The 122,810-nt window shown below is 42.1% G+C and overlaps 5 protein-coding genes and 1 pseudogene across 6 annotated transcripts in view; 4 read left to right on the forward strand and 2 right to left on the reverse strand.

Moving 5' to 3' along the window:
* Positions 1 to 5,160, forward strand: part of LOC110493428 (RNA-binding protein 20) — a 72,034-nt gene extending 66,874 nt beyond the window's left edge. The window contains exons 11-14 of the mRNA XM_036942591.1: positions 1 to 379; positions 549 to 650; positions 1,715 to 1,836; positions 3,436 to 5,160. The exon at positions 1 to 379 is cut by the window's left edge and continues 612 nt beyond it. Coding sequence (XP_036798486.1) covers positions 1 to 379; positions 549 to 650; positions 1,715 to 1,836; positions 3,436 to 3,504 — 672 coding nt within the window. The 3' untranslated portion in view covers positions 3,505 to 5,160. The remainder of the gene's footprint in view (positions 380 to 548; positions 651 to 1,714; positions 1,837 to 3,435) is intronic.
* Positions 5,161 to 10,272: 5,112 nt separating this feature from the next.
* On the forward strand, positions 10,273 to 31,750 carry LOC110487269 (programmed cell death protein 4). Its single transcript, XM_036940229.1, has 11 exons — positions 10,273 to 10,377; positions 10,746 to 11,057; positions 16,978 to 17,072; positions 17,243 to 17,356; positions 17,635 to 17,856; positions 28,688 to 28,785; positions 29,589 to 29,703; positions 30,119 to 30,226; positions 30,427 to 30,537; positions 30,750 to 30,889; positions 30,986 to 31,750. Exons 1-11 carry the CDS (start codon positions 10,335 to 10,337, stop codon positions 31,044 to 31,046), a joined length of 1,419 nt encoding a protein of 472 aa, XP_036796124.1. The 5' UTR covers positions 10,273 to 10,334; the 3' UTR covers positions 31,047 to 31,750.
* An 83-nt stretch (positions 31,751 to 31,833) lies between these two features.
* LOC110485629 (BBSome-interacting protein 1) lies at positions 31,834 to 33,311 on the reverse strand. The gene is made up of 3 exons (XM_021556731.2): positions 33,179 to 33,311; positions 32,909 to 32,973; positions 31,834 to 32,375 (listed from the first exon to the last, which is right to left on the reverse strand). The coding sequence occupies exons 2-3, from the start codon at positions 32,952 to 32,954 to the stop codon at positions 32,212 to 32,214; spliced, it is 210 nt and encodes a 69-aa protein (XP_021412406.1). The 5' UTR covers positions 32,955 to 32,973; positions 33,179 to 33,311; the 3' UTR covers positions 31,834 to 32,211.
* Positions 33,312 to 38,400: 5,089 nt separating this feature from the next.
* LOC110487267 (leucine-rich repeat protein SHOC-2) lies at positions 38,401 to 64,179 on the forward strand. 2 transcript variants are annotated; one of them, XM_036940231.1, is made up of 10 exons: positions 38,401 to 38,501; positions 52,795 to 53,481; positions 56,464 to 56,899; positions 57,755 to 57,892; positions 58,249 to 58,379; positions 58,465 to 58,653; positions 58,957 to 59,079; positions 59,714 to 59,851; positions 62,573 to 62,690; positions 63,459 to 64,179. In XM_036940231.1, exons 2-10 carry the CDS (start codon positions 53,206 to 53,208, stop codon positions 63,665 to 63,667), a joined length of 1,758 nt encoding a protein of 585 aa, XP_036796126.1. In that variant the 5' UTR covers positions 38,401 to 38,501; positions 52,795 to 53,205; the 3' UTR covers positions 63,668 to 64,179. The 2 variants fall into 2 exon arrangements, with proteins under 2 accessions (XP_036796126.1, XP_036796125.1); XM_036940230.1 differs by lacking the exon at positions 38,401 to 38,501 and adding an exon at positions 38,741 to 38,866.
* An 8,217-nt stretch (positions 64,180 to 72,396) lies between these two features.
* On the forward strand, positions 72,397 to 74,536 carry LOC110514401 (alpha-2A adrenergic receptor-like). The gene is made up of 2 exons (XM_021593814.2): positions 72,397 to 72,724; positions 72,864 to 74,536. Exon 2 carries the CDS (start codon positions 73,063 to 73,065, stop codon positions 74,380 to 74,382), a length of 1,320 nt encoding a protein of 439 aa, XP_021449489.2. The 5' UTR covers positions 72,397 to 72,724; positions 72,864 to 73,062; the 3' UTR covers positions 74,383 to 74,536.
* A 14,461-nt stretch (positions 74,537 to 88,997) lies between these two features.
* LOC110487266 lies at positions 88,998 to 121,544 on the reverse strand (annotated as a pseudogene).
* Positions 121,545 to 122,810: the final 1,266 nt, after the last annotated feature.

Raw genomic sequence — 122,810 nt, forward strand, 5'->3', positions numbered from 1 at the left:
CAGTCACTGCCACAGCCACAGTCACAGTCACTGCCACAGTCACAGTCACAGCCACAGCCACTGCCACAGCCACTGCCACAGCCACAGCCACTGTCACTGCCACAGTCACAGCCACCCATCCCAGTAGCCTCAGAACAGCTCAGTTCAGATCTGGATGATTTCCCCAACCCGGAGTTCAAGGCAGCCCTGGAAGAGACGTGTTTGGAAGCTGAAGTACTGAAGAGTGGAGCGCCGACGCAGGAGCTGGCGCTAACCAATCACGCTGGCGCGTGTGAAAGCAGCAAGACCCAGGATGTAATACACAAGATGGAGGATGTGGGGAGGGAAGTAACAGTCATGAAGCCAGACATACAGCAGCACAAGAATGAGACTCCTAGAGGTACAGAACATTTGCTCTCACTATGAAATAATATGTCCAGAATTTGACTTCCTGATCAAATAAGCCAGTATCAGGATTCTGAATCGTCATCCATGTTTCCTGTTTATTATTGTACAGATGTTATTCTTCTAGATTTTATAGGTAACTTATGTTCACTTCTCATTTACAGTCATCCAGAATTCAACACATCCTATAAACCTGATAGACATAGGGGCTCCCTCACCTTCTAGAGGGCAGGAGAAGATTATCAGTGAACACAGCATCCCTCTGGGTAAGAACCAAATGACTTTTATTTACATGAAGTATTGTTGTTGTATGTATGCGATCTGCAATGTCATTTTAAGCCCAGTAAAAATTGCCCCTTGGCCTTGGGGACAAATAATGCTTATTGAATATAATATGATTATTAATCAACAACCTGTTATACCAATGCCATCTGTGCCTGGAGTGAAAGAGCACATGTGGTTGCTTCAGCTGGCCACTTGTTGAGAGCAAGGTGTTAAACGCACCCCTGAGATGTGTTTATTTAGGCCTGGCATGACATAGGCACACACAACACATGACCTACTGTGCCTCGCTGGTGAACGTTACACATGAGTGGACTATGATGGCCTTCGAGTGTGTGTATGTGCACTGTGTGTGTGTGTGTGTGTATGTGTGTGTGTGTGTGTGTGTGTGCGTATGCTGTGTGTGTGTGTACGTGGGTGTGTGTGTGCGTATGCTGTGTGTGTGTGTGTACGTGGGTGTGTGTCAGTGTATGTGCACCGTGTGTGTGTGTGTGTTTCACAGCCAAATGCTACGGTCATTGATAGCATGGCTGAGATAGATTCACAATTGAGTAGTGTCTGGCTGCAGTGTTGTGTTGTGTTCTCCCATGAGAGAGACAGTGACAGTGACAGTGCAGCTGATCTAGATCAGCTTGAAGAGTTAACCACCTCACTCTGTCACACTGACAACAAGGCTACTGATGAGGGGGAGAGGGGCCATGCTGCCCCACTGACTTTCCTCCTAGCTGCCTTTGAAAACGTGTCTGTTTCAGACCCGTGAGTTGGCCCTGGTAACCTCTCTAGCCAATCAGTTACATTGGTAACACTACATTACGTTACTCTAGTCCTTGTGTAGTAACAATCTAATCACATTTGTAACAACTTTTAATATGAGTTCTAGAGGTACATGGGCTGTGTTCTGATTGGTCTGATGCTGTTGTATGGTCGGGGGATTCTCTTCTATAATTGGTCTGCGGCTGCTGTAGGGGTACATGTTCTGTTCTCTGATTGGTTTGTGCTGTTCTAAAGGTGTATTAGCAGTTTTCTGATTGGTGTGTTGTTGTTCTAGGGGTGGAGTTCATCGTGCCCAGTACAGGGTTCTACTGTAAGCTGTGTGGCCTGTTCTACACCAGCGAGGAGACAGCCAAGACCTCTCACTGTCGTAGTACTGTCCACTACAGGAATCTTCAGGTACAGCAACACATTTACTATTAACATAGGTCATTCAGGCCTCCCAGGTGGCGCAGTGGTTAAGGGCGCTGTACTGCAGCGCCAGCTGTGCCATCAGAGACTCTGGGTTCGCGCCCAGGCTCTGTCGTAACCGGCCGCGACCGGGAGGTCCGTGGGGCGACGCACAATTGGCCTAGCGTCGCCCGGGTTAGGAGGAGGAAGGGGATGAACGACGACGATGATGACAATTTTGATAGCAGGAAACACTAACCCTCTCCATCGTTAACTTACACTACCCCTTGCAGAAGAGCCATGAACATATGTATTAGTTATTACAGGGAAAGCTTGGAAACTCAGTGACATCATTGTGAGACCAAAGTTCAGAAAAATGTCTTTAGAGTTGAGTTCCAGTGTGGCACATGTTACCCAACCATGGGACAGAACACGAGATACAGAGATCAGTCACTCACTATCTCTATTACACACACACACACGTCAAAACTGGCAGCACAATCCAAAGCTTTTTCCCCTCTCCACCATGGGGGGGGGGGGGGGGTCCCCCTACAGTGGGGTGTCAGAAAAGGAGACTTTCGATGAGTGAGTAGAGTAGAGGGTGTTAGTGTGGCACCCATGGGAGTCTATCCATGACTTTAATTCCTAAAGGCTCCCTTCCAATGGGCCCAGCTGCTCTAGTCCTTCCTGGGGACCTCCTTTGTGCACAGGCAACGTGTAGACTAACTAGCGGATAGAAAGTCCTACATTTGTTAGACCCATTGTGCTCTTCAAGTACAGTAATAACATTCTGAAGGTTCATTCCCAACAGGCTCTTGGTTCAGCAGGCCAGGGTATTTCTGTGCGGCTGTGAACAGGCAGTGGAAGGGGCAGCCCATTGACTACAGGAAGGCCCCCTCACAGTGTTGAGTACTGGGAGTTGTATTAGGTTACCTATTAGTGCCCAATGCCCATCCAGGCACACACACACACACACACACACACACACACACACACACACACACACACACACACACACACACACACACACACAAAGCTGCACAGCTGAAAGCAGCCAGAAGGGGAAAAGATTCCTTCACATTTGATGGATTACATTGCGAGGGTTAAAAACCCTCAAGAACAGTTGCGCTGTCTGTCAAAAGCTGAGGGGTTTTGTGTGTGTGATTGTGTGTGTGGGGGCTCCCTGCTGCTACCCGCTTAGCAGAGAGCGGGCTGCTGATGATGGTTTTGGCCTTTAACAGGACTGGGGAAATACAGTGAATGTAGAAACTAGACAGGTTAATGTCTGTTCAGGAAGCACCTGCCTCTCTCTCAGAACATTCCACTCTCTGAGGTCTCCCTCCTTCACTATTGTGTCAAACAGCAGTAGCTCTGTCTGAGGAGTTTCTATAGCGGAATATGCATAAGAAACTCAATACAGATAAATCGGGTCTCCTTATTTTAAAATTCACAGGAAGTCGGATGGAGTTAAAATAAGGGTGAAATAAGGGTGAAACGCAGATAGCCGTGTTATCGTCTAAGTATTTGAAGGCAGTTGAATATCCCACTTAAAGGGGAACTCGACAACTACGTACACAAAGCTAACTTTTATATTTGTGCCCTTCACAGAAGTACCTGTCTCAGCTGGCAGAGGAGAGTCTACTTGGTGCACTAACTGACCCCTCAGCTACAGAGTGACCTCTGACCTATACTCATCATTCGGTACTGTCAAGTTGAGATGGTGGACAGCGTTGCGTGTGTGCTACAGACTGAGTGACCTGAGCTTGCCAAGGACTACTCAACGAAAGAGACATGAATAAATGACATATCGGATGGAAGTCACACGGTGACATGCACTGGACCCGTTAGAGAAGAGCGATTCTCTGAGAATTGATTGGACTAAAACTCATTGCTACCAATCAAATGAAATGTTATTGGTCACATGTGCCATATACAGTAATACATATTACGGTGAAATGCTGACTTACGAGCCCATTCCCAACCATGCAGAGTTAAAAAGAAAGACAAATTTTTCTAAAGGAAATAGTAACGCAACAAAATAACAATAACGAGGCTATTTACAATATAGCAATATGTTTGATTCTGTACATAGTATAAACAATACTGTAGTTTAAAAAGGATCCAGTGTTAATGTACTACGTTTGTGAAAATGAAAACCGGTCACCAAAGATTTGTGTTAAAAAGATATTTATCTATCTTTCTCCCTTTGATTTATTTGCAGTAGAGAATAAATGTGTTTGTTTTTCATCGCGGGAATAAACACAGCCTTCTTTCTAGTCATTATTGTAGAAGTCAGACTCTGTGATATAGTGAACTGAAAGTCATCCATATTAGTATTTGTCCTGGTTCTGGTTCCATGTTGTTCCATGTAGCTGTACTCCAAATAGTACTTTAATCATTTGGTTTAACTTTTCATTTTAGTCAGTAAAGTGTTAGGGATATTACATAGTGTGTTTTTAGATGCAAAGTGCCTTGGAACATGTCTGCCATTGTTAGATGTAGCAGTTTAGAAGTAATCCTCAGGTTGGTTTAATTCGGATATTTTAATTTTGAATGTATATTTCATTACACAGTGTTTTTGTGTATAACTGGAGGATATGAAGGCCTACACTTGTTATACCTACTGTGTCTGTTCATTGAGACAAAATGGAATACGGTTCCCGACAGACATGGACAAAGACATATCAGTCTGAAAGATATGGAACTTTCAAAATACAGAAATCATCCCTGTAATGATGCATTTTGCATCAATTTTGAAAGTTACATATCTTGAAATGTTAAGTGCTGTATATGCTTTAGTCCCGAAATTCTGACAAGCAGAACATTTTGGGACGATATCAACAATTGACGAATGAAACAAATACCTACAAATAATTTATGTGTGGAATTTTCCTTTAAATGGAGATACAGTTTTGCTAAAGTATCGCCACACGTTTCCTTCAGGTTTTCTTCTATTGTGTTTTGTCCCATATTTGATTTAATTTAAAAATACTTTGACAACTTTGTGAATTGTAAAGTTTGTCACAATCAGGTTCAATATTTTGCAAATGTCTAAATAATTTATACAGTGCCTTTAAACTGTAGAGAAACTTGAACTGGACCATGTGTGTTATTTAAGAGTTAAATTAAGTGTTAAGAGTTAAATTAAGTGTGATTTTAAGTCAGGATAATATATTGTCGAGGCAGGGTTTGAAACTTGCTCTCTCTCTCTCTCTCTGTTTTCTACACTGTGAATGTTGCTCCAAGTTTTAAGATTGTGTTTAAGATTTTGTTGAACTTTTCTTATGGTTATTTTCTGATGAAATCATTTGAATAAAAATGTTAAGAGAGAAAGCTGTTTGTGTATCAGTGGCGGAGGCTGAGGGGAGGACGGCTCATAATAATGGCTGGAACGGCACAGATGGAATGACAACAAACACATGGAAAACATGCATTTGAGGTATTTCATGCCATTCCACCTATTCCACTCCAGCCATTACCACGAGCCCGTCCTCCTCAATGAAGGTGCCACCAACCTCCTGTAGTGTGTGTGTTGCCAATTTAGCTATTTTCTCTATTTTCTCACATTGAATAATGGGATGCAAAATAATGAGTTTAGTTTATTAGACAATTTGGAAAGCAAAACACAGTAAAACACTACGTGCATAAATAAAATCCTTAAGGATGAGAAAAACTGCTACTTTCATGTGCATGGGGCATTGTGACATTCTACTGTTTGAGGGGAGCGCCCCCAGATGTTAAGGTAGGATATTACACTTGTCAGACAAAACTAATTGTATAATGATTATTCCTTTTGATAGCACAGACTTGGTCAAGTCAATTGCACTCTTGGACATGATCATTGACATTACACATTACAGTCAAATGGGAAAAAAATATAAAATAAACGATCTATCTTTTCCCAGTAACAACTTGTTATGTATAATCGATTGGACTTTTCTCATTTACAGAACACAATGCTATACGTTTTGAAATGGGGAAAAGTAGTGTAGTAGAGATTAGGGAAATTGTGTATTACTTAAATATCTACAGTAACAGTCAAACGTTTGGACACACCTACTCATTCAAAGGTTTTCTTTATTTTTACTATTTTCTACATTGTAGAATAATAGTGAAGAAATCAAAACTATGACATAACACAAATGGAATCATGTAGTAACCAAAAAAGTGTTAAACAAATCAAAATATATTTTAAATTTGAGATTCTTCAAAGTAGCCACCCTTTGCCTTGATGACAGCCTTGCACACTCTTGGCATTCTCTCAACCAGCTTCATGAGGTAGTCACCTGGAATACATTTCAATTAACAGGTGTGCCTTGTTAAAAGTTCATCTGTGGAATTTATTTCCTTCTTAATGCGTTTGAGACAATCAGTTGTGTTGTGACAAGGTAGGGGTTGTATACAGAAGATGGCCCTATTTGGTAAAAGACTAAGTCCATATTATGGCAAGAACAGCTCAAATAAGCAAAGAGAAACGACAGTTCATCGTTACTTTAAGACATGAAGGTCAGTCAATGTAGAACATTTCAAGAACTTTGAAAGTTTCTTCAAGTACAGTCGCAAAAACCATCAAGTGCTATGATGAAACTGGCTCTCATGAGGACCGCCACAGGAAAGGAAGACCCAGAGTTGCCTCTGCTGCAGAGGATAAGTTCATTAGATTTACCAGCCTCAGAAATTGCAGCCCAAATAAATGCTTCACAGAGTTCAAGTAACAGACATATCTCAACATCAACTGTTCAGAGGAGACTGTGTGAATCAGGCTTTCATGTTTGAATCGCTGCAAAGAAACCACTTCTAAAGGACACCAATAATAAGACGAGACTTGCTTGGACCAAGAAACACAAGCAAATTTGAGTTCAAATTTGATATTTTTGTTTCCAACCTTTGGTTAAATACTTGCCTAGTTAAACACTTGTCGAGTTAAACACTTGTCTACTTAAGTAAAGGTAAAATGAAAAAAAAATGAAAAAAAGATGCAGAGTAGGTTAACGGATGATTTCTGCATGTGTGGTCCCCACCATGAAGCATGGAGGAGGAGGAGTGATTGTGTGAGGGTGCTTTGCTGGTGACACCGTCAATTATTTATTTAGAATTCAATGCACACTTAACCAGCATGGCTACCACAGCATTCTGCAGAAATACAACATCCCATCTGGGTTGCGCTTAGTGGGACTATAATTTGTTATTCAACAGGAGAATGATCCAACACACCTCCAAGCTGTGTAAGGGCTATTTGAGCAAGAAGGAGAGTGATGAAGTGCTGCATCAGATGACCTGACCTCCACAATCACCCCACCTCAACCCAATTGAGATGGTTTGGGAGGAGTTGGACCGCAGAGTGAAGGGCAAGCTGCCAACAAGTGCTCAGAATATGTAAGAACTCCTTTGAGACTGTTGGAAAAGCATTCCAGGTGAAGCTGGTTGAGAGAATGCCAAGAGTGTGCAAAGCTGTCATAAAGGCAAAGGGTGGCTAAACTTTTGACTGGTACTGTATGTTCTTACCCCTGGGCAATATGGACCTGGGAAGCTCTCACGGATATTGGTATCCACACACAGTACATACTTCACCAATTATATTTCAACTCAATACTTCTTGTATGCCCCCAAATATTAGTTTTTTTTTACATACATGTGCTGTAATTTAAGCTTCAAAATTGCAAAGTTTTATCTCGGCCTTTTGGCGAAATGTGTAGAATTGCAGGATACTTCAGTTAGTACTAAACACGGCTGCTAGGATCTTGACTAGAACCCAACGATGTTCTCATATTACTCCAGTGCTAGCCTCTCTACACTGGCTTCCTGTTAAGGCTGATTACAAGGTTTTACTGCTCTTCCTCCTACCTAATCTCTCCGATTTGGTCCTGCCGTACATACCTACACCTACGCTACGGTCACAAGACGCAGGCCTCCTTATTGTCCCTAGAATTTCTAAACAAACAGCTGGAGGCAGGGCTTTCTGCTATGGAGCTTCATTTTCATGGAATGGTCTGCCTACCCATGTGAGAGATGCAGGCTCCGTCTCGACCTTTAAATCTTTATTGAAGACTCATCTCTTCAGTAGGTGCTATGATTGAGTCTGGCCCAGGAGTGTGAAGGTGAACGAAAAGGCCCTGGATTGACGAACCGCCCTTTCTGTCTCTGCCAGGCCGGTTCTACTCTCTCCACTGGGATTCTCTGCCTCTAACACTAGTCACTGGCTTACTGGTGCTCTTCCATGCCGTCCCTAGGAGGGGTGCGTCACTTGAGTGGGTTGAGTCACTGACGTGATCTTCCTGTCCGGGTTGGCGCCACCCTCGGGTTCGTGCCATGGGGGAGATCTTTGTGGGTTATACTCGGTCTTGTCTCAGGGTAGTAAGTTGGGTGTTTGAAGATATCCCTCTAGTGGTGTGGGGGCTGTGCTTTGGCAAAGTGGGTGGGGTTATATCCTGCCTGGTTGGCCCTGTCAGGGGGTATAGTCGGACGGGGCCACAGTGTCTCCCGACCCCTCTTGTATCAGCCTCCAGTAATTATGCTGCAATAGGGGATATGGTCAGTCTGTTATATCTGGAGTATTACTCCTGTCTTATCCTGTGTGAATTTAAGTATGCTCCCTCTAATTCTCTCTCTCTTTTTATCTTGACCCTTGCTGTCACCCAGTCCACCTGGTCATGCTGCTGCTCCAGTTTCAACTGTTCTGCCTGCTATGGAACCCTGACCTGTTCACCGGACGTGCTACATTGTCCCGGACCTGCTGTTTTCGACTCTCTCTCTCTACCGCACCTGCTGTCTCTAACTCTGAATGATTTGCTATGAAAAGCCAACTGACATTTACTCCTGAGGTGCTGACCTTTTACACCCTGTACAATCACTGTGATTATTATTATTTGACCCTGCTGGTCATCTATGAATGTTTGAACATCTTGGCCATGTACTGTTATAATCTCCACCCGGCACAGCCAGAAGAGGACTGTCCACCCCTCAGAGTCTGGTTCCTCTCTAAGTTTCTTCCTAGGTTCCTACTTTCCTAGGGAGTTTTTCCTAGCTACCATGCTTCTACATCTGCATTGCTTACTGTTTGGAGTTTTAGGCTGGGTTTCTGTACAGCAGTTTGTGACATTGGCTGATGTAAAAAGGGCTTTATAAATACATTTGATTGATATTAGCTTTAAAGCTGCAACAACAAAAACATCTCTCTGCCCCATAATTGAATGTGCAGAATTGCCGGAAATTAGCTTGAAAACTGCTAAATGTATTTTCCGATGACAAGACATGGGCCTTTAAAATGTTCCTTCCCAGGGCCGAGATTTGGTTCATCCGGCCATGCACTGCCAGTCATAGTACTCCTTGTATGCTATTTTTTATCTCACTCGAGTTGTGTTCTGATTATGAGGGGGTCCCTGGTGAATTTGTTATCACAAAAGGGGTCCCAGGCCCCCAAAAGTTTGAGAACTAAATGTTCTAGCTATTTTAGGGTCTAACATTGCACCATTTAGGACTTAGGCTTATTTGGTTGGGTTTCAAATAAAACAAAGAATGTTATTTGACCTTTTCTCCAACACAAAAATGCTTATTATAAGACGTTATTATAACAATAGTGTTATTGCAATAGTGTTGAAAGTTTTACAAAAACGCATTGTTGCTACTCTGCAACCCCAACGATAGGGGGCAGCACTACATCATTAGGAAGTCGACCCTACAGAAAATACGAGAAGCCAGGTCTCATCCGGGATTTTGATTGGTGCCCTCTTTACAACACGTTTGCAAGGTCAGCCAATCGTATATCTCAAACACAATTCTATGCCAAGTGTTGCTGGGTATACAACATAAAAACAACAGAATTTAAAACCCACATCAACTAGCAGCTTCAACGGCAGACACGGTCAGTGATTTTTCTTTGGATACGCAAAAGGTAGACAGCTAATGTATGACATTATGGAGCAGCTCTTTTAAGTCGACGATAAATGATTTTACCTACTGCAATATAGCTGGCTTTGTTGTTGTCGTGCATTTTCCCGTCGCTTGGGACTTGGGCTGCCAAGTGACAACAACCGAGGCAGCCTTCAACTTTGTAATAACTGCAAAGCTAATGACAATATACAAATTATCCCTGAAATATAAATTATATATAGAGTGCATCAACTTTAAGCTGCATTTAAGTCTTGTTGTTTCAATGCTTACCATTTTTACCGTGTAATATCTCGTCATTGATTTCTGCACAACGATGCGGTCATTGTTTTGTCTGCGTATTGGTGCGTCGTCGCAGCAGGAGTTTGCGATTAACTGACAAGTGATTTGCTGTGCTGCTTTCCAAAAACATTTTGTAGACCGATTTGTATTTAGTCTGGAGATTATCAATGCATGAATTAGGTCATGGGTGGGGTGGGGGGCTTGTCTGGACATGTTGACGTGCCAATGAAATTAATGCACATCAAAATGAATTGAAACGTTATTTTATCATTTTAGGTGTCTGCATATATTTTTTATTCGCACGCATTTCCGCTGCTCCAAATCCACTTTTTAAAACAATGGCAACTGACTGCGAGGCATGGCTGAACGCTAACCCCCTTGGTAAGTTATCTTTACCAGTCTAGTCTGTTTGGACTTTTGATGCGGAAGTAGCTCAGTGATTACTGGTGACTCTAACTTGCAGTGACTGCAGCGGTTTCTGTAACCACTGATCATGATGTGTATTCTGCTGGCCTTACATTTTATATAGCCAAGAATAACATAATGCATTATATTAAATACACACACTATCACTTTAAAACTATGTTTATAAGACAATTAGTGCATTGTGAACATCAAATGACCTTATAGTTGTTACCCATAACCTCTGTCATGAAATATAACATCTGCAAATAGAGTTTGTTCTGGTAAATCAGTCAAACTGCCTTCTTACCTTGTCTTCCACCACCTCTTTCACCCCCTGCCAACAGACGCAGATGATCTGAGTGACTCTTTCCTATCGGGCGAAGAGGAGAACGGCATTATCACCAAAAACATCAAGAATGAAATAAATGGCAACTGGATTTCAGCACCTAACAGTATCCACGAGGCCCGTCTCAAAGCCAAAGCAAAGAGGAGGCTGAGGAAGACTTCTTCTAGAGACTCTGGGAGAGGGGACTCGTTTAGCGAGAACGGGGACCCCTCCCGGGGTACTAATGGCACCGTACCCCCCACCAGCCCCAAGAGCAAACTGCTGGACAGGAAGTCTCGGGCAGGGAAGGGAAGAGGACTTCCAAAGAAAGGTATGGGGAGTTATGTCGATGTTAGAAACATATATAATGTTAAATGGAAGGGAAGAGGACTGTCAGAGAAAGGTATGGGGAGTTATGTCTGTTAGAAACATATATAATGTTAAATGGAAGGGAAGAGGACTGTCAGAGAAAGGTATGGGGAGTTATGTCTGTTAGAAACATATATAATGTTAAATGGAAGGGAAGAGGACTGTCAGAGAAAGGAATGGGGAGTTATGTCGATGTTAGAAACATATATAATGTTAAATGGAAGGGAAGAGGACTGTCAGAGAAACATATATAATGTTAAATGGAAGGGAAGAGGACTGTCAGAGAAAGGAATGGGGAGTTATGTCTGTTAGAAACATATATAATGTTAAATGGAAGGGAAGAGGACTGTCAGAGAAAGGAATGGGGAGTTATGTCGATGTTAGAAACATATATAATGTTAAATGGAAGGGAAGAGGACTGTCAGAGAAACATATAATGTTAAATGGAAGGGAAGAGGACTGTCAGAGAAAGGAATGGGGAGTTATGTCTGTTAGAAACATATATAATGTTAAATGGAAGGGAAGAGGACTGTCAGAGAAAGGTATGGGGAGTTGTGTCGATGTTAGAAACCTATATAATGTTAAATGGAAGGGAAGAGGACTGTCAGAGAAACATATATAATGTTAAATGGAAGGGAAGAGGAGTGTCAGAGAAAGGTATGGGGAGTTATGTCGATGTTAGAAACATATATATATATAATGTTAAATGGAAGGGAAGAGGACTGTCAGAGAAAGGAATGGGGAGTTATGTCGATGTTAGAAACATATATAATGTTAAATGGAAGGGAAGAGGACTGTCAGAGAAAGGTATGGGGAGTTATGTCGATGTTAGAAACCTATATAATGTTAAATGGAAGGGAAGAGGACTGTCAGAGAAAGGAATGGGGAGTTATGTCGATGTTAGAAACATATATAATGTTAAATGGAAGGGAAGAGGACTGTCAGAGAAAGGTATGGGGAGTTATGTTGATGTTAGAAACATATATATTGTTAAATGGAAGGGAAGAGGACTGTCAGAGAAACATATATAATGTTAAATGGAAGGGAAGAGGAGTGTCAGAGAAAGGAATGGGGAGTTATGTCGATGTTAGAAACATATATAATGTTAAATGGAAGGGAAGAGGACTGTCAGAGAAAGGAATGGGGAGTTATGTTGATGTTAGAAACATATATAATGTTAAATGGAAGGGAAGAGGACTGTCAGAGAAAGGAATGGGGAGTTATGTCGATGTTAGAAACATATATATAATGTTAAATGGAAGGGAAGAGGACTGTCAGAGAAAGGAATGGGGAGTTATGTTGATGTTAGAAACATATATATAATGTTAAATGGAAGGGAAGAGGACTGTCAGAGAAAGGAATGGGGAGTTATGTCGATGTTAGAAACATATAATGTTAAATGGAAGGGAAGAGGACTGTCAGAGAAAGGAATGGGGAGTTATGTCGATGTTAGAAACATATATAATGTTAAATGGAAGGGAAGAGGACTGTCAGAGAAAGGAATGGGGGAGTGACTATGTGGTTATGTAATGAAGTGTTGTTAACAGGCCTACTTGTGATAACGTGATGTCACGGCTAGGGAAGGTAAGGCCTTTGAAGCCTACCAAAGACCAGTAATGGGACGTTAACATTTATAGGATAATGTAATACCGAACAGGTTTAATACTGTTGCTGCATTACTTGATAAGCAACAAGTTAGTCTGTTAGTGTTTTGAGTGAAAATATGCTTCAAGGAATAACCCATCATTGCCTACAGAGTTACAATGTCGTGTGTCCTAGTCTTGCGTGACCAGAGATCACACCATATTCTTGTTGGCTGGAATCAAGGCTACTCATGATCTAGTCCCCAAGAGATCTCTCTCTGTCCCTGCCTCTCCAACTGCCAGCCCAGTAGTAAACCGATTAGCGTGTTTAAAAAAAAAATGGCCAGGTGAGGCTGATCCGATCACACTCACTTATATTAACACAACTCTTATCTCCTTTTGGCGTCCATCCACTGAATATTTTTTTTTTACTGATAGAAGTTTCCACTAGACCTATGACCTATGACCTTGAAGGTGACTGACTTTGTAGATGATTTGTGGGTGATGTAAGATCCTTTCTGGAGTCAAAAATAAAGAAAAGATAAGATATTTAAATCATATCACTATTAGAGGCTCCATAATTCAGCCCATTATGATATCTAACCAATGGCTCTTTGTCTAACAGATCTGGATAACTGAAACAAGATTGAGCATTTGTCCAAGGACATGCAAACTAGGCAATAACAATAAAGTAACCTAGATGACAAGAGCATGGCGGTTTGTTGTAGATGACATCCCCTTCCCATTGTGGCCAACATCTCCAACTAGCTTGGCTTGTTTACCAATGACATGATTGACTCCTTTTAAATCTTATAGTTGCATGCATATTAATCTTCAGTGTGATAAGCTATTTACTACTTTGTAATCACCTTATACATAACTGCTGAATTGTCATGTATGTACTACTGGAGAGGAAGCTGCTTCTCAGCAGAGTCAAAGTGTGTGTCCCAAATGGTACCCTATTTTTAGCCAGATCCCTATGGGCCCGGTCAAAAGTAGTGCACTACATAGGGAATAGGGTGTCATTTGGGCTGTAGTCAGAGCAGCTTGCCATACCGCCAGCTGTCCGTCCTCTGGTCGCATATTGACAGTGACTTTCAGAGTAAGAGTGCTGATAAAGATCAGTGTAGCCTTTTTAGATCTTAATGGATATGATTATGTGGAAAGGTGGGAATCTGATCCCAGATCAGTACTCATGCTCTGAGACACCTTTTGAACTGGTTGGTTCAGTTCTTATCTGATTAAATGAAACTGCAGTATCTTTCTTGGCCTTTGTCAGTCCCCATTGCCAAAATAACATCTTGCAGAAGCACAGTACAGTTAGTTCAGAAGCACAGTTATTTTCTGATAGGAAGGAGCCTTATTGTCTTGGCACAGACGTATTTGAGTTATGTAACCAAAGAACGGTGCCATGATGTCAATGTAAATGCCTGGGCTTCTGTCCCAAATGGCAACCTATTCACTATAGTAAAGGGAATAGGGTTCCGTTTGGAACACAGTCTAGGTCCCGCTGTGGTTTAGGGGCTCCTGTAAAAGTTAGTGGTGTAAGGTTTTGGAAGCGTAACCAAAACTATTCTATGGGTGGAATCTCTCAGGGCAACAAGGGTAATAGGTACATGTTCCGGAATCAGCCATGGCACAGACAACATTCTAAAGGGGCAAAGCTATATACAGGCGGAATGTAACACACACACACACACGCTGGGTGGGACTTATAGGAGGGTGGGGGGTTTAAAACATGTAGGCCTAGACAAGCTGAGCTGCTTTGGAAATGGCTCTCTTCTTAAATAGACTGGCAATCTGTTTCTACAGAGCCACCAACAGATGTGGCTTTGTGTAACACTTACTTACTAATGAGGAATGACCCCTTTTTTTAAATGTGTGGTCTGTCACCAGTTGAGCCTTTAAAGTGCTATCCTTTCTGACAACACACACTATATAGGAAGTGTCATATCGAGGAAGGGGGTATTGTTGTGCTCCCCTTATCTGTACCCCTGTATAGTTAGGCCAGTTCCTGTTTGTAATGTTTCATATTGGCTTCCTCAATCAGTAGCGTCTCTGTCTGCCTGTGGTATTTTGTGACGTATGTTCTCTGTCTTTCTGGAGAAGGGGGTTTTCAGTGTTTCACTTCAGTTGTATTGGAGACATCCTGTCTCAAGCACAGAACGCTGCTGTGTGTGTGCCATGCTGTATATTGTACTGTTGATCTTCTTTCCTTTGTCAGCACAGTGTTTGTGTGGGCTGCATTGTAATGTCAACCCGCTGCAGGTGACCACATATCGGCTACTGGATAGTAGTATGTTTTTGAAAGCTCTGGGGTGATTCAGATCTAGGATCAGCTTGCCTTCCCTAAATCCTAACCTTAACCCTAAGAGGGGGAAATGCGAAACTGACCCTAAAACCAATGTCTAGGGATGACTTCACCTTAATCTGAGCAATGCGTCAACAGTAGCCCCTTTTTATAACACACATTGCTGATTAAAGGAGCATTCTGTGGCTATTTTTATACTGAACAAATATATAAACAATGATTTTACGGAGTTACAGTTCATATAAGGACATCAGTCAATTGAAATAAATCATTAGGCCCTAATCTATGGATTTTACATGACTGGGCAGGGGTGCAGACATGGGAGGGCATAGGCCCACTGGCTGGGCAAGGGTACAGACATGGGTGGGCCTGGGAGGGCATAGGCCCACTGGCTGGGCAGGGGTACAGACATGGGTGGGCCTGGGAGGGCATAGGCCCACTGGCTGGGCAGGGGTGCAGACATGGGAGGGCATAAGCCCACTGGCTGGGCAGGGGTGCAGACATGGGAGGGCCTGGGAGGGCATAGGCCCACTGGCTGGGCAGGGGTGCAGACATGGGAGGGCATAGGCCCACTGGCTGGGCAGGGGTGCAGACATGGGAGGGCCTGGGAGGGCATAGGCCCACTGGCTGGGCAGGGGTACAGACATGGGAGGGCATAGGCCCACTGGCTGGGCAGGGGTACAGACATGGGAGGGCCTGGGAGGGCATAGGCCCACTGGCTGGGCAGGGGTACAGACATGGGAGGGCCTGGGAGGGCATAGGCCCACTGGCTGGGCAGGGGTACAGACATGGGAGGGCATAGGCCCACTGGCTGGGCAGGGGTGCAGACATGGGAGGGCATAGGCCCACTGGCTGGGCAGGGGTGCAGACATGGGAGGGCATAGGCCCACTGGCTGGGCAGGGGTACAGACATGGGAGGGCCTGGGAGGGCATAGGCCCACTGGCTGGGCAGGGGTACAGACATGGGAGGGCCTGGGAGGGCATAGGCCCACTGGCTGGGCAGGGGTGCAGACATGGGAGGGCCTGGGAGGGCATAGGCCCACTGGCTGGGCAGGGGTACAGACATGGGAGGGCCTGGGAGGGCATAGGCCCACTGGCTGGGCAGGGGTACAGACATGGGAGGGCATAGGCCCACTGGCTTCCCAGTGAATCAGAATGTGTTTTCCCCACAAAAAAAAACTTTATTACAGACAAATACTACTCAGTTTCATCAGCTGTCTGGGTGGCTGGTCTCAGATGATCCTTTAGGTGAAGAAGCTGTATGTGGAGCTCCTGGGCTGGTGTGGTTACACGTGGTCAGCGGTTGTGAGGCCTGTTGGGCGTACTGACAAATTCTCTAAAATGACATTGGAGGTGGTTTATGGTAGAGAAATGAACATTTAATTCTCTGGCAAGAGATCTGGTGGACATTTTGGCAGTCAGCTTCCCAATTGCACGCTCCCTCAACCTGAGACGTCTGTAGCATTCTGTGTGACAACTGCACATTTTAGAGTGGATTTTTATTGTCCCCAGTCTGTGTAATGGTCATGCTGCTTAATCAGTTTATTGTTATGCCACAACTGTCAGGTGGATGGATTATATTGACAAAGGAGAAATGCTCACCTCACAGGGATATAAGCAAATTTGTGCCCAATTTGAGAGAATACGCTTTTTGTGCGTATGGAAAACATGGGACCAACACTTTGCATGTTGCTTTTTATATTTCTGTTCAGTATATGTGGCTATTTCTATGCTTCCTGTTAAGTTTTGGGCTATGGAAAAGACTTCAGTGGTTTAGATGGTACAATGATTCTCTACACTATACTTGTTTTGTCGCAAACTATTTTAGCAACCAGGAAATGGCGGCGCGATTTCTGCATATTGCATCTTTTAAATCGCACTGCCAGATTATAATATTTTTTAACGTTTTGCTACGTACAGATTATTTTGCACCATGAAACTGTTTCTGTTTTGAAAACATCACAGGCATTGTCCTTGTTCTTTGTCAGGTGGGGCGGGGGGCAAAGGGGTGTGGGGCCCACCTGGAGAAGTGTACGACCTGGAGGAGGTCGACGTCAAAGACCCCAACTATGACGAAGCTCAGGTATTGGACCATTTTTATATTGGACCTATGACCGTCTGAGTTAGGGTCCTAACCATATTGTACCTGAGTTTTACCTGCTCATGAGAACTCGGGGCCTTAAGTAAACCATACAAGTTGTTTTGGTATCCAGTCTTGATCGGCTTCATTGCTCTGCTTTCTGGTGTCTACAGGAGAACTGTGTGTATGAGACGGTGGTTCCTCCACTGGAGGAGGGGGCCTTTGAGAAGACGCTCACTCCCATCGTGCAGGAGTACTTTGAACACGGCGACACCAATGAAGTAGCGGTAGGTTAATTTCAACAGAGTTCTCTGTAGGGCGAACTAGTGCTTTTAATGTCCTAAACACTGGTGGACCTGCTTCTGCCTTTTTATCTGACAGTAGACAGAGTTCATTCTGAAGGATGTAGCTATGTTCTCTGATTTGACCCCACTCCCTCTTCTTGGCCAATACCCTCTCTCTCTCTCTCCCTCCCTCTCTCTCTCTCTCTCTCTCTCTCTCTCTCTCCATGACCGACTCTTTATTACATCTGACCATAACCCATCCCCCTCTCTCCCCTCCGTAGGAGCTCCTGGGTGAACTCAACCTGGGCTCCATGTCTAGCGGGGTGCCCATGCTGGCTGTGAGCCTGGCCCTGGAGGCAAAGGCCAGCCACAGAGAGCTGACGTCCAGGCTGTTGACGGACCTGTGTGGCCGCGTGCTGAGCCGTAGCGACGTGGAGAGCTCCTTTGACAAGTTACTAAGGGAGCTGCCTGACCTGGTGTTGGACACACCTGGAGCCACTCAGGTAGTGTGTGTGATATCGCGCCGTCTAAGAATAGAAGTGTTTGGGTGTATCTGTGAAAATCTCTAATTGACCGTGGAGGCCAATGTGTTGGACCGTGTGCCCTTGTGAATGTTTGAGTGACTTAGCAGGCGCACTGCAGTGTATATATGTGGTGTCTTTTATGCTTGTGCTGTGCTTCTGTGTTCTGTTCTGCATGCAAACTGGACCAGTCTATCTCAGAACAGAACGCATGTGTTCTGTTTGGAAATTCTATATGCGGGTCATAAAATAAGAGTTTTACAGTTACAATAGCCATCTGACCGTTCCAATCTACTGTAAAGTCAACAGACGTACTGTTCAAACATGGTATTTATTAGGGATCCCCATTAGCTGTTGCCAAGGCAGCAGCTACTCTTCCTGGGGTCCAAACACATTAAGGCACTTACATCACATATAATACAATACATCATACAACATTATTAAACCACTACACATCTACAATACAACATGTATAATACAACAATATTACACCACTACAATACAACATGTATAATACAACAATATTACACCACTACACATCTACAATACAACATGTATAATACCACCATACAACAATATTACACCACTACAATACAACATGTATAATACCACCATACAACAATATTACACCACTACAATACAACATGTATAATACCACCATACAACAATATTACACCACTACACATCTACAATACAACATGTATAATACCACCATACAACAATATTACACCACTACAATACAACATGTATAATACAACAATATTACACCACTACACATCTACAATACAACATGTATAATACCACCATACAACAATATTACACCACTACACATCTACAATACAACATGTATAATACAACAATATTACACCACTACAATACAACATGTATAATACCATCATACAACAATATTACACCACTACACATCTACAATACAACATGTATAATACCACCATACAACAATATTACACCACTACAATACAACATGTATAATACCACCATACAACAATATTACACCACTACACATCTACAATACAACATGTATAATACAACAATATTACATCACTACACATCTACAATACAACATGTATAATACAACAATATTACACCACTACAATACAACATGTATAATACAACAATATTACACCACTACAATACAACATGTATAATACCACCATACAACAATATTACACCACTACAATACAACATGTATAATACCAACATACAACAATATTACACCACTACAATACAACATGTATAATACAACAATATTACACCACTACACATCTACAATACAACATGTATAATACCACCATACAACAATATTACACCACTACAATACAACATGTATAATACCACCATACAACAATATTACACCACTACAATACAACATGTATAATACAACAATATTACACCACTACAATACAACATGTATAATACCACCATACAACAATATTACACCACTACAATACAACATGTATAATACCAACATACAACAATATTACACCACTACAATACAACATGTATAATACAACAATATTACACCACTACACATCTACAATACAACATGTATAATACCACCATACAACAATATTACACCACTACAATACAACATGTATAATACCACCATACAACAATATTACACCACTACAATACAGCATGTATAATACCACCATACAACAATATTACACCACTACACATCTACAATACAACATGTATAATACCACCATACAACAATATTACACCACTACAATACAACATGTATAATACAACAATATTACACCACTACACATCTACAATACAACATGTATAATACCACCATACAACAATATTACACCACTACAATACAACATGTATAATACCACCATACAACAATATTACACCACTACAATACAGCATGTATAATACCACCATACAACAATATTACACCACTACACATCTACAATACAACATGTATAATACCACCATACAACAATATTACACCACTACAATACAACATGTATAATACCACCATACAACAATATTACACCACTACACATCTACAATACAACATGTATAATACCACCATACAACAATATTACACCACTACAATACAACATGTATAATACCACCATACAACAATATTACACCACTACACATCTACAATACAACATGTATAATACCACCATACAACAATATTACACCACTACACATCTACAATACAACATGTATAATACCATCATACAACAATATTACACCACTACAATACAACATGTATAATACAACAATATTACACCACTACAATACAACATGTATAATACCACCAGACAACAATATTACACCACTACACATCTACAATACAACATGTATAATACCACCATACAACAATATTACACCACTACAATACAACATGTATAATACCACCAGACAACAATATTACACCACTACAATACAACATGTATAATACAACAATATTACACCACTACAATACAACATGTATAATACCACCAGACAACAATATTACACCACTACACATCTACAATACAACATGTATAATACCACCATACAACAATATTACACCACTACAATACAACATGTATAATACCACCAGACAACAATATTACACCACTACACATCTACAATACAACATGTATAATACCACCATACAACAATATTACACCACTACAATACAACATGTATAATACCACCAGACAACAATATTACACCACTACAATACAACATGTATAATACAACAATATTACACCACTACAATACAACATGTATAATACCACCATACAACAATATTACACCACTACAATACAACATGTATAATACAACAATATTACACCACTACACATCTACAATACAACATGTATAATACCACCATACAACAATATTACACCACTTCAATACAACATGTATAATACAACAATATTACACCACTACAATACAACATGTATAATACCACCATACAACAATATTACACCACTACAATACAACATGTATAATACCACCATACAACATTATTACACCACTACAATACAACATGTATAATACCACCATACAACAATATTACACCACTACACATCTACAATACAACATGTATAATACCACAATATTACACCACTACAATACAACATGTATAATACAACAATATTACACCACTACAATACAACATGTATAATACCACCATACAACAATATTACACCACTACAATACAACATGTATAATACCACCATACAACAATATTACACCACTACACATCTACAATACAACATGTATAATACCATCATACAACAATATTACACCACTACAATACAACATGTATAATACCACCATACAACAATATTACACCACTACAATACAACATGTATAATACCACCATACAACAATATTACACCACTACAATACAACATGTATAATACCACCATACAACAATATTACACACTACACATCTACAATACAACATGTATGATACCACCATACAACAATATTACACCACTACACATCTACAATACAACATGTATAATACAACAATATTACGCCACTACAATACAACATGTATAATACAACAATATTACACCACTACACATCTACAATACAACATGTATAATACCACCATACAACAATATTACACCACTACAATACAACATGTATAATACAACAATATTACACCACTACAATACAACATGTATAATACCACCATACAACAATATTACACCACTACAATACAACATGTATAATACCACCATACAACAATATTACACCACTACACATCTACAATACAACATGTATAATACCATCATACAACAATATTACACCACTACAATACAACATGTATAATACCACCATACAACAATATTACACCACTACAATACAACATGTATAATACCATCATACAACAATATTACACATCTACACATCTACAATACAACATGTATAATACAACAATATTACACCACTACAATACAACATGTATAATACCACCATACAACAATATTACACCACTACACATCTACAATACAACATGTATAATACCATCATACAACAATATTACACCACTACAATACAACATGTATAATACCATCATACAACAATATTACACCACTACACATCTACAATACAACATGTATAATACCATCATACAACAATATTACACCACTACACATCTACAATACAACATGTATAATACAACAATATTACACCACTACAATACAACATGTATAATACCACAATACAACAATATTACACCACTACAATACAACATGTATAATACCACAATATTACACCACTACAATACAACATGTATAATACCACCATACAACAATATTACACCACTACACATCTACAATACAACATGTATAATACAACAATATTACACCACTACAATACAACATGTATAATACCATCATACAACAATATTACACCACTACACATCTACAATACAACATGTATAATACCATCATACAACAATATTACACCACTACACATCTACAATACAACATGTATAATACAACAATATTACACCACTACAATACAACATGTATAATACCACAATATTACACCACTACAATACAACATGTATAATACCACCATACAACAATATTACACCACTACACATCTACAATACAACATGTATAATACAACAATATTACACCACTACAATACAACATGTATAATACCACCATACAACAATATTACACCACTACAATACAACATGTATAATACCACCATACAACAATATTACACCACTACAATACAACATGTATAATACAACAATATTACACCACTACACCACTACAATACAACATGTATAATACCACCATACAACAATATTACACCACTACACCACTACAATACAACATGTATAATACCACCATACAACAATATTACATCACTACACATCTACAATACAACATGTATAATACAACAATATTACACCACTACAATACAACATGTATAATACAACAATATTACACCACTACAATACAACATGTATAATACCACTATACAACAATATTACACCACTACAATACAACATGTATAATACCACAATATTACACCACTACAATACAACATGTATAATACCACCATACAACATTATTACACCACTACAATACAACATGTATAATACCACAATATTACACCACTACAATACAACATGTATAATACCATCATACAACAATATTACACCACTACAATACAACATGTATAATACCACCATACAACAATATGCGTTGGTCTGTACCTTTGTCTCTTCACAGTCATCGCTGTTCCAAAAGGTGTATTTTTACCTGTTTTTTTTGTGTCTGATTCTACTGCTTAGGTCAGTTACCTGATGTGGAATAGAGATCAAATCAAAATCAAATCAAATGTATTTATGAAGCCCTTCTTACATCAGCTGATATCTCAAAGTGCTGTACAGAAACCCAGCCTAAAACCCCAAACAGCAAGCAATGCAGGTGTAGAAGCACGGTGGCTAGGAAAAACTCCCTAGAAAGGCCAGAACCTAGGAAGAAACCTAGAGAGGAACCAGGCTATGATGGGTGGCCAGTCCTCTTCTGGCTGTGCCGGGTGGAGATTATAACAGAACATGGCCAAGATGTTCATAAATCACGGCCAGGTGGACTGGGGACAGCAAGGAGTCATTATGCCAGGTAGTCCTGAGGCATGGTTCTAGGGCTCAGGTCCTCCGAGAGAAAGAGAGCATACTTAAATTCACACAGAACACCGGATAAGACAGGAGAAGTACTCCAGATATAACAAACTGACCCTAGCCCCCTGACACAAACTACTGCAGCATAAATACTGGAGGCTGAGACAGGAGGGGTCGGGAGACACTGTGGCCCCGTCCGATGATACCCACGGACAGGTCCAAACAGGCAGGATATAACCCCACCCACTTTGCCAAAGCACAGCCCCCACACCACTAGAGGGATATCTTCAACCACCAACTTACCATCCTGAGACAAGCCCGAGTATAGCCCACAAAGATCTTTGCCACGGCACAACCCAAGGGGGGCGCCAACCCAGACAGGAAGATCACGTCAGTGACTCAACCCACTCAAGTGAAGCACCCCTCCTAGGGACGGCATGAAAGAGCACCAGTAAGCCAATAAAAGTAACAAATTGAACGGTAGTAAAATAACAATAGCGAGGCTATATACAGGGGGTACCGGTTAGTCGAGGTATTATGTACATGTAGGTAGTTATTAAAGTGACTGCATAGACAATAACAGAGTAGCAGCAGTGTAAAATGTCTTGTGGGGTATGCATTAGAGGTCGACCGATTTATTGGAGGACCAAAACAAATCCCATACCAGTTAATCAGCCAACAATTTTTTTTCTCATTTGTAATAATATTTACAACAATCCTGAATGAACAATGAACACTTTTTATTATAACTTAATACATAAATAAAATCTATTTAGTCTCAAATAAATAATAAAACGTGTTTAAATAATGCAAAAGGTGTTGGAGTAGAAAGTAAAAGTGCAAAATGTGCCATGTAAAAAAGCGACCGTTTAAGTTCCTTGCTCAGAACATGAGAACATATGACATCTGGAGGTTCAATATTCCCAGTTAAGAAGTCTTAGGTTGTAGTTATTTATAGGAATTATAGGACTATTTCTCTCTATACCATTTGTATTTTATATACCTTTGACTATTGGATGTTCTAATAGGCACTTTAGTATTGCCAGCCTAATCTCAGGAGTTGATAGGCTTGAAGTCATAAACAGCGCTGTGCATCAAGCATTGCAAAGAGCTGCTGGCAAACGCAGTAAAGTGCTGAATGAATGAATGCTTACGAGCCTGCTGCTGCCTACCACTGCTCAGTCAGACTGCTCTATCAAATCATAGACTTAATTATAATAAACACACAGAACTACGAGCCATTGGTCATTAATGTGGTCAAATCCAGAAAACTAAGCGTTTATTCTTTCAATGAAATATGGAACCGTTCAGTATTTTATCTAACGGGTGGCATCCAGTCTAAATATTGCTGTTGCGTTGCACAACCTTCAATGTTATGTCATAATTATGTAAAATGCTGGCAAATTAGTTCACAGTTCGCAACGAGCCAGGCGGCCCAAACTGTTGCATATACCCTGACTCTGCGTGCAATGAACGCAAGAGAAGTGACACAATTTCCCTTGTTAATATTGCCTGTTAACACTAATTTCTTAACTAAATATGCAGGTTTAAAAAATGTACTTCTGTGTATTGCTTTTAAGAAAGGCATTGATGGTTAGGTACAATTGTGCTTTTTCCACGAATGCACTTTTGTTAAATCATCACCCGTTTGGCGACGTTGAAGTAGGCTGTGATTCGATGATACATTTACAGGAACCGCATTGGTTATATGCAACGCAGGACAAGTTAGGTCAACACATGGTTGATGATATTACTAAATTAACTAGTGATTATGTGAAGATTGCTTATAAGCAAAGTTTAATGCTAGCTAGCAACTTAACTTGGCTCCTTGCAGCCACAAGGTCCTTTTGACAGTGCACTCGAGTAACAGGTGACAGCCTTCCATGCAGTTTCCTCGTGAATTGCAATGTAATCGGCGTCCAAAAAGGCTGATTACTGATTGTTATAACTTGAAATCGGCCCTGATTACTCGGTCGACCTCTAGTATGCATGGCTGTCCGAGCTGTGTGCTAGTAGTTTTTAAACGGACACCTCGGTACATTCAGCTTGTCAACACTTCTTACAAAAACAAGTAGTGATGAAGTCAATCTCTTCCACTTTGAGCCATGAGATTGACATGCATATTATTAATATTAGCTCTCTGTGTACATTTAAGGGCCAGCCGTGCTGCCCTGTTCTGAGCCAGCCGTGCTGCCCTGTTCTGAGCCAATTGTCATTTTCCTGTCCCTCTTTGTGGCACCTGACCACAAGACTGAACAGTAGTCCAGGTGTGACAACTAGGGCCTGTAGGACCTGCCTTGTTGATAGTGTTGTTAAGAATGCAGAGCAGCGCTTTATTATGGACAGACTTCTCCCCATTTTAGCTGCTGTTGTATCAATGTGTTTTTACCATGACAGTTTATTCATTACAAGATGTGGGAATGATTTGTCCCAGATACAATGCTTTTTGTTGTTGGTGTCACTACTGTGTGGGATGTATGTTGTTGTACTGTACCCTGTGTGCATAACAGAGCTGGGTTCAAACAGTATTTCAAATACATTTGCCTTAGAGTGCCAGGTGGACAAGGTTTGTGTGTTCCGTTCCACTGCGCCAGGCAAGCTCAATCAAGCCCAGTTGAAGAATTCTCAACCAGCTTCACCTGGAATGCTTTTCCAACAGTCTTGAAGGAGTTCCCTCATATGCAGAGTGCTTTTTTGCTGCTTTAATTCACTCTGCAGTCCACCTCATCCCAAACCATATCAATTGGTTTGAGGTTTGGTGATTGTGGAGGCCAGGTCATCTGATGCAGCACTCATCACTCTCCTTCTTGGTTAAATAGGCCTTACACAGCCTGGAGGTGGTTTGGGTCATTGTCCTGTTGGAAAAACAAATTATAGTCCCACTAAGCGCAAACCAGGTGGGATGGCGTATTGCTGCAGAATGCTGTGGTAGCCATGCTGGTTAAGTTTGCCTTGAATTCTAAATAAATCAGACCGTCACCAGCAAAGCACCATCACACCTCCTCCTCCATGCTTCACGGTGGGAACCACACATGTGGCGATCATCCGTTCACCTACTCTGCGTCTCACAAAGACACGGCGGTTGGAACCAAAAATCTCACATTTGGACTCATCAGACCAAACGACATGTTTCCACCGGTCTAATGTCCATTGCTCGTGTTTCTTGGCCCAATAAGGTCTCTTCTTATTGGTGTCCTTTAGTGGTTTCCTTTCAGCAATTCGACCATGAAGTCCTGATTCACACAGTCTCCTCTGAACAGTTGTCTGTTACTTCATTTATTTGGGCTGAAATTTCTGAGGCTGGTAACTAATCAACTTCTCCTCTGCATCAGAGGTAACTTTGGGTCGTGCTTTTCTGTGGCGGTCCTCATGAGAGCCAGTTTCATCATAGCGCTTCGTTATTTATTTTATTTAACTAGGCAAGCCCAGTTAAGAACAAATTGTTATTGACAATGACTACACTTGAAGAAATGTTAAAAGTTCTTGACCTTTTCCTTATTGGCTGACCTTCATGTCTTAAAGTAACAATGGACTGTTTTCTCTTTGCTTATCTGAGCTGTTCTTGCCATATTATGGCCTTGGTCTTTTACCAAATAGGGCCATCTTCTGTATACCACCCCTAGCTTGTCACAACACAACTGATTGGTTCAAAAGCATTAAGAAGAAAATAAATTCCACAAATGAACTTTTAACAAGGCACACCTGTTAATTGAAATGTATTCATGTGACTACCTCATGAAGCTGGTTGAGAGAATGCCACGAGTGTGCAAAGTTGTCAAGGCAAAGGGGGGCTACTTTGCAGAATCTCAAATATAAAATATATTTTGATTTGTTCACCACTTATTTGTTTTATTACTACATGATTCCATATGTGTTATTTCATAGTTTTGATGTCTTCACTATTATTCTACAATGTAGAAAATAGTAAAAATATAGAAAACCCTTGAATGAGTAGATGTATGGAAACTTTTGACTGGTACTGTATATATTTACTGATAGCCAAGGGACACTCAGTCATAATTGACAAATTACGCATTTGTGTTTAATGAGTCCTCCAGATCAGAGGCAGTAGGGCTGACCAGGGATGTTCTCTTGATAAGTGTGTGAATTGGACCATTTTTCTGTCCTGCTAAGCATTCAAAATGTAACGAGTACTTTTGGGTGTCTGGGAAAATGTATGGAGTAAAAAGTACATTATTTTCTTTAGGAATGTAGTGGAGTAATAAACGTAAAGTACAAAACTAAAGTTGTGCCTAACAGTATTTTTACTTCGGTACTTTACACCACTGAATAACACTGTGGTACTGTTTACTGTAGATAAAAAGAAAGCGATGGTGAGTTTCAGCTCTTTTCTTTCTGTTCTCCCCGTCCACACAGAGCAGACATGCGATCTCTCGCCTCATTGTCTCGGCAGCGCCAGGCACAAAATGCTAGCTCAGCGTAGGAGGCTGATACAAGGGTTATTTATCATCCCTCCCTCTCTCACTTTCTCTCTCACGTGTCTGTCCTCCTACTCTCTCTCTCTCTCTCTCACTTCCCTGCAAGGCCACCCTCTCTCTGTTCTTCCCCCTGACTGTGCAGTCTCTTTCTCTCTCATTCCTCTCTTTCCAGACTGGTTCTGGTCAGATGAGTTTGGGGCTCTCTTGTCTGCACAGACACAATGGCTTGTTAGCAACAGGCTTTGTCCAGTTTGTCCTGTCCAGAACAGCAAGGCCAGCTCGTTCTCTGGCTTTTCTCATCCCCGTCACGCTCGCTCTCATATCTCTGACTCATGTCAACAAACACTGCCACTGTCACCTCATCCCAAACAACAAGTGTTTATGCATCCATCCATCCTCTGGGCTCTCCATTGGCCTACTTTGATGCTAAATGTAAGTGATTTGTTGTCTATTTGCCTTTGCAGTAATTCATTATAAAAATGTGTGTATTGTACTATAATGGTTTATGGCTGTGCAGTTACACTTACATGTGTTCCTGATGCTTCATTTCCAAATGGATTACATTATTCTGCAGGCAGGATATTTCAGGCCCATGGGCTATTTGGCAACAGTTCAGTCTGTCCTCTTTATTTTGATTTCTTTGTTGGCAGAGCGAACTTCCTGTTCTGTTGTTTTGGGTGGACCAGAGAGAACAGTGTTCGAGACCAGTGTGTGTTAACAGTGTTTTCTTTTTGTCTTTCAGCTCGTCGGCCAATTCATTGCCCGGGCTGTCAAAGACCAGATCCTCTCCAAGAGCTACTTAGACGGCTACAAGGGGAGAGTCGACTGTGTCCATGCAAGGTATGTGTTGGTGTCCTTATTAAACACGAAACGCCTTCTCGCATTTCTATGTGGTATGATCATGGAGATGTTGAGGGGGTTTACAGTATACCCTTATAGGCACAACCAGGTCTGGGAGGCTCACAGAGATCTACAATACTCCATCAAAGATTCAGTTTTCAACTCCATACCAGTTTTTCAACTCTACTGTAAAATTGCCTGCTCCGTGGGAAAATGTGTGGAGTTTCAGGAAATTAGCTTTAAAATGGCAAAATGTTCTCTCCGATGCAGAGGGTTTTAAAATGTTATTTCCCAGGTCTTGAGACTTAGCATGCACTGCAGCAATCGTAATAAAAACATGTTTTATCACACTCTCTAATGTTGGAGTTGTGTTCTGATATTGAGGGGTCCCTGATGAATTTGCTATCATAAAAGGGGTCCCCCAGCTCCAAAAAGTTTGGGAACCCCTTGAGTTATGTTGTGTTTCGCCTTGTAATTTGGTGGGCGGATTCACAGAGACCAATGAGTGAAGCTTTTGGGGGAGTGTCATACATGGATTACAGACTAGTTGGTGGCTTGTTGTTAGGCAGAGTTTACGTAATTAAATGTCTTCGTTCTATGAATGCATTGACAGAACTTGAGGGAAATCCAATACATCCCGAGGGATGGTTTATGGGAGTTTGGAATGAGAGGGTATAAACCAGGGCAGCAGAATTCATGACTAAGGGAAGGATAATTCCATGAACGAGGGAGGTAGAGATGGATGATTGACTGAATGATGACAGCGTCCACACTGACGTGTCGCCATGTTTTTTCCCATATAGGGCGGCCTTGGACCGGGCGGCGGTGCTGTTGAAGATGGGCATGGGCGGCCTGCGCATCGACAACCTCTGGGGAACAGGTGGGGGTCAGAGACCTGTCACCCAGCTCGTCAGAGAGGTGAGACCTGCTCATTTTATAGAGGACGGAACGAGCTGCTTGTCAGGTGTGTTCTCTATGCTCTGTCCTTTGTCTGCCAGCTATTTAAATCCTGTCTGTGCTGTTCTCCAAATTAAGTTATTGGATTGTAAATTTCATTGAGCTTTCACTATGAAAGGGTGAGGTCACCAAGACCTGCTTTAGTTTAACTGATGTCTCCAGTGATCACATGATATCGACACGTCCATTACGGCTACTCGGAGGTACATGCCACCCTTCACGTGAATATCTCAGCCGTTGCTGAACTATGTCTTAGTTTCATGTGTTCTTCCTATTCCCTATCTATGAGCGGGCCTTTTTGTTGTCATCGATGAACCTCAGGTGTACGATGGGCATACATTGACTTTGGATATCCCCTTTTCTCTACTTGTATCAGATGACCCTGTTGCTGAAGGAGTATCTTCTGTCTGGAGACAACAAGGAAGCAGAGAGGTGTCTGAGAGAACTGGAGGTGCCACACTTCCACCATGAGTTTGTCTATGAGGTAAATCACGGCATCCGTTGTCTAGTTTTTCTTTCCCCAGTTTTCATGTTATCTTGTATGAACGTATTACCTGTAGGTGCATTGGAAATGTACTCTCTGTTGGAGGGTTGTTTTGCTTGAGAATATCAAACTGACATACTGAATTTTCCTTAGTTGATTTGTAAGAAAAGTTATTCATCTTGTCTTCCTATTATCAATAGGCCATAGTCATGGTCCTGGAATCCAAAGGGGAGAAAACGTTCAAAATGGTTCTGCAGCTGCTGAAGTTTCTGTGGGTGTCCTCCATCATCACTGTGGACCAAATGAGAAGGGTGAGCTTGAGTGCCACCTGGTGGTAACATTATACTACTGCAGTGCATATGGCGCCACCTGGTGTTGAGAACCAATGGGATATATAATACTTTTTACCTAAAATCAACTGCATCTTGTTTACCATTGATGTGATCTATAAAATGTTCCACACTTATTTTTTTCATTGGAATTACATTGAAAGTCACTGTTTACATAATTATCTTGTTTGCAGGGATATGAAAGAGTTTACATGGACATAGCTGAAATCAACATCGACGTCCCTCGTGCGTACTTCATCTTGGAGCAGTTTGTCGACAAGAGTTTCAGTGCTGGCTTCATCTGTGAAAAGCTGAGGGATCTTTGTCCTAGTCGGTAAGTATCTTTTTAATTTGCTATTTTTGTTTCTCTCTCACACACATCCATGTTTTAAGATTGATGGAGATGTACTGATTTTGGCTATTTTCACAGGGGCCGGAAGAGATTTGTGAGCGAGGGGGACGGCGGTCGCTTCAAATTGGAAAGCTACTGAGAAGCCATTTTGTGCCAGAGATGTTCCGCTAAACTGAAGCTACTTTTTTACTATGATCCATGTCAGTTATTGTTTTCCTTAACGGAGAAAGAATGTACATAAAAAATAAAAAAAAATGCGTAAAATCGCACTGTTCTTTAGTTGAAGAAAAGTTAGACGATACACCCATTTAAGGTGTTTGAGTATACATGTATAAGCTAAAAACCCAGAAAGTGCCACACCTCAACGAGTCATTCCATGTTGTTTTTAGATTCTCTTTATTTCACTGCCACTCCTTTCTTGTTCTAGATGAAAGTGTTTGTACAAGAATTAAACTGGTTTGTGTATAAAGCTTTTTAATGAAAAGGGGGGACAGATCGTTGGTTCGAAGCAACACCTTCCCTCACCAGCTGCTGTCTGTTTCTAGCCTGGTTTCAAGATCTGTTTGTGCTGTTTTACACAACTTCTATCATAGGAATTTGGGCAAGATGGCACAAACAGATCTGGGTACCAGACTAGTCTATGCTGTGCTTGACTTTTTTTTTTTTTTAATTACTCAAGGCAATTAATAAAAAATAAAGTTAAGAGATTGGGAACAAGTTTGCGATCATTTCACAACAAAATGGTGTCCAGAATGTTTATTTTTATATTTGGGGAACACTGTTGTGAAATGTACCAAGTCTTAATTGCTCCATGATTGTCAAAAGTTCAATAAATTGCTATACAAAATGTTTGCTATTGTCAATGTATTTGTGTGAGTAGATGAAAGATGACTTGAATCATGGTACTAGATTTAGAAAACACCATAAAAGGGGAAATAAATCTTAGTTTTATTTGAAGAACATGTTCACAACAGATGTTATTTACCTAAACTCCAATTCAACTTCTCTCAGAAATAAGACTTCCCATAATTACAAGGCTATTATACATTCACAACAATGAAAATAATCCATGAGATTGATGCCAACCGTGCTATATTGCAATATTAGGTTGTGACTAGTGTGAACCTCTGCCCTCCATTGTATCCATCTTAACTTCTGTCTGTAGTCCATTTTGTGTCTACTTGTGTAGCTACTGTCCTCCATTGTGGCTCATTCAGTTCCTGTTGCTTGATAATAAAACTACTCTGGCTATTGTCCATTTTGTGTCTACTGACCCTACTACTCCATGGGCTGCCATTGCATGTCTACTGTGTCTCCTGCTGCTCTTTCAGTGCCAGATCCTGTTGCTTGATGGCCTCCTGGGCCTCCAGTTGCATCTTCTCCAGTTTCTCCAGGGTGACTGATTTCAGAGGCATCAGCTTGGGCTTACACAGCACCATGGTGGGGACATCCTCCATGGACAACTGCCCTTTGGATGGTAGCATAACCAAGAGTGAGAAGTTACAGGCTTGTCTTCTAGTTATCAGAATGCATCCAGAAAATAAGACAAACCCAGGTTTCCTGCATGCCACAAGCCTAGGAATGAACCAACTCGTACACTTACCAAGACTGTCTTAATATAATAGACTCAATACTATGATCAATATAATCAACATGGTATACTCTTGTAGCACTGTGCAGTTTTTCTCTGAACATACTGTAGTTAAGTTTTCAGGTAAAGAGAAAACGAATCTGGTGGGCTACGCGTAGGTGTATATTTTGGGGTCAGTGACCGGTTTCAACAGTAGATAGCAGAGAGGTATTTTCAGTAGGAGTAAAAACCTGAAGGAACATAACATCGGTCGGCACACACTTGGCAGTGTTCCTTCTACTGAAAGGAATGTGTTTACGGTAGAGCATCTAACGTCACTGCAGAAGTGAAGGGGTGGCTGTGTTGAGTTGCCTGATAGACGAAATTGCTCATTTATACCACAGACTTTATTGATAATGGTCGTTACTCACCTTGTTTGGGCAACACTTCTCTGAACATCGATTTGACTTCAGGCATTATGTATTGTTAGGCCCAGCTGAAATAAAAGCATGAATAATTATAGTTGGCATCTGGCAAAATATTAAGGCACGATAAGATGGCTAGCAACTGTTGTTGAGCTTAGTTAGCTACTACACGATTTATTTAGTCACTGATGATTCAAAACATATTTATTCATCCTTCTTCAGTCATATAGGTACGTGATGTTATCGTCACGAAATTGACCATAACCATAACATTACCTCAGGGTGATGGGTTGCCAAGCCAAACAAACCAATGTTTGTTCCTTTCCGGGATTGTCAGCTGGCTTTTTCTTCTACGATTTTACGACCCGGTTTAGAAACAGTGCATCGCATTGCAGCCATCTGGTGGGCAGAGTTGGAAGTTTATATTGAGTTCATAAAATCTAAAAAATAAAAAAAACACTACACATCATATAAATGTGATAAAGACAGAAATCACGAATTTTCTTTACATAATTTAATTTAAACATATCCTATCTAGCCTAGAGAGAAAATAAGGAGTGAGAAGATATGTCATATGTAGAGGTAGGCAGTGCAGGGCTGCCAACTTTTAAAGAAAGCTTGGAGTGGGATTTGCTATGCGAGTTGCATTGCCTCCTGGCACAACCCCTAGATGGGGGCTAGGGGTCCACCAGTAAAATGTTAGTTTTAAAGCTAATTTCCTGGAATTCTACATATTTTGACATGGCTTAGGCCAATTGGGGAGGGGGGGGGGGGGGGGGGGGGGGGGTAAGAAAATAAAAACCACAGGAGGCTTTGAACATGAAACGAGCTCTCAGAATTCAACGATATTGTTACTTTGACATTTAAAGTATGCTAATATTTTTTTGTAAACATGTTTTTTTAAGTAATTTGACACTTTGTTCAGACAATAATGAAATGATATAGGGAGACAGGCAAATGCTAGAAAAAATGGGAAGGTTGGAAGTAGGGATTGATCCCTGTTCTCGGGTGGAAAGTTGTATGTGACATGTGCCAAGGACATGTACCACTACACCAAGGCTCTCCACAGGAAATGTTCATATTAACGGTTCATGACAGTGGGTAACCAAATTATAGATTGCACTCTCCTTGTCCATAGACTGCTTTCAAGGTAAGGACACAAACATTTGTATTTTGTAATTTGGGTGAACTCTCTTTAAAATCAGGCTGGAAGAAAATGTAATTTGCTCTCCAAGAGGGTTGGCCACCCCTGACCCTGTATATTTTCCAAGTGCTAAGTGTTTGAAAATGTTGTTGTTATAACAATACATTTTTCAAGATCACCCAACCTTCAAGAAAAATTTAATAATTATCAATATTCAGGTGGTTTATGCCTACTAGTTGAATATCAGTGGCATCATCTTACTCTACATAGACAAAACTATTGTCTATGTACAGTAAGATGATGCCAAGGATCTTCAACTCGTAAGCGTAAATGAATTTGATATGATGCGTTTATGAGTTGTGAGACCCCCTACCATCTCTGCCTAGCATGCACACCAGTGGCGGATTTAGGCATATGCGACATGGGCAGCCGCCCGGGGCAGCATCTTGCCGGGGGCGGCATGGGGAGCCCACACACAATATATATATATATGAATTTAAAAAACACAAAGAAACAACAAATATTCAGAATGGTGACATTTGCGAGATGGTTTTCTATCACTCATTTGCACGTCAATGATATCATGTCACCGTGTGGGACTGTGGGTCAATCAACCTTGTCGGACTGGGCGCCCTGATTCTAGTTTGTGAGCTAGACAGGCCTCACACTCAGAAGTATGAGATGGGGAGTGGGACGGGGGTAGGTTGACCTCAGGTCTCCCCACTGGAAACCAGAGGTAGGGGGAGCGGGGAATCTATCAAATAGCGCACCTCTAACTTAGTACAGTACTAATGCAATTAGTAATGCAATTAGTTGTGCAATTTAGTTGTGTGTGTTTCTTGTTTGAAGTTCAATAGTGTAATAATCAGGTTCTCTTCTCTATAAGTGTGTTATTCTCTTTGTGTATTCGTGTGATATAGGATTGGTGCAATTTAGTTTAATTTGTGTGTTTTTGTTAGCAATAGGGTAATAGTTTAATAATTAAATTATATGTTTTATTTTTATTTATAAACTACAATTTGTTTTTATTTGTCTTTGTTACTTATTTTTATATTTATGAGTCTTTTTGTTTATGTTGGTCCAAATGTCTGAATAAAAATGACAAGTTAACACAGGGGTTCGCCCAGGGAGCCATACAACAAGTTAGCACAGGGGTTCGCCCAGGGAGCCATACAACAAGTTAGCACAGGGGTTCGCCCAGGGAGCCATACAACAAGTTAGCACAGGGGTTCGCCCAGGGAGCCATACAACAAGTTAGCACAGGGGTTCGCCCAGGGAGCCATACAACAAGTTAGCACAGGGGTTCGCCCAGGGAGCCATACAACAAGTTAGCACAGGGGTTCGCCCAGGGAGCCATACAACAAGTTAGCACAGGGGTTCGCCCAGGGAGCCATACAACAAGTTAGCACAGGGGTTCGCCAAGGGAGCCATACAACAAGTTAGCACAGGGGTTCGCCCAGGGAGCCATACAACAAGTTAGCACAGGGGTTCGCCCAGGGAGCCATACAACAAGTTAGCACAGGGGTTCGCCCAGGGAGCCATACAACAAGTTAGCACAGGGGTTCGCCCAGGGAGCCATACAACAAGTTAGCACAGGGGTTCGCCCAGGGAGCCATACAACAAGTTAGCACAGGGGTTCGCCCAGGGAGCCATACAACAAGTTAGCACAGGGGTTCGCCCAGGGAGCCATACAACAAGTTAGCACAGGGGTTCGCCCAGGGAGCCATACAACAAGTTAGCACAGGGGTTCGCCCAGGGAGCCATACAACAAGTTAGCACAGGGGTTCGCCCAGGGAGCCATACAACAAGTTAGCACAGAGGTTCGCCCAGGGAGCCATACAACAAGTTAGCACAGGGGTTCGCCCAGGGAGCCATACAACAAGTTAGCACAGGGGTTCGCCCAGGGAGCCATACAACAAGTTAGCACAGGGGTTCGCCCAGGGAGCCATACAACAAGTTAGCACAGGGGTTCGCCCAGGGAGCCATACAACAAGTTAGCACAGGGGTTCGCCCAGGGAGCCATACAACAAGTTAGCACAGGGGTTCGCCCAGGGAGCCATACAACAAGTTAGCACAGGGGTTCGCCCAGGGAGCCATACAACAAGTTAGCACAGGGGTTCGCCCAGGGAGCCATACAACAAGTTAGCACAGGGGTTCGCCCAGGGAGCCATACAACAAGTTAGCACAGAGGTTCGCCCAGGGAGCCATACAACAAGTTAGCACAGGGGTTCGCCCAGGGAGCCATACAACAAGTTAGCACAGGGGTTCGCCCAGGGAGCCATACAACAAGTTAGCACAGGGGTTCGCCCAGGGAGCCATACAACAAGTTAGCACAGGGGTTCGCCCAGGGAGCCATACAACAAGTTAGCACAGAGGTTCGCCCAGGGAGCCATACAACAAGTTAGCACAGGGGTTCGCCCAGGGAGCCATACAACAAGTTAGCACAGGGGTTCGCCCAGGGAGCCATACAACAAGTTAGCACAGGGGTTCGCCCAGGGAGCCATACAACAAGTTAGCACAGGGGTTCGCCCAGGGAGCCATACAACAAGTTAGCACAGGGGTTCGCCCAGGGAGCCATACAACAAGTTAGCACAGGGGTTCGCCCAGGGAGCCATACAACAAGTTAGCACAGGGGTTCGCCCAGGGAGCCATACAACAAGTTAGCACAGGGGTTCGCCCAGGGAGCCATACAACAAGTTAGCACAGGGGTTCGCCCAGGGAGCCATACAACAAGTTAGCACAGGGGTTCGCCCAGGGAGCCATACAACAAGTTAGCACAGGGGTTCGCCCAGGGAGCCATACAACAAGTTAGCACAGGGGTTCGCCCAGGGAGCCATACAACAAGTTAGCACAGGGGTTCGCCCAGGGAGCCATACAACAAGTTAGCACAGGGGTTCGCCCAGGGAGCCATACAACAAGTTAGCACAGGGGTTCGCCCAGGGAGCCATACAACAAGTTAGAACAGGGGTTCGCCCAGGGAGCCATACAACAAGTTAGCACAGGGGTTCATACAAGCTAGAACCGCCACACAATTCTACAATGTCAAAAATTATATTTGATTCCTGGAGCATTTAATATCCAATGCTTATTTGTATGACGTATTCAAAACTGTTCATGACCGGCTGAAAAAATACATAGCCTCATATAATTTGCACACACTGTATATAGACTTTCTTTTTTTTCTTGTGTTATTGACTGTAGCTTGTTTATTCCATGTGTAACTCTGTGTTGTTGTTTGTGTCGCACTGCTTTGCTTTATCTTGGCCAGGTCGCAGTTGTAAATGAGAACTTGTTCTCAACTGGCCTACCTGGTTAAATAAAGATGAAATAGAATAAAAATTCTAATAAAAAAATCATTTTCAAAGACACAGGTCAGCATATCAGATTTCACTTACTTAAATACACTTACTTAAATACACTAACTTAAATTCACTTACTTAAATTCACTTACTTAAATACACTTACTTAAATACACTTACTTAAATTCACTTACTTAAATTCACTTACTTAAATTCACTTACTTAAATACACTAGCAAAATTGGGAAGGAGCTGAATAATAAAATACATGTGGGGAATAACAGTAGTGTTCTTGCTGAAAATTTAGCCCAATGTTAAGAATGAGAATTGATCCACTGATCAGACTAAATAAAGTAAATAGATAATACAATCTCCTGAAAATCACATAAATCTACCCCTTCACCAAAACCAAATAATTGTTCTATTGTTTTGTCCCCCCTCTTGAATCAAACGTAGTGTTGGGTTCACAATCTGTTTGACCAAATTATTTGTTATAGTTACCAATTAGGTCACAATGCCAAACTTCCCTACTAAAACTGTGTGGGTCTGTCTGCTGCCTGTTCGTTGTCACAACCTAAATGCCAATCACCAAACGAGGGGACTAATGCAAACGTGGAGGAAATCGACATTAGTACATGCTGTCTAAAATCTGGATTCTGCAATAGGGAAGGCAGTAACAGCAAGCACATTTTGTTGACGACATCGTACATCGCACACCGCGCGCTACCGTTGTGCACACACCTCAGCACAGAACGTGGTCTCTCCCTCTATTTAGCGCCACTCAAATCTTGAGGGGCGTTTCTTTAAAACATGCCTCCAATCCCCTTGATCTCTTACATAATTAGGCCAATCATATGCTTCAATGTGCCGCTGTTCACAGTGCTGTGGCAAGACAAGGCTCTGCTCGTGATGTTACATTGCAGGCGCAGATGCCCTGATTTCAAAACGATTTGGAGCACAGTTGAAAAGTGAACGCGCTGTCTATACAATTGAATAATTAGACAAATAAAATCAGTACTTTTCAATGCGTGTGATATAAAAGCTGTGCCGTGAGAACAGGGTCAAATGCGTGTCTCACCGCCAATGCGTGAGAGTTGGCAGCTCGGGTCGTGGCTAAAATAGATGCTCATGGAGCAGACCTAATCCAACCTCTTCGGGTATGCATTATTATTCTAACTGACTGTTTGAATACGAATATAAACGAATTTATACTAAACCCTACGAGCAATATATGCTTGCTTCAAACATTCAATTTCACTCCCAGGAAAAAGCTTTGAGTTATATTCCGGGTTTTTCTGACTTTTACACTTTTATGATGACAATAAATATGCCAGGTAGCTAAATTACACATTTTCACCACTTTCACTTACACTCACCCAAACACCTTTTTCAGTTCAAGTAAGTCTCGTGATACATTGGTAATGCGTGCTTGTGACGCAATTTGGTGGTAGGGAGGGGACCCAAGCAACAGCAGTGGTAGGAAAGAGGAGGAAGCAGGGATGGTAGAGTCACACCTCTGAAGGTAAAACAGTTATATTATTTCATACCTTTCAATACACCTTTAAATCAAGCTGATGTTTTTATAGTAGGCCTCTTAAATGTCCCTTTTGTCATCCGCATAGCTTGGTTGATGACGCAACCTTTCGGTAGGCTGAGAACTGCACTCTTTTGTTCAAGCTTCGTTCGGAATGGCCGCTGTTTTGAGAATGTTTTATTTTTTCCTCATTTCACTACGAGAGCGAGAAAAGGGCGCTGCGAAAATGCTTGACGCGAAAACGGTCTTGAATGACCAAGTGTCAATCTGTAAACTAACTATTTGAACATAATAGTTGTTATTATTTAGGTGTCAGTACAGTTGAAGAAGGTAGCTACAGGATTGAGCAGCGCGATAGTGGGGTTGCGTGCTTGCTTATTTCCCCGTGGTAGGCTCGCGATTGTCGGGATGGTGTTCCAAGTCTGACAGCTGCTTTTGGTTGGGCCTACGGGAACCGCGCAGTCAGAACGCTCGGGTATGTGAGCTTGGAGGTTAACGTTAGCAATACATTTTTATAAATAAGAAGGCCATCTAGCTACTGAGACTGATATTTGTTTCCTCTACCAGAATTGTACCTAGATATGACGTTGTCCAAGTTGTTTGCTCTACGATTTGACTGAATGGTTGCAAAAAATGTTTGCCAGCCTCACTTAGCTTCTGAAGTTAGCTTGATGTGTTGACGTTTCGTTTTTTGATTTCATGACGAGTTGAAATGATTTAGCTAGCTTGCTTACAGATTTTGTTAACACGACAAGGGTGACACTAAATTAAGAATGGCTAGCTATTTGCGGCTACCTTTCCCAAACAATCAATAGCTAACTAGCTAGTTTATGTCAGCCAGTTCGTAGGCTGGCTAACTAAGCAACTTAACGTTAGTATGTGGCTCTGACAAGAACAGCAGGACCACCCCATCGTTTGCTGCTGTATCATACACACACAGGTTGGCTTGCGTCTCGTTTTTACGCATATCAATCGTGATCTTGGACGTAACTTGACTTCCACGAACTGTGGCACCGGTTTTATCGATAATCTCTCTTTCCACGGATTTGTCATTGGCACGGTTACATCCTGCTTGTGCTGTGGGCTGGTTATGTAGCTAGTAGCTGCCTGCCACCTCACCAGTGCATCTCTTGCCATCACTGTCAAATGTAGACACACATTACAGGAGCTGCGTAGTATTAGGCCTATTGGTTGTAATCATCTTTGATAGTCAGTCAGTGAGAGAGTTGTTAAGCCTGCCTAGTTAGCTAAATGCTTTGTAAAATGAAAAAAGATATGCAAGGGAAAGAGAGCAGACATAAACTCTGTCTGTCATTCATTCAGGAGTGGACATGGGGAGATTGGGGGTTAAGGACTTTGGAACAATCAATCACAAATCTGGCAACTAAATGTATTTGCACAATTGTAGTGATTGTATCATATCATGTGTTATTCCAACTTTATTCCAGTGATGATGATATATGCGTATACTTATGCAATACTCAAAGGGAGAGGACAGAGAAGAAGAAAATTGGCCAGTCTTGAGCAAACATGACGCAACAACATGGGAAGACTTGGCAGGATTGGTAGTAGTGACTGCTTGCTTTGCCCAAGATGTCCACCAACTGGCTATAGGCTACATTATACAAGTAGAGGCTTAACAATTGGCACGTGAATTGAGGAAAGCTACAGTGATGGTGGATCATCATCATAATAATCAGAGGAAAATGGTGTCCAGCCTTCTCATTTTATGTATATCATGTATTGCACTGCCTGTCATTCATCCCAAACTTGGTTCCTCTCCTTTTGGTTCCTCTCCATGGAGTGGAATCTGGAATGATACATTTAGTCAGTCAGTGATGAAAAATAACTGGAAAGTTGCTGCGCTCCGTGACCCTTGACCTTATGTGCTTTTTCTACAGCATGACTTCGCCCACAAGTAATTTTTCTGGAGTTGGGGGGGAGAGAGTGAGAGAGCGTGCTCCTTCGGTTCGGTCACCTGCATATTATTAAACTAGCTCATGTTTGTTTCAAACCTTTGGGTACATTTTATGATTTTGAAGAGGAATTTAAAGAATAAACAAACCCTGACATCACACCCACTGCTTGTTTAGGTGAGGGCCAGTAGGTTAGTTCTCTGCTTGCCGTTGCCATGTTTATTGTTGGGATTTTGACACTTGATGCACCCCAGACTATGCCTGGTCACCAATCCACATCTCCGGCCAAACGCCACGCCCATTAAAATGTATTCTCCACAATGAGTCTGAATTTGATCTCCTCCCAGAGGACTTCTCGAATGCGAACACGTTCAAACCGTTTTGGTTGGCTCCAGTAACTGAAGGGTGTGGCCAGAGCCTGAACACGTGGGTAAAGCGGTGTTTCAGAAATGGTCATTGCTTTTGATACTCTGATTGGTTAGAGACAATCCAATCGCAGATGACTTGTTTTGTGTAACGGCCCTCACTTTAACGTCAGCAGAAAGGACTTCTACGATGGCAGTCTGACTGAATGATAGTTAGAGCAGCAAAATGAAATTCAGAATGAGTCGCCAGGCAACCCCAGACCCCACTGCCGCGTTGCATAGTTGCCTTTATCTAAGACATGATTGATGTGATAGCCTACTTACCCTATTTGAGGGTTTCCACAAGTTACCAATGCCACAAAGTCAAAATTGTCTATATCGTAAAAATACTCTACATGAAAACAAAAATGTGCTTTTTGGTCTTAAGTTTAGCAGTGACTTTGTGGCACGGGGTTTATGACTTTGTGGCAAGTAGTGACGACCCTATTTGAGGGACCCAAAAGAAAATGCAAAGAAGCTGCCTGCTTTGATGCAACCAACTATTATTTTATACAGTCATGTGTTTTGATATTCAATGTCCATCACCTTTCTCTTAGTTCATTAGAATCTGGGTTGAGTCAGAGGTCATTCAGTGATTGCTGCTTTGCTCTAGGCCTAGTTCACAGTATACAGTCTCATTGTTATTTATGTATTTTTAATATTCACCATCTATTTTCTCTCTATTAGTAGCCTAATATAGAGTTCACAGTTATCCTAAGTCAGTGAAGTCCGTGCTGCTAGATACTTCTCTGTTGAGTGAACATAACTGTTACTGGGAAGAGCAGCACAAAATGTACCTACAGAGCAATATTAAAGACCCTGTGTAGTCAACATTCAGTTTTTCCTGTGTTTTTGTATAATATTGTACAACAGCTGATGAAACTAAAACTGTAAAAGTGTGAACACATTTGATCATTGTTATTTCCTGATAGTTGCTGGTAGAAAATACAATCTACACAGGACCTTCTAATCACTTGGTTTTGCATGGGTGGAGTTTCAGCTTGCCTGATGACATCACTAGGGGAAAATTAATTAATAGATGAATAACAGAGTTACAAACCTCTGCCAATAACAGCAAGTTTCCAGTTTTCCCCACTCAGACCACTTACAGTCCTAGCAAAATAATGTAGTTTTTTTTTGCTAATAAAGCAATATTTGTTATTTTTGACCATTTTTAATTGTGAGCTATTACAGAATTGATTTGATATAAAAACAGCAGAAATTGGGCCTTTAAGCTTATCTCTTTGTCATTAATGGGATCAACAGGACCCCTTTCTACCCCTATAGGTTTTATGAGTCTTATGCTTTGAAGACCGCTTCCTCCCAAAGATTAGACACACACAAACACCTACTCTCAGCAGCAGTGCTAACCTTTCCCTTAGCTCTGATCTGTTGCCAAGCCTGCTCTTTTTCTACACTACACACACGCATACCTAGAGCATAACAGACAACTTTATTAGGCTTCATACTGTAGCCTATTACAACATACAAATGATGCTATTACTGTACTACAGGCTGTGAGATGGAACCACAGAACTAGAATGAGGGTTAGAGGTTCCAAACCTTTCCTAGATAATCTATTTCTATGGACAGAACAAAGACAGAAACCAAGAGCCTTTGGTTTTATATAAATCATTTTGATGTTGAAGCTCTTGACAGTTGTTGTCAATTTGTCTTTTATGACCTTTAGGTTAAGTCAGGCCAACCTACTTACCGGGTTTTCTCCATCACTTGTAGCTATTGTAGTACATTCATTGGCTTACAATGTCATCTCACTTAACCTGTTGAAGTTGCCTATGGCCTAGCTTATTCACTAATAGAGCTGGGAATTGCCAGAGACCTCGCAATACGATATTATCACGATACTTGTGCGCCGATACAATATGTATTGTGATTCTATGTATTTTGATTAGAGCTGTCCCCAGGAAGAAGAAAAAAATTCTATATTGGTCAACCGAGTCGTCTGTTCTTTTGACCAATTATTTGGTTGACATTTTATAATGTGTATTTTTCCATTATATAGACACAATCCTATGTGCTTTAATCAAATCAGATATGCACTGAGCTTGTCTGATGCTTTAAGCAAACTGTTCAATTAAATAATGAAGACACAAATGACTAGAGGGAGGACGATCGCAATCCTCCCTGCTGCAGCGACCATCACAGAACATCAACAGTGTTTAACGCGCTGTCCGTGTTGCTGAAGCTGCAACAGTCATTTCTGACTGAAAAGTCGTTGCTGAAATCCTTAATTTGTTTAGGAAAAACATTCCCTCAATCCTTGCTGCCTTCGTGTATTGCATGCGTGTCACCAATAGGGCCTGGCCTATAGCATATCATAATCACATCAATAATTGCTTATAACAAACTCCGAACACTAGCACGTTACAGCAAAATGAGGGAATGTTTACTGGTTGCTCAGTAGGTAAAGGGGAAGTCAGATGTGTGGAATGAGTGACTAGTTATGGAAAATACTGGAGATCAAGAAAAATAAAGTAAGGAGCAAGCAGTATGTGCATATTATGTGTGCCAAACAGGGGCTGTCAAGATTACAATAAACATTTTCAGACTGTTTGGAACAATGTAAACAACACTAAATTATAAGCATACCAGAGTTTGTTGTAACGTTCGTGAATTACATTTCTGGAATGGAATGGTTTATTTGTTGTTTACGCTAATTATTCAAGGCTCACTATATTTTATTTTAAAACTAAAATGGTTGATTGCATTTCAAATCATGAATGACTTGTATGCTGTGTGATATCATGAAGGAATTCATGATTTATTGATGCAGTACTGTAGCCTATTGAAATATAGGCCTAAGTAAGTTATGGTATTAAGAGTAAACAGGAGGTGCTCTTAGCCCTACAGCTCTTAGGCTGACAGCCTGGGGTGGCAGGTAGCCTAGTGGTTAGAGCTTTAGGCCATTAACTGAAAGGTTGCAAGATCGAATCCCTGAGCTGACAACCTAAAAATCTGTTGTTCTGCCCCTGAACAAGGCAGTTAACCCACTGTTCCTAGGCTGTCATTGTAAATAATAATTTGTTTTTAACTGACTTGCCTAGTTAAATAGGTGTTACAAAAAACAACATATGGCAAATAGAAATCAACTGGATGGTGTTCAGAGATAGATGGGAGGGGTTGAGTGGAGCTGAAGGATGGGACTAAAGACAAACAAAACTAATGTAAAATATAATGTGTCTGTAAAATGTATAAAGTATGTATAAGCTGGAAGTAGAAGCCTAAGTGGTGGTGTTCATTAGTTTAATCCAATTATGGGAGGGGTGATAGGGTTGAAGGAAAATATCCCATATTTATTTACATATACATACACAGTACCAGTCAAGTTTGGACACGCCTACTCATTCAAGGGTTTAAAAAATATATATATATACTATTTTCTAAATTGTAGAAAAATAATTGAAGACAAACTATGAAATAACACACATGGAATCATGTAGTAACCAAAAAAGTGTTGAACAAATCAACATGTATTTTATATTTGAGATTCTGCAAAGTAGCCACCCTTTTCCTTGATGACAGCTTTGCACATTTGGCATTCTCTCAACCAGCTTCACATGGAATGCTTTTCCAACAGTCTTGAAGGAGTTCCCACATATGCTGAGCACATGTTGGCTGCTTTTCCTTCACTCTGCGGTCCAACTCATCCCAAACCATGTCAATTGGGTTGAGGTCAGGTGATTGTGGATGCCAGGTCATCTGACGCAGCACTCCATCACTCTCCTTCTTGGTCAAATAGCCCTTACACAGCCTGGAGGTGTATTTTGGGTCATTGTCCTGTTGAAAAACAAATGATAGTCCCACTAAACGCAAACCAGATGGGATGGCGTATCGCTGCAGAATGCTGAGGTAGCCATGCTGGTTAAGTGTGCCTTGCATTCTAAATGAATCACTGACAGTGTCACCAGCAAAGCACCACCACACTACCTCCTCCATGCTTCACGGTGGGAACCACACATGCAGAGATCATCCGTTCACTAACTCTGCGTCTCACAAAGACATGGCGGTTGGAACCAAAAATCTCAAATTTGGACGCATTAGACCAAAGGACAGATTTCCACCGGTCTAATGTCCATTGCTCGTGTTTCTTGGCCCAAGCAAGTCTCTTCTTATGTGTGTCCCTTAGTAGTGGTTTCTTTGCAGCAATTTGACCATGAAGGCCTGATTCACTCAGTCTCATCTGAACAGTTGATGTTATGTGCCTGTTACTTGAACTCTGAAGCATTTATTTGGGGTGCAATTTCTGAGGCTGGTAACTGTAATGAACTTATCCTCTGCAGCAAAGGTAACTCTGGGTCTTCCTTGCCTGTGGCGGTCCTCATGAGAGCCAGTTTCATAGCTCTTGATGGTTTTTGTGACTGCATTTGAAGAAACTGTCAAAGTTCTTGAAATGTTCCATATTGACTGACCTTCATGTCTTAAAGTAATAATGGACTGTCATTTCTCTTTGTTTATTTGAGCTGTTCTTGCCGTATTATGGACTTGAGCACTATTTGGTAAAGTATATATTCTGTATACCCCCTACCTTGTCACAACACAACTGATTGGCTCAAACACATTAAGGAAGGAAATTCCACAAATGAACTTTTAGCAAGGCACACCTGTTAATTGAAATGCATTCCATGTGACTACCTCATGAAGCTGGTTGAGAGAGCCAAGAGTGTGCAAAGCTGTCAAGGCAAAGGGTGGCTATTTTGATGAATCTCAAATATATTTTGATTTGTTTAACACTTTTGGCTACTACATGTTATTTCAGAGTTTTGATGTCTTCACTATTCTACAATGTAGAAAATATTAAAAATAAAGAACACCTAGTAATTCAAGGGTTTAAAACTTTTGACTGGTAGTGTATATATGGATGATTTATAAAGCCAGGCACATTTAACAGGTAGGTTATTGATTATAGATCTATTTTAAGTTGGTTTTGATCAGTCATGGTAATAAGTGCTGAAAACATTGTCTCCCTATTTAAAAAGATGTAGACACATTATTGCATTGGCTCTATGCACACTCACTGGACTCTACCCACACAGTGACTACACTGACGCTCCAACACATACACATGCATTATGACACCACACACTCAGTCGCACATAGACACACTTTCACACTCTCCACATACGCTGCTGCCTAGTCACTTTTACCTCTACCTTCATGTACATATTACCTCTACTCCTTTTATATAGCCTCGCTATTGTTATTTTATTGTCAGTATTTAATATTTTTCTTATTTGCATTTTTTTTTAAATGTAATATTTTTTTGTTGTTGAAAGGACTCGTAAGTAAGCATTTCACAGTAAAGTCTACACCTGTTGTCTTCAGGGCATGTGACAAATATAATTTGATTTGAACAAGCTGTGATGGAAAAATACTGTAGTTTTGGTACAGCCAGCTAGCTCAAATAATATTGCAATGTTGTCAAATGATAGGATTTAGGGAACGACCGATAATCTTCCAAGCCGACGTATCAGGACAATATTGGCCTTTTCTATTCTATCGGCCCCTATCTATTCGGTTTAGCTGATAGTCCTTCTACATAGCAAAGCTGCTGCTATGCCAGCCTGAGCCACGAGCATTGCACATAGGGCTGGGCAGTATACCGTATTTTACTATATACCGGTATTGATCCATGGACTGTTTAGTGTTTTGTTTTTTTACCTTCTATAACAGTATTTGTTTGTTTGGTTTGTAAATGTGATATGGCGTGTGTAATGAAAATATTTATAGTTACCTCTACTTGAGTCATCCCCCTCCGCTCTCGCATTCCATGCCGCTTCCCACATTGACTTAGCCCCGCCCCCTTTCATTCAAGGAGCGCATTTGTTGTTGCTTCACCATGAGACTCTTGCGTTCAGTCTGCATGGTCAATGCAGTTGTCATCAACATTGTTGCATGTACGATGCTGTTTCATTTGATGACGATACATTGTGCTTAATGTAAATCCTCAAGCGTTCTATAATTACACTGTGTTTGTCTTTTCTTAGCAAGTTTTAGCCGCTAATCGCTAGTTAGCTCGCTAGCTAGCTAATAAATGTACTGAGGCAAAGCTAGCTAATACAGCTTGATAACAGTGATGGTGTAGGCCTAAATCACCATGTTGTTTGCGCAACAGTATCTTCTAAATCAAAGAGGAATAGGCTAAGCATGACTATGTTGGCTACATGAAGGAACATTTTAATGTAAGAAAAGATTATAGGGTCCCCTAGGAAATGCTGACTAACCCTTTGGTACCTACCATGTCACAATAACTCCTCCCTGGCATTTTCATTTCTTGTCATGTCAAATAACACTGTATTCTAAGTGCCCACATTCTACTTCCATGATTCCAACAGTTCACCCAAGTGTTTTTGATCTAAATCACAATTGAAACATTTGGTTAAAAATAAGGCTTAGATTTGTTGCCTGTATTGTGCAGTCCTATGTGGCAGTGTGGAAATTCTCAAATAAGTGCAGGAAATGCAGAAAAAAATTACTGTAAAAAATACCATGATATGATAGCCCTAGCTCTAATTGCACAATGCTGAGGAATGTCTAGCTGGGAAAATCAACCACTGCAGCAAGCTGGCTCATTCTCCAACAGGAAGGTGCAGTATTGAGAAATGGATGAATTGACCAAAATAAAATATTTTAGTTAATTCACTAATAATAAGGCTTGTGTCGACGTGCCCGGACATGCATGCAGTAAGCAAGCATCGAATAACCCCCACGATTTCAGGGAAGTTGGGAACCAATATACACAGGCAGTTAGGAAAGCAAAGGATAGCTTTTTCAAACAGAAATATGCATCCTGCACCACAAACGCCAAAAAGTCCATGGACAATAAGAGCACCTCCTCCCAGCTGCCCACTGCACTGAGGCTAGGAAACACTGTCACCACTGATAAATCCATGATAATTGAGAATTTCATTAAGCATTTTTCTATGGCTGGCCATGCTTTCCACCTTTCCACCCCTACCCTGGTCAACAGCACTGCACCCCCCACAACAACTTGCCCAAGCCTCCCCCATTTCTCCTTCACCCAAATCCAGATGGCTGATGTTCTGAAAGAGCTGCAAAATCTGGACCCCTACAAATCTGCTGGGCTAGACAATCTGGACCCTCTCTTTCTAAAATTATCAGCCAAAAGCATTGCAACCCCTATTACTAGCCTGTTCAACCTCCTCCTTCATATCGTCTGAGATCCCCATAAATTGGAAAGCTGCCGCGGTCATCCCCCCCTTCAAAGGGGGAGACACTCCAGACCCAAACTGCTACAGACACATCTATCCTACCCTGCCTTTCTAAGGTCTTCGAAAGCCAAGTTAACAAACAGATCACCGACCATTTCGAATCCCATCTCCGCTATGCAATCTGGTTTCCAAGCTGGTCTGGGTGCACCTCAGCCACGCTCAAAGTCCTAAACAATATCATAATCTCCACCGATTTGACAATACTGTGCAGCTGTATTCATAGACCTGGCCAAGGCTTTCGACTCAGTCAATCACCACATTCTCATCGGCAGACTCAACATCCTTGGTTTCTCAAATGACAGCCTCGCCTAGTTCACCAACTACTTCTCAGAGTTCAGTGTGTCAAATCGGAGGGCCTGTTGTCCGGAACTCTGGAAGTCTATGGGGGTGCCACAGGGTTCAATTCTCGGGCTGAATCTTTTCTCTGTATACATCAATGATGTCGCTCTTGCTGCTGGAGTTTCTCTGATCCACCTCTACGCAGACAATACCATTCTGTATACTTCTGGCCCTTCTTTGGACACTGTATTAACAAACCTCCAATGCCATACAACACTCCTTCCATGGCCTCCAACTGCTCTTAAATGCAAGTAAAACTAAATGCATGCTCTTCAACCAATCGCCACCAGCCCATCCAGCATCACTACTCTGGACGGTTCTGTCTTAGAATATGTGGACATCTACAAATACCTAGGTGTCTGGTTAGACTGTAAACACTCCTTCCAGACTCACATTAAGCATCTCTAATCCAAAATTAAATCTAGAATCGGCTTCCTATTTCCCAACAAAGCATCATTCACTCATGTTGCCAAACACCCTCGTAAAACTGACTATCCTACCGATCCTTGACTTCGGGTGATGTCATTTACAAAATATCCTCCAACACTACTCAGCAAATTGGATGCAGTCTATCACAGTGCCATCCGTTTTGTCACCATATACTACCCACCACTGTGACCTGTATAATCTCATTGGCTGGCCCTCACTTTGGCTGGCTGCCAAACCCACTGGCTCCAAGTCATCTATATATCTTTGCTAGGTAAAGCCCCGCCTCATCTCAGCTCACTGGTCACAATGGCAGCACCCACCCGTAGCATGTGCTTCAGCAGGTATATTTCACTGGTCACCCCCAAAGCCAATTCCTTTTGTGGCCGCCTTTCCTTCCAGTTCTCTGATGCCAATTACTGGAACAAATTGCAAAAATCATAGCGCCCTCACTAAGCACCAGCTGTCAGAGCAGCTCACAGATCACTGCACCTGTACATAGCCCATCTCTAAATAGCCCATCCAACTACCTCATCCCCATAATGTTATTATTCATTTGTTTTGCTCCTTTGCACCCCAGTATCTCTACTTGCACATTCATCTTCTGCACATCTATCACTCCAGTGTTTAATTGCTCAATTGTAATTATTTTGCCACTTTGGTCTATTTATTGCCTTACCTCCCTCACCTCATTTGCACATGCTGTATATTGACTTTTTTCCTATTGCGTTTATTGACTGTATGTTTGTTTTTTCCATGTGTAACTCTGCTGTTTGTGTCGCACTGCTTTGCTTTATCTTGGCCAGGTTGCAGCTGTAAATGAGAACTTGTTTTCAACTAGCCTACCTGGTTAAATAAAGGTGGACAAAAAATAAGCTAGCTAAGCACGTGACCTGTTAGCAAAGATTACGATTATTAGCCATGTCATCTGTGGTGTTAGCTAGCTAGCTATGTTAGCTACTCTAGCTAGCTATGTTAGCTACTCTAGCTAGCTATGTTAGCTACTCTAGCTAGCTATGTTAGCTACTCTAGCTAGCTATGTTAGCTACTCTAGCTAGCTATGTTAGCTACTCTAGCTAGCTATGTTAGCTACTCTAGCTAGCTATGTTAGCTACTCTAGCTAGCTATGTTAGCTACTCTAGCTAGCTATGTTAGCTACTCTAGCTAGCTATGTTAGCTACTCTAGCTAGCTATGTTAGCTACTCTAGCTAGCTATGTTAGCTACTCTAGCTAGCTGGCTAGATAAGCATGGTCCTAAGATATCAAATAGCTAGCTACGTTGGCTATTAGCTCCTAACATTAGCTGGTTTTGCACCATTTTCAGCAATGCACCAATTTCAGCAATGAGACTTGTCCTTGTTAGATATTATGTACATTTATGGCTTGGTAGCAAATGCCATTGAGCTAGTTGTCATAGTAGCAGTACACAGCACCAAATGATATGAGCGATGGAGAGAGATGTGAAAGTAAACAGAGTTACAGCCTCATGCTATCCAATCGTAGCAGTAGGATACAAGTTAGAACCCGCCCATTTCTTGACAGATGGCCGAACTAGCCAATTGAGTTGTTTTGAATTTTGTCCTGGTAGGTGAGTTGTTTCCAGTTCTGTCCTGACTGCAGAGAAAAAAAAAATGTTTAACTGAAAATGACAAAAATACTAGTTTCATAAGCATCCGTGATCACATCATGAAGTTACGTCGAGCACTATTTACATTGAATAGATGTTATTTCATATCCTCAAACTAACAGCAGTGCCTACATGCCGGAGTGATGCTTCTATGCAAATGTTGTTAATCAGTATATTGTGTATTTGGACCGCTTCACTTTTTCCACATGCAGCCTTATTCTAAAATTGATTAAATTGTTTTTTCCCCCTCAATCTACACACAATACCCCATAATGACAAAGCAACAAAAAAACGGTTATTTAGAAATTTTTGCTAATTTATAAAATAAATAAAATCCTCCCATTCTTCCCTGCAGATCCTCTCAAGCTCTGTCAAGTTGGATGGATATTTGCACAACTTTCTCCTGGCTTCTATAGAGTTGTTTGATCGGGTTCAAGTCCGGGCTCTGGCTGGGCCACTCAAGGACTTTCAGAGACTTGTCCCGAAGCCACTCCTATGTTGTTTTGGCTGAGTGCTTAGGGTCGTTTTCCTTTTGGAAGGTGAACCTTCACCCCAGTCTGAGGCCCTGAGCACTCTGGAGCAGGTTTTCATCACGGATCTCTTGGTACTTTGCTCCGTTCATCTTTCCCTCAATCCTGACTAGTCTCCCAGTCCCTGCTGCTGAAAAACATCCCCACAGCATGGCAGCACCATGCTTCACCGTAGGGATGGTGCCAGGTTTCTTCCAGATGTGACGCTTGGCATTCAAGCCAAAGAGCTCAATCTTGGTTCAGACCAGAGAATCTTGTTTGTCATGGTCTGAGAGTCTTTAGGTGCCTTTTGGCAAACTCCAAGTGGGCTGTCATGTGCCTTTTTACTGAGGAGTGGCTTCTGTCTTGCCACTCTACCATAAAAGTTTGATGGGTGTAGTGCTGCAGAGATGGTTGTCCTTCTGGAATGTTCTCATCTCCACAAAGGAACTCTGGAGCTCTGTCAGAGTGTGGGTTCTTGGTCACCTCCCTGACCAAGGCCCTTCTCTGAGGCCACTGTGTTCTTGGGGACCTTCAATGCTGCAAAAATGTTTTGGTACCCCTCCCCAGATCTGTGCCTCGACACAATCCTGTCTCTGAGCTCTTCGGACAATTCCTTCAACCTCATGGCTTGGTTTTTGCTCTGACATGCACTGTCAACTGCGTGGCCTTTATATGTGCCTTTCCAAATCCTGTCCAATCAATTGAATTGACCACAGGTGGACTCCAATCAAGTTGTAGAAACATTTCAAGGTTGATCAATGTAAACAGGATGCACCTGAGCAAAGGGTCTGAATACTTATGTAAATAAGGTATGACTCCACTGATCAGCCAAAACTAGATCAATAACTCGATGCATGCACACGCCCCTATTGAATATGCATTTACCTGTATTGTGAGTAGGCGTATGCCATCTTCATTTACAAGAGATTTACCATTCAAATCAAATTATTACCATTATGTTTTTTAGTTAGATTGGTAAAAACAAAGTAAAATGTATTGTTTGATTTTTAAAATTGATACATTAACTTTGGATGCAAGGATTAGTCATCCATGATATCAACATTAGTTTTAAAACCATGTTTTGAGGCTATATAGTGTTTGTTTACATTTTACTTTGTTTTAACATTGGAGTGAAACAAGCTTATGTTTCGGGTTCTGTTGGGGTGTGACAGTTGAATTAAGCTCATGAGGCATTTTTAAGTGTATATTCATCAAGAATCAATGGGTACATATCATTAGTCCAAAAATGAATGTTGCAACTGCTGATTGCCCCTTTAATGATATTGAATATCGGCCTAAAATATCATCCACCTGCCTCGTTTTTTAAATAGTTATTTTTTTACGGCTATTCACTAAGATATCAAATGTGATTTTGACTCGTCATTTCAAATATGATCACGTTGAACAGCCTTTTGACTCATTGTCTATGTTTTATTCAACAGCATTCAAAAAGCCCAAAGGATGAGAACCTCGATGACCTTTCTAGTCTGAACTGGCTTCAAACCGAACTGGGGGGAATCGTCTGCAGTTCAAACAACTAGGTGGCCCATGGCTGCCATCACCACTCCTGTCAAGTCACAGCTTCAAAGGATTTACTCCCCTATGGCGTTCTGAGAAACGAAACCGCTTGGATCACAGGGATTGATTTGTGAAGTAAATGTATAGGCCCACACAGGTATGTATCAGCTGGTGTGTTTATAAAGGTCGTCTCCTACTCTCATCCCTCTCCACGCCTACTTGTCGGTTGACTGCTTTTTTGAGGGAAAACTCCAAACAAACCAAGGAGAGTGACAGTTGGGGAGTTGCGGTCCCATGAGAGACTCCGCAGGGGGACCGACAATCACGTCGACGCCATGAGTAGTACTTTAGGTAACAAAGACAAAGACTGGAAAGAGAAGGACCTGAAAGGAGGTCCGACAGGAGGGAAAGAAAGGGAAAAAGAGGCCAAGGCTCTGGCTGGTTTAGGCGGCAAAGATTGCGGCAAGGATCCCAAGGCCAAAGGGAAAGACGCCAAAGAAGGAAAGAAGGATGCAGGTTCCGCGTCGCCTGCCGTCGCCTTCTCCGTGGACAACACGATAAAGAGGCCCAACCCGGCGCCGGGGACACGCAAGAAGTCCAGCAACGCCGAGGTAAGATGAGATGAAGACACTTTATCACAAAACACACAGCCTAATGTATCATAACGTACACATTATTTGTGGCTGAAAATATTTTTTTTATCGAAACTGATATTAATTAGACACATTATTTGTGTTCCTATGTGGTAGTTGGTAGAGCATAGCGCTTGCAACGCTATGGTCAAGGGGTTTGTTTCCTGCAGGGGCAACTCAGAAGAAAATGAATGTACGATACAATATACTTTATTGTCCATTTACATGGAAATTAATTTTGTGAACTTACAGAGAGAGATATACATATACATACATACATACATACATACATACATACATACATACATAACTGTTCAAAAGTTTGGGGTTACTTAGAAATGTCCTTGTTTTTTTTAAAGAAAAGCACAAAAACATTGTCCATTTTAAAATAACATCAAATTGATTAGAAATACAGTGTAGACATTGTTAATGAACGTAAGACTATTATAGGCCGGAAACAGCAGATTTTTTTTTAAATGGAATATCTACATAGGCGTACAGAGGCCCATTATCAGCAACCATCACTCCTGTGTTCTAATGGCACGTTGTTAGCTAATCCAAGTTTATTAATTTATAAGGCTAAATTTATAAGGCTAAAAAAAAACATTTGTAATTGTGTTAGCACAGCTGAAAACTGTTGTGCTGATTTTAAAGAAGCAATTAAATTGGCCTTTAGACTAGTTGAGTATCTGGAGCATCAGCATTTGTGGGTTCAATTACAGGCTCAAAATGGCCAGAAACAAAGAACTTTCTTATGAAACTCGTCAGTCTATTCTTGTTCTGAGAAATGAAGGCTATTCCATGTGAGAAATTGCCAAGACACTGAAGATCTCATACAACGCTGTGTACTACTCCCTTCACAGAACAGCGCAAACTGGCTCTAACCAGAATAGAAAGAGGAGTGGGAGGCCCCGGTGCACAACTGAGCAAGAGGACAAATACATTAGTGTCTAGTTTGAGAAACAGACGCCTCACTAGTCCTCAAATGGACGCTTCATTAAATAGTACCCGCAAAACACCAGTCTCAACGTCAACAGTGAAGTGGCGACTCCGGGATGCTGGCCTAGGTAGAGTTGCAAAGAAAAAGCCATATCTCAATATCTCAGACTGGCCGGTAAAAGATTAAGATGGGCAAAAGAACAGACACTTGACATAGGAACTCTGCCTAGGAGGCCAGCATCCCGGAGTCACCTCTTCCTTGTTGACGTTGAGACTGGACTTTTGCGGGAACTAGAATTGTTTACATTTATTTTATATATTATATATATATATATATATATACACATACACACACACTGCTCAAAAAAATAAAGGGAACACTAAAATAACACATCCTAGATCTGAATGAATGAAATATTCTTAAATACTTTTTTCTTTACATAGTTGAATGTGCTGGCAACAAAATCACACAAATGATCAATGGAAATCAAATTTATCAACCCATGGAGGTCTGTATTTGGAGTCACACTCAAAATTAAAGTGGAAAACCACACTACAGGCTGATCCAACTTTGATGTAATGTCCTTAAAACAAGTCAAAATTAGGCTCAGTAGTGTGTGTGGCCTCCACGTGCCTGTATGACCTCCCTACAACGCCTGGGCATGCTCCTGATGAGGTGGCGGATGGTCTCCTGACGGATCTCCCAGACCTGGACTAAAGCATCCGCCAACTCCTGGACAGTCTGGTGGAGCGAGACATGATGTCCCAGATGTGCTCAATTGGGTGTCTCCAGACTCTGTCACGTCTGTCACATGTGCTCAGTGTGAACCTGCTTTCATCTGTGAAGAGCACAGGGCGCCAGTGGTGAATTTGCCAATCTTGGTGTTCTCTGGCAAATGCCAAACATCCTGCACGGTGTTGGGCTGTAAGCACAACCCCCACCTGTGGACGTCGGGCCCTCATACCACCCTCATGGAGTCTGTTTCTGACCGTTGATATATATATATATAATGCAACATGTAGTGTTGGTCCCATGTTTCATCAGCTGAAAAAAAAAAATAAGATCCCAGAAATGTTCCACAGCACCAAAGATTATTTCTCTCAAATTTTGTGCACACATTTGTTTACATCCCTGTTAGTGAGCATTTCTCCTTTATCAAGATAATCCATCCACCTGACAAGTGTGGCATATCAAGAAGCCGACTCAACAGCATGATCATTACACAGATGCACCTTGTGCTGGGTACAATAAAAGGCCACTAAAATGTGCAGTTTTGTCACTCAATGCCATGGTTGTCTCAAGTTGAGGGGGCTTGCAGTTGGCATGCTGACTGCAGGAATGTTCACCAGAGCTGTTGCCAGAGAATTTGAATGTTAATCTCTCTAACATAAGCCACATCCAATGTGATTTTAGAGAATTTGGCAGTACGTCCAACAGGCCTCTCAACCGCAGACCACATGTATGGAGTTGTGTAACTTTTGGATACAGATGTAAAGTATGTATAAAAGATAATGGACCAATATTATTTTCAATAAGATCATCTTTGAGAACAAATATCTATAGATATTATTACAAATGTCTAAAATTCATGTTTGAGTCACTCCGATAGCATAAGCCATGGCAAAATTTGTAGTATTCCAGGAAATTAGATTTAAAATTGCACATTTGTCTCCGCTACATGGCAAATTGTGTAGAAATGTAAAAAAGAAATGGGTTGGCGTCCACACCATGGCCACACCCACCACCTAAGCCCAATTTTGATCCAGAAAAAACTGTTATTATTATTATTATTCTACATCACACAACACAGCGTTTCTCAAACTCAGTCCTGGGGACCCCAAGGGGGGCACATCTTTTTTTATTCTAGCACTGCACCATTCATTCAAATAATCAAAGCTTGTCGATTTATTTAAATCCGCTGTGTAGTGCTAAGGCAAACTAACCGTGGGTCCTCAAGACTGAGTTTTGGAAACACATAACATGTCTTCAATAACATGGACACACAACTTTCCCATTCCCAGGTGATCAAAGAGCTCAACAAGTGCCGTGAGGAGAACTCCATGCGTCTGGACCTGTCCAAGCGTTCCATCCACATGTTACCCACCTCCATCAAGGAACTCACCCAGCTGGCAGAGCTCTACCTTTACAGCAACAAGCTCCAGAGCCTCCCCTCAGAAGTGGGCTGCCTGTCTGGCCTGGTCACCTTAGCCCTGAGTGAGAACTCTCTAACCAGCCTCCCAGAGTCCTTGGACTCCCTGAAGAAGTTGAGGATGCTGGACCTGAGGCATAACAAACTGAGGGAGATACCGGCGGTGGTTTACCGGGTGACGTCGCTGACCACACTGTACCTGAGGTTCAACCGGATCACGGCGGTAGAGAGGGACATCCGGAACCTGGCGAAGTTGACCATGCTCAGCATCCGTGAGAACAAGATCAAACAGCTGCCTGCCGAGATAGGTGAATGAGGGAGGAGGAGGGAGGGAGATGGGGGGGGGAAATGGAAGAGAGCGGTGAGTGGAGGGAGGGATATGGGTGAGTAGGGGGAGGGAGGGAAATGTGAGTGGGGGAAGGAGTGGGAGGAGAGCGGGAAGGAGCGTCATCCATGAGAACAAGATCAAACAGATGAGTGTTGAGGAGGAGGAGACAGGGAGGCTGGCAGATTGGGTGATGACGATGCATCGTCATTTTTGCCTAACATAAGCCGGGGGCGTGCACACACTTTTGGCCCTGATTTTAGCTGTCCCAGACAAGTTTGAGATCGCAGACAAAATCTTTTGAGAACAGTGTTCAGCAATAGCCAATGAGAGCTCGCCAGAGAGATGATGATGTTGCATCACATCACCCAGAATGTGTGGACTCCAGCAGGAGTGATGACGACTACTACTAGTATGCGTTTGTACTTGCCTTTAACCAAAGCCAAAGTATCAAATCGTTACAGCTCTGAAGTTCACTACCAGTGTTATTCAATTCCAAATGTATTGGCTAGATATTTCAACTCCGTATGGCAAGCGTGAATGTCTGACTGAACATTTGAGGCTTGTCTGAGCCACATGGTTTAGTGTGCGCACCACTACGTTAGCCAGACAAAAAACTACTACAGGAAAGACGTTGGTTAAATGTGAGCAGCTCAGCGACGTTAGGATTTTGAAAGTCGTCTCGTGTAAACCCGGCATTACAGAAGACATTGCTGCAGTGTTGTCAATAAGCTAAAGCCATCAGCTAAACCAGTCTTTTAATAACTCTGATTGCGCTTCTTGTCCAGATTAGTCACGTTTGTGTGTTGACTGTTGTATTGGCCCTGCCTCTCTGCAGGGGAGCTCTGTAACCTCATCACCCTGGACGTAGCCCATAACCAGCTGGAACATCTACCCAAGGAGATCGGCAACTGCACCCAGATCACCAACCTGGACCTACAGCACAACGAGCTACTGGACCTACCAGAAACTATAGGTGAGACTGACCGGGACCTCAGCAGTCAGAAATGTTCTCTCCTCAATGCAATCATCTGCCTATACTCTGCCTACAGGATACCAATACTGACACAGCTGCACAGTGCACATTCTTAACTGTACATTGTGACGATAAAACATTTGAGAATTGTCATTAATTGTATAATCTACAGTTTTAGGAACTGCAAGTGCTGGTATTTAAGATAAGATGGTACTTTATTGATCTCCCAGAGGGGGAATTTGATTGCACCAGACAGACAATACATACTTACATTTCATACATTTGAAATGCTTAACATGATATCTAATATCTGACTTTGTTGATTGTCATTTTCGTATTTAACTGTCTCGTTGCAGGTAACTTGGCAAGCATAAACCGCTTGGGTCTGCGGTACAACCGGTTGTCAGCCATCCCCAGATCGCTAGCCAAGTGCAGAGAACTGGAAGAGCTCAACCTAGAAAACAACAACATCTCCGTGTTACCAGAAGTGAGTGGTGCTTTTATTGATTGCTGCATTTAATGGTATTGTTAGGGATATAGCATATATATCTACCTCCTTCTCTCTATCCCAGGGTCTCCTGTCTAGTCTGGTGAATCTGACCAGTCTAACCCTGGCGAGGAACTGTTTCCAGTCCTACCCGGTGGGAGGACCCTCCCAGTTCTCCACCATCTACTCTCTCAACATGGAGCACAACCGCATCAACAAGATCCCCTTTGGAATCTTCTCCAGGGCCAAAGTCCTCAGCAAACTCAACATGAAGGTAAGGATGCTGTCCATTGTTACGTGTTGTTATCCCCTTCCCTCTGTTTTGATGACTTCTAGTAAAGTGGACCAAGACGATAGTCCCAGACATTATGTAGGCAGGACAACATCTTTCTTCTGACGTTAACAGTAGATAAAGGGCCTCATTGCCAAAATCCCGAACTATCCCTTTAAGCTTGACAATGGTTAATGATGGTGGCTCAGGTAAAGAGGTGACCATTGTTCAATAAGGTGTTGCTCATCATGTCGTCTTTCTGTTCTGGTTCTGGAATTGTTGTCAATGTCATTGTTTTTTTTTCAGGACAACCAGTTGACGTCTCTGCCTCTAGACTTTGGCACGTGGACCAGTATGGTGGAGCTCAACCTGGCCACCAATCAGTTGACAAAGATCCCTGAGGACATCTGCGGTCTCGTTTCGCTTGAGGTGAGGCCTAGATAGAATTCCCAGATGGGATCTTTCCTGAGAAATGTGGACCTACTACTTTTCTGATGCCGTCATCAATTCATACATTATTCTGAAGCTAAGCAGGGTTGGTCCTGGTCAGTTCCTGGATGGGAGACCAGATGCTGCTGGAAGTGGTGTTGGAGGGCCAGTAGGAGGCACTCTTTCCTCTGGTCTAAAATAATATCCCAATGCCCCAGGGCAGTGATTGGGGACACTGCCCTGTGTAGGGTGCCGTCTTTCGGATGGGACGTTAAATGGGTGTCCTGACTCTCTGAGGTCATTAAAGATCCCATGGCACTTATCGTAAGAGTCAAACCATCACGGTCACCTAATAATCCCCAGTTTACAATTGGCTCATTCACCCCCCTCCTCTCCCCTGTAACTATTCCCCAGGTCGTTGCTGCAAATGAGAACTTGTTCTCAGTCAATTTACCTGGTAAAATAATGGAAAAATAAAAATAAACTGACCAGAAAATCTAAATGATAATCACTCTCCCATTTCAGCATACAGTAAGTAGGTGATCAACTATTTAGTTATTTTTAGGTCTGTAACACAAGCTACAGGTTGTGACAGTTCGCTTCAGTGTTCTGAAACATCTTGTTTTGTTCACAGGTCTTGATATTGTCCAACAATCTTCTCAAGAAGTTGCCACATGGTATTGGCAACCTGAGGAAACTACGGGAGCTCGACTTGGAGGAGAACAAGCTGGAATCGCTCCCGAATGAAATCGCTTACCTGAAAGATTTACAGGTTTGATACTATTACGTTATTTCCCTACACTGTCACGTAAGCATTTAGGCCTACCTTTAACTAAAATGTGTTGAGTTATAAACCATTCAAAGACCACTAACAGATGTAGTGATACCGTAGTGCTGTGATGAGTCATTTCATTGACACAAGTAATCTTTCTTCTACTTTTAAAGGCCCAATGCATAAAAAAATAGATTTATATATACACTTTATAGTGCCTTCGGAAAGTTCAGACCCCTTGACTTTTTCCACATTTTGTTACTTTACAGCCTTATTCTGAAATTGATTAAATAGTTTTTTCCCCTCATCAATCTAGACACAATACCCCACAATGACAAAGTTTTTTTTTTACGTAAGTATTCAGACCCTTTGCTATGAGACTCGAAATTGAGCTCATGTGCATCCGGTTTCAATTGATCGTCCTTGATATTACTACTCCCGAGTGGTGCAGTGGTCTAAGGCACTGCATCTCAGTGCTACAGGTGTCACTACCCTGGTTCGATTCCAGGCTGTATCACAACCGGCCGTGATTGGGAGTCCCATAGGGCGGCGCACAATTGGCCCAGCGTTGTTAGGGTGTGGCCGTGGTAAGCCGTTATTGTAAACAAGAATTTGTTCTTAACTGACTTGCCTAGTTAAATAAAGGTAAAATTAAAATAAACTACAACTTGGTTGTTCACCTGTGGTAAATTCAATTGATTGGACATGATTGGGAAAGGCGTATATAAGCCCCCACAGTTGACAGTGCATGTCAGAGCGAAAACCAAGCCATGAGGTTGAAGGAATTGTCCGAAGAGCTCAGAGACAGGATTGTGTCGAGGCACAGATCTGGGGAAACCTGGCACCATCCCTATGGTGAAGCATGGTGGTGGCAGCATCCTGCTGTGGGGATGTTTTTCAGCTGCAGGGGCTGGGAGACTAGTTGGGATCGAGGCAAAGACGAGCACTGAGATCCTTAATGAAAACCTGGTCCAGAGCGCTCAGGACCTCCAACTGGGGCGATGGTTCACCTTCTAACAAGACAACGACCCTAAGCACACAGCCAAGATGACACAGGAGTGGCATCGGGACAAGTCTCTTCAATGTTCTTGAGTAGCCCAGCCAGAGCCCGGACTTGAACCCGATCGAACATCTGGAAAGACCTGAAAACAGCTGTGCAGCAACACTCCCCATCCAACCCGACAGAGATTGAGAGGATCTACAGAGAAGAATGAGAAACTCCCAAGCTTGTAGCGTCATACCCAAGAAGACTCAAAGCTGTAATTACTGCCAAAGGTGCTTCAACAAAGTACTGAGTAAAGGGTCTGAATACTTATGTAAATGTGTTATTTTCTAAAAACCTGTTTTTGCTTTGTCATTATGGGGTATCGTGTGTAGATTGAGGGGGGGGGAAACAATTGAATCTAACAATGTGAAAAGTCCAGGTCTGAATACTTTCCGAAGGCACTGTATATACAGAAATACATGGACCCCTTCAAATTAGTGGATTTGGCTATTTCAGCCACACCTGTTGACGACTGGTGTATAAAATTGAGCACACAGCCATGCAATCTCCATAGCACAACATTGGCAGTAGAATGGCCTTAGTGTAGAGCTCTGACTTTCAACGTGGCACCGTTATAGGATGCCGCCTTTCCAACAAGTCATTTCGTAAATGTTCTGTCCTTCTAGAGCTTCTACGGTCAACTGTAAGTGCTGTTATTGTGAAGCGGAAATATCTAGGAGCAACAACGGCTCAGTCGTGAAGTGGTAGATCACACACGCTCACAGAATGGGACCGCCGAGTACTGAAGCGTGTAGAGCGTAAAAAATCATCTGTCCTCGGTTGCAACACTCACTACTGAGTTCCAAACTGCCTCTGGAAGCAGCGTCAGCACAAGAACTGTCGGTCAGGAGTTTCATGAAATGGCTTTCCATGGCATCTGGAGTGGTGTGAGTGGTGTAAAGCTTGCCGCCATTGGACTCTGGAGCAGTGGAAACACATTCTCTGGAGCGATGAATCATGCTCTACCATCTGGTAGTCCCCATCGAACACCTTTGGGAATTGGGAAGCCTACTGTGAGCCAGGCTTAATCGGCCAACATCAGTGCCTGACCTCACTAATGCTCTTGTGGCTGAATGGAAGCCAGTCCCAACATCTAGTGGAAAGCCTTTCCAGAAGAGTGGAGGCTGTTCTAGCAGCAACGTGGAGACCAACTCCATATTAAGGCCCATGATTTTGGAATGAAATGTTTGACGCGCAGGTGTCCACATACTTTTGTATTTCCACACTAAGGTTGGAATATTACTGTGAAATTGTAAAAAATTATGATAATGCTCTTTTAGTGTAAGAGCTGTTTGAAAAGACCGTCTCTAAAATGTAAGTCTGTTTTGGTGGATTGGAGTTTGGGCCTGACATCACCAAGTGGTAAATGAGTTAATAGACCAATAAGAAAGAGTCCCAGACCAATAAGAGCAATCTTTCACTTGTCCCCTCCCCACTCCGACACTCCTAGCACCATTTTTGCTGGAGAAATTGCTCTTGGATGATGATCTTTTTATTTTATTTTTTATTTATTGAAAACAATTTGATATGCTGCATTGGACCTTTTTAAATAAACCATTTTATATCTCCAGGGTTTGAACGGTGGAGCTCAGAATCATTTATTCACCAACGTTTCGACAGCTAAGCTGTTTTCATCATGTGATAGTGACATTCCATTTTTGCTTGTATCCTATCAGAAACTAGTGTTGACCAATAATCAGCTGACCACGTTGCCCCGTGGGATCGGTCACCTCACCAACCTGACCCACCTGGGTCTGGGAGAGAACCTGCTGCAGCACCTGCCAGAGGAGATCGGTAAGTACATTTTACCTCATACCACTGGGTACCGGTCTGTTTCTGCTGAGACCACTCGTTGTACTCTGTCATTTGCCAAATATACAGAAAGACTGGTACCCAGGCTACATACAACTCGGACTAGGAGTGAATCTCAAAAGTACTTCCTTGATTCCTTCCATCCTCACCTGAACTACAAATGTCATCGAGAAACAAGGAGCTTATTGGAGGAGGTCACAAGCTTTCATTTGGATACAGAATAGAGAGAGAACTACATGTGGTCCTTTGTAGGTCAGTTGGTAGACCATGGTGCTTGTAACGCCAGGGTGGTGGTTAGATTCTCGGGACCACCCATACTTAAAATGTATGCACGCATTTATTTCACCAGGTAGGTGAAACCATTATTTAACCAGGTAGGCAAGTTGAGTACAAGTTCTCATTTACAATTGTGACCTGGCCAAGATAAAGCAAAGTAGTTCGACACGAACAACAACACAGAGTTACACATGGAGTAAAACAAACATACAGTCAATAATACAGTAGAAAAATAAGTCTATACGACTATGACTAAGTCGCTTTGGATAAAAGCGTCTGCTAGATGGCATATATTACATATAAAACGTAACTTCAGCGAAACAGTTTAATTAGCATATTTTAGCCCCAGCAATAATTACTGTATGTACCTGATCTGTCTGTGCCTCCAGGTAGAATATAACACTCCTGTATCCTCCACCCCTCTCCCTCCATCCATCTCTCTATCCTTTCCTCTCTCCTTTCTTTCCATCCTAGGTACACTGGAGAACTTAGAGGAGCTGTACCTCAATGACAACCCCAACCTGCACAGCCTCCCGTTTGAGCTGGCCCTGTGCAGCAAGCTGTCCATCATGAGCATCGAGAACTGTCCTCTCAGCCATCTGCCCCCGCAGATCGTCGCCGGGGGCCCCTCCTTCATTATCCAATTCCTCAAGATGCAGGGGCCCTACCGGGCCATGGTCTGATAGGGCCCGGAGGCCAAGATTGTGGTCTGAGGGCCCAGAAGGAGGCCATGGTCTGAGAGCTGATTTGATGGCAGATATACCAGGCCCACGCAAGGCCCATGATCTGACAACGGACCATGCCCATAATTGGATAGACCACGCCCATATTCTGAAGGCTGACGCCCACCCAATCACTTACCTATCCAACTACGTGTGTCATACACTGTAAAAAAAAATATAAAAAATACATCATAACAAAAGCAAACTAAATGTACAAAAAGAGGAAAACATTTTCGGTTCATACATTATCTATCTATATGCGGAAAAAAACTAAACAAGTACATTTATATTGAGACTGTGCTCCAGTGTTTCTGTTGAGGAATCATAGCCATTTAGAAGGCCAACTTCTCCAATATTTTATTCCCGAATCATGTAAGACAAAACTTAAAGGGTCATTACACAACTTTTATTTTTTTTACATTATATTCATTAATTCCAGCACCATATGATACATAAGCTGTTTTCATACATATGAAGACACTGGTATAGTGCTGGAGGTAATGAATAGGAGATGAAAAAGTGGTGGAATTGCCCTTTAATATCTCTACCACCTTTTGCCAAACCGGATCATGTATATTGAGTAACAGTGAGCTAAAGTGAGCTAAAGTGGCTATGATTCTTTTAACATAGAAACCAGATTCCCAATGCCAACATATTTACAGTAATTAGGTATGTATATTAGGAGAGCTTAGGATACAACTATTGTATGCAAAAATATTTGAAACTTTAATTTTTACTGCTGCTGCCATTATCAATGTTCATTTTGTCTTTTTCTTTTTGATATGTATATATTTTTTTTACCACTCGACTAAAGATTTGTTATCGTGAGGTTTGAGGTTAAAGAACAAAGGTCTAATGTTGTTTTTAATTTCACATTAATACGTAAAAAACACAGTGCCTATATGCCCGGGAAGGTCCACTGGTTTTTCTGACGCTCTAAACACAATTGTCCATTATACAAAGGTATCATTTAGTTAAACACATTTTCTTTCTAGAATTATGGTGTGTTTAAAAAAAAGACTTTTTACATTTGTTTTATATTAGTTCTGTCATAGTTGGATGACAATGATTCTATATATTAAAGCGGTAAAGTATACATTTGAATCAACAATGGCGTTCGGAGGTTTTACATGTAAAAAATAAGCAGTCATCTTTAAACAGTAAGCTAGTAATATATAAAATAAATGCGAAATCTTTAATGCTTTAAAAAATTGACTTAACAAGTTTGACTCAAACCTTTCCAAAATAGGCAGTAATGTTGCCCTCATGTTTTAAGATAAGATTTTTGTTTTTGCTTTGAGAAAGAAAAAAAAAATAGTTAACTGTAAAAAGACAGGTGATTAGATAAGTGATCTGTAGTGATTTTTATATATTCTATAAATACTGATTGTTGCCTTGAGTGCAATTGAGTCATTGTAATGTTTACTTTTTTGCTATGTCTTCAGTGTTGGGGCTGTCATACAACGTGGAAACGATTGACCAACAACAACATATCAGGAACGTTGAAGGAAAAGTGTCAATATAACTAATGACTAATGTTGCCATGGTTACGGTCGTTAAGGTATGCCAAAAACACGAATCAAAACCCATTGTTGTCATTTTACATCCAGTTTCTTTGACTGCTTTTTTAATACGCCTCTTCACGAGATCTGAAAGTTTGTTACTTGGCTTCCTTCTTTTTTTTTTTGTCCCACACTGTCCCAGCAATGATGCTGTTCTTATGCACTTTCTAAATGACATTGGCATCATCCTCTTTTAACAATGACAATATCTCCATGGTTACGTTGAACTGGGGCATTTTTGTTTCACAGTGAAGAAGTATTTTATCTCTTTGAACAGTTTATCATGTATATTTTATAATGGTGTCAAATGAATATTAAGGATGAGATGACAAGCTCAAAATAAATCTAAACTAGTAAGTATGTGGAGCGTCGAATTCAGACGTTTTGGCTTTCGTCCTATCAATCTTGATGGAAAATATTAGCTTGAACTGTGTATGTCCAATAAGGGTCTTATTGATATGTTTAAAAATGTATTAAAGTACCCCATATCTTGCTCATATGTACTACAAGCAAAAATGTTTTGTCAAATTATTGCAATTCATTGAGATCCACATTGTAAAATGTAAATCATTTTCTGTTACTATAATTTTTTTGACACTGTATTGGGTTAGTATTATATCATGTGACTGTACATTAAAATCCCAACTAAGGTAGATCAAACCAAAAGCTTTTTTGGTTTTGGAAATGAACGTGTTGCGTCCAAGCTTTGTACTCAATCATCTTTTAGTATTTATTTTCAATCAAGTGTGGGTCTAGTTTTTTGGCAGCAGCTTACGATTAGTGTTTCGATGTGGGTTGTGGACTGCTAAGAAAAACGAGGCCTGGGCAGAGCACACACCCAGACAAAATGTATTGCTGCTTCTAATCCTACCAGCAGAACCTGTTGCTGCTTGAAAAATATGCTGTAAACGATTGATGGGGCGGGAAAAGTGAGATCTATCCTAAACAAAATCAACATACAAGACTCGTACAGTACACTGGCTGGGAAGATTGACCTCTGCCCTTGACCTCTGAGTTTGGGGTCACATGAGGTCTGGTGGTTTTCAAACAGATCAAATTGTTTGGACCGACGTACAACGAGGAAAAACCAAGGTGCATATTTGAGCCTATAACGACGCAGTTACAACACAATACTTTTTTGAAAAGACAAAAAAATTTAAAAAGGGCTTTCTTCTCGTTCACGCTCAAAGAACACCACCAGAGGCATTGCATTCCTGGTTTTATATTTTAAAAAAGCTTCGGAAGAAATATAATTTTTAAAAAATTAAATTGTTTTGGGGGATTGGTTGTGTATTTATGTTTTAGCTATAAACAACATGGAATCATTGTGAAAATGCCTTCAGTGAGAGGTGCATTAGGGTATGCAGCGAGAGAAACGCTGTTATCCCGTATAATGTTGAGTCTGTTTTTGTTCATATTTGTATCTATGTGCCATTTGCAAGGTGAGGGGTGGATGACTGACGTATGTCTAGAGAACCTGAGACATAATCGTCGTCATTCAGAAAAGCATTTATCAAAACAAGGAATGTAAGTTAAAACACGCTTTTTGGAAAAGAAACGTGTGACAGTCTAGGTTTGGGGGTGGTCATATTTTGTATTGTTGTATCTGAGGTTGATGACGAAGAGGTATTGTTCTGATCCATCCTAATGATTTGGAGACGACTAGGTGGTGTTTATTTTTCAATCGTCTGATTTTGGGTCATAAAGTGTGTAATAATCATGGCCATTTTTATTTTAGCAAAATGTATTTTGTGTCTCAATCCTTTTTCTTGCCTGACTATTGTGTAGGAAACCAAGCATGTTGAAAAATCATTTGTCATGGGTTTTGTCTGGGTTGGAACTACGTTGGTGTGGCGAGTCGTTGTATATAGAACACCAGCTAATGTTGCTACTATTTGGTATCTGCAAAAATGTTTCCTGTCGATTTTTTTTTTGTACATTTCACAGTATTTGAAACATTGTGCAGCCAGCAATGCTTTACCTACCTATTCTTTATCAAGCAGCCTTAACTGTTAAACCTTTTTGTTATTAACCCTTCTTTGTGTCTGTGGCTGTAGTAGATAACTTTCATTTTCTGTCCTTTCTTCCTTTCTTGCTCTGTGCATGCATATTTTAACCTGACCTGATGATTGATTGACAGTTCACATAAGCACTCTCCAAACTGAATTCTGTGTTCAGTTTCATTATTCTGGAACACTAGTGAGCAATAGTGAAACAACACAATTCAGTTCAGATTCCATGCTAGCTACAGGCCACCCCAAACAATCCCTATACCAGTGGTCTCCAACCCTGTTCCTGGAGTGCTTACTGTCCTGTAGGTTTTTGCTCCAACCCTAAACTAACGCACCTGATTATAATAATTAGCTGGTTGATAAACTGAATCAGGTTAGTTACAACGGGGGTTGTAGCAAAAACCAACATTCATTTGACTTCCTTAAGTCGTGCACCAAGCATCACCTCTCCCTCAATTTTCACCCAGTCAGACCTTCAGTCACTTTCGGCTCTTTTTACTCACGGAAAACAGAAAATCAGTTTGATATAAAATGCTTTCCCCAACCTTTCATGTGACCAGTCACCTGACCAGGAAAAACGAAGGCTAATATTGTATTATTGGCTACAATAACTATATGGCCCAGGACCCCCCCCCCCCCCCCCCCCTTCTCAGGTCACAGCAGGGTTAGGAATAACTCCTGGCCCTAGGCCTATACATAACAAGTGAGTTGACTGTTTAATGGTCAGAAATGAGATTGATTGACTATGTTCCAGAACTAGAACACCACGTTATTTTTTAAAGATTCTCTTTTCTGTCTACCAATATGAGTACAGTATATGCAGACGTGACTACCTGACTACGGTGGCCACCATGGTCCAAGTAGCGTATGTAAGAATATTGGAAAAATGGTGACATTACATATTTATTTGACCTTAACATCCTACTGTTTAGTACCGAGAGACATGCCTTTACTAAATATTACTTGGCAAATGAAATTAGAAAAAGGATTTGTTTGCTTGGTTGTAAATGACACAATTTTTAATCAAAGCCGACCCATTGTAAAGAAAATTATTCAGACTCAAGTTTGCAAAATGGGTGACAAACTGCAATGTTTGACGTTCTGCATGTACATACATCTTTTTAATTAATAAACCTATAAACATTTACAAATTGAAAAAAAAAAGTGACTTAATTTAATTTAATTTTTTTTTGCTTTCACCAAAAAGTACTGCAAAATGAACATGGTTGGTTGGTTGTTTGCCGGTCACATTGAGAGAGCAGAACAGAGCTGCCTATGTCCTCAAGTAATTCCTATTTCTGTCTTTGTTCTTTTTTTTCCTTCTTCTCTGTAACTGAATTTGTATTTATTTTCAAAACACATGAAGCAGCATTTAAGCCAAGAGTCCTGCACAGTATATGACCTTTTAGCAATGATTTGCACAAGCACAGCAAGGGCACAATTTCAAAATCCCAATCATACAGAAGAGAATGGCACTTAGACTGTTTACACAGGCAGCCCAATTCTGATCTTTTTTCCCAGTAATTGGTCTTTTGACCAATCACACACGATTTTTTCACATCAGATCTTTTTCAGAGCTACTCTGATTGGTCAAAAGACCAATTAGTGAAAAAAGATCATAATTGGGCTTCCTGTTTAAACGCAGCCCAAGTGTCTGTCTCAAAGTAAGAGTGCTGATGTAGGGTCCGTTTCACCCTTTAGATCATATTGAATAAGATTATATGGACCTGATCCTAGATCAGCACTCCTACTGTGAGATGCTTTTTGAACACTGGCCCAGGGTCCCACCTGTCCATGTAATCTTATTCAGTATGATCTAGAGGGCAAAACTGATCCTAGATCAGCAGCACACCTACTCTGGAACACTTGATATGTAGAGTGCCCAAACTTGTTGCCTGAAGCTAAATGAAAAACTAAACTCATATAGGCTTTGGATTGTTGCTATACTGTCTAGGCCCAGAATGTTTTTGGGCTACGTAGATTCTAGAAGCATTATCTACATTATCCGGCCCTAGCTACATTGTCTGGCCCTTTTGCTAAAGGTAAAAATGAGTTCAGTATATATCTTTGGTAGTGAAGTGCATTCAATATCTCTGTCTCTTATAGACAGCAGTATCAGCTGGAGACCTTTGAACAGTATGTTAGTCAGCAGGGATCCATTTCAATTCAGTTAATTCCTGATGTTTGCTGAAATTACATAGAGGAGCATTGAGGGGCATTGGAATTTGATTTTGTACTTCTTGACTTAATTTAAAATGGAATTGATTATTATCATGTTAGTCAGTTAACAACCACCCCCCCCCCCCCCCCCCCCCCCCCCCCCCCAGAAAAAGCAGTTGAAATGTTTCCTATACTTCAAAAAGAGGCAACATTGTGCCTTTTTTCATATGTTCAGGACTGGGCTGTTCTTTCTCTCATGTCTCTTTTGTACCTAGAAAAACGTGTCATGTGTGTCATTTGTTGTCATTCGAGTGTACAAACTTTATCATTTCAGAATGTTCTGATGTTTGTATATTACTCCCGTTATGCCTGCACAATGCTTTGGTTTTCATTTTCTATTTGAGGTTTTCCCACTATTTGTCAAATTGTGGAATTTAAGCTCTGAAAAAAAACTGATAAATGTACTTTTAATCCAATGAATTGTAATGTGCAGTTTGTTACTTGTTCAATATAAAGAAAACGGTTACCCTGTCTTGAACGTATAAATGATGTTGTATGGATGTGTTGTTCTTTCAAATGAGAAAATATAACTGACCACTATATCAGTTTCCCGGCCAAAGATTAAGCCTGGTCATGGACTAAAAGCTAACTCAATTAGGCTTAATTAGTGTGTGGGAGACTGCCCCTATATTGTCCAATTGGATAAAGCGATAACAAATTCATAGACTGGTAGTGTCTTGCTGTTTCAATACAGTCTTACATTAGTTCAATATCTTCCTCTTATTTCACTTATGGCACATGACCGTTTATCCCAAATGGCACCCTATACAATGCACTGCACTACTTTTGACTAGGGTCCCTAGGGTTACAGTCAAAAGTAGTGCACTATATTGGGAAAAGCGTGCCATTTGGGATGCATGCATACAGTAAGGCTACGTCAGACTGACCAATGAAAGGTCTAAACCGCAATCGAAGAGCAATAACAGGCACGTAGAATATCTACATGACTAACTTTGTGTAGAGCTGTAGTCGAGTGGTAACATTCACGGCACGTGTACAACTCCCCACTGTTCAATCTCACATCCACTCATTCTTCTGTACTGATGCTTCCCTGCCTCCCACTCTGTCTCCAAACTGTCTAAATAAAAACGATATATACATAATTACACTTTCTATTTATATGGATGGGTACGTCTGACTTTGATTCAATATTACAGTTGATGAATTATGAATAAGTAGATGGATGTGGTCTGTGTAATAAAACTGGAAATTGTACCTCTCAATCTCGACACGTTCCATTCTATTGCACCTGTACCCAGAGAGGCGAAAACGGCTCTGCCTGTCCCAATACAAGAGCGCCCCCTACTGGATCATTGAAAACATGGTCCCTCACATCTCGACTCCAGTCAACATCAATGACTTTCACCCTTCAACTTCTAAATGTATTTGAATTCTAGTCAGATTGAGGTTTTTGACTGGGGTTTCAGAATACATTACATTAGACATATTACAAGTGAGGTACGTTTTTTTCTCTTCTGTCTTGTCCTTTGCCATTTAAGCCACCACGAGAAAATGGAGAAAGTATCTGGTAAAGTATCACAGTACTTCATGTGTCATCTGAACTGGAAGTCCAAATTTGGACTGCACTTAGCACGTGATGATGATGTTGCATCGGAGTACATTACAATTTAGTGCATTAACCAAATACCTTGCCTAAAGATTTATCTAGGATAGTCCTTTCTTAACCTATTTAAATCATGTCAAATATGTGACGCTTTTGCATTTTTAAAAACGTTTTATGGTAGAACAGAAGTTGGAAGCACCTATGGTCTTATTAGAAAAGGTAAAAGTTAAAACGCATAATGGTTCATATTGTTTTCAGTAAAAGCATAGAGTACTATGTGGTATAATTCGATACTTAACGGTAGGTTTTACAATCCTGAATGTCACATAACATCAGTGGTGAATGCGCGCCTCAGGCTATTTCTTCCAAAGCGAATCCGAGAGAGACCGACGCCGGGCGCGGAAGCTTTTTCAGAAGACGACAGGTGTCACTGTGTCCTCGCGCTCCATCCGCACGCTGACGCATGATCACTAGCAGTGATGTTTACTCAAAACACAGGATTCCGCTGTCATATGATATCACACTAACAACACCTTCCTCCACTCCCCAACTACACATGATATGATAGAAAAGCTTTATACTGATAGAAGGCTATGTTATTGAAAGCACCTGTTCCAAAATGGAAGAGTGGCTAAATTGGGCATAGCCTACCTCTTGGTGTTATCACTCTTCAAGTTGATCTGTCTCAATAACATATGTTACAATATGCAGAAATCGCTCTGCCATTTCCTGGTTGCTAAAATCCTTATAGCCTAATTTTAGTTTGTGACAAAACAAGCAATTGTATCATCTAAACTGCTATGAAATATGTTTTCAATAACCACAAATATTGTTTTTTCAGTTGTTTGAAGCGGGTGTGCAAAACCGGAAAAAAAATACACATAAACTAAACTTAAGAACAGGAAGCATAGAAGTAGTGCACATGGAACAGATCTATCGCTTCTTAGACTTGCTTTCAATGAAAATGACAGATCTGTAACTCACATTTCGCGGTCGTCCATCACATGGGCTGACATTGGTTATTTTACCCTATAGGCTAACTATTAACCTTAGGCTAAAGCCAATGTTAACTGGTCAATAGTTTACTGCTTAGTCTATCTTACCATTGACTATGAACCCCAGCCCATTTCGTGTTTTTCTATATCGTTTTAACAGTTTTAGAATGGTTGGTGGGACAATAAATGGTGCTTGAAATGGGTTGGTTCGTGAACGGAATGGAGTTGGCGCGCGCCAAGTAAATAAAAAGCCTGTGTTTAATTTCCACGTGGTGTAGGCTCCGGGTGCTGCTATAGCAACCCAGTTCTGGGAGGTTGGGGTTATAAATAGAGGGCGTGGCAGAACTGAGTTTGGAGCGGCCAACAGTAGCATAGTAGGGCGATAGTCTCCACTGATAGAACCGACAGCCGCAGCAGGAGCAGCAGCCACAGGATAACGTGATTACGGATCTATTAGCTCTCAGCTAGTGAGACAGACTTAGATACAGAGCTGTGCAGAGGAAAACTGACTGTGAAACCTTAGCTCGCGCTCGTCCATGGAACACAGAAGAGATGCGTGAGAAGCCAGCGGATTCGGGTAACTGACCTGCATGAAGAAGTTGCTCACTGTCCATTCTATTGTCGGCTACTCAAAAGGACCCAAGTGACACAGCACAATGCTTGAGGTAAGAGTTATATTTAGTGTGTACCTGCTATATTCTTGGAAAGCATAACTAGAGAGTTATGTTGTATTTGTGTAAATTGACAGTTAAGGCATCTCCAGTTCCTGCTAAAATTCTTACTTCTGCACCTCCTATTTTTCAGATGAAGTGACAATCAGCTGTATTCAACCTAAACTGTTCTTGATCGACCAACATGCAATGGAGCGAAAAATAACTAAAACAAAAACACTGAAGAGTCCCACACCCTCACTTTCCAGTCTTCCAGTTGCAAACTACATGGTCTCCTGGATGACATTTGCTGACCTTACATGATTGGATCCCTGAGGATCTAAGGAGAATCAATGGCGGGGTGGGATAACATGACGAACGTGACCAATGAGACTCTTACAAGCACGACCATCATGAGCAACATGACCAATGAGACCATCCTTTGGGGTCCGCCCTATAGCCTCCAGATCTCGTTGCCCCTAACGATCCTGGTCGGGATGCTCATCCTATTGACAGTCTTCGGCAACGTCTTAGTGGTCATCGCTGTGTTTACTAGCCGGGCCCTGAAGGCCCCTCAGAACCTCTTCCTGGTTTCGTTGGCGTCGGCGGACATTTTGGTTGCGACCCTGGTCATTCCCTTCTCCCTGGCCAACGAACTCATGGGCTACTGGTACTTTGGTAAAGTCTGGTGCGAGATCTACCTTGCACTGGACGTTCTCTTCTGTACGGCATCCATCGCCCATCTGTGTGCCATTAGTCTGGACAGGTACTGGTCAATCACCAAGGCCATCGAGTACAACCTGAAACGGACACCGCGCAGGATCAAGTGCATCATCGTCATCGTGTGGGTCATCGCCGCGGTGATCTCGTTCCCGCCCCTCATCAGCATGGAGAAGGAGAGCGATAAAGAGGAGGGGCCGGTGTGTAAGATCAACGAAGACAAGTGGTACATGATCTCGTCCAGTATCGGCTCGTTCTTCGTGCCCTGCATCATCATGATCCTCGTTTACATCCGGATCTATCAGATCGCTAAGAAACGGACGCGGGTACCACCGGGCGACCGGAAACCCAAAATGGCGGCCTCAGTGTCGCCGGTGACGGGCAAGAAGGAGAACGGAGCTGGGGGAGTCGGAGGTGACCAACACGCTTGTCACGAGAAGCTCAACGGAGAGCAAGGAGACAGAGAGGGGGATGAACACAGAGGAGAGGACGAGAAAGAAGGGGAGATAAACGGCGTGGACATGGAGGACTCCTCATCGTCTGACCACCAGGTCAACAACCCCTGTTCTATCAAGAAGAAGAAACACAAGACTAAAACCAAACTGAGCCAGATCAAACCAGGAGTGGACCACCCGGCGCTGCCTAAACTGGTGGTGAGACAGAGCTCTAAGGGGAGTCGATGGAAGGGGAGACAGAACAGGGAGAAACGTTTCACCTTCGTCTTGGCTGTGGTCATTGGAGTTTTTGTCGTTTGCTGGTTCCCCTTCTTCTTTACCTACACTCTGACGGCGCTCTGTGACTCGTGTTACATACCTGACACACTGTTTAAATTCTTCTTCTGGTTCGGCTACTGTAACAGTTCAGCCAATCCCATTATCTATACAATCTTCAACAATGACTTCCGAAGATCTTTTAAAAAGATTCTCTGCAGGGATAACCGAAGAATGGTATGATTAGACTTGGGACTTTTTGGTTGTTTGTATGTTGTTTTTTTTAATATAAATTGTTATCGTGCATGGTCGGATCCGTGGCTTTAAACAAATAATGTACCTGTGACAAAACATCTACATGTTTTATGTTGCAAAGGCTTTTGGGGGAAAGACTAAAACCCACTACAGTACGTGCAGTAAAAGCATCAAAATGTTGTTTTTCCAAAAGGTCGGCAGCACTACGCCACACCACAGCTTGGAAACAAACTATCCTGTGAATACAGACTTTAAAAAAGCTCAACCATTCCAGCCACGTTCATTCAACCAATGTTTTTCTACAGTTTTGTGAATGTTTGAATCACAATATTGGATAAACGTGGCCAGGAGTATGATACTATATGTAGTATTTTATGATATGATGTTGAAATAATTGTCTCTTTCTGAGCCACCTTGGTGTGTTCTATTCATTGTTATTGAAACACACGGCCATTTCATATGATATCAAGCTACAACTGGGAGAATGGGTTACCATAGTTATGTTAAAGAATAAACATCTCCCAATGACCATTGTCATGGTTTCTGAACTCTTATATGAAGGTCAACTCTGAGATGACAGCATCACAATAGTATACGTGGTCACACACACACACACACACACACACAGAGAGCAGTGTTACTTCTGATGAAAATAATAATAATGCCTTAAGTTCATGGCTAAGGAGAGAACACAGACAATGGGATCGGGAGAAAGAAGTGAGACTGATCATTGTTCATGAAAGAGCTGAAAGACACTGCTTCAGTGTGAGGACAGGGAATATAGTGTGTCATTTCAGAAGTAGCACACTGTATAAGGAATAGTGTTCCATTTTGAACATAGCCTAGCAGCTGTAATCAAAGGAACAATGTTAATTCCCAGTCTGTTCAGACTGACACACGCACACACACACACACACACACACACACACACACTGGTAGTTAGGCAGTTATGAGAGCAGGTCTCATCCATGTTGCAGAGTAACGTATCATTTAGAGTTCCACGTACCGCCGCCTCACGCATCATTAAACCCAGGATGTGGATCTAGCTGGCTCATCAAACCAGAACCTGATAGACTGGTCATGGGCAGAACACTCACAAACAAACACACACTCTCTCTCGCTCTCTCTAACTACTGAGCTCACATTTAAAGAAGACATCAAATGAATGTTAGTCTAACCCTAGCTATGAATGTTAGTCTAGACCTAGCTGTGAATGTTAGTCTAGCCCTGGCTATGAATGTTAGTCTAACCCTAGCTATGAATGTTAGTCTAGCCTTAGCTATGAATGTTAGTCTAGCCCTAGCTAGGAATGTTAGTCTAGACCTAGCTAGGAATGTTAGTCTAGCCTAGCTATGAATGTTAGTCTAGCCCTAGTTATGTTAGTCTAGCCCTAACTATGAATGTTAGTCTAGCCCTAGCTATGAATGCTAGTCTAGCCCTAGTTAAGTTAGTCTAACCCTAGCTATGAATGTTAGTCTAGCCTTAGCTATGAATGTTAGTCTAGCCCTAGCTATGAATGTTAGTCTAGCCTTAGCTATGAATGTTAGTCTAGACCTATCTATGAATGTTAGTCTAGCCCTAGCTATGAATGTTAGTCTAGCCCTAGTTATGTTAGTCTAGCCCTAGCTATGAATGTTAGTCTAGACCTAGCTATGAATGTTAGTCTTGCCCTAGTTATGTTAGTTTAGCCCTAGCTAAGAATGTTAGTCTATACCTAGCTCATAGAGGAGCACAGCATGGTTTTTAAATGCCAATATCGTCTGTGTGAAGATATTGGCTATGTTCCCTCATTTTCAGGCAGAGAAACAGACCATAGACTTTTTTTGTAGATTTTCTACTCCAAACAAACCACCACGCTCTGTGTTCGTTCACTTGGGCCACATAACAAGAACCTCATATGAATCAGCTCAACTAACAGACCTGCTGGTAAGTCTACAGCCCTCCCTACACACACACACACACACACACACACACACACACACACACACACACACACACACACACACACACACACACACACACACACACACACACACACACACACACACACACACACACACACACACACACACACACACACACACACACACACACACACACACACACACACACACACACACACATCCCTCATGGTAATAGATCAACAAACCTGAGTGCTCATTTGTCACCAAGAGGGCCCAACCAATCAAAATAAAGGAATCAATGTCACCCTCTTTCATGCCATCTCGGACATATCAATTGAAGTTAGGAGGAGATGCTGTGGAGCTGGAATCACATTTGACCTGACTGCCTCACTGGTGATGTCATAATACCGTATAGCGGAGGAGGGAAATGATGATGAATCCAACACACCTGCGTAATATTCTGACCTCCAGTGCACTTTCAGCAAAAAACATCAGCTTTTTCAAGGGGCCTACCCAAACATACCAAACAATATCATCGGGGCAGAATAGGGCAATATGATTATGGGCATTGGTGTGATGACGAATTGTACAAAGCTGAAAAACATACGCACATCCAGGTACTTTTCTCAGGTACTGGAGTTGTAAGCAAACTAATGGACAACAGGAAGGAAAACGCTGCACACTGCTGCTCATGCTCCCAGGTGATATTTATTAACAACAAGGTTTCGACCCTTAGGTCTTCATCAGGCATCCATAACCCAGGTGGGGGCGGAAGGTCCTATATATAGGGGCAGTACTCAGTGACATCACTTCCTGAAACAGGTAAGATAGGTAAAATAAATTATAACATAGTTTCCCAATGTTAACATTCAATGTATCAATATATATGATCATACACAGGGAATGTGATCAATATTTACAGTAATATACATACACATACAATATTCAATTAGGATTTTTTTTAAACACAGTTTAGACATATTGAAACTATAAAAACGGTTTCAAGTCAAACTCGTCATTAAGGCCAAGAGGAGACAGTGTGTTGAGCCTGTGGATCCAGAAAGAATCCCTTTGAAGAAGCTTCCTCTCAGTGTCCCCTCCCCAGCGTGACATCTTGACCATTTCTATTCCAATGTATCTCAGAGAACTAATAGGAAGTCCAGCTTGTACAAAATGAGCAGCAACCAGATTGTTTTGTCTCACCTGTCCGTGTGTTGCTGCGGTGCTCACTGATCCGTGTCTTAAGGCTTCTATGGGTTTTCCCTGTGTAAGACAGACCACAAGGACATTTCAACATGTAAATAACATTGGGGGGGGGGAATGAGTTGCATTTGTATGTGAAGCTACATTGAGCACATCGGCCACATTTGTAATTACCCCCCGGAACCTTGTCCAAAAACGTTTCCCTTTTCTCTGGTGGGTAATCAGTTTTAACCACAATATCTCTCACGCTTGGGGGTCTTTTAAAAAACATACCTGGGGGATATTTAAAAATGGGTTTCAATTGTGGGTCGGTATCAGTAATGTACCAGTGCTTCCTGATAATGTCCTTAAATGCCATCTCCAATGGTGAGTATTGGGTAAAGCATGAATTGACTGATAGTGAGATTTTTAATAAGTGGACGTGGATGAAAGCTGTCACCACTAAGGAGGGTAATTCTGTCCATAGGTTTCCTATAGAGATCTGCAGAGAGGGAGGTTTTGTCCTGAATAACCATCACATCAAGAAAAGAGATTTGCGAAAGGTCATAGTTAATGCTGAAGTGAAGGTGTTCATTCATAGAGTTTAGGTAAGCATGGAATTCCAAAAGTTCTTCTTGGGTGCCTGTATAGATCACAAAAATGTCATCCGAATATCTCAGAATTAGAAGAATATTGGAGAGAAAAGGGTTAAGGTCTGGATTCAGCACCAGCTGTTTTTCATACATACCTAGATACAGGTTAGTATAATTAGGAGAATATTGGAGAGAAAGGGGTTAAGGTCTGGATTCAGCACCAGCTGTTTTTCATACATACCTAGATACAGGTTAGTATAATTAGGAGCCATAGTACTCCCCATCGTTGTCCCTTTGGTCTGGAGGAAGAAGTCTCCTCTGAAGAGACAATAGTTGGAGGGTAGTGCCAGTTCAGTCAAGTCCACCATACAATTGGTGCTGGGTAGAGCATTAGGGGGACGTACATTGAGGTAGAACATGAGGGCCTCTTGGCCGCCCTGATGGGGGATGTTAGTATACAGACTGGTAACATCAAAAGTACACAGAGTAGAATTTTCAGGTACAGTTGAAGTCGCAAGTTTACATACACTTAGGTTAACAAACAATAGTTTTGGTAAGTTGGTTAGGACATCTACTTTGTGCATGACACATGACACATGCATGAAGTAATTTTTCCAACAATTGCTTACAGACAGATTATTTCACTTATAATTCACTGTATCACAATTCCAGTGGGTCAGAAGTTTACATACACTAAGTTGACTGTGCCTTTAAACAGCTTGGAAAATTCCAGAAAATTATGTCATGGCTTTAGAAGCTTCTGATAGGCTAATTGTTATCATTGGAGTCAATTGGTGTACCTGTGGTGTACCTGTGGATGCATTTCAAGGCCTACCTTCAAACTCAGTGCCTCTTTGTTTGACATCATGGAAAATCAAAATAAATCTGCCAAGACCTCAGTCACCTCTGGTTCATCCTTGGGAGCAATTTCCAAACGCCTGAAGATACCACGTTCCTCTGTACAAACAATAGTACGCAAATATAAACACCACGGGACCACGCAGCCATCATAGAGCTCAGGAAGGAGACACGTTCTGTCTCCTAGAGATGAACGTACTTTGGTGCGAAAAGTGCAAATCAATCCCAGAACAGCAGCAAATGACCTTGTGAAGATGCTGGAGGAAACAGGTACAACAATATCTATATCCACAGTAAAACAGGTCCTATGTTGACATAACCTGAAAGGCTGCTCAGCAAGGAAGAAGCCATTGCTCCAAAACTGCCATAAAAAAAGCCAGACTACGGTTTGCAACTGCACATGGGGACAAAGATCGTATTTTTTGGAGAAAATGTCCTCTGGTCTGATGAAGCAAAAATAGAACTGTTTGGCCATAATGACCATCGTTATGTTTGGAGGAAAAAGGGGGAGGCTTGCAAGCCAAAGAACATCATCCCAACCATGAAGCACAGGGGTGACAGCATCATGTTGTGGGGGTGCTTTGCTGCAGGAGGGACTGGTGCACTTCACAAAATAGATGACATCATGAGAAATGAAAACTATGTGGTTTTATTGAAGCAACATCAGGACATCATTAAATCTTAAATCTTAAATCTTGGTCACCAATGGGTCTTCCAAATGGACAATGACCCCAAGAATACTTCCAAAGTTGTGGCAAAATGGCTTAAGGACAACAAAGTCAATGTATTGGAGTAGCCATCACAAAGCCCTGACCTCAATCCCATAGAACATTTGTGGGCAGAACTGAAAACGTGTGTGCGAGCAAGGAGGCCTACAAACCTGACTCAAGTTGCACTAGCTCTGTCAGGAGGAATGGGCCAAAATTCACCAAACTTACTGTGGGAAGCTTGTGGAAGGCTACCCAAAATGTTTGACCCAAGTTAAACAATTTAAAGGCAATGCTACCAAATATTAATTGAGTGTATGTCAACTTCTGACCCACTGGGAATGTGATGAAAGAAATAAAAGCTGAAATAAAATAATTCTCTCTACTATTATTCTGACATTTCACATTGATAAAATAAGGTGGTGATCCTAACTGACCTAAGACAGGGAATTTGGCGACGGTGCATGTAAACTTCCGACTTCAACTGTATATGGTCCACGGATTTTAAAAAATGGACGAATTGTAAAAAAAAAAAGAACAGAGAGAACAGAGAGAGAGAAAGAGATACATGAATGTATTTGGCTACCTGTGTTTTCCACAATGAGAATGTAGTCTCCGTGGTGGTAGAATGCCCCCCAAAATGTTGATGATTCATCTGATTTAAAAACCTGTTATTAACTTCCAGTAGGCCTAACTTAATACCTATTATTAAATATGTTAGCTTAATAACAGCAACAATCTATTTGCAATTAGTACTGTTCGTACACTGAGATTGTAGCCTAGAGGTTGGACATACCAACAATAGGTCATGGTAACCTTAATAATAATCTCCATGACAACTACATTATCATTTTTTATTTTATTTAACCTTTATTTAACTAGGCAAGTCAGTTAAGAACAAATTCTTATTTATAATGATGGTAGCTACTGTATTCTGGTCTGGGTGAACACATAAAGCTATTGTTCACTTTAACTGGAATAATCTATTTGATAATGGATTGGGCTGTATGTCCAACACATGATGAATATATGCCAACACCAGTTTATGGTTAACCTTAATAATAACCTTAATAATCTCTTTGATAAATACAGGGAAATGCCAAAATAATGGAAACACTTGATTAAACGAGGGATACAAAGTATATTGAAAGCAGGTGCTTCCACACAGGTGTGGTTTTCTGAGTTAATTAAGCAATTAACATCCCATCATGCTTAGGGTCATGTATAAAAATGCCCAGTTGCCCACTACTGTGGCTACCATGGCTAGAAGAAGAGCTCTCAGTGACTTTGAAAGAGGGGTCGCAAAGGAGCATAGGGAGTATAAAGTGTGTGTGTGTGTGTGTGTGTGTGTGTGTGTGTGTGTGTGTGTGTGTGTGTGTGTGTGTGTGTGTGTGTGTGTGTGTGTGTGTGTGTGTGTGTGTGTGTGTGTGTGTGTGTGTGTGTGTGTGTGTGTGTGTGTGTGCGCGCGTGCGTCAGTCAGTCACCAGATCTCAACCCAATTGAACACTTATGGGAGATTCTGGAGCAGCACCTGAGACAGCCTTTTCCACTAAATTATGGAATTTCTCGTGGGAGAATGGTGTTGCATCCCTCCAAGAGTTCCAGACACTTCTAGAATCTATGCCAAGGTGCATTGAAGCTGTTCTGGCAGCTCGTCGTGGCCCAACTCCCTATTAAGACACTTCATGTTGGTGTTTCCTTTATGTTGTCAGTTACCTGTATATGATAGTACCATAGAAATATAATGAATATCTATTTTAAATGAATAGATCTATCTTTCTATGGATAGTACTGTATTAGGCTGGGTGTATTGTATACCATGATGCCAAATTCCCTAAACACAGATTTCCCGGAAAACTATTTGGGTGGACAATCTATTTTCCAGAGCTCATTATTACCGAACGCAATTATCTCTCATCCTCTCACAGACAAACAGAGGACATTTGGGGATTTGATTATTGAACCTTCCTGCCATTCTGAAACACACACAGGCGCACATGCACACATTCAGACACACAAAGACACAAACTCTAAACAGACACACATACTCAGCCGTTTTTTCTCTCCTCTCTCTCTGTGCCATCGATAGAAACAGGAAGATTTCCTGTTCACTCTGATAAGAGACATAATATTGATGTTTTCAGTCGCTCACAGTTGCATTAATGAGGCTTTAACAGAATACAGCAAAGACACACACACTCACACACACACACACACACACACACACACACACACACACACACACACACACACACACACACAGAATCATAAAGGAGATTCTTCCCATGAACAAACGTCAATCATGGATATTACTGTAGAGTATATTATATTATAGGGTTTAATTCTGATATAATAATGATAGATGAATATAACAGTTATATTAAGACCCATTCTTATTGGTGCTCACTGTTCCAGTGTTCCGGGTGTTCCTTCCTCACTGTGTGAGGGCATACAGTATAAAGACTGTTGTAAAGGAGGGACAGAGCTTCACTGTGTTCTCAAACTCACGTTCAGGGAGAGATATTATTATTTTAATCTGAAGTCACATTGATGTATGTGTGTGTGTATGTGTGTGTGTGTATGTGTGACTACACATGAAATTGTGATGCTGTCATCTCACAGAGTTGACCTTCATAAAAGAGTTCAGAAATCATAACAATGTCCATTGAGTCCATGAATCCAATGTCCATTAATCCATATTCCCTGTAACTTGATATCAGGAGGGACAGAGCTTTACCATAATCAACAGCCTCTCTCTCCTCTCCCTCTCTCTGTAGAGAGCTCTAATCTTCTATCCAGTGGGTGGTGATGGACAGCTTGTGGGTGTGTGATGGAGATTAGACCCAAGTACTCTCCTATTTGGCAGTCTGTAATGGCCTTAAACATAAACTGACATTTCGTTAGTCGTAAACCCATGTCCTCATTGTCTTGTACAAAGGAGACGTTTTGATTTTCAAACTTGATTCTCAAGCAGTGATAGAGTAGTTTGGGTGTTCTCAATAAAAGCTGTTTTATGATAGCAGGGCGTGATGGTTTAATACAAGTAAGCCATTATCCTTCTAACCAGTCTGTGATAGCTTGATGGTGTAAATGGCCATTTTGATAGCAGTGGGATGTCGTGCAACATCATAGTCGTGTACAAAGGTGTTTTGGGTATTTTCTATGAAAGCATCTCTAATATGTTTGTAGTAGAAATTAGAGTAATGATCAGTGTGAGTCTGGCTGAAAAGAGGCCGTTATGCCTCCATCCACAGAGAACTGGAGCAGGCCCATACGCACAAAGCAGCTCATACATAACTAGTGACCTTAATTCATCATTAGGGTTAGACTGACATTCATAGCTAGGGCTAGACTAACATTCATAGCTAGGATTAGACTAACATTCCTAGCTAGGGCTAGACTAACAATCATAGCTAGGGCTAGACTAACATTCCTAGCTAGGATTAGACTAACATTCCTAGCTAGGGCTAGACTAACATTCATAGCTAGGGCTAGACTAACATTCATAGCTAGGGCTAGACTAACATTCCTAGCTAGGGCTAGACTAACATTCATAACTAGGGCTAGACTAACATTCATAGCTAGGGCTAGACTAACATTCATAGCTAGGATTAGACTAACATTCATAGCTAGGATTAGACTAACATTCCTAGCTAGGGCTAGACTAACATTCCTAGCTAGGGCTAGACTAACATTCCTAGCTAGGGCTAGACTAACATTCATAGCTAGGGCTAGACTAACATTCATAGCTAGGATTAGACTAACATTCATAGCTAGGGCTAGACTAACATTCATAGCTAGGGCTAGACTAACATTCATAGCTAGGGCTAGACTAACATTCCTAGCTAGGATTAGACTAACAACCCAAAAGGCAGACTATTATGTATCAGGCATCTACTATGGTGGGAAATGAAGACAGCAGCTGACAACTTATGATAAGGCTGAGGACTGCTGGCAGACTTAGCAAGACAGAGGAAATGACTATTCATTAGTTAAAGGACCAGTTTAGAAAATTTATTGAGGAAACAGAATGGATGTGATAATGAGGATTCAGGAAGTCAGTGAGAATGGAACGGATGAAGCAGAGGGCCGCAGATGAAGGATCCAGACTCTGTAGAGTTTGGCTTGGAGTCTCAGGTAGACGTCCCCGTCAGGCTGTGGTAGTAAGGCTGCTGTGGTGATGACAATCCCCCCCAAGAGATCCTCGGAAGAACCTTATAGATACTAGCTAGACGGATGCAAAACCTTGATCAGGCTCGTAACATGCAGTGTCATTCAACGCAACATGCACTAGACTAACATTCATAGCTAGGGCTAGACTAACATAACTAGGGCTAGACTAAAATTTATAGCTAGGTCTAGACTAACATTCATAGCTAGGGCTAGACTAACATAACTAGGGCTAGACTAACATTTATAGCTAGGTCTAGACTAACATTCATAGCTAGGGCTAGACTAACATAACTAGGGCTAGACTAACATTTATAGCTAGGGCTAGACTAACATTTATAGCTAGGGCTAGACTAACATTCATAGCTAGGGCTAGACTAACATAACTAGGTCTAGACTAACATTCATAGCTAGGGCTAGACTAACATTTATAGCTAGGGCTAGACTAACATTCATAGCTAGGGCTAGACTAACATAACTAGGTCTAGACTAACATTTATAACTAGGTCTAGACTAACATTTATAGCTAGGGCTAGACTAACATTCATAGCTAGGGCTAAACTAACATTTATAACTAGGGCTAGACTAACATTTATAGCTAGGGCTAGACTAACATTTATAGCCAGGGCTAGACTAACATTCATAGCTAGGGCTAGACTAACATTCAAATAACTGTAAACTCTCAGGCAGAGATTGTATTGCCAAATAATTCCTTCACATAATTCAAACCAGACGCAAAGAGATTCAGGTTCACAGCCAACAGGTGTGTGTGTGTGTCTGTGTGTGTGTGTGTGTGTGTGCTTGCATTGTGATGAAATTCCTGGCTATCCCCGTCCACAACACCCTAGCAAAACTGAAAACTACTTGAAGGTAACAGTGCTCACTGTTGCCCCTAGTGGCTGATTTCCACGTAATCTCCTGACGTCCTCAGATGGATGGACGTCGAATACTGACTTGTACCGTGAGCTACCGGGCTGGAACAGATACCTACAGAAAGCATCTCGGTGTCATTTTATTGGGGTTGAATGTAATGGTGTTATCTTTCATATTGGAACCCGACACCTTGATTCTGTATATGTTATGTTGTTAGAGGAAAGTTTCCTATCAAAGATACGTCTCTTATACTTCCTACTGAGATGCATTGTGATCATAACTCATTTCAATCTCCTGTTACACACACACACACACACACACACACACACACACACACACACACACACACACACACACACACACACACACACACACACACACACACACACACACACACAACTCGCCTTTCCTGACACAGTTGAAACAGTCCGTCTCTGTCCTATTCAGACACAGTCGGCAAATTTACCACGGTAACTCTTCCTCTCTGTCCGTTGGTTTATAATGAATCTATACACCAGCCTAGCGCTCCAGTCTCCAGCAGAAACAGACCGGCCGTAGGGCAGTTTGGCAAATGCCAGATGGGCTGGTCCATTGTTAGCTGAGTGGGCCTGTCTAAATAGCTTTTTCTTGAGCGGAATTATCATTATTTGGCTAAAGAAGAAAACCATGGGCCATTATGGGGGCCTTGAAGAAAACAATGGGCCAGTGTGGGGGCCTTGAAGAAAACAATGGGCAATTATGGGGGCCTTGAAGAAAACAATGGGCCATTATGGGGGCCTTGAAGAAAACAATGGGCCATTATGGGGGCCTTGAAGAAAACAATGGGCCATTATGGGGGCCTTGAAGAAAACAATGGGCCATTATGGGGGCCTTGAAGAAAACAATGGGCTAGTTTGGGGGCCTCAAGGAAAACCGGTGTGTTAGAAATGCCCAGGCCGATATCTGGTCCCAGTCCGTCTCTGGTCTCCAGCCCATAAAGCATTATATTATATTATATTATATTACACAAATCTCTCCTGTCATTCTCTCTCCGCAGTCTCTATGGGGGTTTTTCATTACTGGTACCTACTAAAAGAGAATGCTAGAAATTAATGGAATGCCTTCTTATCCTATTAGAACCCAATGGCCTGTGGAAAGTATTGGGGGCACACACACACACACACACACACACACACACACACACACACACACCACTTCCCTCTGTCATCGCAATGCGTCATTAGAAGTTTTATACATTTTTGCATTTCTAGAAAAAAATCATGCCGGTGATTCATAAATGCAGATTTTTTTATACAACTGCATTTTTCTATGAGTATCTTGTTGTAGCTGGAACCTGATGCACCTGAGGGAGGGATGTGTGTGTTAATGTGTGTGATGGACAACAATCAGCCAGGAGCAGAGAGCTCTTAATGGGATGACATGAATGAAACAGATATTGTGAAGTGGCAAACAGATATTGAAGAGGGCCAAGCGTGTCATGATGAATGTATTATTCAACAAATTAGATATTTTCACTCATCTTTGGTAAACTTAATTTTATTTTATTTTTTTACAACATTGCTCGATTTCAACTGACACTATTTTTTGTGCATGTTATGGGTGCATTATATAGGGAATAGGGTGCATTATATAGGGAATAGGGTGTTATTTGGGGTGCTTCCTAGAATGCAATTCAGGCCCCTAGTCTAGGTCAATATATAGTAGGAGGAAGATAGATAGCCTTACTGTCATAGTCAGACTTACTACCTGTATGTCAGTTGGGATAGAGCCTTGAGTGCCGGTTGGGCCCTAGCCTGTCAGAGATGTCTTCATGGGCCTGTTCACAGCACCACAGTGTAGGAGGAGGATACTAGAGGATAACCTTCCTGTCACAGCCTGTGATTTACTACCTATCTGTCTGAAGGAGGGATCCAGTCTCTCACTCATTCAATTACCACTGTTTTATGACTCGCAGACCATCCACAGAGCACACATGCGCACACGCACACGCACACACACAGCATCCCCCAGAGTAAACACAGTAATCTCTGCTCAATCAAATACAGCCAGAGGGCCTCATCCAGATGGGATAACTCACAGTCCTGAAGATGCCATGCTGCCAGGCAGTCCCTACTCCCCACCTTTATTGGTTTGTTTGGGCTTTTACAGCAAATAGCTAATAACTGAGTCTGTCTGGTCTCTACCCGCTGCTGCCACAACAATTCAAAAAATGGGTCTGTTTTTTTACACTCATTTTCTCCTGGCTGTCACTGAGGGAAAGAGCTGTTTGGTTGTTCATCGATAATCTGTTTATCAATATGTTTCCAAGCCCACAACCAAACATAACATCATGTAATGTTCTACCGTCTATGTTGGCAATGAGGACAAAACAACAATCGGGATATTGACGATTCCTCAGACATTTTCTTTTTTATTTCCTGGCTGTCACTGTAGAAAGAGCCGTTTGTCTGTCCTCCGATAAACTCGACAAAACCTGCCACCGGTAGTCCAAGTAATCACACATTACAAACATCTCGTAGACCGTCTATGTTGAAGATTAGAGCAAAACAACAATTATCACTGTCTAGGCTTCTCCTTATTGGTTCAATGAATCTCAATCACATGCTGGTAATGATCATAACAATCTCCTTCCACACCTTGCAATAACCCTGATGTAATGTTGGCGCGGTGAGACATCCTCCTCCGGGAGTCTCTGCAAACCTAAGAAGGATGCCGGCAATTGAACCTCTGTCGGTTGCCTGACTGCCTCTAATTTCAACCATTTGAAGCACATCTGTAATCTTTTCCTGTTGCATTACCTTCGGGGTGTGTGTGTCTCTCCAAGGATGAGGAGCTTCTGAAAGAACAAATACTCGTTATCGCTTATCTCCTCAAGCGCTGCCGCGCCGACACCAGCCGGTGACGACGGTGGCAGGCCTGTATAGCCTACAGTACAGCCTTGAGTCCCACTCTCTCTTCCATGTTTGTGTGGTTTTATTGGACGATAGGACAGTGAAAAGAAGACAATAAAGGTATGAGTGTGAGACAGAAGGGGACTGGGTAGAGTTTGATCCCATGCCAAATCAGGCCAATCTGTGTCCTGTCCAGGGGGTGTACTTATACATCAAATTGCCTCAAGTTACAACAAGAGATAAGTTCCTGACCAATGGGCTGTTCTGGCTCCTGCCCTATGGGCCGTTCTGGCTCCTGCCCTATGGGCCGTTCTGGCTCCTGCCCTATGGGCCGTTCTGGCTCCTGCCCTATGGGCCGTTCTGGCTCCTGCCCTATGGGCCGTTCTGGCTCCTGCCCTATGGGCCGTTCTGGCTCCTGCCCTATGGGCCGTTCTGGCTCTTGCCCTATGGGCCGTTCTGGCTCCTGCCCTATGGGCCGTTTTGGCTCCTGCCCTATGGGCCGTTCTGGCTCCTGCCCTCTGGGCCGTTCTGGCTCCTGCCCTATGGGCCGTTCTCAAGCGAGGCTACTTACTTTACTTACTACATCTCAGGCTGCTACGTGTTGTTTTCATATTTCAGCTAAGAGTTCCCACTTAGCCACTTAGCAGGGGGGAGGAGAGGTCCCCAGATGTGAGAGCAATGGAGGGAGGGATGGTGGAGCTGGAGAACGATTGGGGGGGAGAAAAGGGAGAGGGGTTTGTTAGTAAGAGGGACCAGAATAAGCTGGCTGTTTGTTATATTGGCCCCCCAGGGACCCTGAGGATAGACTACTAGGAACTCTGGACAGGCTCCATCTGGCTCCATGCTGAGTGGGTCAGAGAGATAACACACACACACACACACTCTGGACCAATCACTGGGGGATGACACATCCAGGAAAACGTTCCTCTCTCTAAGATCACATCCTTAAAGTGGGCTATGGGGTAATGTTTCTGTTTATATATATCAATATGGGATCAGCACTTTTCCTTGACCCATGAGACCTGAGATCAGGAAAATACTCCAGTTATAAGAGAACTAAAAGTGTGTGAATGTTTAAATGAGGCCTCTGACTGGACATCCTACTGTACCACATAGTAGTTCATGACAAATGGAATACCACGGACTATCTGCTGCTTTTTGGGGTCATTTTTCATTTCGTGAAAGATTCGATCTCACTATTTTGCTGAGAAAATCCCCCATGGTCTGAGTAATTCCCCATGAAACAAACAAAACTACCAACATGTGAGCAGAGAAAGAGAGAGAAAGAGAAAGAGAACAAGAGAGCGAGAGAGAGTTTAGAGAGTAGAGCAGATGGTTTCCCTCCCCTAAGCTCTCCTCTCCACTTTTCCTGCCGCTGCTCGGATGGACAGATCTGCCTGTTGTGAGGAAAGAAGGATCAAATGATTACTTCATCAGCATTCCACGCAGCAACTCACACGGACAACTGACTCTCTCACTCCTCTCCCTGTACATGGCCCCGTACACACTCAGGTTGTACAACTGACGTACAACACATTTGACACAACTGTTTTAATACAGCAGAGAGTTTGTCTGCACAATTTTACGTAAACAAAGGTTGTCAAGAATCAATGGTTGTGTAATTGCTTTTGTGCAGTGAAGCTCTCCGTTGTCAGACACAACAATACCAGTTGTAACACAACCGTTGTATCAACTAATTAGCATTTGACCTGCTTTGTGTCTTATTTTTATATTCCCCCATCCATCCATCCATCCTTCCATCCACCCACCCATCCATCCATCCATCCATCCATCCATCCTTCCACCCACCCACCCACCCTTCCATCCATCCATCCACCCACCCACCCACCCACCCATCCACCCATCCTTCCTTCCATCCACCCATCCCCATCCACCCATCCTTCCATCCACCCATCCACCCATCCTTCCATCCACCCATCCTTCCATCCACCCTTCCACCTACCCACCCACCCACCCATCCTTCCATCCACCCACCCATCCTTCCTGCCATCCACTAACCACTAATAAGCTCTAAGGATATAAGGCTTCTTTGTAAATCAAAAACATGAGGCATATGTCTCCCTTTTTTTTCAGCGATTGTTGATGTAGAAGATGTATTTAAAAACTTCCCATTTGTCTTTCCCTGTGGGAAGGGATTGAGGGAGGGGTGAGAGGATGGAAGGATAAGAGGATAGAGGGCAGATGTGGTTGGAGCGCTAGAGGAGAGGAGAGAGAGAGCATGGAGTTGCTTCAGGGGCCAAGGCTTATTTCTAAAATGCACTCTGTTTCTCTCTCTCACACACACACACACACACACACACACACACACACACACACACACACACACACACACACACACACACACACACACACACACACACACACACACACACACACACACACACACACACACACACACACACACACACACACACACACACACACACACACACACACACACACACACGTATTGATTAACAATGTGTTGCTCAAAGAGAGATACAAACAAAGTGACTCCCTGCAGACTCTCTACAAGAGCTTCTCTTTACTATGACCTGTGCTGCCATGCAACCAATACATCGGCATAGTTTAAAAGCCTTTTCTTCCCAAATAGTAAATAAATACATGGGCTCACAAGTGGGATGGAATACAGTTTTCCACTAGCTGTCAGAAGTATTTGAATATTTTATTTTATCCTTTTTTTAACTAGGCAAGTCAGTTAAGAACAAATTCTTATTTATTTTACAATGACGGCCTACCCGGCCAAACCCGGACGACACTGGGCCAATTGTACGCCGCCCTATGGGATTACAATTACAGCCAGATGTCATGCAGCCTGGCTAATAATAATGGATGGTTCTGGATACAAGTTGAGCTATCAAGTGGAATAGAATAGTCAAATGACACTGTGAACAAGTCTATCTGAAGAACAGAACAAAGCCCATGCTTTTGAAAGAAAAGTGAGAGATTGTTTCATTATGGTTGTCTAGTAGGCTTAGAGTTAAGGCAATAGACTACGTAGTTACTGTGGATCAACTATTTTAGAGCATATGATCCTCTCCGGTTTATGACAATTGATTATTATTTGATGTGGATTAGGTCCTATTAAACAGTAGCCAACTGTCATTGCTAATTCAATCTAAAGATTGATAAAAGCGTCCAACTGAACCTATTTGCCACCCATTTTCCAGATCAAATAAACGTACAGTATAAACACACACACACAGAGAGAGAGAGAGAGAGAGAGAGAGAGAGAGAGAGAGAGAGAGAGAGAGAGAGAGAGACAGTCTTGCAACAAATGTATATTTGCTAATGCACCTGTTTTTCGTTTTAAGGTCCACGCGACAAGGCTCATTTCCAGCTTAAATATTTGCTCGTCATGTAGGTTTAACATCTGCATTGTTCTTCTAGCTCTCTGAGGTGCATTAAATAACATGTACGAGTAACCACCTCTCTTAGATTATGTCCCAAATGGAAACCATTGTGTCCCAAATGGAAACCATTGTGTCCCAAATGGCCAATAGGGCTCTGGTCAAAAGAAGTGCACTATGTAGGGGATAGGGTGCCGTTTGGGAAGCATGTCTTTCATGCTCTCTCATGTTTCTCTTAGCATCTCCAAGATCGCATAGCAGTTCAGACGTCTTTTGTCCTCGTCTTGTCGTGTCCTGTATATATATATATATATATTTACAACTTTTTTCACATACATTTTATTTTTATTTTCCATCAACTCATCTTCAAAACACTCTCCTGCAACCAGCCTCACCAATTTATAAAAAATTATTATTTACCTCAGATCTGTAATCCTCCAAGAAGCTAGCCAGGAACTCCAAGAAGCTAGCCAGGAGCTAGCCCAGAAGCTAATCCAGAAGCTAATCAGAAGCTAGTTAGCTTCTTTACTGGCAAATCGTTAGTATTCAGCGAACCACGGTTTGTGGTCATCAGCTATCCTTTAGCTCGAAAATCTATCGCCAGTTTTGTACGGCGCAGCGCGGCTCGGAACGGAACATACCGGACCAATTTTTCTCTCCATGTCCCTGGATTTCAAATGCTCTCTGGACATTCATACCCGGATCTCACAGCTAGCTAGCTGCTATCCGTGTGACAGTCGGCTTTCGTCGATTCCGGAGCAAACATCGATTGTTCCGGTGCTAGACAGCTCCGTCAATCACTCCTGAGTTCCATCATTCACCCCTGGGCTGCAGTCACCTATCCGGACCCGTTTTACTGCCTACGCGGAGCCCCACCGGGCCTTCACAACTGGACTGCCGACGTTATCTACCTGAAGGAGATCCGGCTGGCTCCTCCGTCGCGACGTTACCTGAACGCCCATCTGCGGCCCGCTAACCGTTAGCTGTCTTACCGGCTGCTATCTGAATAGACAATCGGACAATTTATTTATTTTTATTATTATTATGTTTTCTTCTCGGGCCTCTATAACTATATCTATTGTTCTTATTTTTGTTGTTGTTGTGTGATCTGGATTAATCCCCTCTACCACACGGAACCCCACTAATCTACTGACCGAACGCAAGAGGTGGCTAACAACAGACCTCCATCCTATGCTAGCTTGCTACCGATGGCCTGGCTAGCTGTCTAAATCGCTGTGACCCTCAACCAACCTCTCCACTCACTGGACCCTTTTGATCACTCGACTAAGCATGCCTCTCCTTAATGTCAATATGTCTTGTCCATTGCTGTTCTGGTTAGTGTTTATTGACTTATTTCACTGTAGAGCCTCTAGTCCTGCTCACTATACCTTATCCAACCTATTAGTTCCACCACCCACACATGCAATGACATCTCCTGGTTTCAATTATGTTTCTAGAGACAATATCTCTCTCTTCATCACTCAATACCTAGGTTTACCTCCACTGTATTCACATCCTACCTTACCTTTGTCTGTACATTATACCTTGATGCTATTTTATCGCCCCCAGAAACCTCCTTTTACTCTCTGTTCCAGACGTTCTAGACGACCAATTCTTATTGCTTTTAGCCAGCCGCACCCTTATTTTACTCCTCCTATGTTCCTCTGGCGATGTAGAGGTGAATCCAGGCCCTGCAGTGCCTAGCTCCACTCCTATTCCCCAGGCGCTCTCTTTTGACGACTTCTGTAATCGTAATAGCCTTGGTTTCATGCATGTTAACATCAGAAGCCTCCTCCCTAAGTTTGTTCTATTCACTGCTTTAGCACACTCTGCCAACCCGGATGTTCTAGCTGTGTCTGAATCCTGGCTTAGGAAGACCACCAAAAATTCAGACATTTTAATTCCAAACTACAACATTTTCAGACAAGATAGAACTGCCAAAGGGGGCGGTGTTGCAATCTACTGCAAAGATAGCCTGCAGAGTTCTGTCCTACTATCCAGGTCTGTACCCAAACAATTTGAACTTCTACTTTTAAAAATCCACCTCTCTAAAAACAAGTCTCTCACCGTTGCCGCCTGCTATAGACCACCCTCTGCCCCCAGCTGTGCTCTGGACACCATATGTGAACTGATTGCCCCCCATCTATCTTCAGAGCTCGTGCTGCTAGGCGACCTAAACTGGAACATGCTTAACACCCCAGCCATCCTACAATCTAAACTTGATGCCCTCAATCTCACACAAATTATCAATGAACCTACCAGGTACCTCCCCAAAGCCTTAAACACGGGCACCCTCATAAATATCATCCTAACCAACTTCCCCTCTAAATACACCTCTGCTGTCTTCAACCAAGATCTCAGCGATCACTGCCTCATTGCCTGCATCCGTAATGGGTCAGCGGTCAAACGACCTCCTCTCATCACTGTAAAACGCTCCCTGAAACACTTCAGCGAGCAGGCCTTTCTAATCGACCTGGCCGGGATATCCTGGAAGGATATTGACCTCATCCCGTCAGTAGAGGATGCCTGGATATTTTAAAAAAATGCCTTCCTAACCATCTTAAATAAACATGCCCCATTCAAGAAATTTAGAACCAGGAACAGATATAGCCCTTGGTTCTCCCCAGACCTGACTGCCCTTGACCAGCACAAAAACATCCTATGGCGTTTTGCATTAGCATCGAACAGCCCCCGTGATATGCAGCTGTTCAGGGAAGCTAGAAACCATTATACACAGGCAGTTAGAAAAGCCAAGGCTAGCTTTTTCAAGCAGAAATTTGCTTCTTGCAACACTAACTCAAAAAAGTTCTGGGACACTGTAAAGTCCATGGAGAATAAGAACACCTCCTCCCAGCTGCCCACTGCACTGAAGATAGGAAACACTGTCACCACTGATAAATCCACCATAATTGAAAATTTCAATAAGCATTTTTCTACTGCTGGTCATGCTTTCCACCTGGCTACTCCTACCCCTGTCAACAGCACTGCACCCCCAACAGCAACTCGCCCAAGCCTTCCCCATTTCTCCTTCTCCCAAATCCATTCAGCTGATGTTCTGAAAGAGCTGCAAAATCTGGACCCCTACAAATCAGCCGGGCTAGACAATCTGGACCCTTTCTTTCTAAAATTATCTGCCGAAATTGTTGCCACCCCTATTACTAGCCTGTTCAACCTCTCTTTCGTGTCGTCTGAGATTCCCAAAGATTGGAAAGCAGCTGCGGTCATCCCCCTCTTCAAAGGGGGGGACACTCTTGACCCAAACTGCTACAGACCTATATCTATCCTACCATGCCTTTCTAAGGTCTTCGAAAGCCAAGTCAACAAACAGATTACCGACCATTTAGAATCTCATCATACCTTCTCTGCTATGCAATCTGGTTTCAGAGCTGGTCATGGGTGCACCTCAGCCACACTCAAGGTCCTAAACGATATCTTAACCGCCATCGATAAGAAACATTACTGTGCAGCCGTATTCATTGATCTGGCCAAGGCTTTCGACTCTGTCAATCACCACATCCTCATCGGCAGACTCAACAGCCTTGGTTTCTCAAATGATTGCCTCGCCTGGTTCACCAACTACTTCTCTGATAGAGTTCAGTGTGTCAAATCGGAGGGTCTGTAGTCCGGACCTCTGGCAGTCTCTATGGGGGTGCCACAGGGTTCAATTCTTGGACCGACTCTCTTCTCTGTATACATCAATGAGGTCGCTCTTGCTGCTGGTGAGTCTCTGATCCACCTCTACGCAGACGACACCATTCTGTATACTTCCGGCCCTTCTTTGGACACTGTGTTAACAACCCTCCAGGCAAGCTTCAATGCCATACAACTCTCCTTCCGTGGCCTCCAATTGCTCTTAAATACAAGTAAAACTAAATGCATGCTCTTCAACCGATCGCTACCTGCACCTACCCGCCTGTCCAACATCACTACTCTGGACGGCTCTGACTTAGAATACGTGGACAACTACAAATACTTAGGTGTCTGGTTAGACTGTAAACTCTCCTTCCAGACCCATATCAAACATCTCCAATCCAAAGTTAAATCTAGAATTGGCTTCCTATTTCGCAACAAAGCATCCTTCACTCATGCTGCCAAACATACCCTTGTAAAACTGACCATCCTACCAATCCTCGACTTTGGCGATGTAATTTACAAAATAGCCTCCAATACCCTACTCAACAAATTGGATGCAGTCTATCACAGTGCAATCCGTTTTGTCACCAAAGCCCCATATACTACCCACCATTGCGACCTGTACGCTCACTAGCTTTAAGCACCAACTGTCAGAGCAGCTCACAGATTACTGCACCTGTACATAGCCCACCTATAATTTAGCCCAAACAACTACCTCTTTCCCAACTGTATTTAATTTATTTATTTATTTTGCTCCTTCGCACCCCATTATTTTTATTTCTACTTTGCACATTCTTCCATTGCAAAACTACCATTCCAGTGTTTTAATTGCTATATTGTATTTACCTTATCACCATGGCCTTTTTTTGCCTTTACCTCCCTTCTCACCTCATTTGCTCACATTGTATATAGACTTGTTTATACTGTATTATTGACTGTATGTTTGTTTTACTCCATGTGAAACTCTGTGTCGTTGTATCTGTCGAACTGCTTTGCTTTATCTTGGCCAGGTCGCAATTGTAAATGAGAACTTGTTCTCAACTTGCCTACCTGGTTAAATAAAGGTAAAATAAATAAATAAAATAAAAATGTAGCGCAGCACAAAGCAGCACTCCAAAAACCAGCACAAATACAACACCCCTCACTGTTTATATCCTCTTTCTTTGATAGATATGAACATGAAGTTTGTGTACGATAAAAATTATACTAATGCTCAATTTTACATCATATTCATTTATGTTTTGTTATATTCTTGTCTACATTTACCCTTTTGTGGATCGGTGAAGTAATTTAAGATCAATCTTATATTACATGTCTGTCTGGTATACTCATAACAGCAATGACATTTATATTGTGTGTTTTCCTTTAATCCTGTAACAGCAATGACACACAGCCTGGTATGTGACTGGTGTCAACGTGAAACATGGTCAGTCGCTTTTTTCCAGGAAATTATTTAGACGATGTACACAGTGTGTGTGTGTGCCACAGGAGGCTGCTGAGGGGAGGACAGCTCATAATAATGGCTGGAATGGAGTCAATGGAATGACATCAAACACATGGAAAACACAGGGTTAATGTACCTGATACCATTACATCTATTCTACTCCAGCCATCACCACGAGCCCGTCCTCCTCAATGAAGGTGCCACCAACCAAATCAATTTAGACTTTTCCTTTTTTCAATATAAATTATTATAAAAAAATATTGCAACCAATAGACTGGTATACAGTATATATGGGGGATACAACAATCCCAGCTCTGCAGATTTTGCTGCAACGAGACAGAATAGTTCGATCTGTTTTGATACTGTCCATACGTAGCTTGTTGTTGGTTGCAGGTCCAGGAACATATGAAGAATTGCAACACATAGTTAACTCTGGAGATAGGGTGATCTGAAAAGTCAGAGTCAATCGATCAATAATATAATAATACTCTAAGCAGAAATGTTTTTCTTTCATGTATAATTTGTGGAAACTATGAGAATAGAGAGAACTTTTGTGAAACGGCACAGTTGGAAAGATATATGGCAAATAGAAATCAAAACTGGATGGTGTTCAGAGATAGATCAGAGGGGTTGAGTGGAGCTGAAGGATGGGAATAAAAACAAACTAAATATAACTAATGTCAAATATACTGTGTCTGTAAAATGTATATAGTGTGTATAAGCTGGAAGTAGAAGCCTAAGTGTTGTTGTTCATTAGTTAACTCCAATTACGGAAGGTAGGGTTAGGGGAAAATATTAAAGGAAAATATATATAAATAAATTATAATATATCTACATCTATATTTTTTACATAATATATACACTATATTTATACACTACCGGTCAACAGTTTTAGAACACCTACTCATTCAAGGGTTTTTCTTTATCTTTTGCTATTTTCTACATTGTAGAATAATAGTGAAGACATTAAAACTACGAAATAACACATATGGAATATGTAGTAAGTGTTAAACAAATCAAAATATATTTTATATTTGAGATTCTTCAAATAGCCACCCTTTGCCTTGATGACAACTTTGCACACTCTTGGCATTCTTTCAACCAGCTTCACATGGAATGCTTTTCCAACAGTCTTGAAGGAGTTCCCACATATGCTGAGCACTTGTTGGCTGCTTTTCCTTGACTCTAAAATATTCCTTACACAGCCTGGAGGTGTGTTGGGTCATTGTCGTGTTGAAAAACAAATCATAGTCCCAATAAGCCCAAACCATATGGGATGGTGTATCGCTGCAGAATGCTGTGGTAGCCATGCTGGTAAAGTGGACCTTGAATTCTAAATAAATCACAGACAGTGTCACCAGCAAAGCACCCCCACACCTCCTCCTCCATGCTTTACAGTGGGAAATACACATGCGGAGATCATCAGTTCACCCACACCGCGTCTCACAAAGACACGGCTGTTGGAAGCAAAAATCTCCAATTTGGACTCCAGACCCAAGGACAAATTTCCACCGGTCGCCTCCCGAGTGGTGCAGTGGTCTAAGGCACTGCATCACAGTGCTAGCTGTGCCACTAGAGATTCTGGGTTCATCGCGCATTAGCGACTCCTGTGGTGGGCCGGGCGCAGTGCACGCTGACACGGTCGCCAGATGTACGGGGTTTCCTTCGACACATTGGTGCGACTGGCTTCCGGGTTGGATGGGCATTGTGTCAAGAAGCAGTGCGGCTTGGTTGGGTTGTGCTTCGGAGGACGCATGGCTCTCGACCTTCGCCTCTCCCGAGTCCGTACGGGAGGTGCAGCGACGAGACAAGACTGTAACTACTACCAATTGGATACCACGAAATTGGGGAGAAAAAGGGGTGAAAAATCGACTAAAAAAATAAAAGAATCCACCATTGATGGATGTCCATTGCTCGTGTTTCTTGGCCCAAGCAAGTCTCTTCTTCTTATTGGTGTCCTTTAGTAGTGGTTTCTTTTCAGGAATTCGACCATGAAGGCCTGATTCACACAGTCTCCTCTGAACAGTTGATGTTGAGATGTGTCTGTTACTTGAACTCTGTGAAGCATTTATTTGGGCTGCAATTTCTGAGGCTGGTAACTCTAATAAACTTATCCTCTGCAGCAGAGGTAACTCCGGGTCTTCTATTCCTATGGCGATCCTCATGAGAGCCAGTTTCATCATAGCTCTTGATGGTTTTTGTGACTGCACTTGAAGAAACTTTCAAAGTTCTTGACATTTTCTGTATTGACTGACCTTCATGTCTTAAAGTAATGATGGACTGTCATTTGTCTTTGTTTATTTGAGCTGTTCTTGCCATAATATGGACTTGATCTTTTACCACATAGTGCCATCTTCTGTATACCACCCCTACCTTGTCACAACACAACTGATTGACTCAAACGCATTAAAAAGGAAAGAAATTCTACAACTTGAACTTTTAGCAAGGCACACCTGCTAATTGAAATGCATTCCAGGTGACTACCTCATGAAGCTGGCTGAGAGAATACCAAGAGTGTGCAAAGCTGTCATTAAGGCAAAGGGAGGCTACTTTGAAGAATCTCAAATATAAATATATTTGGATTTACTTAACACTTCTTTGGTTACTACATGATTCCATATGTGTTATTCCATAGTTTAGATGTTTTCACTATTATTCTACAATGTAGAAAATACTACAAATAAAGAAATTCACTTGAATGATTAGGTGTTCTAAAACTTTTGACCGGTAGAGTATATGGGGGATTGGAAATGACGGAGACAATTAAATCTATCTGCAATATTAAAGCTGATCCACCCCATAAAAATAAATAATTAAAATAAAGTGCCACCAACCTCCTGTGGTGTGTCTTTGCATCTCTCTCTCTCTCTCTCTCTCTCTCTCTCTCTCTCTCTCTCTCTCTCTCTCTCTCTCTCTCTCTCTCTCTCTCTCTCTCTCTCTCTCTCTCTCTCTCTCTCTCTCTCTCTCTCTCTCTCTCTCTCTCTCTCTCTCTCTCTCTCTCTCTCTCTCTCTCTCTCTCTCTCTCTCTCTCTCTCTCTCTCTCTCTCTCTCTCTCTCTCTCTCTCTCTCTCTCTCTCTCTCTCTCTCTCTCTCTCTCTCTCTCTCTCTCTCTCTCTCTTAAACACACACACAGCGGCACAGGTTGTCGAACAGAGAGTGAGCGTAGAGCGTGAGAAAGAGAGAGAGCGTGAGAAAGAGAGTGAGAGAGACAGAGAGAAAGAGAGAGAAAGAGACAGAGAGAGAGAGAGAAAGAGACAGAGAGAGAGAGAGAAAGAGACAGCGAGAGAGAGAGAAAGAGAGAGAGAGTGAGAGAGAGAGACAGAGAGAAAGACAGAGAAAGAGACAGAGACAGAGAGTGAGCGTAGAGCGTGAGAAAGAGAGAGAGCGTGAGAAAGAGAGTGAGAGAGAAAGAGACAGAGAGAGAGAAAAGAGAGAGAGAAAGAGAGAGAGGGGAAACAACCCTTACAGAAAAAACATTTTGAATTTCACTTGATCACGTGAAGTGTTCCAAAAACACATGTTTTCATGTGATCACGTGGTCTTATGTAAAGTTTATATGATAATGTGACAACATGTAAACCAACGTGATAACATGGAACTATACGTGTTAATACATGTGATCACATATGAAGTGTTCCAAATTAACATTTTCACATGATTTCACATGTGAAAGTTCATGTGAAATCGTGTGATTTTCCACATGTGAAATGATGTTTTTTCCGTAAGGGAACTTGATGAATACTAGAACATGAAGCTTAAGTGACGCTGAAATGCATTGGTTGGATGTTTTTCTATTCAACTCCATTCTCATTGTCCATAAGGGGGTGACTAAATTAATATTGTCTTAACAACGGTACACACTCACACACACACACACACATACAGTACACTAGTTGCGGTCGGTGTTTTTATGAGCATGGCCTTATTTCCATTACAGCATATTGGATGACTGTCAGTCATATTCCATTCACCCACCTCAATGTAAATATCGATAGGTTTAGGCTACTACAGGATACAGTTTCTCTATACCCATCATGAGGTTGCTACAACCTAGCCTATGAATGAAAGTTTACGACGTAGGTGCACAGGTTGAGAGAAACATTTGAGTAATCAAAGTGACAGATTCAATAACCCCTTGCACACACGTGCATGCATCTAGCGTGTAATCATTAGCCCAACAGTTCCAAAATATACCGTGGGGAGAACAAGTATTTGAGACTCTGCCGATTTTGCAGGTTTTCCTACTTACAAAGCATGTAGAGGTCTGTAATTTTTATCATAGGTACACTTCAACTGTGAGAGACAGAATCTAAAACAAAAATAGCAGAACTTATTATTTGGTACAGAAACCTTTGTTTGCAATTACAGAGATCATACGTTTCCTGTAGTTCTTGACCAGGTTTGCACACACTGCAGCAAGGATTTTGGCCCACTCCTCCATACAGACCTTCTCCAGATCCTTCGGTTTCGGGGCTGTCGCTGGGCAATACGGACTATCAGCTCCCTCCAAAGATTTTCTATTGGGTTCAAGTCTGGAGACTGGCTAGGCCACTCCAGGATCTTGAGATGCTTCTTACGGAGCCACTCCTTAGTTGCCCTGGCTGTGTGTTTCGGGTCGTTGTCATGCTGGAAGACCTAACCACGACCCATCTTCAATGCTCTTACTGAGGGAAAGAGGTTGTTGGCCAAGATCTCGCGATACATGGCCCCATCCACCCTCCCCTCAATACGGTGCAGTCGTCCTGTCCCCTTTGCAGAAAAGCATCCTCAAAGAATGATGTTTTCACCTCCATGCTTCACAGCTGGGATGGTGTTCTTGGGGTTGTACTCATCCTTCTTCTTCCTCCAAACACGGCGAGTGGAGTTTAGACCAAAAAGCTCTATTTTTGTCTCATCAGATAACATGACCTTCTCGCATTCCTCATCTGGATCATCCAGATGGTCATTGGCAAACTCCAGGCGGGCCTGGACATACGCTGGCTTGAGCAGGGGGACCTTGCGTGCGCTGCAGGATTTTAATCCATGATGGCGTAGTGTGTTACAAATGGTTTTCTTTGAGATTGTGGTCCCAGCTCTCTTCAGGTCATTGACCAGGTCCTGCCGTGTAGTTCTGGGCTGATCCCTCACCTTCCTCATGATCATTGATGCCCCACAAGGTGAGATCTTGCATGGAGCCCCAGACCGAGGGTGATTGACCGTCATCTTGAACTTCTTCCATTTTCTAATAATTGCACCAACAGTTGTTGCCTTCTCACCAAGCTGCTTGCCTATTGTCCTGTAGCCCATGCGAGCCTTGTGCAGGTCTACAATGTTATCCCTGATGTCCTTACACAGCTCTCTGGTCTTGGCCATTGTGGGGAGGTTGGAGTCTGTTTGATTGAGTGTGTGAACAAGTGTCTTTTATACAGGTAACGAGTTCAAACAGGTGCAGTTAATACAGGTAATGAGTGGAGAACAAGAGGGGTTCTCAAGGAAAAACTAACAGGTCTGTGAGAGCCGGAATTCTTACAGGTTGGTAGGTGATCAAATACTTAAGTCATGCAATAAAATGCAAATTAATTACTTAAAAATCATACAATGAGGCCTCCCGGGTGGCGCAGTGGTTAAGGGCGCTGTACTGCAGCGCCAGCTGTGCCATCAGAGTCCCTGGGTTCGCGCCCAGGCTCTGTTGTAACCGGCCGCGACCGGGAGGTCCGTGGGGTGACGCACAATTGGCCTAGCGTCGTCCGGGTTAGGAAGGGATTGGTCGGTAGGGATCTCCTTGCCTCATCGCGCACCAGCAACTTCTGTGGCGGGCCGGGCGCAGTGCGCGCTGGCCAGGGCTGCCAGGTGCACGGTGTTTCCTCCGACACATTGGTGCGTCTCTCCCTTCGTCTCTCCCGAGCCCGTACGGGAGTTGTAGCAATGAGACAAGATAGTAGCTACTACAACAATTGGATACCACGAAATTGGGGAGAAAAAGGGGTAAAATAATAAATAAATATTTTATTTTTATTTTTTATCATACAATGTGATTTTCTGGATTTTTGTTTTAGATTCTGTCTCTCACAGTTGAAGTGTATGATAAAAAATGACAGACCTCTACATGCGTTGTAAGTAGGAAAACCTGCAAAATCGGCAGTGTATCAAATACTTGTTCTCCCCACTGTAGTTTCTATTGGAGAAATTCAGGTATGTTTATCCCCGTTTCATTCCTTTTGCTTAAATTTAAGAAATGTTTTCCAACCGAAATTGCGGAATGAATAAACCTCTGATCACACGCAGACACGGTTGACTTTCATAGCAGCCACATACAAACAGCATGATCACTTTGCACGTTGTATAATTCCTTCTCGCATCTACCCGCTCTCCTCCTCTCGCCCTTTGCTTGTGGACTTCAGTGAACAAAACATCAGCTGGTTGTGGCAAGGCGAAATCTTTATATCATAACCGCTAACCGCTACACACAGCCTACGTTGTTGTCACCTAATTAGCTAACATCATATTAGTCAACATAGCTATTGGATCTAACACATTAGTAAACTCACTACATTCATGCAGTACAGTGTGGTCAGCAAGCATTTTAGCGGTTACACCGGCGGGCCCTGTTGGCAATAAATTAATAAAACCAAAAGATTACCTTAACTTGGAAGAATGCCGATGTTAGATAGCCATAGCCAGCTAGCTAACATAGCATCCCTTTCGGGTTGAGCCAGGTGTTTGAGTAGGTTAAACTAGCTAGCTGCATTCTCTAGCTAAGTGAAAGTGACAAAAAATACAACGACATATAGCTAGCTCTCTCTCCTGCTTCTCATTCATTTTTAAATAAAGTGCCATGCGAAAGTATTCGGCCCCCTTGAACTTTGCGACCTTTTGCCACATTTCAGGCTTCAAACATAAAGATATAAAACTGTATTTTTTTGTGAAGAATCAACAACAAGTGGGACACAATCATGAAGTGGAACGACATTTTGCTTTCAGAGGCAGTTTGGAACTCGATAGTGAGTGTTGCAACCGAGGACAGACTATTTTAAGTCCCTATGCGCTTCAGCAGTTGGCGTTCCCATTCTGTGAGCTTGTGTGGCCTACCACTTCACGGCTGAGCCGTTGTTGCTCCTAGACGTTTCAACTTCACAATAACAGCACTTACAGTTGACTGGGGCAGCTCTAATAGGGCAACATTTTAACGAACTGACTTGTTGGAAAGATGGCATCACATGACTGTGCCACATTGAAAGTCACTGAGCTCTACAGTACGGGCCATTCTACTGACAATGTTTGTCTATGGCGATAACATGGCTGTGTGCTCGATTTTATACACCCATCAGCAACGGGTGTGGCTGAAATAGCCAAATCCACACATTTGAATGGGGTCCACATACAGTGCCTTGCGAAAGTATTCGGCACCCTTGAACTTTGTGAACTTTTGCCACATTTCAGGCTTCAAACATAAAGATATAAAACTGTATTTTTTTGTGAAGAATCAACAACAAGTGGGACACAATCATGAAGTGGAACGACATTTATTGGATATTTCAAACTTTTTTAACAAATCAAAAACTGAAAAATTGGGCGTGCAAAATTATTCAGCCCCTTTACTTTCAGTGCAGCAAACTCTCTCCAGAAGTTCAGTGAGGATCTCTGAATGATCCAATGTTGACCTAAATGACTAATGATGATAAATACAATCCACCTGTGTGTAATCAAGTCTCTGTATAAATGCACCTGCACTGTGATAGTCTCAGAGGTCCGTTAAAAGCGCAGAGAGCATCATGGAGAACAAGGAACACACCAGGCAGGTCCGAGATACTGTTGTGAAGAAGTTTAAAGCCGGATTTGGATACAAAAAGATTTCCCAAGCTTTAAACATCCCAAGGAGCACTGTGCAAGCGATAATATGGAAATGGAAGGAGTATCAGACCACTGCAAATCTACCAAGACCTGGCCGTCCCTCTAAACTTTCAGCTCATACAAGGAGAAGACTGATCAGAGATGCAGCCAAGAGGCCCATGATCACTCTGGATGAACTGCAGAGATCTACAGCTGAGGTGGGAGACTCTGTCCATAGGACAACAATCAGTCGTATATTGCACAAATCTGGCCTTTATGGAAGAGTGGCAAGAAGAAAGCCATTTCTTAAAGATATCCATAAAAAGTGTTGTTTAAAGTTTGCCACAAGCCACCTGGGAGACACACCAAACATGTGGAAGAAGGTGCTCTGGTCAGATGAAACCAAAATTGAACTTTTTGGCAACAATGCAAAACGTTATGTTTGGCGTAAAAGCAACACAGCTGAACACACCATCCCCACTGTCAAACATGGTGGTGGCAGCATCATGGTTTGGGCCTGCTTTTCTTCAGCAGGGACAGGGAAGATGGTTAAAATTGATGGGAAGATGGATGGAGCCAAATACAAGACCATTCTGGAAGAAAACCTGATGGAGTCTGCAAAAGACCTGAGACTGGGACGGAGATTTGTCTTCCAACAAGACAATGATCCAAAACATAAAGCAAAATATACAATGGAATGGTTCAAAAATAAACATATCCAGGTGTTAGAATGGCCAAGTCAAAGTCCAGACCTGAATCCAATCGAGAATCTGTGGAAAGAACTGAAAACTGCTGTTCACAAATGCTCTCCATCCAACCTCACTGAGCTCGAGCTGTTTTGCAAGGAGGAATGGGAAAACATTTCAGTCTCTCGATGTGCAAAACTGATAGAGACATACCCCAAGCGACTTACAGCTGTAATCGCAGCAAAAGGTGGCGCTACAAAGTATTAACTTAAGGGGGCTGAATAATTTTGCACGCCCAATTTTTCAGTTTTTGATTTGTTAAAAAAGTTTGAAATATCCAATAAATGTCGTTCGACTTCATGATTGTGTCCCACTTGTTGTTGATTCTTCACAAAAAAAAATATATTCATATTTATATATATTTATATCTTTATGTTTGAAGCCTGAAATGTGGCAAAAGGTCGCAAAGTTCAAGGGGGCCGAATACTTTCGCAAGGCACTGTAAATACATTTGTTCAAAACTGTTCAACTATTGTCTTTCTCGCTCTTTGAGTCGACTACTCACCACACTTTATAAACTGCAGTGCTAGTTAGCTGTAGTTTATGCTCTGAGTACTAGATTTATTCTCTGATAATTTGCTTGAGTGGACAACATGTCAAATTATGCTACAAGAGCTCTGATAGGTTGGAGGACATTCTTCGGAATTTTGTCATAATTACTGTGTAAGACGTAAATATATTTCGTATAGTTTTATCTAAAAAGGATAATTATTTTAATGTTTCACTATTTTTATTTTTATGAAATTCACTGAGGAGGATGGTCCTCCCCTTCCTCCTCTGAGGAGCCTCCACTGACACACACACACACGCGCACACACGCACACACACACATGTCAGTGAGTAATAACGTTACAGTCATCATTGCTGCATTGCATTTCAATGTCTGCGTGTCAAATGGTTTTCTATTCCCTATGGGACCTGGTCAAAAGTAGTGCACTATATAGGGAAAGGTTGCAATTTGGGATGCAAACAATGTTCCTTTTTGAAAAATAAATGTTACTTTTTGAAAGAAAATGTAATTTTCGATGTAATTACTCTTAAGCCATTCGGTTGGTCGGTCATGAACGACCCGAACCAACATTGGAGGATTTTACAGGTTTTTTTGTTACACTTATTGAAAACCCACACTGGTATTTGAGCATGAAGACATTAAAACACATGATCTATGACCCAAATGGCACCCCATTTCATTTTTAGTACCCTACATTTGACCAGGAACCATAGGGCCTCCAGGCACAATATTGGGTGCTGTTTGGGATGCAGCCATTATCGTTGGCCACAGAAGGTTTTGTTCTCGCTTTTATAAAGGTCATACACTCCTACAGTACCAACATTCCAACGTAATTTACACTAAACGTACCACTCCATAAGCCATTAGACCGATCACAGCCTGCACTTTCACACTACGTGAGTTGTCAGAAGGGCTGGGATGTGCATGTGTGTGTGTGTGTGTGTGTGTGTGTGTGTGTGTGTGTGTGTGTGTGTGTGTGTGTGTGTGTGTGTGTGTGTGTGTGTGTGTGTGTGTGTGTGTGTGTGTGTGTGTGTGTGTGTGTGTTGCTGTCAGAAAGGAAGGGGAACCATTTGTAATGCTAATGAGAAATAGTGAATTTAAACATTTAGCTGGTGCTAATAAAAGAAGATAAGAAGTTTTACATTTTTCAAAGTAAGTCATGTTTTTCACTTGACGGGAGAAAGAGACTTGTTTCCTCTACCTTCTTGCTTGTATCCGACTATGGTGATACCTTGTACATGTATGCCCCTGTTGCATCATTACGTATGCTTGACACTGTGTATCATGGGGCACTGAGGTTTATTACGAACACCAAAACCCTCACTCATCACTGTACCCTCTATGTGACAGTGGCTGGCCTTCCTTAGCGCTTCAGGGAGACAGAGACTATGTCATTGGTATGTTTTCATTTACAAGGCCATACTGAGACAGCTCCCATTTTAAGTGTGAATCTTGAACCCTCCTCCCAAACCCTATGTGCCTGTTCAATGTAAACTGATGTTTTTCAACTGTAGTGCTTTGTGTTTTATGTTGTAAGTTACGGAAACGTTGTGTGCGGTTCTTTTGGCCAGGTCTCTCTTGGAAAAGATGTGTTTAATCTCAATGAACCTGGTGAAATAAAGGTAAAATAAAGGTGAAATCAAGGTAAAATAAATGTGAAATAAAGGTAAAATAAAGGTGAAATAAAGGTAAAATAAAGATGAAATAAAGGTAAAATAATCAATTATATATATATATTTTTATTGCATTGTTCTGTTTGCTCTTTCTCAATAACACACACACACACACACACACATACACACACACACATACACACACACACACACAATCAATATTTAACATTGCATTCACTGTGGACACATGCAAGAACTCTTTGTACAGTGCAGAAACAACAGAATTAGTCAGTCAGGTAAATGAAGACCCATTTCAGTTGAATGGATTCAGTTGTGCAACTGACTAGGTATCCCCTTTCCCTTCCCTGCTCCTATTCTCAGACAGCCACGCTTCACACTATTTGCCAACACTGTGTGTGTGTGTGTGTGTGTGTGTGTGTGTGTGTGTGTGTGTGTGTGTGTGTGTGTGTGTGTGTGTGTGTGTGTGTGTGTGTGTGTGTGTGTGTGTGTGTGTGTGTGTGTGTGTGTGTGTGTGTGTGTGTGTGTGATATGGTCACGCTTCATAGATCACTATAAGCCAAGCATGGGCAGTGTTCAAACAGTTGTGTGTGTTGATTTATTACTGCTTGTTCAGTCAATTGAATCATCACAAAGTGCTACAGATCCTGCTCTATATCCGGATAGGTTTAGGTTTATCAACCTTATCAACTATGTACAGTTGAAGTCAGAAGTTTACATACACCTTAGCCAAATACATTTAAACTCAGTTTTTCACAATTCTTGCCATTCAATCCTAGTAAAATGCTCTATTTTAGGTCAGTTAGGATCACCACTTTATTTTAAGAATGTGAAATGTCAGAATAATAGTAGAGAGAATGATTTATTTCAGCTTTTATTTCTTTCATCACATTCCCAGTGGGTCAGAAGTTTACATACACTCAATTAGTATTTGGTAGCATTGCCTTTAAATTGTTTAAGTTGGGTCAAACATTTTGGGTAGCCTTCCACAAGCTTCCTACAATAAGTTGGGTGAATTTTGGCCCATTCCTCCTGACAGAGCTAGTGCAACTTGAGTCAGGTTTGTAGGCCTCCTTGCTCGCACACACGTTTTCAGTTCTGCCCACACATTTTCTATAGGCTTGAGGTCAGGGCTTTGTGATGGCCACTCCAATACCTTGACTTTGTTGTTCTTAAGCCATTTTTCCACACCTTTGGAAGTATGCTTGGGGTCATTGTCCATTTGGAAGACCCATTTGAGACCAAGCTTTAACTTCCTGACTGATGTCCTGATGTTGCTTCAATATATCCACATAGTTTTCATTTCTCATGATGCTATCTATTTTGTGAAGTGCTCCAGTCCCTCCTGCAGCAAAGCACCCCCACAACATGATGCTGTCACCCCTGTGCTTCACGGTTGGGATGGTGTTCTTCGGCTTGCAAGCCTCCCCCATTTTCCTCCAAACATAATGATGGTCATTATGGCCAAACAGTTCTATTTTTGTTTCATCAGACCAGAGGACATTTCTCCAAAAAGTACGATCTTTGTCCACATATGCAGTTGAAAACCATAGTCTGGCTTTTTTATGGTGGTTTTGGAGCAGTGGCTTCCTCCATGCTGAGCATCCTTTCAGGTTATATCTATATAGGACTAGTTTTACTGTGGATATAGATACTTTTGTACCCGTTTCCTCCAGCATCTTCACAAAGTCCTTTGCTGTTGTTCTGGGATTGATTTGCACTTTTCGCACTTTTCGCAAGTACGTTCATCTTTAGGAGACAGAACGCGTCTCCTTCCTGACCGGTATGACGACTGTGTGGTCCCATGCTGTTTATACTTGCGTATTATTGTTTGTACAGATGAACGTGGTACCTTCAGGTGTTTGGAAATTGCTTCCAAGGGTGAACCAGACTTGTGGAGTTCTCCAATTTTTTTTCTGAGGTCTTGGCTGATTTATTTTGCTTTTCCCATGATGTCATGCAAGGAGGCACTGTGTAGGTAGGCCTTGAAATGCATCCACAGGTACACCTCCAATTTACTCAAATTATGTCAATTTGCCTATCAGAAGCTTCTAAAGACATGGAATTATTTTCTGGAATTTTCCAAGCTGTTTAAAGGCACAGTCAACTTAGTGTATGTAAACTTCCGACCCACTGGAATTGTGATACAGTGAATTATAAGTGAAATAATCTGTCTGTAAACAATTGTTGGAACAATTACTTATGTCATGCACAAAATAGATGTCTTAACCGACTTGCCAAAACTATAGTTTGTTAACAAGAAATGTGTGGAGTGGTTGAAAAACAAGTATTAATGACTCCAACCTACGTGTATGTAAACTTCCGACTTTAACTGTATGTGTCATATGAGGACAGGATGGGCTGTGTGTGTGTGTGTGTGTGTGTGTGTGTGTGTGTGTGCGGAGGACTAAAATCACTAATGGAACTCAAAGAAGATAACTACCCCCTAGAGTCGATTGACTCTAATCTAATTAGCATAATACAAATAATCCTCATCAAAATCCATCCGTTTTAGATAGAGATATCTGTTTCTGCATGGGCTACTGTCCGCGGACCATCAGCGGTGGAAGCTGGTAGAGCTAAACCAGGAGACATCCCGGAAGTCTGTCTTCTCATGCAAATGTCTGTAGCGACCAAACAGTACGCGCTACAAACTAATTACCCCACTGTAGAAAGAGGAGACTCTCACGAACACGTACATGTCAGATTTTGCTCTACGATGCTTACAAGCTTCGTCTGAAGTAACCCTGTACCAGTTTTAAAAACGGAACGGAAGTATGGAGGTACTTTAGTGCCAAAAAAGGGTTAAATATGGGTCAAAATATATGTAATAATTTCCTGAGCTTTCTTATAGCTCTCAGATATAGGACAGACACTTCAAAATATGCTTCCTTTTAATGTATTTTTTGACTATGTTATTCAATGTGTTGTTATGGGCTAATAGCAGGAAAGCCAAATGTAATGTTTCATCAAATTATTATTTTTGTTGGGTCCTAAAATTCAAACAATTACTTGGTATGACCATCTTAAAACAATTACATATGTTAGCTTATTAGAAACCCAGCCCGGGCCCTTAGACTCTAGGGGGTTTAACGGGAAAAGAGCACGCCGCAAAGAACCCACAGCAGTGCCAGTAACAATAAGCCATGTCTACAGGATGAACCTGTCCCCACTGAGACAACCTCTGCACGTCACCGATTGGCCTATTCAGCTATCTCCAGACCAATAGCAAGCCAGACCCACACCACAACCCAAACACAGTATACTTGGAAGGAATCATACTGGACTAAGAGGGATCCCAAAGGAAGGTGTGTGATTATGCACACCCACGTGTGTGTGTGTGTGTGTGTGTGTGTGTGTGTGTGTGTGTGTGTGTGTGTGTGTGTGTGTGTGTGTGTGTGTGTGTGTGTGTGTGTAAAGGGCTTAATACGTAGAGAGATTAGCTGTACATGTCAGCTTACTCTGAATTTCATGAAAACATGGTACTGAGTGTGCTAACAGGGTTGAAATTTGTCACATTTTACTCAGTGGATACATTATATTTGCATACTCTCTACATTACATTTTAGCATAATTATTTCAAATGGGTAAGATGCTCCACAGCTCCAAGATGAAGGAATCCTTTGATTTGAACACAGCTGTGACATACTATGTTCTTTGTGTACGTGACAGGAATGTGAAAAAGGAACGTGACAAAATGTACAGTCACTGAACTCTACAACGGCATAAAGCCACCATTCTCAACTTCAATGTGACAACTGTAAAGTTCAGGAATGTTGGCTGAGTCCAAAACAACAGTCGTTCATACAACTACATCTTGTTGAAAACAACATCTATTACAATGACTCATACAAGTCCTCGACTCTACAGGACACAAAAATACTAATTTCCATCTTAAATTCAGCCTGACAACCAAACACACGTACACTCACTGAACTTGTACATAATCCATTAAAACGCCAAGTCTAATTCATCAGTCTAAAACAACAGCCATTATGGTGATTCATATCAACACACAGCACTGAGGGGGAGAACCAACCATCCATCCATAATGGAGAGGACCTGTAGCAGGCCCATTATCCCCACATTACAACTTGGAGAAATGCCTTATTTGTCATGGTTACGTTTCCTGTCTGTCAGCGTGTTCTAGAACACGCAGCTCCAAATTACCCATGAGAGGGATACTTGGAGGGGTGTAATCACCCAGGTGCTACGACCTCCATTAGGTTCGCTAGTACACACACACACACACACACACACACACACACACGCAAACGTGCACCTTGCATACAGAACACGTGCGTGAACACACGCAGGCATGTACACATATTTCTCTCTCTATTGTGTACAGTATGTTCCATACTTGAGATATGAGATGACAGTGTGTGTGTAATAGTTGTGTTATGTTCAGCTAAGCCTTCCAGCCATTATGTTCAGTAAAGGGAAGGGTGAGGTACATTATAAGGAGAGGTGACAGATGATTCCGACATCAGCGGCTGATTTGCGCTGGGACTTTGTCAGCCTCTTGGACTTCATCCACCTTTAGCATCCTCCTCCACTAATGCTAGAGAGGGTTGAAAGGTCACTCGTTCACTGTTGTTGGCATTAGATCATCTACTATTACATTTTCACATTGTTTATCAGTTGATGTAAAATGTGTGGACCTGGTTGGTCATTTGATCTCGTGGTGTGGTTATTAAATATGGACCCACCTGGTGGAATTTTATAATCTATAATTTTTTTGTATTGTTTATTAGTTGTCATATGTGTATCTATGGACCCCGATGACCAGCTGCATTTGATCATATACTATAGATTTTAAGAAAACAAATTCTGAAAATCAAATTAGAGCCTTGTATGGCAGGAGAGGATTTGTACAAAAATCTAATAAGTATCTGGTAAGATGTTGAATGGCTTTCCTGATACAGCGCCTTCAGAAAGTATTCAGACCCCTTGACTTTTTCCACATTTTGTTACGTTACAGCCTTATTCTACAATTGATTAAATATTTTTTACCACTCATCAATTAACACACAATACCCCATAATGACAAAGCAAAAACTGTTTATCAAATTTGGGAAATGTATCAAAATAAAGAAAGGAAATTAAACATTAATGTAAGTATTCAGACCCTTTACTCAGTACTTTGTTGAAGCACCTTTGGCAGCAATTACAGCCTTGAGTCTTCTTGGGTATGACGCTACAAGCTTGGCACACCTGTATTTACGGAGTTTGTCCCATTCTTCTCTGCAGATCCTCTCAAGCCCGGTCAGGTTTAATGGAGAGCGTTGCTGCACAGCTATTTTCAGGTCTCTCCAGAGACATTCGATCTGGTCCAAGTCCAGGCTCTGGCTAGGCCACTTAAGGACATTAAGGACATTCAGAGACTTGTCCCGAAGCCACTCCTGCGTTGTCTTGGCTGTGTGCTTAGGGTCATTGTCTTGTTGGAAGGTGAACCTTCAGTCCAGTCTGAGGTCCTGAGAACCCTGGAGCAGGTTTTCATCAAGGATCGCTCAGGATTTGCTCAGTTAATCTTTGCCTCAATCCTGACTAGTCTCCCAGTCCCTGCTACTGGAAACCATTCCCACAGCATGATGCTGCTACCACCATGCTTCACCGTAGGGATGGTGCTAGGTTTCCTCCAGACGTGACATTTGGCATTCAGGCCAAAGAGTTCAATATTGGTTTCATCAGACCAGAGAATCTAGTTTCTCATTGTCTGAGAGTCTTTAGGTGCCTGAAGTCCAAGCCTGACAAAATTACAGCGCAAAACTCTGGAGCTCTGTCAGAGTGACCGTCGGGTTCTTGGTCACCTCCCTGACCAAGGCCCTTCTCCCCCGATTGCTCAGTTTGGCCGGGTGGCCTGCTCTAGGAAGAGTCTTGGTGGTTCCAAACTTCTTCCATTTAGGAATGATGGAGGCGACTGTGTTCTTGGGGACCTTCAATGCTGCAGAAATATTTTGGTACCCTTCCCCACATCTGTGCCTCAATACAATCCTGTCTCGGAGCTCCAAGGACAATTCATTCAACCTCACGGCTTGTTTTTTGCTCTGACATGCACTGTCAACTGTGGGACATTATATAGACAGGTGTGTGCATTTCCAAATCATGTCCAATCAATTGAATTTACCACAGGTGGACTCCAATCAAGTTGTAGAAACGGCTCAAGGATGATCAATGGAAACAGGATGCACCTGAGCTCAATTTTGAGTCCCATAGCAAATTGTCTGAATACTTAAGTAAATCAGGTATTTCTGGTTTTTGGATTTAATAAATTTGCCAACATTTTTAAAAACCTGTTTTTGCTTTGTCTTTATGGGGTATTGTGTGAGGATTGCTGAGGAAATTGTTTTATTTAATCCATTTAAGAATAAGGCTGTAACGTATCAAAATGTGGAAAAAGTCAAGGGGTCTGAATACTTTCCGAAGGCACTGCATGTCAGTGGTGTAGTTGATTATGTGTTAACTTATATGCCTTAAATTACGTACACAATTGATTACATGATTGTGGTGAATTTCCTACATGAACATGGTATGACACATTTGAGACAAAATATATTAATTACATGAATATTATAATACAATTGTATGTTCTGACAAGGTCAATTCTACAAAATAAATGTGTTCCTTATAGGTTTAACATTGTTTTTATAAATTACCATATAAAAAACTATAAGAACATTCCAATATTTGTATATACACTGAGTGTACAAAACATTAGGAACATATTGAGTTTGTCCTCAGAACAGCCTCAGTTCTTCAGGGCATGGACTCTACAAGGTGTCGAAAGCCTTCCTCAGGGATGCTGGCCCCTGTTGACTCCAATGCTTCTCACAGTTGTGTGAAGTTGGCTGGATGTCTTTTGGGAGGTGGACCATCTTGATACACACAGGAAACAATTGAGCGTGAAATACCCAGCAGTATTTCAGTTCTTGATACACTCAAACTGGTGTGCCTGGCTCCTACAACCATACCCTGTTCAAAGGCCCTTAAATCGTTTGTCTTACACCTTCACCCTCTGAATGGATCACATACACAATTGATGTCTCAATCGTCTCAGGGCTTAAAAATCCTTTAACCTGTCTCCTCCCCTTCCTCTATGTTGACTGAAGTGGATTTAACAAGTGACATTTATAAGGGATCATAGTTTTCACCTGGATTCACCTGGTCAGTCTATGTCATGGAAAGAGCAGGTGTTCCTAATGTTTTGTACACTCAGTGTACATTTTCAGATATGAGTTTCCATGGTTAAAGCTGGGCAACACCTTCTACGGGACAGTTCATTTATCTACGGTCTCCCTAACCTGGCTGGCAGGTTGCATTTGGACATCGTGTTTTATATTCACATAGTGTATCTTGTCACTATTTCCAAGAACAGTATTTTGTCCTTTCTATTTTTTCTAAGAAATGGATTATGATGCATGCAGCAGAGCTCCGATAGTCATGAAAGATGGGATACACCAACATGCATCATCCAATATTACTATTCTTATGTCCAGAATGTACTTCCCACCACCACCACCAGCACAACCAAGGCACAGTAATGCTAGCTAGGCTGCAAAGGCTGTTAGGTTAGTCACGTGGGAATCCACCAATACCTTATTCCCAGGTGGGAAGAAATATAGGAGGATAGGAGGACGGGCTCATTGGAGTGGAATAAATGGAACGGAGTCAAACATGTGGTTTCAATATGTTTGATACCGTTCCATTGATTCCATTCCAGCCATTTCAATGAGCCCGCCCCTCTATAGCTCCTCCCACCAGCATCCACTGAAATCTACCCACGACCCAAACCACCCCGAGTCCCCAGTAATGTTATGCAGCAAAGGCTCTTGGCCTCATCAATTGGGTTCAATCATCCAGCAATACTGGTCTTATACCCAAACACGGGGACGCAGGCATGCACTCATTCTCTCTCTCTCTCACACACACACACACACACACACACACACACACACACACACACATACATACATAAGAAACAGGCAAACAATTAGACAAAAGATATGAGGGAAGTTGAACGTGAATATGTCAATAAGTAGTTCTCATTAACTTAAGTTAATTATGATTACCATACATTTTCATCACATTCGGTAGGTGGACTACTTGACCTCAAATAGGCAAATACTTTTTTTGGGGGGAATAGGTGTATTGTGCCTATTAGAAAATACCACTGGTCACTAGATCACTGTACCAGACAGAACATTTAGAATGTTACATCTCCTCTTCTTTACTCTTCTCCTCCTCCCCTCTCCTCTCCTCCCCTCTCCCCTCCTCTCCTTCGCCTGTGCTGTCCTGTCCTCATCTCCCTCGCCTCTCCTAAATTATTGATCTTCCTGGCAGAAATACTGAGAGAGGAGATGTATTGGGTCTATGGGTGAAGGTTAGAATGTGCAAATGAGGTGCGATGCGAGTCGTACTTCATTAAAGGATGCCAGTCATTAACAGAAGTCTGTGTGTGTGTGTGTGTGTGTGTGTGTGTGTGTATGTATGTCAATCCCAATAACAAATGCATTGTCTGGATGGTACATTGGGTTCTTTAGTTTGTTCTCTGGACTGACATGAAAGAGCACAGAATATATTATCATAAATATCCATGTGTCTTTATGCTCCTGAAAATGTGATCCAAGTTTTGGCACGCCTGCTTTCTCCGTGAAATGACGAAACAACAGTTGAAGAATGTCTGATCTGTCTGCACAGACAGGTCATACAGCCTATTCTGTCTCTCTGCAAACTCTCTTTCTCCCATAAACTGTTTTCAAAAATGATATCAAAGTGATGGTGCTATTTCCTGGAGTGTGTTTGCGCCGGCTCACGCACAGCAGCGCAAGGAAACCCACAGCGGAATCACAATTCTCCACAACCTCCAATTTCATGTGAACGGTAACCAAGCAACCCACAGAAACACAATTATCATTCATGCGGTGTGAGCATTCAGTTTTTATACCATTTTCCTTTCCTCCCTTCCTCCCCCCACTCAATTTACAGGGTAGCATCCCAAATGGCACTCTATTGCCTATATAGTGCACTACTTTGGACCAGAACCCTGTGGGCCCTAGAACACCATATTAGTGAATAGGTGGCCATTTGGGACGAAGTTGAACATAAAAGCGGTATTTGAATAAAGGGAGAGGTATTGTCAATACTCGTGGGGGAATGGCGGTAAATGTAATTTCCTGCAATTTACACCTAGCAGCATCAAACAGACAGATAGTCCTACCTGTCTGTCTTGTCCTGAAAGGGGGGTGGAATCAACAATGTTCTATGGTGAATCAGGCGACGAGACACTTGTCCTCAGATTTGAAAGACACATTTCAAAGTCTATATTGGAGAGAAAGACAACGAGAGAATGGGAGAGTAAAATACAGTGAAAGATGGATGGGGAAGGAGGATAAGAGAGAGACTGAGGTAGAGAAAGAAAGAGATGGGTAGAGAGAGAGAGAGAGATACGATAGAGAAAATATAGCAAAATAACAAAAATGGGCGAGAATGTAAGGGGAACCCCCCCCCCTAGCATTGTAAGCGCAGCTCATATAGATTAGCCTGATTCTGCTGGCTCATTTGGCAGCTCTAGTAGGTCTAGTACACATCGTACATTAACACACACATATACACTGCTTCATTTGGCAGCTCTATAAGGTACTCTGTACTCCTGTTCTTCTGGGTCTGGTTCATTATGCATCAAATGTTTCAACAACAAAAAAACAGACAAATGGGAGGTCTTTACCTGAACTTGTCCAATAAGAAATGCTCGTTTTAATTTCCGGTTGCAAAACATTTTGCTACAGTGTGCCAAATGAATTTGAACCTGTACTCCTGTCCCCATCCCCAGTTCCAATCCGTGGGTGGTCACTTCCTGATTAAACAGATTGGGTAAACACTGGCGAGCTAGGAGGAAGGAGGTTGACTCCCAATTGGCACCCTATTCACTACACAGGCCCATGGGGCTCTGGTCAAAATAAGTGCACAATATAGGAAATACGGTGTCATTTGGGATGCATCCCCTGCTCCATGATTAGGGTTAGGATGTTCTGTACATAACGTGACACATGGTGAAGAGTTTCGAGAAGAGTAGGGTGTCTAGACAGCTCACTCTCTCTTTCCTTCTCCCTTTCTTTTGCTCACTCACTATCACTTTCTGTTGCTCCACCTCTTGCCTTCTAAAACCAACAACATATTTTGTAAGGGAGGAGACTTGGGCATTAGACCAATTTTAGAATCAGAGGAGGGGTGGTAGGAATATATTTTTGTTTGGGGAGATATCTACAGTATCACAGTGACATGGAAGGAGCAGCTTGTTCTGTCCTTGTGAGTGGAGTTACAGACAGAAAGAGCAAGAGAGAGGGAGATAGAGAAAGAGGTACTGGGACTCACAAACAAAAACAGACCCCACAAAGCCCCAGGACAGCAATACAATTAGACCCAACCAAATCATGAGAAAACAAAAAGATAATTACTTCACCCAAAAACTGAGCAAACTGGAAATCTCACTAAACAGAGAGTAGACAGTAGCAGAACACCTGACAACTGTGACTGTGACTGACCCAAAATTAAGAAAACCTTTGACGATGTACAGACTCTGTCACCCCCTGATCTGTTTCACCTGTCTCATGCTTGTCTCCACCCCCCACAAGGTGTCTCCTATTTTCCCCATTATCCCTTGTGTATTTATACCTGCGTTTTCTGTCGGTCTGTTGCCAGTTCGTCTTGTCAAGTTGTCCCAGCGTGTTTTTCCTTCTCTTTAGTCTTCCCGGTTCCCTTTCATCCCAGTGGGTCAGAAGTTTACATACACTCAATTAGTATTTGACATTGTTGTCCTTAAGCCATTTTGCCACAACTTTGGAAGTATGCTTGGGGTCATTGTCCATTTGGAAGATCCATTTGCGACCAAGCTTTAGCTTCCTGACTGATCTGGGTTTCATCCTGTGTCGTTGTAGACTCAGTGAGCATAGCCTCTTATCGATAGAGGCTGCTGTAGGCAGACCTGGCTCTCAAGAAAAGACAGACTATGTGCACAAATTAGATGGAATCTGAGCTGCACTCCCTGACCTCCTGCCAAATGTATGACCATATTAGAGACAGATATTTCCCTCAGATTACACAGACCCAGAAAGAATTTGAAAACAAATCCAATTTTGATAAACTCCCATGTCTATTAGGTGTGCAAGCACAGCAGCAAGATTTGTGACCTGTTGCCACAAGTAAAGGGCAACCAGTGGAGCACAAACACCACTGTAAATCCAACCTATTTATATCGGTTTATTGATTTTCCCTTTCGTACTTCAACTATTTGCACATTATTACAACACCGCACATAGCCAATAATATCATTTGAAATTATTATTTCAAAACTTTTGTGAGGGTATTGTTTTAATTTCTGATGGTTTATTTTCCTTTTGTTCATTATCCATTTCACTTGCTATGGTAATGTAAACATATGTTTCCTGTAAAGCCCTTTGAATCAAATTGAATTAAAGGACAGTGTGTGTAAGAGAGATAAAGACTGTGAGAGAGAAAGAGAAGCAGAGAGAGAGAGAGAGAGAGATAGATAGAAATACGACATTATAAAATTAATTTACACAAACAAGTGTGTGGTTAAAGTTGGCAAAAAACACACATTTCTTCCCACATGGCCGTGGGGTGACACAGGGATGCAGCTTAAGCCCCACCCTCTTCAACATATATATCAACGAATTGGAGAGGGCACTAGAACAGTCTGCAGAACCCGGCCTCACCCTACTAGAATCTGAAGTCAAAGGGTCTACTGTTTGCTGTTGATCTGGTGCTTCTGTCACCAACCAATGAGCGTCTACAGCAGCACCTAGATCTTCTGCACAGATTCTGCCAGACCTGGGCCCTGACAGTAAATCTCAGTAAGACTAAAATAATGGTGTTCCAAAAAAGGTCCAGTCACCAGGACCACAAATACAAATTCCATCTAGACACCATTGCCCTAAAGCACACATAAAACTATACATACCTTGACCTAAACATCATCGCCACAGGTAACTTCCACAAAGCTGTGAACGACTTGAGAAACAAGGCAAGAAGGGCCTTCTATGTCATGAAAAGGAACATAAAATGTGACATACCAATTAGGATCTGGCTAAAAATACTTGAATCAGTTATAGAACCCATTGCCCTTTATGGTTGTGAGGTCTGGGGTCTGCTCACCAACCAAGAATTCACAAAATGGGACAAATACCAAATTGAGACTCTGCATGCAGAATTCTGCAAAAATATCCTCAGTGTATAACGTAAAACACCAAATAATGCCTGCAGAGCAGAATTAGGCCGATACCCGCTAATTATCAAAATATAGAAAAAAACGTAAAAGATTATACAACCACCTAAAAGGAATCGATTCCCAAATCTTCCATAACAATGCTATCACCTACAGAGAGATGAACCTGGAGAAGAGTCCCCTAAGCAAGTTGGTCCTGGGGCTCTGTTCAAACACAAACACACAGAGCCCCAGGACAGCAGAACAATTAGACCCAACCAAATCATGAGAAAACAAAAAGATAATTACTTGACACATTGGAAAGAATTAACAGAAAACCTGAGCAAACAAGAATGTTATTTGGTCTTAAACAGAGAGTACACAGTGGCAAAATACCTGACCACTGTGACTGACCCAAACTTAAGGAAAGCTTTGCCTATGTAGAACCTCAGTAAGCATAGCCTTGCTATTGAGAAAGGCCACTGTAGGCAGACATGGCTCTCAAGAGAAGACAGGCTATGTGCACACTGCCAACAAAATGAGGTGGAAACTGAGCTGTACTTCTTAACCTCCTGCCAAATGTATGACCATATTAGAGACACATATTTCCCTCAGATTATACAGATCCACAAAGAATTCGAAAACAAACCCAATTTTGATAAACTACCATATCTATTGGGTGAAATACCAGTGTGCCAAAACAGCAGCAATATTTGTGACCTGTTGCCACGAGAAAAGGGCAACCAGTGAAGAACAAACACCATTGTAAATACAACCCATATTTATTTTTATTTATTTTCCCTTTTGTACCTTAACCACTTGCACATCGTTACAACACTGTATATACAGTATACACATAATATGACACTTGTAATGTCTTTATTCTTTTGGAACTTCTGTATGTGTAATGTTTACTGTTCATTTTATGTTTTATTTCACTTTTGTATATTATCTACTTCACTTGTGTTGGCAATGTTAACATGTTTCCCATGCCAATAAAGCAGAGATAGTTAGTGTGAGAGAGAGGGAGAGAGAGAGAGAGAGTCAGCCCAAATGACCACTTCAACTGTAGCCTTCCCAGGGGTTTCCAGGCTAACCAAGAGAGTAAGGATTTTGTGGTTTCCCTTTGTCATCAAGGGTTCACGATCTGCCAACTGCTCACATGGACACTAGAATGCTATCCACTCGAAGGCTGTCCCATGATCTACAGTCCCAACAATGTTGTGAATCTCTAGTTTACACGGAGTGTCTGTGAATCCCATCAGCACAGTCTTCTTATCCTCATTTCTCTCTTTCACCTTCATCCCCAGAAGGGAGGAGCAGCGTATTGATTTCTGCAGGTCAGACCCTGCCAGACACACCTTCTGTACAGGATCATTGGGAGGCTGTTCTTTGTCCAGAAGAAGCGATAACCTCCTGGGGCCTCAGCCAGAGGCCCTTTCCAACCTCAGTGAGGGGCCAACCAAGCCGCTTAGCATTGCTGACAGCCTGGCTAGACTGCAGAGTTAAACCGAGGATGTCATTGCCTAGGCGATATCCTCCTACTCCATAATTGTAGATCAGTTCAGCCGTAAAGTCATCATCCTCTGGCCCAAAGCCGACCATTGTCTTGGTCCATTTTCCATCATAAGGGCCCTTACAAGATGCCTTCTTTAAACTCTTTGTAACGCAAATATTGTGACGCCAAATCTTCATGCCGAGCACATCTGGGTAAAAATGTGGCCGTTTTGCTTCTGTCACCCACTTTGAAAACAAAATGCAAGGCTCGCCTCAAAGCCAATGTAATCCAAGTGAGTTTGCTGTGTACTGTACGATTATATATCACGCTCAGTTTGTCTACGGTGATTGAGGGTCCTTGCAATTGATTGCCGTATAGAGAAGTGAAAGGGAAAAACAGAAGAAACCACAGAGAAATGAGAGAAAAACCCCCTATGAGGCATGATCATCATCATTGTTTTAATTTTCTCTGAACCTGACCACGTTTCCCATTACCCTTTGCTGCCGTGACAGCAGTAACACATTTCCTCAAATGGAAACGCTTCTTCACACTCAGCTGGTCTAACCCCACCGTCACCTGGAACACAACAGCTGACCTCAAGAACTTATCAACATCAAAGGAATCTGCCAATTTGACAGATTTCCCAAAAGTCTGATCCAGGAACCCATTTACATCCTCTAAATTGTAAATTGAGTCGTCACCAGCTGCTATCATATCAACAGAGATGTCCATATCCTTCTCCTGATCCTCCTCAACTGAGGCCACAGACCACTGACTCCCCTCAGCCACATCCCTCTGAACACTCCCCACTTGCACCCCATCACTCGTACCGGGCATCTCCTCCACTACCTGGGAGACTAGCCCCACCTGAACCCCATTACCCGTAGTGGGCATCTCCTCCACTACCTGGGAGACTAGCTCCACCTGAACCCCATTACTCGTATCTCCTCCACTACCTGGGAGACTGGCCCCACCTGAACCCCATTACTCATAGTGGACATCTCCTCCACTACCTGGGAGACTAGCCCCACCTGAACCCCATTACTCATAGTGGACATCTCCTCCACTACCTGGGAGACTGGCCCCACCTGAACCCCATTACTCATAGTGGACATCTCCTCCACTACCTGGGAGACTGGCCCCACCTGAACCCCATTACTCGTAGTGAACATCTCCTCCACTACCTGGGAGACTAGCCCCATCTGAACCTCATTACTCGTAGTGGACATCTCCTCCACTACCTGGGAGACTGGCCCCACCTGAACCCCATTACTCGTAGTGGGCATCTCCTCCACTACCTGGGACACTAGCCCCACCTGAACCCCATTACTCGTACTGGGCATCTCCTCACCAGTCTGAGGAATTGCCTCCCCAAATCCATCCTTACCTCCTACAACAATACTTTTCTGCTGCATAACAGACGATGTTCCCCTCTGGCACAAGTTGCAAGTCCGTACCCTCAACACGGACAGCTTGTTCCTCAGCAACAGGTGCTTGTGATTGCTCAATCACTGTCGGACCACCTGTCCCTACATCAGTGGACCCAGGCGTTACGAGGACCACCTGCACCCCTCCCTCCGCCTTCTCCCTTTTCGGGCAAGCATGTCGCTTATGGTCAACATCTCCACACTCTAAACACCGTTAACTACCCGTACTAGCATAAGCCATACACAGTCTGCTGTCATACTTTAAAACAATAACTCCAAAGTCTGCTCCGGTGAGTCCAAAAACAAACACCTGTCGCCGAAACGACATAACCTGTTTCAAAGCCGGGTGTAAAAGACATAACCTGTTTCAGAGCCGGGTGTAAAAGACATAACCCGTTTCAGAGCCGGGTGTGGAAGACATAACCCGTTTCAGAGCCGGGTGTAAAAGACATAACCTGTTTCAAAGCCGGGTGTGAAAGACATAACCCGTTTCAGAGCCGGGTGTAAAAGACATAACCCGTTTCAGAGCCGGGTGTAAAAGACATAACCCGTTTCAGAGCCGGGTGTAAAAGACATAACTAGTTTCAGAGCCGGGTGTAAAAGACATAACCTGTTTCAGAGCCGGGTGTAAAAGACATAACCCGTTTCAGAGCCGGGTGTGAAAGACATAACCCGTTTCAGAGCCGGGTGTGAAAGACATAACCCGTTTCAGAGCCGGGTGTAAAATACATAACCCGTTTCAGAGCCGGGTGTGAAAGACATAACCCGTTTGAGCCGGGTGTTTGCAACCCAAAGGGACCATTTTAATTCAACTTGCAAACTTCCCAAAATGCAATAACTTTTTAAAGTACTGATAACCTTAATCATGCCTAGAAAAAGGAAAACCACCAGGAAAATGATTTTTTAAAATAAAACACAGGTGATGTCATTTTTGTATTGTTTATC

This window comes from Oncorhynchus mykiss, chromosome 13 (genome assembly GCF_013265735.2).
Source record: "Oncorhynchus mykiss isolate Arlee chromosome 13, USDA_OmykA_1.1, whole genome shotgun sequence".
NCBI lineage: Eukaryota > Metazoa > Chordata > Actinopteri > Salmoniformes > Salmonidae > Oncorhynchus > Oncorhynchus mykiss.

Excerpts from the sequence above, each read along its gene's own strand:
- LOC110485629 (XM_021556731.2), bottom strand. The coding sequence starts at position 32,954 with ATGCCTGAAGTCAAATCGATGTTCAGAGAAGTGTTGCCCAAACAAG. Across the intron at positions 32,376-32,908 it reads AGAAGTGTTGCCCAAACAAG|GGCAGTTGTCCATGGAGGAT; the intron begins GTGAGTAACGAC and ends TACCATCCAAAG.
- LOC110487269 (XM_036940229.1), top strand. The coding sequence starts at position 10,335 with ATGGCAACTGACTGCGAGGCATGGCTGAACGCTAACCCCCTTG. Across the intron at positions 10,378-10,745 it reads GCTGAACGCTAACCCCCTTG|ACGCAGATGATCTGAGTGAC; the intron begins GTAAGTTATCTT and ends CCCTGCCAACAG. Across the intron at positions 29,704-30,118 it reads TCACCCAGCTCGTCAGAGAG|ATGACCCTGTTGCTGAAGGA; the intron begins GTGAGACCTGCT and ends TACTTGTATCAG.
- LOC110487267 (XM_036940231.1), top strand. The coding sequence starts at position 53,206 with ATGAGTAGTACTTTAGGTAACAAAGACAAAGACTGGAAAGAGAAGGAC. Across the intron at positions 53,482-56,463 it reads AGAAGTCCAGCAACGCCGAG|GTGATCAAAGAGCTCAACAA; the intron begins GTAAGATGAGAT and ends TCCCATTCCCAG. Across the intron at positions 58,654-58,956 it reads TCAGCAAACTCAACATGAAG|GACAACCAGTTGACGTCTCT; the intron begins GTAAGGATGCTG and ends TTTTTTTTTCAG.
- LOC110514401 (XM_021593814.2), top strand. The coding sequence starts at position 73,063 with ATGGCGGGGTGGGATAACATGACGAACGTGACCAATGAGACTCTTACA.